General features: G+C 46.4%; 9 protein-coding genes across 11 annotated transcripts in view; 7 read left to right on the top strand and 2 right to left on the bottom strand.

Annotated features, from left to right (window-relative positions):
* The first annotated feature begins 17,260 nt into the window (after positions 1 to 17,260).
* Positions 17,261 to 26,986, top strand: OAF (out at first homolog). The gene is made up of 4 exons (XM_065652135.1): positions 17,261 to 17,668; positions 24,009 to 24,143; positions 24,704 to 24,884; positions 25,389 to 26,986. The coding sequence occupies exons 1-4, from the start codon at positions 17,261 to 17,263 to the stop codon at positions 25,661 to 25,663; spliced, it is 999 nt and encodes a 332-aa protein (XP_065508207.1). The 3' UTR covers positions 25,664 to 26,986.
* Positions 26,987 to 31,190: 4,204 nt separating this feature from the next.
* On the top strand, positions 31,191 to 72,711 carry POU2F3 (POU class 2 homeobox 3). The gene is made up of 14 exons (XM_065652052.1): positions 31,191 to 31,476; positions 35,790 to 35,843; positions 36,623 to 36,691; positions 47,826 to 47,860; positions 60,893 to 60,997; positions 62,177 to 62,279; positions 65,509 to 65,591; positions 65,696 to 65,878; positions 66,249 to 66,390; positions 67,066 to 67,202; positions 68,468 to 68,629; positions 70,227 to 70,293; positions 70,879 to 71,011; positions 71,957 to 72,711. Exons 1-14 carry the CDS (start codon positions 31,191 to 31,193, stop codon positions 71,994 to 71,996), a joined length of 1,599 nt encoding a protein of 532 aa, XP_065508124.1. The 3' UTR covers positions 71,997 to 72,711.
* Positions 72,712 to 74,543: 1,832 nt separating this feature from the next.
* Positions 74,544 to 86,819, top strand: DLAT (dihydrolipoamide S-acetyltransferase). Its single transcript, XM_065651904.1, has 14 exons — positions 74,544 to 74,873; positions 75,400 to 75,501; positions 75,842 to 75,966; positions 76,087 to 76,243; positions 77,350 to 77,476; positions 77,837 to 78,024; positions 78,538 to 78,700; positions 78,930 to 78,997; positions 79,754 to 79,846; positions 79,940 to 80,047; positions 80,632 to 80,747; positions 81,034 to 81,196; positions 81,361 to 81,497; positions 82,299 to 86,819. The coding sequence occupies exons 1-14, from the start codon at positions 74,628 to 74,630 to the stop codon at positions 82,426 to 82,428; spliced, it is 1,923 nt and encodes a 640-aa protein (XP_065507976.1). The 5' UTR covers positions 74,544 to 74,627; the 3' UTR covers positions 82,429 to 86,819.
* On the bottom strand, positions 85,048 to 87,613 carry PIH1D2 (PIH1 domain containing 2). Of its 2 annotated transcripts, none has more exons than XM_065651906.1 (5): positions 87,389 to 87,613; positions 87,223 to 87,331; positions 86,484 to 86,729; positions 85,668 to 85,933; positions 85,048 to 85,551 (listed from the first exon to the last, which is right to left on the bottom strand). In XM_065651906.1, exons 1-5 carry the CDS (start codon positions 87,611 to 87,613, stop codon positions 85,405 to 85,407), a joined length of 993 nt encoding a protein of 330 aa, XP_065507978.1. In that variant the 3' UTR covers positions 85,048 to 85,404. The 2 variants fall into 2 exon arrangements, with proteins under 2 accessions (XP_065507978.1, XP_065507977.1); XM_065651905.1 differs by having other exon boundaries at positions 87,223 to 87,346; positions 87,452 to 87,603.
* Positions 87,614 to 87,747: 134 nt separating this feature from the next.
* Positions 87,748 to 92,601, top strand: NKAPD1 (NKAP domain containing 1). Of its 2 annotated transcripts, XM_065652152.1 has the most exons (5): positions 87,748 to 88,073; positions 89,170 to 89,270; positions 90,421 to 90,576; positions 91,134 to 91,187; positions 91,985 to 92,601. In XM_065652152.1, exons 1-5 carry the CDS (start codon positions 88,005 to 88,007, stop codon positions 92,502 to 92,504), a joined length of 900 nt encoding a protein of 299 aa, XP_065508224.1. In that variant the 5' UTR covers positions 87,748 to 88,004; the 3' UTR covers positions 92,505 to 92,601. The 2 variants fall into 2 exon arrangements, with proteins under 2 accessions (XP_065508224.1, XP_065508225.1); XM_065652153.1 differs by lacking the exons at positions 87,748 to 88,073; positions 89,170 to 89,270 and adding an exon at positions 90,116 to 90,206.
* Positions 92,602 to 93,997: 1,396 nt separating this feature from the next.
* On the top strand, positions 93,998 to 97,563 carry SDHD (succinate dehydrogenase complex subunit D). Its single transcript, XM_065652154.1, has 4 exons — positions 93,998 to 94,085; positions 94,157 to 94,261; positions 96,166 to 96,310; positions 96,857 to 97,563. The coding sequence occupies exons 1-4, from the start codon at positions 94,028 to 94,030 to the stop codon at positions 97,020 to 97,022; spliced, it is 474 nt and encodes a 157-aa protein (XP_065508226.1). The 5' UTR covers positions 93,998 to 94,027; the 3' UTR covers positions 97,023 to 97,563.
* A 1,010-nt stretch (positions 97,564 to 98,573) lies between these two features.
* On the bottom strand, positions 98,574 to 102,464 carry IL18 (interleukin 18). The gene is made up of 6 exons (XM_065651980.1): positions 102,385 to 102,464; positions 101,143 to 101,216; positions 100,183 to 100,191; positions 99,506 to 99,643; positions 99,001 to 99,146; positions 98,574 to 98,874 (listed from the first exon to the last, which is right to left on the bottom strand). Exons 2-6 carry the CDS (start codon positions 101,207 to 101,209, stop codon positions 98,644 to 98,646), a joined length of 591 nt encoding a protein of 196 aa, XP_065508052.1. The 5' UTR covers positions 101,210 to 101,216; positions 102,385 to 102,464; the 3' UTR covers positions 98,574 to 98,643.
* Positions 102,465 to 106,471: 4,007 nt separating this feature from the next.
* BCO2 (beta-carotene oxygenase 2) lies at positions 106,472 to 130,863 on the top strand. Its single transcript, XM_065651979.1, has 13 exons — positions 106,472 to 106,521; positions 109,604 to 109,734; positions 118,806 to 119,010; positions 120,115 to 120,326; positions 121,780 to 121,895; positions 123,838 to 123,940; positions 125,118 to 125,246; positions 125,395 to 125,555; positions 126,116 to 126,283; positions 128,725 to 128,862; positions 129,104 to 129,286; positions 130,303 to 130,413; positions 130,750 to 130,863. The coding sequence occupies exons 1-13, from the start codon at positions 106,472 to 106,474 to the stop codon at positions 130,861 to 130,863; spliced, it is 1,821 nt and encodes a 606-aa protein (XP_065508051.1).
* A 3,371-nt stretch (positions 130,864 to 134,234) lies between these two features.
* The window catches only part of PTS (6-pyruvoyltetrahydropterin synthase), a 3,532-nt gene continuing 278 nt past the window's right edge, over positions 134,235 to 137,488 (top strand). The window contains exons 1-6 of the mRNA XM_065652139.1: positions 134,235 to 134,330; positions 135,305 to 135,384; positions 135,672 to 135,694; positions 136,680 to 136,736; positions 137,045 to 137,115; positions 137,278 to 137,488. The exon at positions 137,278 to 137,488 is cut by the window's right edge and continues 278 nt beyond it. Coding sequence (XP_065508211.1) covers positions 134,257 to 134,330; positions 135,305 to 135,384; positions 135,672 to 135,694; positions 136,680 to 136,736; positions 137,045 to 137,115; positions 137,278 to 137,419 — 447 coding nt within the window. The 5' untranslated portion in view covers positions 134,235 to 134,256 and the 3' untranslated portion in view covers positions 137,420 to 137,488. The remainder of the gene's footprint in view (positions 134,331 to 135,304; positions 135,385 to 135,671; positions 135,695 to 136,679; positions 136,737 to 137,044; positions 137,116 to 137,277) is intronic.

Here is a 137,488-nt window from a genome sequence, read left to right as displayed (position 1 = left end):
ATGTGATGGATGAGGGTCTGTTGGACATTGCTGGAAGGTCCCCGTGTCTCTCGCCTGGAGAGCTTTAGTGCTCAGCTTTTCCTGGGCTCAGTGTTCGCATCTTGCCAATCCAGCACGGGAAAATGAAATAGTGAGTGGGGAGGTCTCTCCCAGCCCACTTTTAGTGACTTGTTTATAGAGCAGGGCTCTCCGAGCACCCTAATGCTGGCGGGGAGACCCCAGGCTAGCTGGTGCCCTGCCGGCCACTCTTCACGTTCCGGGACTGGGTGATTTCCCTGGGCCTGGGGCTTGTGTGCGAGCACCCGAGATGGGGAGAGGAGTTCGGGGAGAGAGGCGCGCTGTCAGCAGCAGGCAGGGTGCCGCGGGGCAAGGGCAGCCCGGCACGGTCCCACAGCCGCTAGGTGTCCTCCGTGGGCCACACACGGGTGTGGGGAGCCCCCCGGGGAAAGGGGCTCCACGAATGGGGGCATGCTGGAAAATCCCTCCCAGACAGGACAGGCCGGTGTCCCTCTGCCTGTCCTGGCAGAACTCCATTCCCGGCTGGGGTCGGAGCGAGCGCCGGGGACCGAGCAGGGCTAGGGTTAAGGAGGATGCTTGGACATGTCCAGAGGCACGTCCCAGAGGGACATGTCCATCCCAGGAGGTGTTGGTGGGAGGGAGGGACAGAGGACAGGACTGGAGCTTTAACTAGGTGTAGTCTGCTAGAAGGGTAAACCCACTGCCATTGAAACTCAGTCAGCCCCGGAGCAGAGAAGGAGCAATGATAACCTGCCCGTGTCAGAGTCAGCCCCTCCTTGCTCTGCTCCTTGGGTCCATGCCATGTGTTAGTGGGGTCAGTGCCTTCATGGTTAATTTGACCGTACCCCTCCCTCTTGTCCTGCCTGCCGGAATGCCCCAGATGCTGGGAAGTGATAGTTGTGTTTACAGCAAGGAAGACACTTCAGCTTCCTTCCTGGGGGAATAGAACATGATCCTGGAAACCCCAGCTTTCCCAGTCCTGCTTTTGTGTCCTAGAAATACCTTCTCCCTAAGCGGCCTGAAATAAATGCTTAAGAGTAAATGCCGTTGCCTTGGTAGGTTGCCAGCAGGGTATTTCCCAAACGCTCTGCAGAATACAGCTAGCAGCTTCCCCATCAACATATTCCCCCCTCATTCAAGTCAGCTAGTTCCTGCACTATCTTATCAGCATGCTCATTATACCCTCAGAAACACAGTGTAAACATCTCCAGCAAACTGCTCTTGATGACAATTTCCTTGCCAAATAAGCCACTTCACTGCTTGAGTGATGGTTATGAGAGAGGATTTTTGTAGCTGCTGCTGTTTGAACAAGTGAGAAGTAAATACAGCTCCCTTTCTGCGAGCACACACATGCACCTGCTCTGCAGAGTTTCATCACAAGCAGAGGTAGGAAGGTGTCTTTGGGAACTGCTCATTAAAATACTGGCAGCTCATCACTACTGCTTTGTTCAGTTTTTAACCCGTAATTTGGCTGAGGGAGGAAGATAACACCGGCAGAAGCTGCCAAGGGAACTCTTATAGTCCAAGCTGTCAGACAGTTGGTTTAACATCTTATTCCGAAAGATGGCACTGCCACTGGCACAGCATCTCTCATCGGGATACGGACGTGGGCTGTATTGGGAAGAGATTGGTTGTACCGGGGATGACAAAACTGCAACACTGCTGCTGGGCCCCAGTCAAAGAGCAGAGTGCTGCTGTGCTAAGCAGCAGGAAGATAACAGAGCACTTGCCGGCTTCAGCCCTTGTCTGTCCCTGCTTTCATTACTTGCCATGGCTGCTGTGGGATTTAGAGAAGTCCTCGGGCTGCTCTGCTTCACAACAGGTAGTGCAGCTGGATGCAGACAGGCTGGGACCTGTTGGGGATTTCAAGTGCTTCCTGTGCTCTTCTCCAGCATTTCAGCTCAAGCACAGCCTAATAAAGCCCTTTCAGCTTTCTCTGATGTTTACTCGTCCACTGGGTGACCCAGCCTGCCCTGTACAATCTGGCTGGAGCTGAGCCCTTGGCTGCATTGCTCTTCTATTCAAAGAGAGAAAGAGGGGAGGATGGGGAAAAGGAAAAAAAAAAAAAAAACCACACCACCAACAAAACCTACTAAACAACCACCCAGAAACTCAATTAGTCTCCCAGCTGGTAGCAGAGCTTCTGTGCAGCGATTCCAGAAGTCTGTCCAATTTCTTCTCCCGTTACAAGGCTTTGTTGCAGACCCTCGCAGCTTGCTTCAGGAGCAGCGTTCCTCTCCGTGAACACTGTGCTAATTCCTCCCACAGTCTGGACTGGGATGGCTTTCTCAGATGGGCACATTCCCACCCCATTCTGCCTGTGTCTTTCTTATCTCTCAGCTCATATTTCACAAAGATATATTTTTTCTTCCATTCCCCATGCAAATAACACCACATATGGCCACAAATGGTGTGTTCAGCCAGCAGAGCTCCTGACAGGAACCAGTGCTAAGCTAAGCAAACAGAATGATCCAGCAGCCTGGCCTGATGCCCACCTTGGTAGGCTGAAGCAGTACCTCAAGGATCAGGGAGGGGGCATAAACATCAGAAGGCGAAAGGGAAGATCTTTATAGAGGAACTCAGATACAGGTTAAACAGAGTGAAAAGAAAATCCTCTTGGTATTGCTTTGGTTTGTTTCTTGCAGCGATGTAATGACACTGAAGCAAACTTCTGCACCGGTTCATGAACCCTGGCACATGTTGGAGCAAGGTACTGCTGCATAGCATGCTTTGTACTATTGCCCCGTGTCTGCGTCAGCTCCTTGTGCCTACATATCTAGTAGTTGCTGCTTTAGTGACTGAGAGGAAGGTTTAACAGAAGCTAAGATCTAAGCATAGACCCTTGGTTTTTAACTCTGCTTTTTGGAGCTGGAGGAATTTGAAGAGAGAAGGAAGGTAAAGCATCGTCCATTCTGTGCTGAGTCCTGGTTTCAGTGGATCCCTAGTTTGGGGAACTGTATTTCATCACCATTTGCAGCATGCCCTGCTTTCCAGGCAGAGGATGTATTGCACCATGCAATGCAACGTCTGTCTGATGCGGCGCAGAAACAGCAGGCTAGTTGGAAACATTGCTCTGAGTCAAGATCTGAAATAACTATGATTCCCTGAAGGCATATATGGTAGAAGGGGCAAAACAGAGCTTTATAGCAAGAATTCTCCAAGTCTTGACATGCCATAAAAGGAATCTATTAGATTTAAGATTAGTGGGGAAAGAAAGATGGGCTGGGATTGTGAAGGGGATGTGCTGTAGGTTTCTAGGGTCAGACTGGGACGTGGACAGAGAGTCCTGCATAATTGTTCACCTGATACAAACTGAGAAAGTGTGTTCTTAATCAGGAAGTGAAAGTCTCTTGTTAGCATGAAAAATCAATGTCACTAATAACAGTAGGGAATATATTCTGGCATGTGATAGTGGGTGAATTTCTTCACCAGCGTTCACTGAACCAGTGAGGAAGGGTATTGCCCTGGACTCGGTTTTGATAAGCGATGAGGGCACCATACTGAAAAAGTAACCTCGGATTCTGAGATTAACTGCTGATTCAATTAAAATGAAACTGAAAGGCAAACAAAGCCTGCCAATAAGGTTCTTGATTTCAAACAGGCAAATCCTTCTTGGCTAAGAGAAATCCACAGGAATGAAAATTGGACTCAGGAGCTCAGACGAGGCTTACGATTTTTCTAAATCAAAAAACCAATGTTCAAAACGTTTGAGAGTTGGGGGGATGGGGACACCTTCCAAAGGAGTTTTCCAGTTCTAGCTAGATGAAAAACCACCTCAAAAGGATGCTAACAGTAATCAGAATGCCTGCAAGGGATGTAGAAACAGGCCAGATCAGCAGAGAAAGCAGCAGCTTAGAGGCTAGCGTGTGGAGGAATCAACGAGAGCTGTCAAAAGCCGAGATGGCTAACCTTGCAATGGGCATTAAAATTAACAGTCCTAAGTTCGTCGGGTGCAGAACAAAAAGAGCAAGGAAGGAAGAAATGGTGATGCTCTGCAATCAGCACGGGGTAGAGATTAAGGCAGGGCTAAATATTGCCTCAGAAGGACCTAATCATCAGTGGGAAAAAGGGCTGAATGTGGGGCAAGTGAAGGCAATAGAAGGGAAATTGCCAAGTTTCTGGTAGAAACAAAATTGAGAGCTTGCTATCTGGTGGGGGGGATGTAGGGCAATGCTTTCACCTCTCTGGTTCTAGAAGAATGAAGGAAATCACAGATCCTTCATCGGGATTTTTAACGAGTCTGTGTCATCTCAGCATTATCACAGGACCAGAGCACCTAATTCAATACCTAAAATTAAAAAGGGGGTGGAGTGGGGAGAGGTTTTTGTAGATGACTGCAGAAATGCTACCTCACTCCTCAGCAGGATGTCAGAGCAAATTTTGCAGGAGAGAAATGTTAAGGCTACATATAAATGGAAAATGAAATTAGTTGCGGCTGCCTAGGAGGAACTAGTTGTTTTTCCGTCGAACTAGTTGTTTTTCTGTCTAACGAGTCATTTTTCTTTCTAAAATAATTCAGCTTGTAAATACAGCCTGGGGGAAAACAAAAAACAAACAAACAAAAACCAAACAAAAAAGAGTAAACAAACAAACAACACGACCAAAAACTCTCTAGAGTGCCTTAGGATGAAGCTTGAGCTGTTTCAGGGAAGGGAGTGCTACGATATGGTTTCTCCTTGTGCTACTCCAGTAGATCCTTTCCCATTCCTGGAGGAGGAGACAGGGCTTCTGAGAAGCGCTGCAGCTGCTTGGCTCGCGTGCGCAGCTGTGCTGGGAGCAGCGGCCACGGAGGTGCTTCACCCCGTGGTTTCGTTGTGCAGGTTCCCATCTGAGTCACTGGGGAGTTCGCTGTCAGCCCGTTTCTCGGCGGTGCCCCGGCCGCCTTGCCCGTGGCAGGGTGGGCAGGGGGCGGTCGGGCTCTCTGCAGGCAGCAGTGCCCATCAGTGGCTGGAGGTTTCCGAACTGCACGCAGAAGAGGCAGCTCAGACCAGAGTCCAGGTTCTGGGTCCTCTTGGCTCTCCTGCCGCTGGGACCTCACCCCTGAGATTATGGTGCAGAGATGAACAAGGCTGGAGAGATGTCAAGTATCACTGGTGTTATTTACAATCCTAGCCTATTCAGGCTGCCTCCTTTGCTTCATTGCACTCTCTCTTACTGCCCTAATAGCTCACAGTAACCTGAGTCTGTCCTTCGCCTTTTCCTTACTTTCTCTGCTCTTGCTCGGGCACGTTGCTGAGCAGGGCAGGAGTCAGCGTTGCTTCGGGAGGGAGTCCCGTGTGTGCTCAGCAGTGACATGGGAGGAGAGGAGCCAGCTGGCAAGGAAAAGAGTCCGAGAGAGGGAGAGGTGGCAGGAAAAGGGAGAAGGCATGATGAGAGAAGGAGAGGGAAAGTTAACGAGAGGGAGACAACAGTTCATGCTCCGATTTGTGGGAGATCTCTGCTGTCCTTTAGCAAATTTCTCCTGGTTTTGTAGCAGCTGCAGCCTCGAGCTACAGCCTGGAAACTGGGGAAGATGAAAGGAAGAGATGGGAGAAGGCCCAAGTCTTGCTAAACCGGCGGCATGCGAAACCCGCCGTGCTAACTGGCCGTCAGCGCTTTCTTGCTGCTCCCTGCCGCTGCCCTGGCAGCAGTTCTGCGCCCAGCAGCAGGGCGAGCTTGCCCGAGAAGGCAGGGGCTGCAGCGAGCAGCAAGGGAGGCAGCGGAGGTGGGGGACAGGAGGGCAGCTGTGCCGCTCCACCAGTGGCCGGGGACTCTGAGGTCTCTCTCAGAGCCTTTCTTTGCCAGCCAGCAGTTTCTCCAGGGTTGCCTGGTACAAACAAAAGCTGCTTCTCTTCCTCTCCCTTCTCCGGCTGTCAGGGAGCAGTTCGACTCCAGCGCCTGCTTTGCCTCTTAGCACTGGAGGAACACATGGGAAGATATTCTAGCTTAATGGGAAGAGTCTGTTCTGAGTTTGGTTTGGTGGGTGGGTTGGTTGGTTGGAGTTTTTTTTATTTTGGGTTTTTTGTTTTGTCGTTGGTTTTTTTTTTAGGGGGGGGGGTGGTTTTGGTTTTGGTTGGGGTGTTTTTTGTTGGGGTTTTTTGTGTTTTAAAAAACAAAACAAAACAAAAAACAAAACCAACACACCACAGTTAATGCCTCTAATGCTAAGCTGGGCTGCTCATAACTCTCCTCCAAATCTTGCCCTAAGCAGGCCCGCTCCTGCTCTGACTCAGGGTAGATGTTCAAAGTGCTCCTGCAAGGCAGGGGAGGGGGTTGGCAGCCTGTTGCTCCATCATCTCTTTCAAAGCTGTTTGTTGACCTTGCAGCTCTGCACTCTCTCCTGTCTGCCCCAGACTGTGGCTTCTGTGTTTCTTGCAGCCCCACGAGTCACCTCCTCAGTGTCAGTTTAAGGATGTTTTTGTGTGGGAGAGCACGCCTGCCTTCTCTCCAGATGCTCTATAGGAGCCCTTATGCCAAATAATAACCAGGTCAGTCCCACCCATCCTCAGAGGGGCTGTGAATATTCATTCCCAGCTCTCACAGTCAAAGCACTCCCTAAACACCAGGAATGAACACAAGGTATTATAGCAGCTGACAAGTCTTACCTGCCAGGATTAATCATTACACCCAATGTAATACTTCCACTAAAACCTGAAACTGCATTGGCTCTGTGAAAACCTGAATGACTTCGGTAGCAAGAGCTGTCCTGCCCTTCACCGTCCTGCCCTTGAGCAGTCCCTTGCAGCCTCACGAGGAAGGTCTTGGTTACCCCATGGTGCATTTAATGCTTGCGTGGCAGCAGTGCAACAACTGCCACCGGTGTCAAGGGTTCCCTCTCCCCCTGCCTCCAGGGTTTGCTGGTGCGTAGCAGGAGGCAGCCAGCCTTGCTTGGGGCCTGTGCGTGTTACCGTCACCAGCGTATACCGCACCGTGTCAGGGTAACGTGGCCAGAGAGAGCCCAGCAGCTGGCTGCAGAGCTGCCACAGCCTCAGTGTACGCCTGCCCTGGGCAGGGAGAGGCTGCTCGCCCAGCTGCTCCATCCCCTGCCGCTGCTCTGCAAGGCTCCATGCGCGAAGGCTGCCCGGCATCTTCTGCTGCCTTGTCTCACAGCCGGTGGCTTTGGCGGTGGGGGGAGGCTTTGCTCGCAGGCAGGGAATAGGATCGTGTCTGTTTGGAGTTCGTGTTTTGAACGGGGCCCCTCTTTCTGACCCCACCTCCTTTCCCCTTTTACGAGAAGCTGGCCTCTTTCAACTGACAGCAGGGCTTTCCTGCCAGCCTCGTTAGCTTTAGCTGGAACAATTTCCTTTGAACTCAGCTTGAATTAACATCTCCATGGCAATAGGATCAGGGCTTTGTCTCTTGCAACCTGCCCTTCACCCTCAACAAAAGGTTCCACCAGGAGGTGGGAACAGCATGCCACCCTGGCCAACACCGCCGCATCTTTCTGGGGAAAAGCAGAGGTGTTTGCTGGGAGGACAGCACAGGGACGATCCTACTGTCTGTAACTTCCCTTGGGGAGGGGAGGATAGGGGAAGCTGCGGCAGATGCTGGCAGGTCCTTGCTCAGTATAGGTTGGCTTGCTGCATAGTGCCAGCGAGCGGATGCGTGTGTTGGGGGTAAAAGGAAAGTGGCTTGTTTCACTTCGCCATAAACAGCCACAAACAAACACAATTCCCATGGAAATTGTGCACATAGCACATCCTACCCTAGAACCTCCTTTCCTCTGCAGTATGAGAAAGCCACGTGCAAGTCAATGACCCCACTGGCGTGAAGCTGGACTAAATGCCTCTCAGTGCTACCCCACTGCCAACCATCTGGCTATTTGCTCATCAGATGCTTCTCCTTATTCCTCCCCTAGTTCCCCCGGGAGGAAGATCCCCCTCTTCAGGCCGTTATGAGACTTGACCTTTCCAGTTGTGCGTCGCCCCCAGCTCAGGCAACCCGGACACCAGATAAAGGGCCACTTTATTCCTGCCCTGTCTCACTCCTGCTCCCAGCCCTGGCCCACGTGGGTCCATCTGTTTGGCAGTAGCGGGCTCTAGCAAACAATATAGGGTTTTTTTCCTCTTCTAGAGAGGCTGCTTTTGTAGCCAAGTCTGTAGGTGGGAAAAAAAAATAAGCCTTTTCCTTTGAATGCCAAGTAATTTCTTTGGGAGCTGCCTCAGGGAAATCAAATTTCAGTTTCTTCTTTTATGGGTGGTGGGGAGAACAGGGGGGAGATGTAAACACCACAGCAACCACTTCCCTTTCTCCCGCTCTTCCTCCTTGTTCAGTTCCCTGCTCCTAAATACCCTGGGAAGGCCGTGCTCTTCCTGCTCCCCACTCCCCACGGCCTGGGATGGGTTGCAGGTGTCTGGGAAGACAGGAAAATCCCAGATGGACGTTGTCTGTCCAAAGCGGTTTTGCTGGGCGTTACACTGAGGTCAAGGTCATTGCAGCTGTGATCCCTCTAGAAGGTCAGGGAGCAGAACAAGGTCCTCTCCAGCATGACATGCTGGGGTCAGTGGGGGTTCAGCAGGGTGCGTGGGGACAGGAGGACAGGGGCAACACCACAAGGCTCAGAGCTCTTGGCTCAGGCTTTGGAAGGCAGTTGTGCTTGCTTGATTTCCTTTTCTACCTCCTTCTTCCTCCACAGGGCTCTTTCTCCCTCCTCCAGCAGAGTTACTGCAGCTGGATCACAGCAGGCAGTTTTCATTCTCTGTTAATGAGAAACTCCTGCACTTTGTCCCTTGAAACGGAGCCACGTTTGCCACGTGATTGTGGGGAAGGACTCCAGCTAAGGTTACAGTGAGAAAGAGAGGCAAAGGGGTAAGCTCGGTGCCCTTGTACACGTGGTCCCTATGCCAGGGGCTGAGCTGGGTGGTGGGCGAGCACCAGCTGAAAGCCAGTTGTTGAGGCAATCAAAGCCTGTCTGGCCTCATCCTGCTGACCCTGCGCTGACTCAGCGGGCTGTCTCGATCTCTTCATACCAGGGAATGGGAATTCATCCCCTTACGCTTCCCACCTCCCCCATCTCCATCCTCAGCTGTTATTAGCATGCAAGAGGCTACATGCACGTACCAGCCTCCACACTCCATAACCATGAATCATAAACCAGTGGGATGGTTTCCTGGAGCTGGGGAACAAGGGTCGTTCTTCATCTCCTGGTACGGTTGGGCTGGCCTCTTCTCATGGGAGCAGCTTTTGGTCAGGACCAGGGAAACCCTCAGCATCGCTCAGCTGGGACAGAGCCCCCAGCTGCTCCCTGGGACAGGTAGTGGCAGTGTCACCGAGAAGGAAGGAGAGATTTCTTTTCCACAACCCAGATTTTGCTGCCAGTGCTGCCACAAACCTTCTTGGCATCACCAGAGCTGCAGGTTTCCCCACTAATCCAGCCCCCCGTTGCAAAAGCCTTTTCCGAGTGTGCTTACAGGGAGTGGGGCCCCTCTGTGCACTCTGTCAAGGTACAGCATGTGCTTCGGGAGTTTTTGCTTGCCTTCCTGTGCTCTGAACAGGCAGAGCACAAAGTGCCAGGCTCTGCCTGCCTCCTGCTGTGGTTGGTGCCTCTTATCTCCAGCTAAAGTATCTATCTCTTTTCTCACTAATACAGACGAGGCTGCCCTGACCCTTCTGTGGCTCCATCTCCCAGCCAGGGATTCTTGTTCTCCCGCAATCCTGCCCCAAGAGCTGTGAAGAGAATATAAGGTGATTTCTCCTGCAGCGCTGAGAGATGCTCAGTTAATTCTGGGCTGCAGACTTTCTTTGCCACCCCACAAACAGCGTGATGTGTTTTCTTAGGCCTGACACTCTTGGTGACTCGCGGGCTGCCCAGCCTGGAAGCGGTTGGTAGGGCAGCTGCAAGCAGGACCATCTTACTTTGTCCTTGGTCTGAGCTCCATGCCACAGCATCTTGGGCACACAAAGGGGAATTTCCAGTCCTCCCAGCGGTAGCTCTTGTCTTCCTCCAGCTCTCGTGCCCCCTTTCTGTTTTCTTTCACGCTTCCCTGCTTCCGTGAAGCACTATCTAATAGGCTGGGCTCTGGCCTTACGCCACAGCATGACTGAAAGACACATCCCAAACTCCAGAGTAACAGCTTGAGCCAAAGCTCTTTGGACTTCAGGGCACTCGAAATTCAGAGCCCGGTTCTTTCTTGAGAGACGGCTGGGAGCTCTGGGATTTGGGAACAGGTAGCTTCTCAAAATATGCTGCTGCTTTCTCCCACATGCCGCGGAAAGGGAAGGCAGAAGCATCTTGCCTTGGATGCACTGGAGGGAGGAGAAAAACTTCCCAACTCTGAAGGCTTCTCAGCTTTTGCATTCCTGCTTTCTCCACCTCCTTAATGGGGAGGCAAAGCAACAGGAAACTCTCAGACAGCTGTGATTTTTCACCAGAATCAGAGAAACTATCTGAGCTTGGCAGCTGCACTTAGAGCTGGGTCATCAAAATGACCCAGCAGCTGGCGGGGTTGCAGGGCAGGAGAGCTTCCCAGCAGGGGGGCTCTGGGAGCAGGGCTGGGGGAAGCCCCTTCTCTGAAATAACTGGGTGAGAGACAAAAACAGAAGAGGACCTTGGAAAGATGGGCTAAGGATATGGAAAATATTCCTCTAAAGTCCTGGTGTTGTGCCCAGCTGGTGAGGTGCCATGCTTATTAGCCACCGGTCTGGAAGCAGGATGGATGGTGTAAAGGGTTACCTGGAAGAGTTAGGTTTCCTTTGCTGGCCTTGTCCTTCTCACGCTTTATCAGTCTCCCAGCAGCCAGGCAAGGAAGAGATTTTTTTTTTATTATTTTTTTTATTTTTATTTTTTCGTTGCTGCTGTTGTTCCATCCCACAAACGCCACATCAGCAGCAAGCTGCAGGATGGCCTCAATGAGGAACAGATTGTCCCTTGGCCTGTCTCCATCTTGCTGCCTGCAAGGGACATCAGGCAGGAGGACCTTGAGCTAGGAAAATAGAGACGAGGGAGGGTGGACTGTTTCCAAGAGCCACACGTCGGAATAACAGCACCCGGGAGCTGGAGCCAAAGCAGCAGCAGGGTTTGGGAGCTGCAGGAGAGACTGGAGGAACTGGCACAGGGGGGATTTCTTTCTGTCACCTCTAGTTTCATGGCTTGTTGGCAGCACCCTGCAAAGATTTACAAGCGTTAGTCAAGAGCTGTGATCAATTGATGAGGCTTATTGCTGTTTTCAAGTAATTGGAAGGGTTATCAAGAGCCAAAGGAAAACAGGAGGCATTGATGTGCCACTGTGGGAACCAGGGCTCTCGCGAGCTGGATTTGGTGTGTAACTTGTAGCTCTTAGTCACCAGACCGATTTTCCAGTTTCCATCTTGGAAATTTCAATCAGGCTTGAATCTTGGTGATGCACCTTAAAACAGAGGCGTGGTACAAACAGCTCTGGTGAGGGTGGCTTATTCAGTCACTCTCCCCTGGTTATCCCCAGCTGTTTAACCCAGTTTCAAGCCAATCCCCATGGTTAGACCCCCCCAGATGGCTTTGCTGAGAAGAATATAAGAATAGAATAGAATAGAATAGAATAGAATAGAATAGAATAGAATAGAATAGAATAGAATAGAATAGAATAGAATAGAATTAATAGAACAGTTTACAAGATTATTTCCAATAAGCTTTAAGACCACCTAAGATGAGGTGACACAGAGTGTAATGCCTCTGTCCGTAGACTAAGTGAATAGACATTTTGGTTAACTTCTTTTTTTAGAGCTATTTAATTCAGTGGGTCCACCAGTCCAACAGACTGCCTGATTTTGCATGAATGTTCCAGAAAAGTGTAGGAAACATTTCCAGCTAAATCTGCAAGAAAAATATTTGCATTTCCCTCTAGGCTGATTTCTACCTAGATTGTTGGAGTTGGGGGTTTTGGGAGGGGGTTGCTGCTTTTGAGTAGCTTTCCACAAAATAGATACTTTCCTTTACTCTGCAAAAATGAAATTCAGACCACTGCAGATGCTCGAGTGCCAAATGACTTTCAATCACAAGAAAATTTTGAAATTGTAAGTATAAAACATATGGCACTTTGCTTTGGAATAAGATTGGAAGAGAAAAGCTCAATTGTAAAGCTGAACCGAGGACATTTTATTATTCAGAATGAAAAGAAAGAGCTTTCTTTTAGTTAAAGGAAGACAGAATTTTGAGCAGATATAACTGTTTTCTGAAACAGATTTTTTTTTTTCAAAGGCAAGCAACAGCCTTATTAATTATTTGTATTGTGGTCATATTAGGTCCATTATTAAATCACTTAAGTGAAAACCAGAAGATCCTTAGGCATTTATTTTGTGTGGAAGTGGATTAAAATGGAAACTACCAATGAGATTTTTTTTCCAGTTTAAGAGAAAAATATTAACCACTGTCTCCCTCTGCAAATCTGGAAGATTTGGGACAGTTCTGCCTTCAAACATGTGAGAGGAAGGAGAAGGAGGGGTTCATTGCTCCTAACCAAAATGGAAAAAAATCCCCAAAATGCTCTATTTTCTTTTCGTTGCTTTGCTGTATGCAGGACAGTTTGAGATGGAAATGAGCCTCCCTGGGGAAGGAACGTCAGGCAGGACTGTGCTGGCTGCTGTGCGCCCAGCAGCACCGCGCCCCGCAGACCTGCAGCTAGAATGTTCCTAACCTTTTGCTCTGGGCTTAAATTGATTCCGTACTTTCTCAACTGCTTTGAGAGTCGACCCTCAACGTGGGTCTGGCTCTCCCAGCCCGCATTGCTGCGTCAGCTCTGGTAGAGTCGGATGAGCGCGGTCAGCCGTGCAGGGGATTACGCTCATTCCCATGAACTCCTGCTTAACTGAGCATCCCCCAAAGCTCAGGTTCCCCTGAGCAGTACTGTCGTTATCTTTGCTACGTTATGCTTCCCCCATTCAAGCGTCACCATTTTGCTTTCTTGCCATTCATCTAACGTGGGTCAGAAGCGACTGTGGCTCGGTGTTGTGCTCAGAGAAGAGCAGCTTGCCTGACCCCTCCTGCAACTGCAGATTGCCCTGAAGCACAGCACCTAATTAACCTTCTTTTATTCTTTGTAGCTGCAAGTGTTTTTATTTCTCATAAACCTATCCTGGTCCCTCTCTTCAGCTATTGTTATCTTCTGTGGGCTGTGATTCTTTCCGAAATGTCCATTTTATAAATCACTTTAATTAGGTTTATATCATTCTGCTATATTTATATCACTTGATTTAAGTTTCAGATTGCTTCCCTTACATCCTATATATTGCTTTGATTTTATTTATGGTGTTTCTACTGCATTTGCATTGCTTTCCATAGATGGATATCATTTTGGCTCAATTTACAGTGTATTTCTTCAGTTAGATTTATATCCCTTTAATTAGATTTATATCCCTTTACTATTTAAGGTCTTCACTTAGATTTATAATATCTCTTTTACTAGGCTTGTCTTGCATAGGAGATTTGCACCCTTTTTGTTTTAAAGGATTTTGCTTAACTCAACACTGATGTTGTTTTATTTAGACTGCGGTCAGCCTCCCAATTATATATATGAAGCAAGAACTCACCACCTGTATTTCCTCCCCCCCTGCACCCAGCATAAACCAGTTAGCCAGAGTGCTCGAAGGAGAAGTCCGCCTGGCTCTCAGTATGTGCGCAAAGAGCTATCCTCAGTCCAGCCAGGGAAATAAACCTGATGGGGCCACAGCAGGGGATGGAATTGCAAACAACAGGCTTATGTGAAGAAGCAGGGACAACTCGGAGGACCTACATCTTCTCAGGAACCACTGTGGCTGTTGATTCAGCAGTCGGTTGGAGGGGAACCATTTTGGCAGCGATAAAGCTTGTTTCTGCAGCAGCAGAGCTGTGTGGGACTGAGATCAGCTGAGATCTGGAAGACATGTGGTGCTGCACCTGCATGAAGGTCCCCTGCAGCCCTCCAGTCACCCAGCATGGGCAGGGCTCGCTTTTGGCAAAGGATGGGAGATGTCTCCTGCAAAGGAGACATCTCCCATGCATCCCTTGCATCCAAAGCAAGGGATGCGGAGGAGCTGCTGGCAGCGGAGCAGTTCTCAGCAAGCTGCTCTTCCCACTGTCCAGCTCCCCACTGAATTACCAAGATTGTTTCTTAGAATAAGCAGCTCATTCACAACAAACATCTTCACTCTTTGATGTATTGGCGGTACTGTTGTTGTGGTGTTTTATTAAATACCTTCGTTTCACGCTCATAATAAGAAAACTGGCCTTACTGTAAGTTGATGAGAAAGTAGCAGTAATTATTGCTGTCTCCTCCATGGAAGGGTAAACCTTAGATGCTAATGGCCTCTAGAATATTGACCGATTACTCATGTTAGGGTGAAATAGCAAGGGGAAAGGGCCTTCATTCTTTGGTCTTAAATGCTCCTGTGTTCAGGGGGTTGGGCAGGAGGCATCCTAGACTGCATGAGAGACAGTTGCAGCAGTGTGATTTTGGACTAAGAGAGGAAAAGATTTTTTAGAATGGGGGGGGAAGTGATGGACAGAGCAGATGTATTCCTGGAATGGATGAAGGCAGAAGATAGTGCAGGTATTTATGCATCATTCCGCTTGACAGCATGCACGCAACAGCGGGTGGGTGGTAAGCGGTGAAAACAGGGTGGCTGCAAACATTTTTGTTTGCCTGATAAATTTACGTGCAGGGAAGGCAAGGCTCTTGCAAGCAGAGCCTTGTGTGGGATGCTCTAGGACTTCTCAGACACTCTGCTTCTATTTTTCCCTTGCCTGCTAAGGCTCTAAACTGCAGCAAGGGCTGTCTTTCAGTCCAGGTCTTCATGAGCACTGATCCCTTCCTTATCTTCCGAGGTGCCAATGTGACACTGAGCTTCTGTAAATGAAATTTTGAGGTGAGGAAGAAGGAATAAAGATTTGTAGCTTGGCCAAATATTAGTGGTTTTCCCCAGGAATGACAAAGGATGCATCTAAGGCACCAAGGCAAAGCCCGTGTCAGATTGTAATCCCCTGCTCCCACACACTGCACTGCTGGAACTTCACAACAAAGCACAGTGGAGAGAGTTTTCTTTTAACAGCATATTTTTCCTTAACCTTGTTCTCAGACATGGCTGAGGTATTTTAATGGAAGTTTCCTCCCAGTAAAACGACTGCAGCGCACACACATACCAGAAACTCTTGACCCAGACCATTAACATTTAGTACCACAAAATCCAGCTCAGCAACTGATCCTGCCATGGGAGCACTGAACTGTAAGGCATGCTTCACCTTTCCTGTAGTTCAGAAAATGGATTACGTGTATGAAGAGCTGTCCCATATCAGCAAACAGAAAAGGCAGAAGAGGCTGATTGACACCTGTAAAGAATTGTTTTGGCCATTCAGACCTGTCTCAAAGTCTTGGAGCTGTACTTAACTCTTCTCCAACTACGCTTAATGGCCAGTAATTCTCCACCCACCACTGACCTGTTACAGTGTCCCTTGCTGGGCTGCTGACCAGCAGTGTCTGTCCCGTTCATTTGTCAGCTTTCAGTCTCTTTTAAATCTCAGCAAAGTTCTCATCTCCTGTGCTCCTCTATTACTTTTCTGTTATCTGCTATGAAAGACCTACTTGGTCTTTTTAACTCTGTTGCCTGCCAGTGTTTTGAATTCCCTCCCCACTCTCCAGCATTTCTTGTCTGTGTGTCCATTCATTTTGGGACTGGGATCAAATCTACTATTCCCAGGTCAGATTCAAGGTTCAGTTGTGCCCTGCTCAAATTGTAGTCTGCAGGACTACAGCATTCCTGGCAAGGTGCTGAGCCTTGGAAAGACTTCTCTGAGACTTTCTGACTTCCTTTGCTCTAGAAGGTACCAGGAGCAAAATGATACTGAAGCCAACTTTGCTAGCTCGGCAACACAGAGAAGGACAGTCCTGAATTACCTCTTGCACCCCAGGATCCAGGTACACAGTGGGCACTGCTAAAACCTGCAGCTGGAAAAGCGTGTTCCTGCAGACATGTAGAGCTGCAGGGAGCACAGCCTGATCTCCCTTTGTCCCCTGTCCTCCAGTACAAGCGTGGGACTGCGCTGTGCTCTGGTGCCCAGGGCTCAGTGGCAAGCTGGTGGACCTGAAGTAACCCTCGTGCAACAAGTTGAATCTCGATTTGGGCCGAGAAGCAAGTACGGCCCTTTGGACTGGAAGTCTTCCAAGGGTTATTAGTGCCCACCGATCTCATGGCACTTTTCCTTCCAGCCCCTGCTGGGTTCCTCCTGTCTCTTTGCATAATCTCCTCTGAATAAATCTCCTGTGAGTGGGGCCTTTTCCTTTGCAGCTTTTGTCACCAGGAACTGTCTTCTGTATGTTTCTACCTTGCAGGCTGTGCCTCTCTTTTAGTATCTGAGCTGAGCCATTTCTTTTCTCCTGTTTGCACCTCTTAACTTTTTCTTCTCAGCTCTTATTTTTAGCACTGCTGTTGTCCTGAAAAGTATTTCAAGGAGATAATTTGAGCGAGGCTGTGAAAATTTAGGGTTAAAACTTGTGTGAAGTCCCACAAAAAGCACTACCTGGACAAAAGTGCTCTCTTTGCCTCGAAGTGTGGATTTAAGTGGTCATTTCTATTTATTTCTGTGCTTCTGCTTGTGAAGCTCTTTCTCTGAGGCCCTGTTCCTGCTGCCACAGTCACCTTTGTGTTTGCAGCGAGACCTTTTGAAATCAAAGGGGCCCTTCATGAGCATCTGCCCATCTGGAAATGATTGCAGCACTGGGTGGGTGAAGGGCAGATTGGGAGCCTTCTGACTGTGAGTGGCGGAGTCTGAAGTCACCCAGGTCCACATGGCTGTGAAAGAAAATCTGAAGTAGCCCGCATTACATCCTCAGGGGCCAGAACACATCCATAACAGTGCACTGTGAGAGCCTCAGCAATCATGTAAATGTTGTTTGATTTACAGCAACCACACGGTTGGAGGATTCTGTGTGCATTTGTGCCGGCGGGAGTGCCGGGCTTTGTGGCTGCCCTCCCGTCTCCTTTCCATCTGCAGTTTGTAGGTAGCTGTGTATTCCAAGGGGAAAAAAAGAAAAAGAAAGGTAAATCAACTGCAGGAGAGCCCCGAAAGTGCCAGGAGCAGATGTCACTCTCCATCCCGCGGAACCCAGCTGCCAGGAGGGAGCGGGCTGTGGGAGAGGGACGCTGCTCGGGACAGCGCTGACTGTCCCGGCCCTGCGGCGGACGCTCCCGCCCTCATTCCGCGGCCCCGGCGCTGGCCCTTTAACGGCGGGGCGGTGCGCTGCCTCCGTGGGGCCGGTCCCCGGGCCCGGGGAAGGAAGTGACGGGCGGGGGGCGAGGGAAGAGCCCGCCGAGGGCTTGAATGAAACGGGCGAGCGGGCGGTGCGCCGAGCCTCCCCAGGCGGGCCGGGGGCGCGGCCGGGCGCCTCCGCTCGCTGCCGCTCCGCGCCTGCCCGCCGCCCCATGCCGGCGCTGCCCTGAGCCCGCGGCGGCCGGCCCCGGCTCCGCAGCGCGACGGGGCGGGCGCGGGGCGATGCGCGGCCCCCGGCGCCGGCTGCCGGCGCTGCCCGCGCTGCTCTGGCTGGCGCTGGCCCCGCTGCCCGGCGCGCCCGGCCCCGCGGCGCGGGCAGAGCTGCGGGTGCGGGTGCGGCTGCCCGGCGGGCAGGTGACGGAGGAGAGCCTGCAGGCCGACAGCGGCTCCGACTGCATCAGCCTGGAGCTGCGCACGGCCGACGGTGCCCTCGTCACCCTCACCGCCGACTTCAGACAGGTAGGGCTCGGGCTCGGGCTCGGGCTCCTGCCCGACGTCGCGCCCCAGCGCCGGGCAGCTCCCGCCGCCTGCGCCCGCCCCGCGGGAGCGGCGTCCCCAGCGAGCGCGGTGGGATGCCGGGGGACTTCCCAGGGATGCTTTGCTTTCCCCGAGGAGGACGTGTGCGCTGGAAGCCTGGCCCCTCTTGTGGTCCCTCGGCCACGAGGAGAGTAGCGGTGGGAAAACCCACAATGCGTTTTGCGCGTCCAGTGTCCCACGGTGATGCCCGGCTGAGCTGGAGATCAGAGATTGCAGCACGGGAACTCTAGCCTTTCACATCGGCAGATGGGCTTAGCGGGAGGATCAGGTCAGAAATCCAGCATATATATTTTGTGGGATTCTTTGGAGCAATGCTAAGCTTGGCTGGCTGCAGCAAACTTTCTACTGCCCAGGGAAGAGCTGTTTGCTGCTGCGTGGGTGGCACGGCTGTCCGAGTGGCACGGCAGTGTTACCTTGTTACAACCCTCCGTTCAGATTGTTTGCTCAGGTGGACTTTGGTTTGTGGCAGGAGAAAGCTCAAAACTATGGGATAGGAAGGTGGTGTGTCCCAACTTGTTGTGAACCTTGGAGCCTTCTGCCAGGGATTGTTCTGGTGCCTATTCGCCTTTTAGCTGTGCTCTTTGGTCCCTGCGTCCTTTCAAGCCTTTCAAATGGTTGTCTTCTATCTGGAGGCTGCAGGGTCAAGCCCACCTCTTTCTGAGATGCTAGCAGAAGCCATGGTGATTTTGGATGTGATGGTATGCACAGTGTACTCCAGCACACATGAGAGGAAGTAATCCCATTTAAAAGAAAAATAAAATCAAAGAAGATACAGCACGCTAGGGAAGTTGAGAGAGGGCTCTTAAGCCTGCAGTTTGCAAACTTGTATACCACAGTGTGTTCTTGGCCAAGGGAAATCCAACCTCAGTACAGAACTTCTGGGCAGGCCCTTTGGGAACCTAGAATGTGACCTCGGGACTTCCCGAGTCCCGAGCTGTTGACTGTTTCAGTATTTTTCACTGTCAGCTCTCCCTGAGAGGAGCTTGCTCTTAAATATCATCTACAAACCCAATAGAGTGTTACGTTAGCTTTTTTTCTCACTCTCTTCCTTATGATAGTTGAACTGCTTTTGGGGACAGGTTCTCTGAAGATGTCTTCAGTTTTCTAAATCCTTAGCTCCATGCATCCCCTTAGCTCCTGCTCCTGGGAGGCTTTGTATGCATCAGACTTGCAGAAGTCCATTCCCAGTATTCAGTTTTACAGCGGTTGGGTACTGGCTTTCTGTTTTATGGCTTTGCTGGAAAATAGCTGCAGAAAGCTGAGGAGATGAATTTGCAGTACAGTAAGTAATGATGTGAGCAGGCAGCTGCCTGGCCAGGCTTCCCCTGGCTGCACGCAGGCATTTCCCCGTTCTGCTCTGGTGCTCATCCTTCTAACATTGCACAACTTCTCTCTAGAGAGAAGGTCTCGAGGCTCTCAACCTTGGTAAAAGCAGCTGGGGTTGTTGATCTGGCTTTCCCAAGCTAGATTGTGTGCTCATGCGTAGCCAGAATGCTGGGGTTTTGCACAAATGATTTTTCCACTTCTCTGGCTTAAACTGCAGGGGGTTAGTCCAAAGGTGGATTTTTTTTTTTTTTCCTGACAAGGAGTTGCTGCTAAACCAGGGGCTGGAGAAGAAAGGATTTATAATGAGATCACGGTTCATTTCTGCTACTGCTGGATGCTGGGTGGGACTGGAGCAGTGGTTGGGTCTTCTACAGAGGTGGGATTTCTGTTTCTCTTCCACCTCTGCCTCCCCTCCAGAGCTGAACCTGAAGGAGTCATCATGTCCTCAGAGTACACCAGGTTGTTTTCCCTCGTTCTCTAGTGCAGTACAGACTGGTCAGTGGGAATCCAAACTGGGGCTTGGTGTTTTCTGGGCAGTGCAGTAGTGAAGACCATTTCTTGTAGTTTGAAAGAATGTGTTGAAAACACTTACTCTTTTCATGTTTAGTATTGACAGGCACAAAATGTATTGCAAAAAAGAGTGAGGGGGGACAACAACCCTAAATGTTGTGTCTAATTTGAATAGCATGATCTTGTCAATTGTTAAAACAGTGGCCTGAGAACAATGTGGGTGGGTTTATTCCAAGGTCAGCACAAAGATACAGAAAAGTTTCTTTTTGCTGGAAAAGTTGTGTTGGAAACACAAGAGAGAGAGCCTGAGTAATGGTATTTTAACGCTTGCACTGCTAGTCCTTTCGTTTGTCTTGTTAATAAAGCTGGTGTTACGTTATAGTCTGGGATGGTGTTTTGAGAATTTCTTTATGCTAGTGGTCCGTTGTGTTAGGTGCTAAATGACCAGGTGATGTAGGAAAGCATCTGTCCAGAGTTTATATCTGTGTAATTTAAAAGCAGTCTCTTCTCTGTAGAGACACCAAAAATATACAAGGAGCGTCATTTAGCGTCCTTGAAATGGGCTCGTTAAAACATAGTGGTGTTTGTTACCCTGAGCTGCAGAGAGGTACCTAAAAATGCTCTTTCTTGACCTGATCACTGAAGAGGGGGTCGATGGCAGCGCGACGGCTGCTGAGCGGAGCACAGGCTGGAGGGCTGAGCTCCTGCCTGGCAGCCAGAGCTGCCCTTTGCTTGCTCCACGGCTTTGGGGAAATCGCTTGTTACACAGGATCCAGTTTCCAAAGTGTCTCCTGACAGTTACTTTTAGGCATCCCTCAGGCTGTGGGTGCTGAACATGAGGATGCTTAACAAAAGGGTGTTTTTTTCCGGGCATCTCAGAACATTGTGGGGATTTCTGGCTGCTCAGTGCTCGTAAGAATCAGGGTCAAACCTTATTGCTCTTAAAAACGTGGAGTTTTTCCCCTCTCCCAGCACATCCTCTATTTACCTTTATAGATACATGAGTATAGGAGGTGATGCTCCAAACTGTCTTCATTTTAGCCATTTCTAGTAGGAGAGGGGTTAAAAAACATAACCTTCCTCCAGTCAGGCTAACTTAGTTGGCTGGACCCCCGGTGTGGATGTAATAACACATTCTCTGTGTTGTACAAGCACGATGACTTTCTGGCCAGCTGTAGCCGTTCCCCCAGGGCAGTGCAGACAGGGCTCTGACCGCAGCAAAGGCTGCTGACAGGGTAAGGAATTGGACCCAGGAATTGCCAGTGTTACCAGTGCCCCGAGCAGCAATGTCCCCTTTGCATATACCCCCCACTCTGAGCATGCATGTGGCAGCAAAGACAGAAGTGGGTCCCACAGCAGTACTGATGTCCTTGGGAGAGAGAAATTTGGCAGGAAAGCTGAATGGGTTGCGCGAGGAAGGCATTGAAATAATTTATTTCCCTGGGAACTGGTTTGCTCCACTCAACGTGAAGTCAAGATGCCGGGCTCAGATCTAGACCACACAGCCTTGTAAATCTCTACTGGATAAACCCTAGAAATGGAGGTTGAATTGTTCTTGCACCCCAGATGGCAGTCCTTGGAGGAGCTCGCTGAGGACGGTGCAAGGTGGGAAGATGTTCAATGATTTCCCTGCTCCTCCTTGCAGGCTGTTTCTTTTCTAGAGGTCCCTTCGGCAGGTACAGGCAACCTGAGCTGTTGGGAGCTCGGTGCCCTGATATTTTTTCTGCCTTTAGGAAAGAGGAGCTGCTCTCCCCTTGCTGGGAAAGCCAAGGCTGCAGTTGCCCCCAGTGCCACAGTTAGAGCATGGCTGCAGAACTGGTTGTTTTCTGTCGCACCAAGGGTTTGTCTTCAAAACTCAAACAATAGCCGTCACTGTACCCGACACACAAGTGCGGGTCAGGGCCAAGGATTCTCAACGCCCCCATGATGAGTTCATCCGGAGAGTCCCCGCATTGCAAAGGCAATGTTCTGCTGGGACTTGTTCCCTGCTGGGAAATTTTGTGGAACCCAGAAATAAAGGTGCTGCTGTTCGTTGCCTTGGCCAGGTACGCTGGCACCGATTCACGCTGCTGCTGCTGCTGGGAAAGAGGTGAGGTGGCTGCGGAGAGAAAGGCTCTCTCTGGGTAGGAAAAGCTTCAGTGACTTTTCCATGTGAGAAGCATGGCATATTTCTGATGTGACAAGCTTCAGTTCTTGCTCCACCCGAGGTTGTGTAGCCAGGGCAGAGAAGCTGGGGAAAACCAGGCAAGGCTTTGAGGCAGAGAAGTGAAGCGGGGCTGGGGAAAAGAGGAGGCTGACTTCTTGCTCAGGAGAGAATGGGCAGTGCAGGCCATGTGTCTCCCAGAAAATGGGCCAGCACAGTTTAGCCTTCCGTGCTCCGAAATCCACAGCAAGGGTTGCTTTGGGTTTGCTTGGAGCCGGGTGGAGGTGGGATTTCTCCTTCAGAACAGCGCGTGCCATAGGAGCTTGCTCCTTGAACAAAACAGCTTGATGAAAGCTGTTTGTTGGCTCACCGGCTGTTTCAGTGCCGGCAAACCCGGACCATTCCTGCCTTTCCCAGTGTACCTCTCTGGGTATCAACAAATGTGCTGTGAATCTTGTACGTATCAGCTGCGAGAAGGAAAGAGGGTTAGGTGTCTGAAGGCTAATTCTTAAATAGGCAGATCAGAAGGATTAATCAGTTGCTCAGCATGCTCTCATTTTACAAAAATTGCCTTCAACCTGGGAAGTACTGCACTGTTTTTAATCTCCTGCCTGGAGAGGTTTTCAGCCTGAATGCAAAACATGGCTATCCCTGTTTGCTTTTATTGGACCGAGTGCTGATTGTTCAAAGCGAATACAAATTAAATCTGCAACTGAAGAATATGCCAGGGTCAGCTACTAGTTTTAGTCTCCCCATCCTTGGGCCTTGCACAGTGTGGGAGCTCACAGCAGAAGAGCTCAGCTGGAAGGCAGCTGGACTAAAAGTAGATGAGAACGTGGGTCGTTCCACTGGTGCCAGTGTCTCAGTGGGAATTCTCCTCATTAAAGCTGTCAAAAAATGAAGATTCCATAGTAATTTTGTAAGCATTTTTGGTATCTCCTTCTTCGCAAACCTCCTTCATGTCCTACTCCTGTGGTGAGTTGCCAGTCAACAAATGCACCCAGCAAAATCCTTTTTTCTGTCTTGGGGAGGCAAACACATCCCAGATTGCAGCTGTTTTTTCAGCTGTCCAGATGTACACTGAATTGCATACCCTTTTCTGGACATGGAAGAGAAGGCAGAGAATAAATAGCGGGCCGGATGAGCTAGTCTGAAGAAAAACTCAGTGCGGACACTTCTTAGAGTTTGCAGAAAGAGAAAGGCTCCCTCCTTGGGACAGAAGGAGGTTTGGAAAAAGCTGAACTTAGGAGCCAGACAACAGGAATAGCTGAGGAGAGGGATGATCCTGGCAGCCTGGCATAGCTTCTGCTTGCTGGTCCCTAGCCACAAATGTCTGTCCAGTTCTCTGTTAAGAGCGATGGCTACGTGTGGGTGCCAAAAGGCAATAATTGCTCTTCATCCTGAGGGGGAGGCACCGTTGTGATCCATCTGCTTAGCCCCTGTAGCGGCATGGTCTGACACCGAGGCAGGCGACAGCAGACTCCCACAGAGTGTACAAATGGCCCTGAAGCCAGAAGCCAGATGAGTTGATACCTGCGTAGAAATCAGCGTTGATTTATGCCAGAACAGGATATAGGGAGGTTTTGTAATTGAACGAGGTATTTTGTGAGTCCGCACGAAAGTAACTAACCAGCTTCCAAGCTCGTTTTGGACATGGACTATTATACAATCCGTGTTAGAAGCTCTCTATATGCCAAAGCTCTAAAATGCCAAAATTATTGACCCAGGCAGAAAAGGAGGTCATCTGCAGCTGATCATAATGGGTTCCTTCTGGCTTTAACAATTCGACTTTCATTTCTGTTCCACATGCTGTTGGGTCCAGAAATGAACAATTTGTTCTCCAGGATACCAGTTTCTCAGAAGCAAGTGAGGAAAGTCAGCAGAGGAACTTTGGGACTGCTTGCCCTAAGTAATGCACGGAGGTAATGGCTAAGTGACATTTGTTTATCGCTCCTTGGAGGCTTGCCTCCCTTCTCGGTAAAGGACAGAACCCCCCAGCTTTTGTTTGAGGAAGCCACAGATGTGGGATCTGACTCGGCAGCAATTTGTCCTTGCCACAGTAGGACTGCACAAACCCTTACTTCTTTACCGACACCAGTTATTATGCCGGAGGCTTTTGGGTGGGACGGAACCTGGGACTACACCCCTGTGCTCAGGTAGCAGAAGTATGAGACCTTTGACTTTGTTCTTTTGGCTGCAGCCTTTCTCTTTGACCCCGAGTTCTTGGTTCACCCCACTGATGGCAAAGGTTTGTGACTCTCTGTTTATTTATCTCTTTGTCAGGAGGTGAAGATCTTCCGTGCCTTAATCTTAGGGGAGCTGGAGAGGGGCCAGAGCCAGTTCCAAGCGCTCTGCTTCGTCACACGGCTTCACCGCAATGAGATCATCCCCAGCGAGTCTATGGCAAAGCTGCGGCAGGTAAGAGGCGCCCTGCGGCTGGCTTCAGTGCCAGCTCCATCCTCCATACATCCAGGGCTTCTTAGAGCTGTCCTGCCTGGATGCTATTCCCAGGCAGCCGCATGATGGTTCAGCTATTAGGCCCACCTTTGACTACCCCTCTTGCTTGAGGGACTTGGTATTAAACTAAGTTCATCAGTAGTACTGATCATGTCCTACTAATATATTAGAAGGAGGCATGATTTAGTTCAATGTAATCTGTATCAAAGGGTAGGTAGACAACTAGAGTAGTCGCTATGAATGTCCCTGCCCCCTATTACCCATTTAAGTACTGATTTGGGACCATCCATCATGACAAAGCATTGAGAAGCGATCACAGGCAAATCAGAGCAGTGATAAACTATGATCATTTTCGTCATCAACAAGTTTCTTAAGTGCCTTCCATCCAGATAGGATGCAGGTGTATTTACAGAGGAGCATCCATGTGTACATCTTCTTATGTTGGCATGAAATCATGACACGCACTAAGGGATCATTTGTTGCAACTGGAATTCAGGTTTTCATTATTTCATCCTCTGCAGAAAAATCCCAGGACAGTGCGGCAGGCTGAGGAGGTGCGAGGCCTGGAGCATCTCAGCATGGATGTAGCTGTCAACTTCAGCAAGGGGGCCCAGCTGAGCTCTCACATCCACAATGTCTGTGCAGAAGCCAAAGAAGCGATTTACACCCGAGAAGAAGATGTCAAATTTTGGTTGGAGAAAGGTAAGTTTCCTTCGGTTTCGTTGGAACTGCTTCTGTCAGCGAGTTGCACTCCGCTGTGATCTCTCCCGCTAGGTTTCTGGTGATCAGCACAGATCATTTTGGCTTTTCTTTCACTGTGTTTACAGTGGATAAGGCATGTGTATCACTTGCTTGCACGTCACTTGGCGCTCGTCTATTTATTGGCATATCTGACTTCTTTTGGTGGTGCTCTCCTAGTGAACTGAATTAAGCAGGTATTTTCAAGGCAACCTTTCACCTGGTCCATCACCCCAAAGAAATATGTTCTTTACATACTTTGTGTACCTTTTAGCTTACTTTTCCCAGGGCCCTGTCTTCTCCCATGGCTCCTGTTCAGACTCATGTCCAAACAGCCCCTGGAAATGCACTCTGTTTAACCTCATTCCCCGTGATTGTCCTGGACACTGTGCAGAGAGAGCAATGCTTGCTCTGGTGACTCTCTCCTTTGGCCAGTGCCCTGAGCAATGTCTGTGCTTTCTCCCGCAGGGGTGGATGGCTCCATGTTCGAGGTCCTGCCACAGACATCTGATCTCCCTGACCTGCAGCGTTGCAAGCTGTGTGCAGACCGCTGGAAACCCTGCATTTGCAGCTACTCGCTGAGCATCGAGTGGTACCCGTGCATGCTGAAGTACTGCAAGAGTCGCGATGCTGCGGGCAAGGTTTCTTCTTACAAATGTGGCATCCGCAGCTGCCAGAAGGGCTACACCTTTGATTACTACGTGCCACAGAAGCAGCTGTGTCTCTGGGACGAGGAGACCTAGCTGAGCCAGGCCAGGCCTTTCAAGGGGCAGCTCATCTGCCTCTTGCCACCATTTATGATGCTGAGGGCCTCCTGGAGCCAGCTGCTCCAAAGAAGGAACATGGTTCACAGCGGTGCCTTGTACCAGGAGAGCTCTGTGTGTGTGCCTTTCCTTCTGGCCCTCTGTGACTCCTTCCCACCTGACGCTGCCTCATACTGCGATAAGCGGGCTCAGCTCACTGTGTCGATGCTCTCCTGCCAGCTGCCGGGAGACCCGGCTTCCTGGAAGAAGCAGGTTTCTGGGGTGAAGCACCGCGAGAAGTGTGTTTTGGAGTTAGTAGATGTGAAGGGGGGCAGCTCTGATCATTGGTCAGCCTTGAGCATCCTGAATGAGTGGTCAAGGCAGGGAGAGAAATGGTCTTGATGACCTGGGTTGTCAAACATCTGTGCCACCGAAGAAGCCCTTTCACTGACTTGACCTCCTGGTGACACAACAGCATTTCCCAATGGGAAAACAGCTGATTTATGGGACCACATACCCTGAACAAGGAAGGTACGAAGCTTACCCAAAGCAAGAGCCTGCCTATAGCTTTTTCTAGAGTCCAACTTGGCGTTATATCCTCCCTGTGGCTAGAAGGTATAATGGGGGGATATATCCCAGCAATTACTTTTGCCCCTAAAGGGCTGGTAATTAGGGCTCTGATTAATCCCCATTTAGACTAGTGAAGGACCAACTTTTTGTGTTGGTCCTATAATGCTCACACTAAGAAAGAAACATCTAGAGGCTTGTGACTACCATCATAACACTGTGGTTGCAAAGGGGGAGGCTGATCCCAGGTGGGTTTGCACTGTTGTTTTGAAGACGACGACATTGTACATCTACGTCCAGTTTTATGTCCTACTCTGCTAGCTATTCACAAGAATCTCTTAGATAATTGTACTGCCTTGCTGTGCCTTGGTTTCCCCTATATGTAAAACAGGGATGACGCTGAAGCTGGCCTGGGTATGTACTTGGAGGGCACCAGAGAAAAAGCACTGCAGGAGTGTTACCTGGTTCCTGGGTCCTCTTCCACTCAAGTCAGAACAAGCAGGGAGGGGAGAGAGGTTGTTGGGGGTCATTGTGGATCCCTGTACCTCCTGGTGAAAAGACTTCACAATGTGCCTTTTTGCCTAAAATATTGGAATTTTTGACAAAAATATTTGGTCACAATTATTTTTGTATTGATCACTTAAGCGGGGAGAAGGGAAAGGTATTTTAATATTGCGACATGAAGTAAAACACACTTGAAATGATTTTTTTAAAACCAATTATTTATCATTTGTAAGGTAAAATAAACTGATTTTTTTAAAGCGTCCCTGGCCTAAGAGATTCTTTGTGCATCATAGACTGCGTTTGACCCAGTCGTTTGGGTTCTTGGAGTTGTTCCCTTATGGGCAAGTCTCAAGCCTGTGCCTTGGACGTTGCAGACCTGTGGATGGGGAGGATGATCCTGCTGTTCAGCATGACCACAGCACTTACCAGTGTGGTTCTGCATCTGAAGCATACCCTCCACCCAGCCCCTTAGAACAGAGACAGCTTTCACCCATCTCAAGCAACTGTGGAAGCTTCGAGCCTGAGCTCTGGTGAAGACCAGCAGCAGAAGCAGGTCGTGGGGTTAGGCAGCCTGGTGCCTGTTCTTCTCTCCAAGTGAAGGTTGCGTTCCCATGGGGGGTGTGATGCAGATGTGGCTGGAGGCTTGTCTGGGTCCAGCAGCCTCAATAAAATATTTTTTGCCTATTCCTCTGCAGCTATAGTTGAAGGGAGATGAGGGCAGCGGCGTTGTTGTCCAGCTCAGAGGTAGCTCTTAGCTTAGTGGCTGCTTGAGGGAGAAATGTGGAGTACTGATTCCCCCTAGTGTGGTGAATGCAGAGATGGGACAAGAACTTCTACAACCTCTGCCCTTCTCTGCTTGAGCCTCTAAGACAACTTACCTCCTTACTGTGATTTCTGGGGAAGCTGAAAATGCTTCTTTTCACTTACATGGGCAGCATTTGCAGGGGTCTGTTCTCTGCTGCCTCGGCTCCTGCTGCAGCAGGACAGTGTGGGACTTTGTCCCTGTTGCTGGAGTTAAATCCAGCTGAGAGGTGAGGTGGGCTGTGAGCCGCGAAGGGAGGATTGCAGGGTGGCTGTGCGCCGTTCCGCTGGGAGCCCTGCGTGGCCCATTTCCACTGTTACCTCCTGTAGGGGCTGCAGGGGGAGGCAACATGAGTTCGCTCTGGGAGCATTGGGTCATATCCCGGAGAGCTTGGATGTGTTCTGTAGAAGTGAGGCTCTGGGGTGCCTGCACAGAGACATCTCAGCCCTTCTCTGGTTCTTCGGCAGCACTGAGCTGAGGCGTTCCCAGGCCAGCCTGGGAAAGCAGCATGGCGCACAGCAGTACCAGACCGTCTCCTCGCCTCTGTGGGGTGGTGGAGGAGCCTTTTATGAGCTGGGCTTGTGTTCAGTAGCGCTGGTCAGAGGGTGTTTTTTAGCTCTCTGCACGCAGCCGGGGCAGTGCCGTGTTGTGGGAACTCTGAAAGTAGCTCGACTTGATAGGCCTTTCTGGATCTGCGTGTGCCCCAGTGTTTTGAGGGGAGGCGAGCAAGCAGGGCACGTCCCTGGGGTGTGCTGCAACCCGCTGCGCTCCCCCAGCGTGGGAGGGAGGTGGTGCCCCTGCTTTCCTGCGCCTAGTGCCACCTGCCTGCCCGCCGGCTACCGGAGCCTCGAAGGGGTCCCCAGGGGCACCAGGAGTTTCTGGAGCGGCTGCCCAAAGGTCGGCCAGCACTGCCGGGGGCTCGGCCGTCCCGGCGGAGCGCAGCGCCGCCCGGGGATCGGGGACCCTGCCCGGGGCAGCCGGCGGGCACGGCCTGCGGTGCAGCTTTCGCGGCTTCCACAAGTGGGTGCTGGCGGAGCGCGGCGCTGCTCGGCGGAGCTGAGGGCGGCCGGGGAGCGCGCGGGGGCGGCCGCGCAGCGCCGGGCCGCGGGGCTGCGTGCGCTCCGTGCGCTCCGTGCCCGCACCCTGTGACAGCGGTGCGTCTTCGTCCCTGCTTCGTCCCGCTGCCTCGCCAGCCTTGCCAGGAGAGAACTGCTCTGCAGGGCAGTTGCCTTTCCGAAGAAAAATCCTTCTTCTCGATGCGCTTAAACAACACCCTCAAAAAGCAGCTGTTGCAGGTGGAGACATGAGACTTTTCTGGCACAGAGAGAAGGTGCAGTCGGCCAGGAGCACCGGTAAAAATCCCTGCTGCTGGGTAAAAGCAGCGGGGGAATTTGTAACATCTTTCTGCAGTTCGTTCTTGCAAGGCTCGTGCAAAGGCCATACTCCATAAATCAAGTGCTATCTGCAGAGCTTATCTTCCTCTGAGAGGGGAATAAACACTGGCAGCAGAAAGTGGAGGAACACACACATACAGCAAGGATGAGAGCGGATGGATCATCCAGTGATGGCCATAGGAAAAAAAAAAAAAAAAGAGCAGCGTATCTGCTAGCATCTAGGAGCGATCACCTCAGAAGAGAGTTAGAGCAAATCTGCCTTTCCCTGGAGAAGGGAAAGGAGTGATGATGCTGTGATCCTTCCACTATTTTTTCTCTCCCTGGGTAGCACCGGTGTTTCGGGTAGCCTTCATGAGCAGGGTACGTTCTCTCTTGCCTGCATGGCACAGGGCTGACGCCAAGGGTACCAGGAGAGGGCACTGCGGCTACCTGGGACTCCTGTGTGGCTGCAGGTACCGCCGGGACGGACCTGCCTCCCTGAGGCTCCGGGACAGGCTGCTCGGCTCTAGAGCAGGGGAAGACACCAGGAAGCAGGGACAAGACATCGGTGTCAACTGAAACTCCCGATGGGTGTACAGAAGGTGCTCTGATGTGGGGAAAAGGAGACCTCTTGTGGTCCACATTTCCAGGGCTTTTCTCTTCTGCCCCAGAGGCCCTTCAAGCTGGCTGGAAGCCACCAGCAAATCCATGTTTGATGCAGTGAAGATACCTGATCGCATCAGTGTTCGAGATGGGGAAAACCCAGACGTGGGGGTCATGCTGAAAACACTAGAGAACAGCCCAGCAGCTGCCCAGGAACACCCCAAGGATCAGGACCTGAATGGCTGAGGCTCCACCACAGGCTTGGGATTGATGGCAGGAGTCCAGCCCCTCCAGCAGCTCAGAAAAAGCTGCCTGCGCAAACCACCCCGTGTCACCTTTCTGCTTCCTGGAGCAGTGTTAAACGCATCCCGCAGAAATCTCCCTTTGCGCCCTGTCCTGCAAACGTTAGTTTGACCTGGGAACTTCCCCTCCTCCCTGCTTTCCCCTTTCCATCTCTCCCCCCACTTTCCTCCTCTTTTTCCTTGTTAGAGTTTCGTTTACCACCTCCACCCTTTCCTCCCAGCGCGTTGCCCTCTCCTGAGGATGTCCTCTCTGACCACGCGAGCCAAGGGCAGGCACTCCAGCCCCATGATGTCGGACTGGGTTGGAGGTGAGGTTCAGAGAGCCTGCCTGCCCGCCCACCCATCTCTTCAGAGAAACCTGTCTTTCCAGGGAGGGAGAGCAGTATGTGGGAAAGCCGAGAGCCCTGGAACGTGAATTAGCCAGGGAGAGATGAATGTGTGATAGCTTGTACCTGGCAGCTACCAATTGAGCTTGTTAACACTTTCAGGAGGGGTTTGGGCAGAGCTGGAGTTCAGGCATTTAATGCTATCCTGCTATCCTGGCCTGTAGTCGGGGTCATCGAATTAGTGCATGGCAGGGACAGAGAGAAAGTGCAGTGCCACCAGAGTGACTGGTTGTCCCCTTCACAGCTCAGAGAGTAAGCTGAGGATCTGGCCTCTGGCAGCTTCCTACCAAACAAGTCAACAGCAGGGGATTTTTTTCCCTGGCTTCCCTGGAAGTCAGTTAAATCCTGCAGCTTTAAACAACGTGGAGGAGAAGGAAGAGGCTGTCTGCCACTTCTTTCCTTTTCTTGGGGGACTGATGCACCGCACAGAGCACAAGTCAGGAAAGGGGAGTCTCCATGTGCTGATCTTAGCCCTGTCTTGTGTCTTTAGCCAAGTCAGGTTACCGTTCTGCTCTCAACTTTCCCTTTTGTGCTTGTTGTTTCGTATGGCATCATTCAGTTTCAGCCCAGACCTCGGGGATGCAACCACGCAGGTTGCTCTCGTGGCCCACTCTGGGCAGACCCCAGGGTTTATCGGGGTGGCCAGAACTGGAGAGGCTGTTCCCGCGGTACAGATGCCTTCCCTTCTGGGTGCTGGCGGCTGCTGCCCAGCCTAGCTCGATGCCTTGGCCTCTCTCACCCATGTATTGCAAGGGACAGAGCCAAAAGCCTGTCCGCAAGGGGACAGCTTAGGTCTGGGGCTGGTGGTTTAGCCCCCGCGAAGCCCCCTGCTTGCAGCCGAGCAGGCAGGTGCTGTGGGGTGTATCTGTGCAGCTGAAGGCGGGCAAACCGCCTTCCTTCCTCCCTCCTTCCCACCCCACCCCACGCCCTGGTAGTGCTGCAGGGACTCATCCATTCCCGAGTTACTAATATGCAAATGGCTGCTTTTGCATGGGCCGGGCGCCAGGCTGCGGGGTGTCAGGGCACCCGAGGGAGCCGGAGGTGGGGCGAGGCGTGGCGCGGCGCCGCATGCTCACCTGGCCCTGCATGGCAACAGGCAATGGAGCTCTAGGTCCCTTCGGGAGCGGACCCACGCCCGGTTTGAGAGGCAGCGGGTGGCAGAGGAGGGAGGGCAAACTGGCAGCCCCTGGCAACCTGGGGCTGACGGCAGGAGGCTGGGCGCACCGCGGATTTCCCTCCACCAGCAGGATGGTGAACCTGGAGTCTGTGCACGCAGGTAACGAGCACTTGAGGAAGGATCGGGCTGGAGCTCACCACGTAGCTGAAGCCATGGACTTGGGCAGGAAATGGGGTTGCTTTGATTATTGTGACCTTTCCTCCCTCTTTTCCCTCCTCTGTTCTCTTGCTGGAGTTGGCTATTACAGGCAGTGCCTGGTTAAGCGCCCACATTCCTACCTGGGGACGGATGCTGTCGTGATCCTATTTAGGGGGCTGCCAAGCCATGCCCACAATGTGGGCGCACTGGTCACGCTGCCAGCCCTAATGTGGGTCAGGGACCATAGTACAGAGCTCTCTTGGGTGCCTGGAAAATGGGCATTTAGTGCATGACCTGTGGGTCCAGTCATTGAGATAAAGCTGGGAGGAGCGAGAGCAGATAAATTCACAGAGGGATGCGGCAAGGGTGGAGGGGAGTCCGTGCGAGAGTGAGAGCGAGATGGAACGTGGGTTGGAAGGAGAAAAGTTAATGACGAAGAGAGAATAGGAGGGAGAAATGAATGAGGAGGGAGCTGTAGGAGGCTGGGTGGAGTGAGGAATGAATGAACAGGGACACTCAGAAAGAGAGTTCCAGGGGGGTCTGACCCAGAGCTTAGGTAGTCTCACATCTTCTCTGAGCAGACCTCCCCTCTGCAATTAGCTGGGGAACAAGAGCAATCACTGCCAAATCCCTCGGACCTGTGCTGAGCGCCGGCTCACCTCAACAGTGTGAGTTTAGCTTCTGCCCTCAGCTCAAGCCCCCGTGCTCGAGGGGACGGATGGTGTCCCTGGGCACGCTGGAGCTGACGGTGACACTGGGGCAGGAGCAGAGCGACAGCACCAGTGAAGGCCAGACCCTAACAGCGCCTTCCATGGCAGGGGCAGGCAGCAGAGTGTCGAGGGTACAGGAGCGACCTGTGTCTGGTGCTTTGTGCAGCAGGAGATGCTGCATGTTGTCCCCAGGTTTGGAAGGGAGGCAGCAGATACATCCATCAGTGTGTCCCAGGCTTATTCCCTTCGCATGCCTATGGACATGCTGCAGCAAAGCTCAGGGTTTCAATGGTCCTGCTGTGCAGGGGAGACCTAGGTATCTGTGCCCGGTGCTTGCAGCCCCTCTCACGCAGGTTGGCAGGGCAAGGCAGATGCTGTAGCAATGCCATCACCTAACACAGTGTCAGCCTGCAGCAGGCAGCACAGATGGCCCAAGCTGCTGCTCCCTGGCTGCATTGCAGCCTCCCCGTGGCTCTGGGATGCCAGCAGCCCCGCCGTGGCCAGTCAGTGCCCCACCGAGCAGCCTGGCTCCCCGTGGCAGCTCCGGGGAGGGCAGCTGGGGAGCCCCTGGTGCTGCATGGCTGGCCGCGAGGAGAGGCTGCGGGAGGCTCGTGGTCTTGGCTCAGCATGTCAGCCTGACTAGTCTGAGCACCTGCGATGGGTGTGCTTGTGTGTGGTGTCTCTCGGGGATGCATCCTCCGCAGGCTCCTATCCACCCATCTGCTTTGCTTGTGGGCGACTCTTTCTTCATAAGAAGATTCCCCAAATCGATACTGTGCCCTCTGTCAAAGCCAGTGGCATCAGCCCCAGGGCGGACTTGGCCAGGAGCTGCACAGAGCCGGGTGTGCGCTGAGCTTCCATTCTCCTAAATCATCCCACCCTCTCGTCTGTCAGAAGGGCCTAAGCTTTAATCAGTCTTTTTGCAAGGAGGGAATCCAGCCTGGGCCCAACCACTTTCACGTGCCGGAGCTCAACGCTGGTGGTTTCTTCACCCTCGTGCAAAGCCAGCTCGGTGCGTTCGGTCCGGGGTCCCTGGGCCTCGCAGTGAGCTGCTTGCAGAGGTGTGCTCTGTTTCCGTCCTGGCCACGCAGGGAACACACAGCATGGAAGGTGAAGGTGGGCTGCTTGGGCTCTGCACACCCTCATCCCTGCTGAGAGGGTTTCCCTGCAGCAGCTCGTTCCCTGGCGTGTACCACCACCTCCTCCCCAGGCGGTTGGATGTTTTGCCTTCCTGGAGCTTCCAGAGGGGCTTGGGCACCTGAAGCACAGATAATTCAATAGAGTCCAGGTCATGGCCTCAGCCAGGCTGAGTTCCCCACCACCACTGGCTTTTGTTTTTCCTTTTAAATTCATCAGGCTGGTTTACCCTAGTGCCAATGTCTGAACAACTACTAGGAATAAGGCCTTGGGAAAACTTTATTTGCTGACACGGTTTGTTTCAGCAAAAATATAGATGCAGATATATCCCCAGAGAAGTGTCTGCACTGGCATAGTTTCTTTGGTCTGGATGAACAAACCAGACTACCCCTACTCCAGGTGTGTTTGCTAGCTGAGGTATAGCAACACATTTTTAATATGGCCCAGGCCACTGTGGCGGCTCCTAATAGGTCTGTGGTTAGGAGTTAAGCAGTCCTACGTTGCATTATTTTTCCCATAGATTTTTTTACTAGCCTGCTTATTCTGTCTATGTTGCCAAGCTGGCAAAGCTGTATGGAATAAGCCTCCATTTAGTTGGACTCAAAGTCTCACAGCCTGTCTTGTCTTGAGATACTATCTTCAGATGGAGGGGGGTCAAATCCAGAGGCATGACTCTGTCCTGGTTTATAGTGGAAGACTCTTGGGTATCAATAAAAAGCTGTTGGTTGCCTTTATCTTGGCTACACTTATCTTAGAATGTAATTCCTCTGCATGTTTGCTCCTGGTTCTTAAGGATCCTTTGGAGGCTGACTGGTGCTGCACTGCTGTCCATGGGTATACAAAAACTGGCCAGCCCCAAACCACTCAGATCAGTAGGCTTTGATCTAAAGGGTTATCTTGTTTTTTCCTCTTTTTCTGCCAGAAGATATTTAAACTGCAATAAGTCGTATACATTTCTGATGGAAATTTATTCACTCATCTTCATGAAAATAAACTTATTCTGCTGTATGTATGAAAAAATCACAGGGTATCTTGTTATCTCCTGACTCCAGGAGGAGGGAATCTAACTAATGGATAGCATGTGATATGTAATTACGTTGCCGCGGCGATTCCTCCTTTGCTCCCCACCCACCCCAGGTTATAAGTGACAGAGGGGCTGTGGGTTCACTCCTGCCAGAGGGAAGAGAGCTTCTTGTGGTTTGCTTGTGCATCTTCCCTTCTCCAGCTCTGTCTGAACTGTTCTGTCTCTTGCTCTGTGCCCATAAGAGCCTCTTTGGTCTCGGGGATTAGCTAATTTTCTTTCACTAACATGCATTCATTTGTTATTTGTGTGCTCACAATGAAACCTGCATTACTTTTTTTTTTTTTTTTTTGCAAACTTGCACACTTTCTCACTAAAGCAAGCACCGAACTTCCACATAGTTTATGTTTTTTCTTACTTTGTTTTATGAGAACTAGGGTTTTTTTCTTTTTAAGATACTTTTTGGCAGCAAGCAAAACTTTGTGCTTTGTAGATTGCCTAAGTTAGGGTCCCTTGGCAGTATTACAAGACAAGAAGATGTTTATAGCTGATGATAATTACTCTTCCTGCAGCAGAAGTGCTTAGAAGCCCCACTAAATGTTCATGTCTTAATTGCAGTGGGTTTATTTGAAGGGAAAAAAAATCCCACAACCCTTTTCTCCTTTCCCCCCTCACTCCTTAATACAATTTAAAGAAAGGAAATCTCTGAAGTACGTGAATGTTTATGCACTCTCTCTCAGGTATAGAATCTTGTCATTCTTTTCTTCCTTTATTCATTTGCTGAAGAAAAAGTTTCAAAATTTAACCTAAACGAAGCTATTCAATTTTGGCTGAAAAGCAGGTAATTTGCAATTTGCTCTCCGGAAGCTTGAATAGGGGAAAAGAAAACCTGAACAAGCAAAAAAACCTGCCTGCTTTAGTGTGAGTAACAGAGGGAAATACGTATAAAAACCTATAGGGGCCTTCTCACTGTTTTGGCCGTGTGTTTGGAAGTAATATAAGGTGTATATATAGGAAAGAGGAAAAGGTTTGCATGATGCCTTTAAGAAGGCTTCCACCTGCCTTTTCTACCCCAGCAAAACCACAGCAAACACTGGCCGAACTTCCACACTGTTGTTATTACGCGATGCAAATCGGATGACTTCTTTGGCCAGGACTGGCTGCAGGAAGCACATGCAAATCACTTGGTTCTTTATTTAAAAAAAAAAAATATATATATTTTTTTTTTCCCCCCAATTAGACTGGAAAGAGTTAAAATTCCCATGCAAAGGGTAAAGAGCATGAGGAGGTGTCCATCTGAATTTGAATAGAAATTCTTCCTTCTTTCACTGGTGTGTACTTTGCTTCTTCTAAGGAGGAGATGAGCAATATCATGTAAAGTTGACCATTCCCACCTTTTCTTTCAGCTGTCCCTGAAGGAGAACGTGGCCCCGGGTGTGGTGGAAGCCATCACTTCAAGGGTAAATGACAAATTTATTGGTATTAATAAAGATGGGGGGAATATGCAGGAGCTTGATGGCAAAGCTCTCTTCTTGCTCGTGGCTTAGGAACAGGAGCATGGCAGCTGCTTTGTGGTTTGTGAGGAGTGTGAGCATGTGGGAGAGAGCGGAGGGAAGAGTTTGCAAATAGGGATCATATGTATTGAGAGCAATAGGCTGAGTTTGCAAGGGAGTGAGAGGGGAAGAGAGACTTCACTTCCCTCTCTGAGAGCATCTCGCTCTGCACCTGCGGTTCTGAGGCTGGTCCTCCCTGCCTGTGCTTTGCACAGCACCAAGCGCTGGCCCGAGCGAGCCATCCCAAGGGACAAGGAGAGCAGGGGAAAGCTGGGAGGGGTCCCCAGCCACCCACCACAGGTGTGATGGAGGACAGTGTCAAACGGAGAGCCACAGCAGCAGGGTTGGGAAAGCTGCATAAAGCTCCGGGGAGAGGCCAGGAGGGCTCCAGTGGTTAACCAAGCCCTCATCCTCCGGGCGGGAGGGGAGCGATGGGAAAGGTGACAACACAGCAGCAAACTGGGGAGGGGGAAAGCAATGAGGGGGATGCAAAGAGCAACAGGAGGGAAAGTGCATCCTCGGAGCTGATGAATATTCTAGTGACTGTATGTTGAGGAATCAGAAATTTGAAAGTCTGATGGTTTATTATAATTACACATTCATTTGTGCTGTTTAGTGGAAGCCACATGTGCCTGTTGCCTGGGACTGTGACCTGTTATTAAAATCAGTTGTGCCTCGTTTTCCAGAGATCAAGATGAGCGGTGATGCGGCAGATTCCACAGATACTCGGCATGAACCTGACCAGGTGGAACCAGGTAAGGAGAGTCCGGGATGTGAGGAGCAGGCGAGGGAGCCCAAGAAGGGAAAGGAAAGAAAAGGGGGGCATGGGTGCTCCAAGTTTCTGTCTGTGCTTTTCTTGACTCCTGTTGCTGCTACATTGTGCTCATCCAGCCAGCCTGGGAGTTGATCAAGAATGTGCCCTGGGCAAGGATTGTGTTTGTATCTTGATCAGCATGCAAGATCCTTCTGTAACAGCAGTGAATCAGTGTGTGTCTCAGTAACGTCCTCTGTGGTTTAGCATGGAAATACGCTTACGTGTTGCCAGAGGAATAATGCTGTTGAAATAGTCTTGGTCCGCTCAGTTTAGCACAAGCAGCTCTTCGTTTTTTTCAGGGTTCATGTCAGGAACGTTTCATTAGACAAAACTACCGGGGGACTAAGCCTTGTTTTGTCCATGTATGTGTAGAAAAATGGGAGGGACTTCGGGAATAATCAAATCCAGCCAGGTAGCGCCAGCAAAAATTTATTGCTCTTCATCCTGAAGCATCATTGGGTTTCTCATCTCCACTACACCCACCTGACTGCTGCTCAGACTCTCGCTGCTCCATGGCTAGAAGCTCCCATTTTCCTTGAATATGGAAAGCTGAAGAACAGGGTGATTCTTTGAAGATGATAGCGCTGGTGTTGGCACTGATTTCTGCCAGGTTACCTACCAATTCCTGCACTGCCACAAGGCGTGATATACACCAGAACAATCTGTTTGATATTTTCTGGCATCACTTCTGACTGCCACTGGGCTTTGAATGCAAGACCTCGAGTCTGTAATTTGACAAAAGCTCACAGATTACTTTTTAGGCAAATAAACAGCAATAAGAAATATTTTTAGCACCCACTATGTGTAACAAATTAAGATTATTAGAAACTGTGAGGCTGATCTACAGACTTAGAAATAAACACCTTCTAAAACCAAAACTGGTAGAGGCAATGTAGAAGAATCATCATTATTTGAGTGATGAAGAGCCCTAAGCTTGGGAGGGTGGGAGGTTTGACAGCAGATTAAAACTACCCTTTTATTTACACCTTACACTAAGGACTAGAAATCCGCTGTGCTCTTAGCTCTTGATATGGATTATTTGACATAACCTAAGGTAGAGATAAAATCTGGTTCTTTTCATGTCCGTGAACTCTGATTGACTGCAGTGAGGTCAGCTGGTCAGCTCCTGCTCAGGGCTTTCAGGTGACCCCAAGCTGTTTTTTGAGAGAAATGTTTCCAAGCTCCCTAGCCACAAACATGTCCCCAACCTCCCAAGCTCTTTCAAAAAAACCCCGGTAGCTGTTGCAGGGCCTTAAATTGGGAACCAGCATCTCCCGAAATGTTTCTGCGTCTTGGCACACAGACACGATGGATAGCATAGTTGAATCAAGATTAGAGAAGACTGTGCTGAGAGTCAGTACTTCGTTTTGGTATTGGCTGCTACTAAATGCAGTGGGAGACTCTGGCTGCTGATGTTGTAGCCAGTGGTGTTAAATAGGTGAGAAGCTGGCACTGCAGTTGACTGGATAAAATATGGTTTCAGCTTAAGCTTCTCAGACAGCCATTAGTGTTAGCAGTAGCACCTCTTTCTAGTGGTAATTGAGAAAAGAAAGCAGAGAAGCAAAGTCAATTTGTTTTAAAATCACAAAAATGTTTGCAGCAGCCCTAGCTCTGCTCTAGGAGCCTTCAAATCAAGCAGGGAAATCAGAACAAGTAAATCTCCTTCATTTGCAAAAGAGCGACACTTCCCTGCGGATTGATACAAGGAACCTGTTTAAATTGTTCTTTTTTTTTATAATGCGGTCCCCGTGACTGGTTGCTCTGTTCAGGATCTTGAGAAATCACCAGACTTAGCTGTGATCAGAGGCGCTGCAGAGAGGGAGGAGGTTTTTTTGGGACTCCGGCCAAGAGCCGCAACCCCTCTTAGGAGGCAACGGGTCCCTTGCAGGACCCTCGGAGAGCAAGGTGGCCAGGGCAGCATCACTGACGGGTCCCTTGCAGGACCCTCGGAGAGCAAGGTGGCCAGGGCAGCATCACTGGCGGGTCCCTTGCAGGACCCTCGGAGAGCAAGGTGGCCAGGGCAGCATCACTGGCGGGTCCCTTGCAGGACCCTCGGAGAGCAAGGTGGCCAGGGCAGCATCACTACCTGTTTATGGTTCAGCTGTAAATGTTACACTTCAGGTGCAGGAACCTGCCACATCAGCCCTGCTGCCAGGCATGACCAGCCAAGCCCACGGAGGGTCTGCCCTGATGCTCCACCAAAAACCTCAACGGAGCTGTGTCTTTTTTTTTTTTCCTCTTTCCAACCCTCCTGTTTGTAAACAACGAAGCTCTTTGTACTGAACTTCCCTGGAAGTTTTTACTTTCCCTTATACACATCGTTAGAGGAATATTTACTGCAACACCCAATAGTTTAGTGTTTTGTTTACTAGCTTCATGTGGGAAAATCTGTTTTCCGGTGACTCATTAATTGAAGATCCATTTCCTAATGAAATGGACCAATTCGCACAGCTCTCCAGGAATCTTGTTACCCCCCAAAGGAGAAGACAGTTACCAAACTAACAATATTATAGCTTATAAAGAATGAAAATACTTCTAAGTGCAGATTTACAAAGGCCTTTCATCACCAAAAGATGCAGACTGGATCCAAGAAGAATTTAAGAAAAGAAGAATAAAAAGTAATGGAGAGAGTTGGGTGCCAAAATGCTTTTGTAAACCAAGCCCTTGATCTACAACTGATGCCTAAAGATCTGATGGGAAGTGTCAGTAGCAGAAGCATAATCTCACCCTTTCATATCTCTGCCAATTCTAGGCTTAGAGGGGGAAAAGGGTAATTTGGGGCATTGTTTTACTTTGAAAGTGTTTAAAATAATTGGGGGGGGGGGGTTCTCTTTTGAGAAAATTTTCTAAATTGTTTTTTTTTCATAGGAGGTTAGGAAAGCGGAGCGTGTTTTTTCCCCCCTTTTCCATCCACACCAATTTAATAGAAAATGCTTCGAAGATTTTATTAAGACACTCTCCAAAACCCCACATTTGTCTGATTCCATCTCCTCCATGCTTACTGGTTGTAGGTATTTTGCCATTTTACAAAAAAAAAAAAAAGTTGTGGTTTTTTTTTTTTAAAAAAGCAAAAACAAACCCCCAAAACCCAAGGAATATCACCTCTCCTATCCAGTCCCATGAATCTTAAGCCCTCTTCTACTTTAACTCTGCCTTTTTTGCCATGCCACGTGTGTGAGGCGGGGGAGAGGAGCAGACAGGGCTTTGTGCGGGGAGGGCGGCGGGTTGGAGCAGCCTCCTCCGTCGCCCGGGAGCTGTGCAGATCAGCCCCTGCCCAAGCGCGGGGTCACCTCTCCGGTCCCAGGGTCCTCTTTCCCCTTTCCCGGGCGACGCCGGGGCGGTTTGACCCTCGGTGCGCGGAGGCTGTGTCTGGGCTCGCCGGCAGTCCCGCTGACTCCATGGGGGGTAATGACAAGCATGAGTTTTATGCTTGGCCGTAAGCTCTTTTCATCTTTTTAAACTGATGAAAGCCATGCCAGCAAGTTCTGGGTTGATTTTTTTTTATGGGAACTGTGGGGGCTTGGCACTGCAGAGTGTCGCCCCTGGTCTTCAAGCCGAGAGGCAGAGATCTCCCCCTTCTTGTGGTTTATCTAAGCCCTCTGTATCTGATGCAACAAAATGCTGAGGTGGGACTTGCCTCTGTCTGTCTGTTTGTTTGTGTCAGACACTTGTTCCCCGTTTATCTGCTTGATCAAAACAGGTTACACCAAGCAAAGCTACTTCCCTTTGATTTCATCTGTTGAGGCTATGGGGGGGAAGCCAAAGCTTTAACAAAAGGGTGATAGGGAAGCTCTTCAAACACAAGCATCGGTAACTGAATAGCTGCAGGCACTCCGAGCATCTTCCCTCCCCACCCTGTAACACGGGGAACTGGCCAGGCTGCCAGGAGCCCAGGGCGGGGTGCGTGATGGGCACCCCGGCACACGGGGAGCGGAGCTGGGGTGTGTATGTGTGGGTGCAATGTAGGACAGCCCCACGGCGTTATCGCTGCCTCCGGAGCAGCTGATATCGTTCCCTGGGACAGTGGTGCTTGGCTGACCCGGCAGCTTGGCCCAGCTGTGTCGGGTCTGGGATCTGGAAGAGCAGCGGCCAGGTAGAGGAGTGCGGTTTCATGGGGAGAGCACACGGAGCCAGAAAGCTGGGCTCTTGGCTTGCTTCTGGCTCTGGTGGCAATGGCAGCAGGGCTGTTTAACCCTCACAGCTTGGGTAACATATCTGGGTGCCTTAGGAAGCAATAAAGCAGATATCTTCTATCTGAGGATAAGACAGACCCTTTCCTTTAAACCCCAAGAAAATAAAAACGGTAAAGAGCTATGACGCATCTGCTCCTATGGTCTTGCAAAGTGTCCCCTTTGAGGGGACACTCCTTTGAATGTCGTTCTTCTCCCCCTGCATCCTCCACTTCAGCCAGCTTGTGCCCACGGAACGATGCCCGCATGAGACACCTTCCTCCACTGCTCCGGCAAGACACCTCATGTCCCCTGGCAGTGGGTGAGAGAGAGCAAGGGCAGCTCTCAAACTGGACACCAAAATTTCCCACCCTAGCGAAAGATCCTCCCAGTACCGCAGCTTCTATGTCAGTGCATTCGACATTAAATCCATATCAAAGTGGATGGAAAAAACGGAGACCTTGTCTCAGTTTGTGTCTCTGCCATGCAGTCCTTGTACAAACTTAATTAAATCTATCTCTGTTCCTCAGTTCCAAAGTGAGAGTCCCAATCTGTTCTCCTACCTTTTTGCCAGGGTTTAAACTCTTTGATGCAGGTGCCGCTCTCCCCAGGGATGGGTACATCTCTTGGCATAACGGAGCCCTGATTTCTGCGAGGCTCTGGAGATGCTGTCGTTTATTGTGTTCTCACTCTATGTCTGGGTAGGGTCTCTTTTAAACCTGAAGCCTCGTGTTGGAATAGGTTATGAAGGCTCTGACCTCTGTGTCAGCTTCTAACTTGGACAAAAGAAAACGTGAACAAGCAAGGGATGCTGGATCGAGCAGGGCAATGGCTGGTGTGAGACGAGCTGGTGGGTGCTCAGGCTGCTGGGTGCACAGGGGCACTCGTTCCACGCAGCAGGCAAGCCAAGGGATGCACAGGCTGAGCTTTTCTCTTCTGCCTTTTGTTGTTACCTCTTCAGATCGGGCTGGAAACACACTGTCAGGCCAAAGCCTTTTGAGGAAACTTGGCCTTCCCTGGCCCCATGCTGAGCCTAGTCCTTGGCTACGCCTTTGCTCTCCAAGGCTAGCTCTCCCTGGTGAAACTTTCCTCAAAGCCTCCAGGATTTCTCTTGTCTCTCCCCCCTGCAGCCATGCACAGCCCCAGGACAAGTCCTGAATAAATGAAAGCAGCAGCAGTTGAGCTGGAAACAGCTGGTTGCTATGGCAATTGGGCCTGCTCAGGATTTGCATAAGGCTGATGATTTTCATAGCACAGCCACATTTAAGGCAAGCAGAAGAAATTTCCATATTCCCAGCTCCGAGTCAGTTGGGGTGTGGGGGAGGCCAGGAGGGGGATATTTGAAATTCAAATGAAGGTGATTAGGGTTTGAGGTTGGGTTATATATTTTTTTTTTTTTCTTAAACATCCCATTATGGAAGAGGATAAAAAAGGATGGGGAGGGGAAAGGGGAACAAAAGGCTGGTTTGACTTGAATTAGAGGGGCAAAGGAAGAGCTGGTCTGATCTGCCTCTTGCCTCTGGTCTAAGAGACTTGCCCTCTCCCAGCACCTGCAGGTGAAATGTTTTCCGTGGGAACAACTGCTGCCCTTGGGTTTCCTTCTGGAAACTGCCAGAGTCTCCCACACTCACTGTCCTGCTCTCTCCCCCTGCTCCCTGCGCCACATGCAGGGTGTATTGCACTCAGAGCTGCACTGGGACTAGAAGATGTGATTTCTTTGAGGCATTGCTGATGAAGGAAGGGCATTTTTATAACCCAGGGGTTTCCACCCAAATGAAACACGTGAGTCTTCAGTGAAAGCTTCCCCTGGAGACTGTAACCATCTGGCTGAGTCAGCACAGATTCACCTTCCTTGCTAACCAACCTTAACTTTCCCATGGAGATGCTCTGGTTTGGTCTGTTTGTGTCTTTAGAGCAAACGGTTAACACGAAAACTGCAATCCTATCTAGCTGCCTCGAAAACTCCCTGTTCTGCTAATGCTTTCACCTGCTCCCTTTAGAAAGCACTTCTTAAGGTAAGCCTTGGGAACAGTGAGCATCCCAACAGGGAACACAGGATCCAGGGAACACACTGCTATCTGCTCAGCTTCGGTTCCTGCTCCCAAGTGCCACTGGACACAGCTGAAGGGAATCAGGAATCAGCCGCTAAAATGGAGAGAAGGGGATTTAAGTGAGCTCTTAGCACTCAGGGCTTTTCCTGCTGGTTCTGGAGAAGTCACTGGTCTGGCTGCTGGGAACGGTAGCATGAGAGGTCTGTGACTTGGTGTTTGCTTGAGTCTCTGAAGTGAATTGAAATTCTGAGGAGTGCATTTGGTGCCGAATATATTTTTTGCACATCCTTCTCAGTGCAGGTGAGCATTTTTTTTCATTTCCAGCATGTGGGTCGTGTTGTTCACAGTTATAATAATTGTTGCCACTCTTTTCTTTACCTGCTCTTGAGTAATCTTTCAATTTTACATGTTGTTTCAGATGAGATATTTGATTCTTGTATCAGTTAATGTGGACAAATTCACTTCTCAGCTTCTAAAAAAATGTACCTTGAAAGGTGCTCTGCATCTGGCCTGTTTTGTCAATCTCTAGTGGCATTGTGCTTTATCAGCTGGAGTGCTAAAATCTTCAGGATAGGCGAGATTAGTCTTAATTTTAGGTATTCAATACTTTGAAGCTGAAGTCTGACCTGCTCACCCTGGCCTCCTTGAACAGTCAAGGATGAAAATAGGTTTCTCCAGAAGGTGATTCATCTCTCTGCTGTCTATCTTGGGGGTGAGATGAGTTGCCCTCTGGAAGTGCCTGCTTCCTCTTCATGGCTGTGAAGGGAGCCTAGAGCAATTGGCTCAGAATTAGACACCTAAAAGTTAGACATCTAAGCCCAGGCAGCTGAATCCCCTGCCCGGTGTCTGCCTGGCACTGTTCCTCCATTGCCGTTCAGCTGTTCCGAATTTCCCTCCCAAATGCACGCAGCAGAAAACTGATTCCCTGTGGGAATTCCCCAACACCTGTTAAAGATTGAAATCACCTTCTAATTCCTTGTCCCTTCTGTGCAGCTGAGATCAAACTGTGAGGCGAATTAAGTGTGTAGTTGGGTGGGAAGGGGGATAAGGTTAGCCTCCTGGCTGTAGCCCTGTTTTTGTTGTTGGGGGAAAAGCCACGGGCGGCTGTCACTCCCTGTAGGTGACATCTGCATGTTCCTGCATGTGTTTGCCTTGTGAAGATGAAGGCACGCTGCAGTCTTGATTTTACTTTTCTCCTAATATGGCGCTTTTGTCCTCAAGTGCCGGACTGGCTTGGCGGCTTCCAGTGGGAATCATGTTGGTTCTGATAGAGCACTTGTCTTTGGTTTTCAGAGCAAACAGCGCATTCCAGGCAGGGGGGGAACAGCAGCGGGTGGGGAGAAGCGTCCGGAACTGTTCTGCTGCTCCCATCCCCAGAGAAACCTCCCCAGGCAAACTCGCACCAGATCTGATGCCAGTGCTATGCAAAACAGCTGCCAGGTGAACCAAGGAGAGCAGCACAGCCCTTGTCCGCTGTGCTGCGGGGAGCCAGCTGAGCTTATCGCTGACTTTTTACCCCTGTCTGGAACACCCATAGAGAGGAGAATGAAGCCTCGTTTGACGGGGAACCTCCTGGGAACTGCAGTGCAAGGGGCTCAAAGCAGTTGTTCTCCATTTAAATCCCAGGGCTTGCCCGGTTCGATGCAATTTAAGGAGGGAAGGACTACATCTAGCAGATGCTGGAGACTTCGGATCCTTTTGTTTCTGGCTGGTGTAGCAAGAGGCACATTGTTGGCTGGTGCAACGCTCCATTAAAATTAGCGAAGTTCTGGCAGTTTACAGCAGCCGAGAATCTGCTACTGCTTACGCTTTTCTTTTTATCTCCTGGAGCTAGAAAAGATTAAATCTTAAGTGTAGATCCTCGTTGTTTGAACAGCCAGTTCCTTTAAGGAGAGAAATGACTGCTTCAGTTTGAATCCCGATGTTGATAGAAACTGGGGAGAAACTGAGTCTATTTTTAAAATATTTGTAAGAATGTTACTGGTTTAACTGAAAGAAGAGAGTTGTTATCCTTATCATACCCAAACCTTGGCAGCTGGAATCATTTGGATTTTACTCCAGCACAAGCTTTTACTGAAAAAAGATGAGATTTGTTTGCAAATAAATCTGGGCACAACCACTCACTAGTCCTGCTGAAAAGTTGAAGAGGCTTCTGTATCCAGCTCCCATTTACATAACCACTGGGAGCACAAATCCCCTCACTCAGTTTTAAATATCTCACCATTGGACATCTAAGTCTGAACTAGCTGCCCCTGGGTCCCTTTGTAGTCAATAAAGAGAAATAGTCTTCTCCAGAGGGCCATTTATCTCAAGTTAAGATAGGCGTCTAAGATAGGTCAGATGAATGGCCTCTGGAGGTGCCTATTTCTCCTTGCTGTCTACCAAGACAGCCTGGGGCAATTCTCTCAGACACCCAAGCTACGACTGAGTTAATGTCAATCTCCATGCATATTTGCAGTATGCTCCACTGTCACAAAATATCTGGCTGAGCTGCTCCCGAACACCTGAGTTCATCTGTGGTGGGATGTGCAAGGGCACAGAGGGCTGGACTTAGAGAAGGCTGTGCCTGGCATTGTAGAAGAGGAAGGGAAAAAGTAGAAGTCTGTCGGATGCACATGCTTGTGCAAGAAGGAAAAAGTGAGCGATGAGAAGCTTGGAAGTGGAGGAAAGAATGTGCTGGAGAACTTGGGCCTGGCGGTAGTGACGTGAAGTGAAACTCCATTCCAGCTGTGCATCTCAAGTTCCAAGTTTTGGGGTGCACGATAGTGACTCAGAGCTATCATCACTGGGTCCTAGGGATTTCCCTCAAGGTCGTTGAATCTTGCCTCATCAACATGATGCATTTGAACGTGAGCAAAACTCTCGTATCCAAGAAATCAGAGCATTACCATTTCCGTCCTGTTCTATTTTAGCAACCGGGAACTTTATTTCCTCCTCCTCCTCTCCTCCTTGCCTTTCTTCCCTTTAGCTACTGCCTTTAGATTGCATCAACGCCCTGTGGGTTTCAAAGGTAGAAACTGCAGGCCTTGAAGATCCTCACACAGTCCTCCTCAGGTGTGTGGATACTGATTGCGATCATCTATTAACACTATCAGCATTCCCATCGTTGTATGTGCAGTTGTTGGCTCTTGGGGCATAGAGCTGGAACGCAATGAATGAACAAATTCCTGGGGCAGGAGCAGCTGGAGAGAGGTGGTCAGGGTGCAGATGGTTACGGCAAGACGCACAGAAATGTGTGGCGAGCTGGGGGTTGCATCAGAGTAGGGAATTACATGGAAGAAGATTAAGACCTGACAATGCAAAAAGAAAAAGCTTTGGGAAGCATGTTGGGAGGAAGGCAGGAGGTGAGGATGGGCTCTAGCACAACAGGAATGCAGACAGGAGGAGGGAGAAGCGCAGAGCTGGATCTGGGTTGAGTCACAGACGGTGAGAAGATAGAGGAGATTTCAGAGCAGGGCGAGGGGAGGGGGCAGCAGCTTTTTCTGCTGTGAAATAGTGTTCTGGTATTGTTTGATAGAGAAGACCTACAGCTCAGCCTAACAAGAGCAACAAAGGCAGCTCAGTTTCCGCAGTTAATGCTATTAACATGTTGCAGATTAAATCTCCAGAGTTGTTACTAGATAGCAGAGAATAGGGTGCCATGAAATTGTTGACTCTAAAATATTTTGCCATCTATGAATAATTGTACTAAGCACACTCCTCCTGAGGATCTCAAAGAACCATGCTGATTCACCTGGGAATATTATGTGTATGGTGTAAGCTGAAAAACTGCACACTAGCTTAGGCTAGCGGCTTGTTCAGTTGAAAAAAGCAAGTCAATGGGAGAATTGGACTTGCACTCCTGCCTGTGCAGCCTCTTCACTGCTTTCCAACTTTTTGCAAGAGAGACATTAACTCCTGAAAAAACCATGATGAGTTGAAGTTTGATCAGAACACAGTGCACAGGTTATGCTTTATGGGGAACGTTACACTGGAAGAAAACAGGAGAAGAAGGCCCCGGGGTCTTGTGCCAGTGAGGTGTGAACAATTCAAGGCTATTTATCACAAACTCAGTTGGACTGGAAGAGACTGACTTAGGGAATGGATTGCAAAGAGAAGGGAAGGGGTTTCTTGGGGTTGCCTTTGCAACTAAAGAGGCTTCGTGGAATCCCTTAAAGTATTCATATCTGTGGAGCGTACAACCTTTCCTCTGTGATGTTTTTGATGAATTTGGCAGGTGTGATGGAGGGGGGGGGATGTTTATCATCAAAGGGGAATGAGTGAGGGCCTGTGCGGTACCTTCAGGCTGAAACCTGTCTGATTTTCCCCCTGTGCCTGCCAATCTCTTTTGGAATCAAGGAGACGCCTCTTGAGCACAACCCCACGGCACCCTCTGTTCCTTTAGATATCCCGTAATTACTCAGTGCCACACGGGTTCCTGAAGATCCCTGGTTAACAGCCTTGGCCACCTGTTTGCTAGCCTCTCCCACAGTTAGTTCTTGCTTCGTATTCAGTGCCTTGGTCCTGGATTTCCCTGGAGATTTGTAACGTCCTCCAGCTCACCTCTGCTGCATTCTCCCTTGTAGTTAGTGAGCTTTCCCCCACCGTTGCTGCTTGGCCAGGTATCTCCCAGGCAGAAGCACTTCTGTTATACTTCAGCAAAGGCTGATACCACCAAATGTTGCAAAAGCTGCCCTTGTATTTCCATTGCTGCATCTGCATTAACTCCACCTTCCTCCTCCTCTTCTTGCTCTCACAGTAAACTGAGCTGGGCTAGGAGTATGTCTTTCATTACGCGTCTTCTAAGTTCTGGAAAGTTTACATCAATGCTGACTGTCATTAATATGGATATATTTTTCTATTTGTTTCTTTCTAGGAAATGAACAGAATGGGCTGGACTTCAACAGGCAGGTAAGATGCTCCCTGGGTTTCCAGGTATTCTCCTGCCTTCTTGAAACACTGTTTTTTAGTTGCTCATCTTGCTGAGTCCCTGGCAGCTGCTGCTAAGAGAGAAAAACTGTTAGGTTAGAAGCTGCCATTAAACAGACCAATAAGTTCTTCCTGGTTCCCCTTGTGGGACAGAATGACAGATTAAACTTCTGGTTTCCAGGCCTTCCTATTTCTTAGAAGTTCAGCTAATTATAGAGTTTCTTTAAATCACCATTTGCTTGAGGCCTTTTCTGGCTTTTTATTTTTTTCCATTGACATTTAGAAACAAAAGGGACCTCAGTTACACTGGCAGATGTGCAAATCTCACCCCAGAGCCCCACGCATTTCTACTGCTTGTGACGCTGGTGCTAAAAGCACTGTGGTATGCAAGTCTGAGAACACGGGGCTGACCCACAGGAGCATCAGCAAGGACTGAAGATGAGGTGGTTTGAGGTCTCGGAGTGTGTAGGTCAAGACCAGGCCTGCTTACAACAGCAGATTCCTCTTAGCAAGACAGTGGGGAAAGGGACAGCAGATAAAAGCAAGTGCATCTTGCAGGGCAAGCAAGACTTAATTGCAAATGAACGTGTGAGAAACCGTTGTCTTTGTGTTTCCTGTTATCCTTCTGCTTCATACAGCTAAAAGTAACCCCTGTCTCACTGAGTGTCTGGAGGTGTTCATGTGTGGCTCTAAGAAATCCCCAGATCTCACATCAGAATTGCAAGGGGAGGAAGGTGACAGCCCTCTGGAGCATGTAGACTTTGAATCTGTGCAGACACATGAGAAAATGTTCTCGGAGTTGGGAGCTAAGTATTCCTGCGGCCATCAGTGGAGCTGGACTTGGACCTTGTGAAGACAAAGAGATGTAGAGAGCTGACCCACCGACCTGCTGCAGGACTCCAGGGGCTGGCCAGGGAGCGAGGAGAGCAGAAGGGGCTGTAAACCACAGGCAGTCACTAGCATTTGAAGCAGATGTTGGCACTCTTAACAGTACAGCAGCCTACCTGCTTCCAACTGTGCGTTCCTCAAGCTCGAAGGTTGTGTTCTTTGCACAGGCTTTCTGCTAGCAGCAGGTGGGCAGTTGAAGCTTCTCACCATGACTTTTCTGTCCTTTAAGCCTGCCCTGGTGGCTCTTGTCTAACAGATGTCAGCAAGCTGCTGTTTGCTTGGTTTGGCTGCTCTGGTTTTGGGTGGGTTGTAACTTCCTATCAAAGGTGTCTTAACATGTTCAGCCATCTTCCAGGTTTTTGGAATATCCAGCTGAAAACAAAAAGCCTTGTGTCTCCAGCTCTGTGAATTGCAGAGCCCAAAGCGCAGGCTTCCCACATGCCAAGAGAAAAATCTAATCTGCTTATAACTAGCGATAAAAGAAAATTCCCTCAAGATAGAAATAAGCTATGAAAGTACAAGATCATTACATGTTGCAAACTTTTCCGATGGCAACACCACAAAGATGTTAGAACTCGAAGCTGGGCTGAGGTTAATCAAGGAAACATTATTGATTGTGGTGAAGCAGTGCTGATTTACATCCACCGATGATTTGACCCATTATCTTTAAGGTCCCAGTCCTCTGCATGCCACTGAATGAGTGGATGCTGGTGAAGCTGTGGGGGCCAACAGCCTTGCAGTCAGTAGGATCTGGGCCAGACTCTGCTTGATAGAAGCTTTCTCCTCCCAAAAAAGAGACTGTGGTTTTATGACAGTCTTTCGTAGCATTCACTTCCCATTTTCGTTTTTCTCCTGCCACTGAAGGGGTACCGCAAAATCTCTCTCATTTTTGCCAGCACATCTGTTTGTGTAACTGAGTAGCAAACCTGACTGGGGACTTATCAAGGTTTACAAAGCAAAAGCCTGTGAACAAGTTTGGATTTCCTTTTTGTTTCCAGTCTGGTGCGATTTCCCAGAACAAAGCTAGTGTCCACACCAGGGGTTTTGCAGGGCTGTCAGGGATGGGGTTCAAACAGTCTATGTGAGTGGACACAAGCATGTGCAAACGGCTCTTTGTCTCCCTCTCTTGGCTCTCTCAAGGCCATATGTAGACTTGAGCCATTATTGTTATTATTATTTTAAATGAGCATGAGCCCAAATGCACATGGATTATACACTCACGTTCCAGGTTGACCTCAGCTGTTCATGAATTCATCTTGGATTCAGCAAATAGATTTCAAATGATGAGAAAAAGGAAGAAGGGAGATACGGAAATATCAAAGTGTTTTCATGTAAAATCAGGTGCTGAGATCTTTCATTAGGGGTGGAGGTTGGTGGGTTTTTTAATTTTGGTTTGGGTTTTGAGGTTGGTTTTGGGTGGCTTTTTTTTTTTTTTTTTTTGTTACCTTGCAATTCAAGTTTTCAAACTGAAGCCAGAGAAGCATGGTTTGAAACCCAACTCCAAACCAAATGCAAGAGCTGCTGAGCTCTCTTTGACTTTATTTGGAGTCCTGGGCGCTAATCACTTTGAAGATCATAAATCTCACATCGTTCAAGCCTCTCCCCCAGTCTTTGTAGATGCCCTACATTTCAGGTCTGTTTCCCTCCCATGTTGTGCTCCAGGCGGGAAGAGAAGGGTGGAGTGACCTGGTTAGACCCCTTACTTGCCTACCAATTCCCTGCTGCGGCTGCTCTCACCCTGAAAATGGGGAGGAGGGAAACTCTTGTGGAGTTTGAGGTTTTCTTGCAGTTTGTGGGTCAGCCTTGTGCTTTATGAGAAAGCTGCCTTCTGATCCCTCAACCTATTTGGCAAACATTTCTTCCCCCCTCCCCTCTTCAGGCTCTCCTCCCACCTGGGTGCAACAGTAATTTGTATGTGAATGAGAGGGAAAAAGGTGTGTATGGAAAAAGAAGCATCTTCTGCCTTGCCTATCTGGTTTGGCTTTGTATTTAGTGAGTCTAATGCTAGTTGTTTCCTGTTTATATCAAGGGAAATGCAAAGAGACAGTAATAAACTTTCACCTTCAGTGCTGGCAACCTGGCTAAGGACATCTGCTTCTTGATGGTTTGGGATAGTGTCCAGAGCATGTCAGGGACAGAACTGAGTCACTTGGCAAATGTGGCTTCAGAGTCTTGCCATGAAAGGGCATTGAGTGGGAGCAGGAAAAGGTCTGACTGGAAGTGTTGAAATCAGAACTTTTCCTTGCTATAATGTGGTGATCCTCACCAGGTGATGCTGCTGCAGTCTCACCAGGTTTTGTTTAGTTTCTTTTCCTGTTGGTATATGCAACGTTCAAGCCTTTAAGGAAATACTACATTGTTTGATTTTTGTAGATGGCTCTGAAGAGAGCTGTTCTGGAAAGCCAGATAATCCAGCCTGTGTCTGGAGTTAATCCCTGAGATAATAGTGCCTTCTGGAGTACACAGAGCTAGGGCTGATGGTTTTAGGAGACAACAGGGCTTGTGTGCATGGTGTGAGTGTTGTAGCCCAGCACATAGTGGTATGCATCGGTCTGCAGCTGGAGGAGGAAAACACACAGATGCTGAATCACTGATTTCTTTTCCATCATGAAAGCGATGTGTAGGACAGTGTCATCTGTCAGTCCTTGAAGCAATGCAGTCTCTGAGTGCCACGGAGGACTGAAGGTTCCAATCTCTTCTCCTTCCAGAAGAGGGAATGAGCCCCTTCATGCTCTCAAGTGCAGCACTGAGCTGCACTCCAGTGTTAGGAGAGCATATGCTTCTCTCGAAATAAAGCTGAAAGACTGTGTTACCAGTGCAGGAAAGGCTTGGCAGGATCTGCATGTGCTCTGTATCCGAGTAGGTCACGCAGTTTCACTCTAGCAAAAGGCTAACCCTTGCAGATAAGCTGTCATTTGTTTAATAATAATGACAGGTTTGATATTTGTATCAATGTGAAGGTGATCCTGCCATGAGACTTTACAATATTTAAGGTGGAGAAGCAGGCACAGGTGTGCTTGAGCAGCCCAGGGCTCAGCATAGCTTGAATTGGTTCTTTATTCCTATTCCTTTAATTTCTTTGTTTCGCAGAAATTGGGGGATGTAATAAGGATAGATATCTTTCCAAAAGGGCTCCTAGAAATAGGATCTGGGGATGGATTTACCTGGGAAAAGGAGGTAGCTTGGAGATGTATTGCTGAGGCAGGAGAGGTCTTCAGAACACAAAGGGAAGCATCTAGAACAAAATAAGGAAATAAGATATGTAATTGAAGTGGCCTCGTATTTCATATGCACATTAGCTCAACACTTATATTTGCACATCAGGTTGAACACATTGCCATTTTGACTGTTGCATATGACTGCAAGGGACACTTTTCAAAATCTTCCTGTTCCAGTGGACAGTCAGTATTAAGTAATTGAGCTGCTTAAGATTCCCAGTCAGTAGGCCTTGAGTAGACATTTTTCAGCCAGTTGAGGGTGTCTGCTAGTATATAGTAAAAGAGCAGTGAGGGACTGGGTCAGTTGAAAAATCTCTTCCTTCCAAAACCAAGTGAAGGATGCTGTGCATTATTTCCCTGCTCTCTGTCCCTCAGAACGTCCTTATCTGACTCGTTTCCCTGCCCTCCTGTTCATTTCTGAAAGAGTCATTGTCCAGGAGAACTTTAATTTTTGACGTTTATGTGGGGGTTTTGGCAGTTATTTTGAGGTAATAGAGTGAATCATCTCAGGTCTTCACAGCTGATGTCCTGTAGATGCATGATATGAGAAATTCAAGTGGGTAAACTGCATCTGAGACCTAAAATCACTGGTGGCTCTTCTTCAGTGCTTTTAATAATACTCTGACCTTGTTTGGTACTTTCCACCCACACGTCTGAAGGTACTTTGCTAATGAATTTAGCATCTCAGTGCCTCAGGAAGGCAGGGAGGTGTTTAACCCTGTCTAACAGATGAGGCAGACAGAGACTGACTACCTGGCTTTTCCCAAAGATGCTGAGCACCGTGATTGCAGTTGAAATCAGTGGATGCTTTATAGGACAGTTGCCTGTGGACATAGAGGTGTATTGTAATCCAGGGACCTGCTCCCTGGCAGAGCTGGGATACGGACTCCGATTCTCTGAATCATAGTCTTGTGCTCAACCACAGACAAGTTCTTCCTCCCCTCCATCCTTTTGAAGGTGAAAAAAAGGGCCTAACTTGCTAGGTAGTTTGTTATTAATATCTGGGATGCAAAACTCCCTGCAGATTTAATTTTGCTCCATCAGGGCTTCCCTCCCTCCAGGGATCTCTCTCATAGTTATTCATTCCACTTTGCGTTCCCATCCCCCCAGTCTCATGTGTTCCCTATATGTCATTTCTGTTCCTGTTCGGCTTTTCCCTGTGGGTAGTTCAGGTTTCAGTCTGCCCTCCAGATTTCCATCCCAGTCCGGTTTTGCCCTCCTCTCAAGGGGATGTTCACATCCTGCTTCCTTCTCCCCTCTGGGGATCAATTCAGATTTCACTCTCTCTTCTCTGCATTGCCCCAGGGTATCAGCCTAAGTCTTGCATCTGCTTTTCATCTCTTGAGCCTTCACTAACTGGAAATCAGCCTGGCTGTCCATATCTGCCTTGACTGACACTGTGTCTAAGCTGAACACTACCCTGGCCTTTCCCTTTTGAAGTTTCCTTGTTCTGTCCTAGGGATAGACTGATTGCATAAATTTGTATGTGTGCTGGTTCTTCATTGAAATGCAGTCCTTTGGGAAAGCATCAGAGAAAGCCCTGGCTTCAGGGAAAGTCCTCTGTTTCTATATATGGCACTGTTTTGCTTAGGACAGATATGCAGAGGAACCTCTTCTTCAGGCTTGTTTTGTTCTGACACCTTGCAGAGGCCCTCAGATGAGATTGCTGGGAATGAACTCCAAAACAGGCCAGCGGGTCTCTGGGGATGCTTATGAGGGAAAGGGGGAGCGGAGTAGGAAGAAGAAGGATTTGGGCTTTTACAATTTTTTCTCAAGAGATGGACTGAAATATCTGAATTAATTTTATGTTAGCCGATAACACCTGACAGCAGCCCAGCATCACTTCCGATTTGGCTGGATTGTGTCTATTCCTTAAGATCCAGGTGCAGTCTGTTGACAAAGTCCTGCTTTCTTGCTCCAGGCTTCTAAAGAACAACCTGTATTTACAAGTTATTTCTTTGACTTGTTGCCTTGGTCCACTGGCAAAATATCTTGTACAGCTGTTTCAAAGCCGTCTTAGAGATGAGGGAGAGACAGGTCTTCTCTCTGTACAAATTCCCTGCTCCAACTGGGCTTCTCTTATCCTTTGGGAAATATCTTCTAGACTTGGAGGGGACGAGCCCTAGTTTCATGGACCTGTCTAAAGGGACATAACAATTGTTTCCACAACAGAAACTAAGCTCAAGGCATGGTTGTCACTGTCAAACCACTATTTAGGTTGCCCGGCACCTTTTTAAGTGGTGAGTTGCACGAACTACTGTGCATGCATATGACTCTTCTGCCTACTAGAGAATGGCTCACTGGTAATAAGGAGAGGACTCCAAATTCTTGAAGGCCTTTCATCTGGTGAGCTCCAAGAATTCAATCAAAAGCCTGCACCACCCAGCAAGGGTGGGGCCCTGCACCCATTTTGCAGAAGGGCAAGTCATAGCATAAAAAGGTGAAGGTGATGGGATTTCAAACAAGGCCTCTAATTTTGGAAGCCTGACATTAGAGTGCACTTTCTCTCTTCCCAGAGATGCTGATCTCCTTGCACTCCATGTGAAATCAGTGGGCTGAACCAGAGCTGCTCACCCCCTTAGGAGTCAGATGGTTGGTTTATGCTAGCAAGAAACCCTCTTGCCCTGCTTCCCCAACACAAAGAACCTGCCCAGAGCCACCGAGTTGGGAGCTGAGAACTGGCTCTGAGCTCCCTCTTCCCCTCAGTCACTAGACTTCATTCCTTCCACCCAAAATGAGAAACTACTCTCCAGCAAAGTTGATCTTTCTCACTCTCCCTTTCTTTTTTAATTATGTTACTTGTGTGTATTTAATGCAATCCCTCTAGCCGCTCTTCTCGTGTCCCAGTTCCCTGGGGCGCAGCAACTGGTGCCAAAACTACCATGAACCAATCGGAGAAACCTGCGGAGCTGGGATGGAGCCAGCCCCAGTCACGGGAGCTGTGTGATTCCAAGTTAATTCCTTTCAAATGCGGGATGTGGTGGAAAGTGCCTTGCCACTGAGGGCTACTTGTTCCACAACTCGCTAGGTGGACATTGCTCTGCCCTCCTCGCTGATGACTGATTCAGGGGCATCGGTACAGAACAGCAGGGAGGCAGTGCCAGGTATTTAGATGGTTCGTGACTGGTTGGCAGCCAAAAGGCACAGAGAATCCAGAAGAATCACAGTCTGCTCCCCCTAGACAAGAGATCTGTAGAAATGAGAAATTTTTCATGCAGGGAATTTGGAGAAGAGTTAAGAGTCTGGTCCTGGCCCCAGAAAAGCCCAATAAGGCAACTTCGCTGCTGACTTCAAAGGAACATGATTAGGCTCCAGGGAACCTGTGTGAGCATGTAAGAGGGCATGGGAGAAGCCATGAAGCCTGGTGTATGTGAAATCGGATTGATAAGGAAAGGGGCAGGGATGCAGCCCAGGGTGGCAGCAGAGAAGATAAGCACAAAGGTGTAGGCAGAGGTGGAGTTCTGGAGAGCTTTGGAAGTTGGGCAAGTGAAATTGAGAGAGATGCAGGGAGCAGTTGCTGCAATGTGTGAGAAGGCTGTGGCAGAAGGGCAGGACCTCTGGGCTGAGGATGGCTGGGGAGGAAGGGGCAAAACCAGTCCTGGAATGGAGAAAAGAGAGTAATCACAGCCTTAGTGGTGGTAAAGTGGTTTTCCATGCTTTCTTTGGAGGTTCTTATCAATCTGACCAAGCAAATGTCATCTTCACCTCCCCTTTTTGTAAATACTTACAACTTGGCTTGTCCACAGGCCTTGGCAGAGAAGGTACCACATGCCTGAGTACCAAGAGTAAGAGTGAAGGTGCTGTAAGCGGTCACGTTTTTGTATCTTTTTGCCGGTTCTGCTCTCCCTGAACGCAGATCACCTTCCGAAAGTGCTCGCTAGCTTCTGTGCTGCTGAGGCTCTTGCAGAGGCTGCAGTCTCTGATGTGGGGAGCAGCCCTTTGTCAGGATGCATGTGGCCGTTCAGGGCAGGTACTTGTCCCACCTCTGGTTTTGGTTCTCCACTCCCTTGCCTACCACCTGCTTTTGAAACCTACTGTGCTACATGTGGTCATTTTGAGGTTTATCATTCAGCACAGAGGAAAGAGGTGACTTCTTTTTCCTGTTCTCTGTTTAAAAGCAAAAATGCTAGGGAAGTGCTGTATCAGAAAGCCTGTGAATGCAAAGCTGAGTGTGGTTCTGTTTGTTTTCTTTTGTGAAGCATGTAGCTCAGTTACTGTTAAAGTCTTGGTTTCCCACTCCCCCTTTTACTACAGCCAAGGCACAACTATTAACATCCTGAACTGAAGCTCAGAGGATAAAGCATATCAGATCAGGCCTCAATTAATAAACTCACAGGCCTCATATAGTTGTGATGCAGGTGTGTTGAGGTTAGGGATAACATTTTAATTTTTTAGTGTGTTGTCTTTACTGAGTTTTAGGGTATAGTCTGTTAGGTATTCAGCATGGGATTAACTCCCCTTTTAACACACTGACAACTTCTGAAAAATTCCACACTTTATGAAAGGATAGCAAACGTTTTAGGGTGAATATCATTGCGTTGACTTAAGGTTTCTCTGCTTTCTTCGTGGGTTTCTGTAAAGCCTTGCCGTACGTGCAGGATAGTACATGTGGAAATAATAATTGCAAGCCCATTATTATTATTGCTATAATTTATTATTAGTGTGTTTTTTTATTTTATAGTGCCCACGTGTGCAGGTAATTCACAGAGAAATACACTTGTGCCATTGGAAGGTGGGAAGGCTCAGTTAACTGCAGTAGCCTTGGATCCTATTCTGATACCTGTTTCTCCTGCAGAACTCCCTTGACTTCAGACAAATCACTTTGGGGCAGCTTCAGACGGCTCTATTTTATTGAATGGCGCTTTGGGACTGACTCGGCTCCAGAAGAGCCGTGCTGTTTGTTTTCAGTAAGGGGCATTTTATTCAGACCCTCTTAAGTCTTTGTGTACCTGACCCTCTTCTACCCAGTGAATACCACTCTGCAACGGAAGGAGGGATATGAGTAAGTCAAACTCTTAAACAGTTGTGAGTTTCTGACTATAAGATAAGCCAGATACGAAGGCAGATAAGTACCTGGTTCAAAGAGGTTACCACCTAAATAGAAACTATACGACAAATGTGATTGTATTCTATCTTACAATAATGACCGCAGTTCCTGCCTAATAACTGGTACTGGAGAAGGCTGACACGGCTTTAACGGCCTCACTCTGGCAAGGTATGGGCGCCTCTCATCTAGATTTGGGGGAAAGCATTCTCGAGGCTCCCGGTGCTGAATCGATCAGTGAGTCCCACCTTTGCAGAGAGGAGGATGGAGTGGTGCTTATGTTACGTCAGAAGTGCTCATCAGAAGGAGGTGGCTTGGGACTGGCATCCAGGCTGCCTGCTTTGGCAGCTAATAGATGAGAAAGACCAATTCAGATTATCAGTGAGCAGTGACTCTAAACTGGGCTTATAAAAGGAGGGCTGCAGCCAGAGTCCTGCCTAGCCAAAGGCATCCGACCGTCAGCCCACTGAATCAAATGTGGCTCTGTCAGTCTGTCCATCAGAAGGATATGGCCTTCCAGGCGGTGAAATCGGAGCTGCTAAGGTGAATCTTTCCAACTTCCTCATGTAAGGCTGGCTTTTTACAGCTTTGCAATATGTCTGCAGGATGTTTTCATGAGCCGAATGTTTGCCAAAAGTTCACAGATCAGTTACAAAACAGATAGACTTTTTTTTTTTTCTCCCCTTCTTCCTACTGGTAAGGAAGAGTTTGTGCAGTAATTGCAGGCAGGTCGGGAGATGTTTTCTTCATAATTCTCCTTCTTATGAAATGTTTATGAAACACCTTCCACAAATCGGTTACGCAAGCAAGCTGAAGAGCTTTGATCAGTTTCCATTGCCCTCAATATGTTTCTTAGTTTGTTTTGCTTTTTGTTTTTAGGCCAGAGATAGGTAAGAAACAACCCATCCTTGGCCAGGCCCAGCAGATGTGCTAGCCAACTAAGGAGAGGACTCTCTTTCCACTCAAGTCACCCTTCCTGTGTTTTTCACTCGGATTGCTTGGGGGCAGCTGACCCTATTTTAAGGCTGTGAAAACATCCACTTGAGATGTGCAGGTGTGATCCCTTTCCTCGCCCGGAGAAGCCCCAGGTAGCTCTCCGGATGGGTGCTGCCACCTCCTTGGGTGGAGCTGGAAGCTGCTCCCAGCGCTGCCTGGAGAGTCCCCTCCAGCCCAAGGGGAAGAAGGTGCCTGTGGGTTCCCAGCTGGCAAACCAGGCTCCGCGCCTCTCCCCAGCTGTCAGCGAGCAGGATGTGCTTGCAGCGCATTGCTCCATCCCGTGCCTCCACCAGTTCGTTTTTCCTCAGATAGCGTTACTTCCCCAGATGGAGCTTAATGGGAAGAAACTTAGGTTCGCTCTCAACGACTCCTTGTTCCCCATTCCCCGTTTGTCCCGATCATCACATAAAACCGAGGTCCTGTTTTTAACAAAATGACTGTTGCTCACTTGCAATGTTTCAGCAGGGTTCTCATCAGATACCTACATGAGGTGATTCTCTGATAATTTCAACATTTTTGGTTCCTTAAAGCGATCTTTTTCTCATATTTGTAGAAAATGCCTGCAAATATGAGTCAGATACAGTGGGAAAGGAGAAGGCAACTCCTCCTCTTGTTTTATTAATTTGAAATTTACATTATTTGAAGGGAGTCTCATGATATTGAGTGGCCTCGCCCACAATGTGTGTGGTTTTTTGGGGTTTTCGGTTTTGGTTTTTTTAATGTATAGTTGTTAATACTGCCGGTTTAACCAGGGAAAAAATGAAGGTGCAGGATTTGCATAAACCATCCCAAAAGTTTTGGATATACCCCGAACTCTTGCTAATGAACAATTAGCCAGCTGCAGGCCTGTTGGGGAGAGGAAGAGGAGGGAGAGGTAAATTTGAGCCTAAACCCAATGAAAATAGGTGCAGGGGAGAAAGATTTGTCAAGAACACCCAGGTTCCCGCCCATCGCGAAGGAGGGAGCCAGAGAATTCCAGGGATGGGGGAAGGAGCAGTGGGAGATGTTGTTGTTTTTAAATCGGGAACCGGTCCTTTGCCAAACCTACCTCCCGTTCTCATATTGTGCGATGCCGGGATGCAGCTACACACCCCTTTCACCCTGGAATGCTTCCAAATCATTCTGCTTGGCAGCTGTAAAAATTGATTTCAGTTTGGAAATGGCTTGTGCTTCTTCAACACTCCACTCGTACTGGGATCATAACTTAGGCAGGATCAAGTGCCTTGTTCTCTAGGACGTGGATAACTTTTCTTTTTGGGACTGTTCAGACTCGGATGACTGCGTTGCGTGAGGCAGACACACATGAATTGCAAGCAGGGGTAATTTTTTTTATTTATTTATTTTTACTTTTGGCTCTGATTACTTTTTTTTTTAATGCACCCTCAGAAAGAAAAACGTGCGTAAAACCATTTGCCTGCAATGAATGGATGGCTCGGGGTAACGGTATATTCTCCTGAGCCTTTTGTCTAATATTTAGTAACTTAGACACTATCCACATTGATAGTGATCAAGAAGATCTTTCCATCTGATTTTTTTTTCGCCAGACTAAGCGGGATGATCATGCCAACCTGAAAGGTAGGAAAGAACTGGAATTCATAGCATGTATAACTCTTGTAGCAAGGAGCTAGTATTATTGCAAAACTAGTTTCGGCAGTGTCCAGAGCTATAGTTGTAATGAAAGGAGATGTTGCAATTCTCTTCCCTCTTCATAGTACCTTCTAAAATGCGGAGGTTAACGTTACAGGGCCAGCTCCCTGCACTGCAGCTACAAGCCTTTTGCGATCGCATTTTCTCCTTTGCTCCTGTGGAGATTTGTGTATTTGTTTGCTTTAGTCAAATTGAAATAAAACTTCCCTCAACCAAAAATATTCACTTGGGCCATTGTTTTTAAAAGCTGAATATCTCGTCCCCCTCTGCTGGTAGGAGGTTGCATGACCTAAAGCCCACAAGCACCGCAAAACCCCTGCAAACACTGTCCCGCTTGTCTTCTGGGGGATGTTGGGCTCCGCTGTAATTCGATGGGACATTATGAAGTTCAGCCCTGATAGTAAAAGTGCATCTGCAAGGCTGAGCCTCTGGACAGGGTTTTCAAGACCTGGCCTTTCTGGTGTCCTCCTGTCCAGAATGGGACTTATGATGTGAGTCTTGTGCCAGGCATTCTCATGCTTAGGAATAACTTGAGCTGAAGTTTGGAAATGGTTTGTTTCGATATTTTCTTAGCGGAAATGTGTTAGAAGAGCTCTGTGTGACTTTTCTGTCTCCTCCGCATGGCATCTGCACGTAGACAGTGTTCAGGAATTAACCTAAAAACCCCAGCCAGGTGCCCCTCTCTCCTGTTCCAGTCAGCCTTACCAAAGGATTTCAGCTACTACAAAGTGATGTAGTAGTTTCTTTGTTTGCTCCTTTGTTTTCCTTTCTTTTAAATGTAGTAGCAATGTTAGAAATTAACATGAAAACTACGGAGTAAACCAGATGCAAGGATTTAGTTCTGGTCCCTGGGTAAATTCTTCTCTTAAGAATGTGGACTCAGAAATAATGACATTTCTGTAGACATGAATCTTTCACTGGAACTTGGTTACTTCCTAAAGTGTTTATTTTTTTTTTTTAATTGAGCAAACTGCAAGACTCCTCTTGGCTTGGCAGAGCAGGAAAACTATGTCCTTGTTATAAACTAGAGAGTAGAAGTGGGGAATGATTGTGCCTTTCTGCAAAGCCAGAGGTGGAAGCAGTGAGTCCTGACCTCTAACTTCTCTCTGAAATAAACCCCTTCCTGATCCCTGCCAGCCTCTCAGACTCCTAGCCCCCCCATACCTCCTGCATCCCCTTGTGTCTTCTCCCTAATGCTACAATTATTTTGTTCTTTTTCAGATTAAAACCGAAGACCTCAGTGACTCATTGCAATCTACAATCCCCCCTAGGTCAGGTCACCTTGTGCAGGGATCATCAATGATGCCCGGAAGCCAAATTGCGGGGGTAAGTGACTTTGCTCCTTCAGGGATCCAGAAATCTGAAACGGCACTGGTTACTGAACCTCCAGAGAAGAGGCTGGTTTTGAGACACTTACCAAATTACGTGTGCCTTTTGACAGCGGCAATAGGAGACTTGAGGATATGACGGACACTAAACTGGAAAAGTGAATCTGCACTGGCAAAAGTCAGCTTCCTCCTCAGCCTCTTCCTTTTCTGCAGAAGGTTTTACATGGATTCATCCCTTAGACAATTCAGAGACTATTCAAGTTCCCCAAGGCTTCAAAACAGCTCTTGAGAAGCCCAAAGAGCTCATCTTGTTGAGTAATGAGCTCCTTTAAAAATGTACCTCTAAAGAGAGTTGGTCTTACTGGGGCTTTGCTGCTTTGTTTGTTTGTTTGTTTCCTTTCCTTTTTTTTCCCCTCCCTGTCTATCCTAAGGTTATGGAAACTCTTATCCCCTAATCCCAACAACAGACCTGGGGCTGAGACCTTGGCAGTGAGAAAGAGCGCCAGGATGTAATCCTCGTCTCTCAGCACCTATTGTGCGCTCTGCTCAATGCAGGGAGGGGAATTCCTGGCAGCTACGCGGGCAGGAACAGGAAACATTTTCGGGTCTGGTCACCGCGTCCATTGCGATGCGTTTGCTGTTGACACAGAGAATCAGGAGCTGCTGGGCGTTGATTCTTTTTCCCATCTCAGCACATGACTGGCTGGGAAATCAGCCTTCTGTGGAAAGCAGGCCCTCGGTGTTCGTGAGATGGGACAGTCAGGTGCAATGTGTAGTTTTAGGGAGTTCACTCTCTGAAATATGTTATCTGGAATCAAGAGAAATCCAGGAGTTTTCACTGTTACTTCTAACAAACAAGTTTTGATTGCCAGTGACTCAAAAATGTCATCTTTCAAGAATTAGCTTTTTTAGATTAAAGTAGACAATTCTCCATGTGCATGTCTGTGTGTGCACAGAATTCTTATATAGCTGAAAACTTCAGATCCTGGAGTACCTCTGGATCCGTAACTCTCCGGTGCATGAATTACACAAATCTGGTGTGTTGGCGCTTAAATGAAAAGTGTGAATGGGGTCAAGGACACTGCAAAAGAGCAGGGAAGCTTTATAGGAGAGGTGATGCTGCGTGAAGACCAGACATATCTCTGAGTTTTGTTGTTCCCTTTGCTTTTTCCCATAGGATATGAGCTCTCTTCATACCCTGCAGCAGCTTGTATTGCTTCCTGGTCACATGCAGTCAGTTCCCCAGTTTCTTCTGTCTCAGTCTCAGGCCGGGCAACAAGGTAAGAGCAATAAAAGCCAAAAGGGACATTATTATAAGCAGATACATATCTAGGAAAAACCTCCCTTCTCACGACTGTTGCTTTTGATCTGACCTGTTACGTTTTCCCAGCATGATGGTGTCTGTTCCACCGCTATGTTATGAGCTGCATTTTCCCCTGCTCTTGCGCCGGTGCTGGTTCCCACACCTGGGATGATCCTTTCCACATGGAGTTGCTCCGGGAAGGGTCCAGTTCCAGAGATGCTCCTGGCACCTGCGGCTTGTGTGCACCAAGAGTGCCACCTTGGGGCGAGGCTCTGCAGACCTGGCAGCGATGCCACCTCTGGAGTCCAGCACAGCATCTGGCCGGCTTTCAGCAAACAGCCAGGAGCCCGCTCCTTGGGCAGCAGTTGCAGCCTGCGTGGGGTCCCAGCCTCCCTGGGTTCGCACTCTTCATTTCTTCCAGAAAACTGGTCAGAGGCTGAGCTGATCTCTCCAAGTACCTCAGAGGCAGAGCAAATGCTGAGCTGCTCTGGTGGAAGGACGATGCTGGCGCTAGAACAAGCAGGTCTAACCTAGCCAGGAGCAACCTGCGGATGAGAGCTGGGAGGTTTGGAGTTGCCAGTGGTTGTTCCCAAATCTCGCTCCAAGCCACGGGCAGGAGAGGATGGGGTCTAATTACTTCTGAAACACAGTGTAACCAGCTCCATGAAAGGGATGGAAGGACTGAGGGTTGAACTCAGTGCTAGAGAAAGTCCCGGTGTTTTTATTTTTACCGCCGATACTTTTTAATGACATTTCTCCAACCACAGGGATACAAGTATGTAATGTTTTCGTGGAGTTTTATGCTGCTTGTGGACAGGAATATATCTTATTTGATCCATAACCTGACAGATGCAAAGGGACCTGGGTCCTTTGTTTACATTCTTGATTTATTTTGGCACAGGGGACCCTCTGTATGAACCAAAACTCAGAATTAAAACCTTAACATCTCTGCAGCTTGAATCCACTGGTACATATGCTCCAAAAGGAAACTTATATTGTAGGCAAGTGGGAAACCTATTTCTTATTGAGAGTATATAAACTCCTCTCTGCCAATTGATGCTAAGTGATGTATAAAGAAATTGCTATATGTATATTTAACAATAATCTAGAATTTATTTTGTTCGAAATGGCAGGGTAAGGATAATCCGTTGCTTACTGTCTGCTTTTATTCATGTATAATAGGAAACACATTATACCGGAAAAGAGAACTTGCTTTCCTTTATAGACTTAGAGTTTCCTCTGTGATGTGACTTCCTTTGGCTCCCACAGGTGGCCACTTGTTTGGCCATGACCGCTTTTCGTTCCAGACTTGATAAAGATTAGACATTCTGGCCAGTAGCTGGCTTTTTGCGCAAGAGCACTTCCATTTGAATAGATGATTGCCTGGTTCTAATGACCTCTCGCCGTGTGCATGCACAGCCACTGGGGAGTGACAGTGAAGCCACAGATTGGTTTTATGGAACTGGTTGTTTGGTACAGATAGAGGCAGAGCATCCTTCATATCGAAGAGATGCAAAAAATATTCCTGAAGTTGTTCCTCGGGCTGTCATGGGAACACCCTCAAGTTTTCCTGAGTTCTGACGGGTACATCAGCTTGTGGATTTCATGGCCAAAGCGACTCAGCTGTGGGCTTAAACTTTCCAGGGGACACAGCCTTTTGTTTCGTTTTAGTGTTTTAAAGCTGGCTTTAAGCCAGCTAAGTTCCCAGGTCTGATTAGTTATGCCCTGATCCGATTCATCATGCAGCCCTTTGAACAGCTAATGCTGCCACACTTGAATAAGTGGGGAGACCTCTGTGCCATAAAGGTGGAAACAAGCAGCCAGGTAGATGCTGGGGATACCGGCAGCCAAAATATTGTTGCTGAAGTCTTCATCTTAGGAAAACACAGCCTGTCTCATCAGCTGTCAAACCGGTGATTCCTGAATCCAGTTCACAATTTTCATTTGAGCTAGAGCTTAGCTTTCACAAAGGTGTTCAATCATGATTTTAAAGACTCCAAATGACAGATCATCCGCCATGTCCCTAGGCAAGCCATTCCGGTGATTAATTACCTTCACTGTTAAAAATGTGCACCTCATTACCAACCTGCATTTGAAATTCAGAGTTGTTCCAGCATTAGGGAGGCTTATTGAAACACCAATCTAAATAAATAAATGGGATCCTGCATATTCAGATCTAAATTTAAAAAGGAAAGACAGACAGAAAGAAAGAGGGGAGAGTGATTGATTTCGAAGGTGATATTTTTTCCTTTTTTTTTTTTTTTCTTTTAGCAGAGTCCATAAAAGTCTATAGTTTTCCCTATAATTGCCGGATACAATCAATAGAATATATTGACTGTTTCAAGAAAGGTTATAAATCTTCACTAAATTATATAGGTTTCACCCACAGCAGACTTGAAGAATGTAACTAAATTTCTAGGGAACTACACTGTCTTGGTCACTATTTAATCCTTTAGGACTTTCCCTGTAAGAGATATAGGCTTGTACTTGGCAGTTTGTCAACTAAACAATTACACAGCCTTCATAAATAGTAGGTTTTGTTACTTTTATAGATTTCTCATCTTTTTTACTTTCATCATGCTATGTCAGTTTATGTATTCCAAAAGAAATTCAATTTATTTGAAATACAGTAGGGTAAAAAAGAAAGGGTCAGATGGCTTCAAAATGACACTTCAAAATGAAATGTATAGTAGAAAGCAGAGTGGGTAGGCTCATGAGATTAGGTGTAGGATCAGGATTATTTTTAACAAGATCAAGTGGCTGAAAGTTGGAGTCAGAAAAGCTTCTCCTGGAAATAAGATGCACATTTTTTAACGGCTGCAATGATTAAGCACTGGGAGAGATCACCACTAAGGATGTAGTAACTTCTCTGCTGCTCAGCATCAAAAAAAGTTAGATGTCTGTGTCAAATGTCTATGCCCTAGTTCAGCCTCAGGTTAATAAGCTCCACACAGGGGTCAGTGGGTGAGATATTTTACCTATATCATTATTTTATTAGTCCATTTCAGGCTAAAAAGCCATTAAAAGAACCTTTCCTTTCTTGTAATCCAACTCGGAGACATCTGCATTTTGTATTTTGAACAAGAGCTGGCTGACACTTCCCATTCAGAGCATCACGAGTCCTTCCTGTGCAGAGTGACGTTCAGCTGCCTCAGTGCTGATGAAGGAGCTGGGCTGATCAGATTTGTCTCTGTTTCTCTCCACAGCTTTGCAGCCAAACCTCCTCTCCTTCCCTCAGCAACAGGGCAGCCTTCTCCTCTCCCAGCCGGGACCCAGCCTGGCATCACAGGTAACTTGCCTCAATGTTCAGTCCAACGTACAGTCGAGTGGCAGAGAAAATGGTGTGCTTTTCCATTGTCGTGATTCCGTGCACCTGTTGTGTTGTTCTAACAGGCTGTGGGCCGTTCTGGACTCCCTGGCTCATCGGTTGAACCCCATCTGGACGTACCCCAGCATTTGCAAGTGGCAAAGCACCTAACTCCATCTGGAGCATCTGAGGAACCCAGTGACCTGGAGGAGCTGGAAAAGTTTGCTAAGACCTTCAAACAAAGGCGAATCAAATTGGGGTTCACGCAGGTGAGAAGCCTCATCAATGGGAAGGGGGGTGTCACTTGTGATGTGGACATGTTGGGCTGGGGGAGTTTGTGGCAGAGGAGTGGATTGAGGAAGAGCTGGATTAGGTACAGTCTGGCTTGCTTTGGAGCATCCCCTTCCAAACACATGAAGAGACAAATCCTTCTTAATACTTCATTACCACGACCTCATTACCCACTCCTCCTTCAATACACAAAGGCTTGGGTGTGTGGGGCAGACTCCTGTGGCAAGAGAAGTTGCTTTCTCTGGCAGGAAGGTCATGGAAACAAGGCTGCGCCTACTCTGGAAGCAGCCTGGGGAGTGGTCTAACAGCAGGAAGCTCTCATGTTGTGATGTGGATCTTCTGTGGCAGGGTGACGTTGGACTTGCCATGGGGAAGCTCTACGGCAATGATTTCAGCCAGACTACCATTTCCCGCTTCGAGGCTCTCAACCTGAGCTTTAAGAACATGTGCAAGCTCAAACCTCTGCTGGAGAAGTGGCTGAGTGATGCAGGTAGGTGACGTTACACACCCCCAGTCTTGGCCAGGACAAGAGGATCCATCCAGGAACCTCCACTATAAGCCAGGAAAACGGGAGCTGGAGCTAAGACCTCTTAGATCTGTGGCTGGTCTGGTAACAGACTGCTTTCCTCTGTGGATCACACAGCAGGCTGCACAGCAGCCTAGATATCAGGCCACATCTGTCCTTTCTCTCTAGCAATACGGGATTATTCACATTGCAGTTTGGTGTCTGGGGCAGTCCTTTCTGCATTGCTGCTTGCTCCGTTGCACGGTCAGGTGTAAATCACTGGGCTAGTCCGTTCGGTCCCTCCTTGTGTAAACTGGAAAGAGCGGGAAGGGACTCATTCTAAAGTGCTCAGAGATCAGCCTGTGAGCAGTAATTAGAAAATGTGCGGTCCCCATCAGAGCAGGCTGGAAATCAAGCTGGAAAAGGGAAAAACAGCGTGTTGATTAAAATTTTAGCACCCGTATTTCCTTCCTGATTCGGACAAGATGATTGATGGATTTGGTACTGTTCGTGCAATTTTAATCACCATCAGAGGAAGGATCCACAACGTAGGAACACTTTTACTTATTTTAGGAGATGCCATAGTTCCTAGAAAGGATCTAGAAATGAAAATAACTCATTATCTTCTTGAATATCTCTTTTCCACTCCCTCTTTCCCAGAATCTGCTCCTTTGGATTCCTCCATGAGCACTCCCAATTCCTACCCCTCAGTGAATGAGATGTTTGGACGGAAAAGAAAGAAGCGAACCAGCATTGAGACCAACATTCGCTCCACGCTGGAGAAAAGATTTCAAGATGTGAGGGGAAATCTTTCAGTGTGTTGTGAACTCTCTCCAAGTTTGGCATTTTCTAGGTCATAGTAGCACTGAGCCCTCAAAAAGGGGGAATCTCTTCGTTTTGATAGCAAGTTAGAAAATGCTTGAAGGGGTTAACAGGAAAAGTGTCAAAGACTAAGAAATCAGCCAAAAATTTCCTTGGTAAACGTTGTTTTAAAGGAATTACGATTTCTTCACTACGCCTCCCTATTATTGTCCACTGATCAGTGCCCTGGTCAAAGCTGATCTCCTGCACCTGCCGCCTCTTTTCGTGAGTCATGGGTATGTGTCACAGGAACTGTGGGGCCACGGGGCAGCATGGGAGCGGATTCCCCATTAAGCAGGTCTTGTGAGACCGAAGAACTAGCTGCTCCACATATTGCTGCTGAATCATTTCTAGAAGTGGAGCCTTTTACTTTATAAGCATCAAGATTTTCAAGAAAAATCACTGCAGAGAGCAAACAGAGCTTTAAATCAGTAGGACTAACTTGTCCGTTGAAGATTTTTCACCAAACATGGTTTTTACCAGCCCTCATTTTTTCTTGCTCTCTCCCTCATACCTGATCATATAAAAATTTCCTCCTAAGGCTGTTAATGAGAACAAAAGACAATCATTGTCAGGTCATTATGGGCACCTCATTTTTAGCTAGTATGAGTCATTCTTTGTAATGGGAAAAATGTCTTGGCATCTCTGCGCTAGGTATTTTTGACCCTCGAGTCTCCAACTCAGATCAGACCCCATAGAGCTAAATGCTCTCACGTGCATCAGAAAATAAGCAACTGGGAAGAAAGGACAGGTACTATTATTTCACTTTATAAATGAGGGATGGAGGAACAAAGAGAAGAAATAGCTTTTCTGAGATTGTGTAGGTGGGCGTAGAAACAGCACTTGGAGCTCATGTGTTCTGTGTAGCGATAAGAAGACCACCAGCTTCCCCCCAAGCGATGATTCAGGGTGCTGTTAAGATCAAAGAGGGAGGTGCTTTATGCAATAACAGGTCCAGGTACTGTGACTCATCTCCAACTGAGTCCATGAGACTTGATGTTGAATCAGAGGCAATTTCTGGTTCACAGAACATAATCGCTCACCCAAATATTTGTTCTTTGTCTTAGAGGCAAATTTCCCCCCTGCAGTTTACAGCCAACCCCACCCTTGCCCTCTGCCTTTCCAGCAGCAGAAGCATTTATTGATGCCGTAAATTACAGCTTTTGGGGGCTTTCTTTAACCTCCTGCCTTTTCTTAGCAGAACCCCAAGCCCAGCTCAGAGGAGATATCCTTGATAGCAGAACAGCTCTCCATGGAAAAGGAGGTGGTTCGGGTCTGGTTCTGCAACCGGCGCCAGAAGGAAAAACGGATCAGCTGCCCGATGCCATCCCCCATCAAATCACCTATCTACAATTCCAGACTGGTGAGAGACTTTGGATTAAGGAGTTCTACATGCTGTCCCAAACAAGAAGGGGAAAAAGGTGGGAGATACTGCAGGGTTTGCTGGAAAAGGAAGCGGGACAGGACATCTCCTTGTGCACATGAGTCCCTGTGTTGCAGCAAGCCTGCTCTGCGGTTCAGTGGGGAGCTGCACCTGCAGAGGTGTGCAGGGAGGCAGCTGGACTAGCCAGGGATCTGGTATATGCACAACATCCCAACTTGAATGGAATCTCATGCCTGCACTTACAGAACTTTTGTTTTTATTTGATTAATGAAAACAACAGAAAGACAAGACATGCTTCCTAGAAGGTACAGGTCAGCTAAATTGTAGGATACTTTATCCAAATAGTGATGCTATCCCAAAATTTTTCACCCTGAGCTTGGAAAATAAAAGCTTTCCAAAGTTAATGAAGGAGGAATCAGCATTCCGTGGAATGAGAATGACACACGCTCATGTCAGTTTAGCCGTTAACTCTGAAACCTAATGGCAACCATTTACCTATCAGTTTCTTGTTTGACATCTGTGCAGAAATGCAGAATACACTTCAGTAGTGCTAGCTGTCCTTCTCTCGCATTGTACGTTCACATTTTGGCAAGTGTATTTTCACTGCTAGGAAGGATGAGGAAAAGAGAAACAGTTGTGAGTTGGTGAAAGTGTGTCCTCCTGTCAGTGGCTAGCGCTGATAACAAGCCGCTACTGCATTTTTGCTGGTTAATAGTGGCTTAGTTGATTCCCCATATAAAAGTGGCAGGAGCCTCCCTGCAGTGTTGTTAGTGCTGGAGCACATGTGAGTGGAAGGGAGAGTACACATTAGCAAGTAATATTTTATCTCGAAATCTGCCGGGTTTTGGAATTATCCATCAGAAGGCAGGAAAACATCACAGGGAGCTCAGTCACTCATTGCGCAACACATTTGGTCTTCAGTCACAAGCACAGAATGCTGCTTGCAAGCCGTGAATTTTTAAAGTAGCTTTGGTGAATAGTTGTCCTGTGAATGCACTGTACAAAGTATGCCTTTGCTCCTCAGTCGTTCTGAACAACTGTGTTGCCTGTAGTTAAAGTATCATGGTTGAACAACAAATGCCCCAGGCTCGCTTTGATTGCAGCCACCAAATTACTCATTGTCACCTGAGAGTTCTCACCCATCAAGAACTCCCTGAAGGAAAAGGGATTATTTGTGCCCAAGACCAGAGGGAGCTGGGAAGTTTCTGACTAGTAACATCCAGTCTGAAACATCCCAAGGACAATGGCTCCTACCAAAGGGATCTCTGGACTTCCAGAAAGTTTGGCATGTGTTTGATAATTTCAGGCTTTTCCATAGCTGATCCATACATTTAGACCTGTGTAGAGAGTGTCAGGCATATGTAATACTCATTCTGATTTTTTCACACGGCCCTGGATACGAGAATGGTGCTTCTACAGTAGAATATGAATAGAAATGTCTGTGGGACCCTCACATGTAGATAAGACGTCTGCCTGGGAGCCAGCACACTGTAAAGGGCATGTGAAAGGAGTGGCATTTTGTGATCTATACCCTCACGGTGACAACTGCTCACTGTTTGCTTCTGTTTCTCTCTAGGTCTCTACCTCAGGGTCCTTGGGGCCCCTTTCCGTCAATCCGGTGCATAGCACCATGCCTGGGACTGGTAAGCCCTGAGAAACCCGCCTCGCTCACCATTCCTCCCCTCTTTCCTCTCCTCCTGCTCTCTACTCGGTTTCTAGCTCACATTTGCAGGCCACTCTTAATAAGATCCTTGGGTTTGGCCAGGGAAAGTATCCCCATATAACTAGTGTACGAGGGATAAGAGCAGCAGAGTCTTTCTCTTGGCTGGAACAAAGACATGGAAAGCTTCTTGGACGTGGTAACATTCCTAGGATAATCCTAGGGGAATTTTACTGGGGTGTTTAGGTTTGGGAGCCAGGCACACCTAGAAGGAAAACAAGAGGAGTGCTTGGGGGTAGGTTACTGTGTTTCTTCAGCAGAACACTGTCAGATCTCCTTCGAGAAGTGTGATTCACATGAATAGAAACCAAGCGGTACAGAGAGAGCAGTCCTGGAGGCCCCTGCCCTCTCTGGGGCTGGGGCACAGACCCTGCCTGACTGCTGCAGGGCAGACAGGGAATCAGATGAACAACAGCATAGGGACAAGACAGTGGAAGTGTCTGGGCTTGGGCTGTCCTTGGCAGGAAAAGGGAGATCCCAGCCTTATTCTGCTTTCTCTGCTGTGCAGTAACATCATCGTGTTCCCCAGGGAACTCCAGCAGGCCCTCGTCCCCTGGCAGCGCTCTCCATGCCAGCAGCCCCGGCACAGCCCAGAGCAACTCCAAAGCTGCAATGAACTCGTCCGGTTTCAACTCTTCAGGGTAAGGCAGGGGGGCCCACAGGTCATTCCTTGGCAAGGGCATCAGAGGGCTTGGGAGAAAAGCAATGGGACCTTAGAGAAGAACATGCAAGTCCTTAGAGACTTGAGCTACGTAGCGGCATGTTCTTAAATGAAGCTTCATGTCTAAGCTGAAGATTCTTGAGATACGGTTATTTTTCTGCTTGAAGACAAATTGCAAATCGAGTTTTGCCTGAAAAACTGTAATGGTTACACAAAGGGAAAACAAACAAACAAACAAATGAAACGTTCCAACCAAAAACCTGACTAGAAACGCTGGCCATAAGGACTGTCCTAAACTGACTCCTTGTGTGCGGGAAGCAGAGGAAGGCTTGTTTTGCTGTTTCTGCTTGGGTAACCCCCTCCACAGCCAGTTTGCTCTCCTGCAGGTGCCACCCAGAGAGTTCTGCTGCAGAGTAACTATTCCTCAGTGGCAGATGAAACAAGAACAAGGATTTTTCTCTGCCCTGCCTTTAGATGCTACAAAAGCATTAAGCCACACATATGGGCTCAGAGTCCTTATGGTCATTTCGCTGAACATGCCTCTGCCACAGCCTGTGCCTCTGCATGTGTACTTTCCGCTACCCACTGCACATTGCGTCAAAGATGCTGTGTTAGTAGGAAGGCAGCAGAGAGCAGAGGGAGTTACCCAGAGCTGCTGGGTTTTCTGAGTCACAGCTCATCCTGTGCTGTGAATCAGACCTTCTCTTACATGGAGGAAGTCCAGCAGCCAGGTAATTCGTGAAGTCACACGCACAATGTTGCTTAGAAAGACGGGGTTTGCTATGAGCTTCATATAGGAGCAAAGGATCATTTGCTGGCTGCCAAGTCAAAGTAAGGCTACAAATGAAATAATAATGATTTTTATTTCAAGGGAAACTGTTAACAACATGGCAATTGTAGCTCTTATTCCCGGTGTTTCAAACAGATCTTGGTACCGATGGAATCAACCTACCTACCTCCACTGAGATGACTACTCCGTCACGTGTAAAAGGAGCTCTGACTTCTAGCTATGGACCAACTTCTTTAGGAAAGATGCTTGGAGCAACATCTGGCGTCCCAGTGCCTTCAAAATGCTGCCAAACGAAGGTCTTGTTTAAGGGAACCCATAGCAGCAGAACTGTCCGGGGACTCAAACTGCAGCTGACCTTCCCCAAGGATTCTCAACGCCAACAGTGACATTATAACACTCTTCCAGGCATTCACTTCAAGAATGAGCCCTTGCTTAGCACTATTAGCATGAAACACTGCCCTCTGCTTGCAAATCTCTGCATTCACCCTGGATTGCCTGGCAATCCCTCATCTGGAAGGATTTCTGTGCAGGACCCACTTTTCCCCTCACTCATTTCAGAGCTTCCCATAAAGAAGGGTCTGTCATGCTGTTACTGTCACGCACATACCATAAACCCCCAAACTGAGCCGAGGGTACCCAGTTCATTTCACCAGAGACCTGTGTCTAGATGTGAGCCTTGGTTTTCAACAGACTTCCAAGGCCAATAGCACTGTACTTTATCCACCACCAAACTTGCTTTGCTTTGAGCCGTTCTGCTCTGTTTCTAAATGTGCCTTTTTTCTTTTTTTTAATTAAGTATTTTAGAGCCTTCTTATTTTTTCCTTTAAAAAATTGTCGTCTTTTGCAAAATTTGTGTCGAGGTCTTGTTATTGCTCACAGCTGCCTCCACTGCCCCACTGAAGGATGTCACTGTTTGAAAACCTTGGGTGAGCTTCTGACTCCATTGAACACAAAAGCAGTTTGTGTTGATTTGATGGGACAAGGATTAGCCTTGACCTTCCCTTCTTTCTTTTACTCATCCATTGGGTTTTATCTGATACCAAACAAAACCAGCCTCTCCGGAGTAGAGGTGTGCACGTGTTCTGGTCTTTCATGAATTTTAAGTGATGTAGTTCGCCTGTTCTCTGCAGCGTGCTTTTCTGTTCCTGGGAGGACAAGTTGTATTGCTCAGGTGTGAATCTTGAGGTTTGTGTGTGCAAGTGTTTCTTAATTTCACAAGACGCCAAAGTGTAGGAAACTTCAACTTTCACAGCATACCACCAGGGGAAATTGTTATTACTTTGTAACCCTCCACTTGAAGAGACATAAATATTTAATTTTGTTAAAGTAGACTTGAGTAATACAAAGTCCTGGTCAGGTTGTCTATGGGTACAAGCGATTAATTCAGTGGAACTAGAGTAAATGAGTAGCTGGTTCACAGATTGTAAATAGACATTTTTGAGTAGTAGTCTTTTTTTCTGATGGCTTTTTTTTTTTTAGGAAAATGTGAGCTTTTTTTTTTTTAAAAAAAAAAAGTAAAAATTATCCTTTGTCACTTCTGGGGGAAAAAAAATATATTTGATCCATTGTTTCTTGTCCTACTTATCCAGTCCTGTGTGATGAATTATTGCCTATAGAGAGTCTGTGAACCTTAGGAGTTTCTCAGCTACCTTCACACACAGTATTGAGTGGAAAAGTCTTGCAACGTGCAAAGTCCTGCAGTGTGCAAACGCACTACGGCATGCAAAAAAGTCTTGCAATGTGCAAAAGTCTTGCCACGTGCAAAGCCCTGGAACGTGCAAACACTCCACAAGGTGCGAGTGCCCCATGACATGCAAAAGTATTGCAAGGTGCAGAAGCCTTGCAGCGTGCAAACATAGTGCAGCGTGCACGAGTCTTGCAACATGCAAATGCCTCACAATGTGCAAACACGCTGCAGCGTGCACAAGTCTTGCAACATGCAAATGCCTCACAATGTGCAAAGCCCCGTGGCGCACACAGCAGCAAGCACGTACTTTCTGACGCTTGCGAGATTACCAGACATAGAATCACATGCTGAGAGTGTTGGTAAAATTTATGTTTTTAAAATTGGCGTGAACAGTACAAAATGGAAGCACAAGCTCTTTACAACTGCCTTGGTGATCGCAAATGTCACTGGTCCCACCTCCAGTGTTGTGTAAACTGCTGCAACTGGCTGAGCTCCCTCAAGGTGACTCCTATGCACTTAGAAGCAGTGTGGCTAAACCAGCAGCAATGCATGTGATGGCATTTTAAGCACTTTGCGCTCGGGCTTCCCGACCCCTTCCAAAACTCCACTGCTCTGGCTTGGGGAACCTGTGCTGCTGAATGCCAGGCACAAGCTGCCGTCACAACCACTGCACAGAGATTCTGGAGTCGTGTGTCCCCACACAGAACCGGGATGCTGATGAAGTCCAAGCCAGGTCCTCGTGACCAGGCGAACCCCCGAGGGCGGCGAGCAGCGCTACGCGCGGGCCGCGACACGCGTATCTCCCGAGTGCTCGAGGCGCCTCCGGCCCCTCTGCCCTCGGCGGGGGCTCCCCGCGCCCGGGACGCCCTGCGGCCTCGGTGCAGACACCAGGGCCGGCCGGGGACAGCCTGGCGTGCCCGGGCTGGGCTCCCCCGGCCCCCGCCGCGCATCGCTGCCCCGCAGGCCCCACGCCGCCATCACGCCGCGACTCCGCCCCGCCGCTCGCCCGCCGCGCTTTACGGCAGCGCGGCAGTGTCGCGCGCGGCCGTGCGGCGCCGTGCCCGGACGGAGGAGGTCACCGAGCGGCGGCGGCGGCGGGGCCGCGGCTCCGGCTGCAGCATGTGGCGGGTGTTGGCACGACGCGTGGCCCGGGGGGCGGCGGGAGCTGCTGCTCCGGTGCGGAGCTGCCGAGCGTTCAGTGGCGCTAGGGCCAGCCGCGGAGTGGCGGTGGGTGTCGGGGCTGTGCCGTTGGGCCGCGGCCCGGCCTGGAATGGCCCCGCGGCGCGGCCTGGCGGGCTCCTGCAGCCTGCTGCCTGGCCCCGGCTCGTCCCGTGCCGCTGCTGCAGTCTCCCCGCACACCAGAAGGTGAGAGGCTCACCCCTGTCCCCCATCCCTTGGAGGCCGGGTGCCCCCCTAAGCCCTGGTGCTTGTGCCCCTATAGCCCCTGGGGTGTCGTCCCCTCCTCCGCCTCAGGGCAGCGCCTTCGCTTCCTGCAGTCGGGTCTTGCTTCCCCTCGCTGGGCGGCTCAGTTTACACCTGGGAACTGCAGTTCTTCTCTGCCCACTCCTGCGGTTCTAATACACTTGTCGCCACCGTGCCCCGAGTCCCCGTACCGCCTCCTTCACCACTAGTCCTTTTAGCCAGTACCTCTCTCGGTCCCCTGGTGTAGCTTCTCCCTTTCTTGGTCAGCCCCATCTTGGCACCACAGTATGGGTTGTACTCTGGAATCTCACCAGCGGGTCGGAGGCAGTCCCGACGTGCTGAGGATTTGCAGACAGGTCTTCCTTTGTGCCCGCTGTCCCAGCTTGTGCTGAGGATCCGTCTCAGCTGCACATGTGGAGTTCCTACTGTCAAGGTTGTCTGGGTTGTAATATTGCCCTGTTCCTCACAGGTGGCCTTGCCAGCTCTGTCTCCCACAATGCAGATGGGCACCATTGCACGCTGGGAAAAGAAGGAGGGTGACAAGATCAATGAAGGGGATCTCATAGCAGAGGTATTCTGGGGGCACAGGCTGTGCTGTGTTTCCAGTGTGCATGTGCATCCTGGGTTCTGTCCCTGGTTGTCGTCACTTGAACACAGATCTTGGGTTTGAGATCACAGATCACAACAGATGCTGTTGGGAAGAAGTGGCTAACAGCCTTTCAAACCCAGTTGCTGCTTTGCTTCTTTCTGAGCAGGAGCGGCACTTAAACTGTTTGAGAGTGTACTTTCCTAGATTCGCAGCGTGACTTTTCCAGAACTGTGTGTGTTGTGACCCAACACTATCAGACCGGAAGGCTCTGAGCTCACTGGTCTTTTTCATTGCCATAACAATATTCTGTTCTCTCTCAAAGGTGGAGACAGACAAAGCAACGGTTGGCTTTGAGAGCCTGGAGGAATGCTACTTGGCCAAGATCCTGGTGCCAGAAGGAACAAGAGATGTTCCTATTGGGGCCATAATATGTATCACAGTAGAAAAGTATGTATTTTGCTAACCCTGGAGTTTAATTTTCTCTCTTAGAGCTTCTTGGGTGCCCTGTGTGAAAGTCTTAGGGACAGTCATCTGATTGGTTTTGCGGTTTTGTGTTTTTTGTTCTAGGCCTGAATACGTTGATGCCTTTAAAAATTATACTCTGGATTCTGCAGCATCTGCCCCCCCTGCAGCCTCAGTGCCTCCCCCTCAAGCTGCAGCTCCCTCACCACCAGCTCAGCCTTCTGCTCAGGCTCCGGGCAGTTCTTATCCTCCTCATATGCAGGTAAGAGAGCATTGCTGGTGGGATAAGGCTTGTTGCACTCTTTTTCTGTCCTTGGCATTTCTAGCTCCAGGGCACTTTGTCGTAAATACTATCTGGTGTTGGAAGTTATTAGCTATAATTTCAGGAGTGTGTGCTACTTCAATTGTTGCATGTTTAAAGCAAGTGTTTGGGGAGGTTCCAGAAAACATTTTTCAAGAAATTATTCTAGCATCCCAGCTGCTAGTAGAGGAGAGACTTGTCAGTTCTGCTGTACAAAGACATTGTGCTAAGTGTGAACAATCTCTGAAGGACATGCTTACATCTCGGAGCAGAACTCAAGTCTGTGATGCTCTGATGAACACACCAGATGTGTTTGCGGGTGACTAATAATGAGTTGTATTTGCAGATAATCTTTTTACCTTGCTTAGATATTGAAGTGTTGCAATTGAGTACTTTTTAGTGGGGTATTTCTGTGACATTCCTTTGAAAAAGAAAATTTGAAATACCAAACCTCATTCCACAGATGATATATGTGGGAACTGATTTGTCTGAGATGTTATGCAAAGTCAGTATTTGAGCAAAGAATTAATTGAAAGCTTTTTAATTTGACTTGTGCTTTAGCTATGAAACTGGCTTACTTCCCACGGCTTGCCTTATCTGTCCAGTTTTGCTCTGAAGCGGTACTCACTCATGCTGTGTTTGTTGCACAGCAATGTGCATGTGCAAACCTACAGCATCTTTGAGTGCTTATTGGAAAACAAGCCTGTATAGCTTTTAATGGGGCCAAACTTCTTTGTTACAGACAGCGTTACTTGCTTCAGTCTTCCTTTTAGCCTTGCAGGGAGCAGCTGCAAAACACTCCCAGTGTCAGGGTGGTAATAATTATTTTGATATGTAGATTTCTCGCCCCTTGATTTTCCTTGCTTTTTTGCTTAGGCCTTAATAAAAGAAGCCAAACTAGCAATGTAGGACAATACTGTGCTTTGCTGTAATGGAGCCAGATCTAGGAGTGCATTAAAGACTGGCTACTTCTGTAGGTTGGCATCATTTAGTCAGGAGTTAAAACTGTGTTTCTGTTCCTTCTGGATTACCAGAATCTGATTCTCTTGTATTCTCTGGCTTCACAGATCACTCTCCCTGCCCTGTCACCTACCATGACAATGGGCACAGTGCAGAGATGGGAGAAGAAGGTCGGAGAGAAACTGAATGAGGGAGACTTACTGGCAGAAATTGAGACAGATAAAGCCACAATAGGTGAGTCAACTCCAAAGCCAAGAATGGACAAGGTCCCAGAGTAGCCTCTGTGCCAACTGTTTTCCTAGCTGCTCAGGATGTGAAGCTGTGGGGCAATTAAAACAAGTTTTGTTAGCTTCTCATTCCATTGGAAAGCTAAATATCGGAGCTTCTGAAACAGTTCATCAATTTCTTCATCAGTCCTTCTTAGTAAATATACAGTGCATGGAGATGTTTCCCTACTAGTTGCACTGAGAAGGATTCTCTTGCCTGCTAAATATAGGAGAGGGCTTTAGCTACCCAGGTCTTTAGAAGCAGCAGTTAGAGGAACGCTTCAGCTGCATCAGGCACCAAACCAGTTTCGGTTTTTTTTCCTTGCAGGCTTTGAAGTGCAGGAGGAAGGCTATTTGGCAAAAATCTTGGTGCCCGAAGGAACAAGAGATGTGCCATTAGGAACAGCTCTCTGCATCATTGTGGAGAAAGAATCTGATATTCCAGCCTTTGCTGACTACCAAGCCACTGCAGTAACTGACATGAAGCCACAAGCTCCTCCTCCTCCTCCTCCACCAGTAAGGACCGTTCTTAGCATGTGAGAGAAGTTACGGGGACCATTAAGAGGTCTGACCTGTTCTGCTGGTTTGATAGTATGAAGCCCTGTCCCCAACGATAATGTTTATGATTATGTGAATGTAAGGTTAACATGTGTGTTGATGACCTAAGAAGTGATCGCTAGCTTGCCCTCCAAAAACTGGAGCAGATAGTAGTAATTCATGACAGTCTCTTCTCCAGCCTGTTGTTTGTGCCAGTTCTAATGCCTCATCATTGGGAGCATAAGTTATTTATTTCACCTTTTTTTTTTTTTTCCGGTGTATAGTTCAGCAGCTTAGTTGGCCTCCTTCCCAGGAAGTTTCTGATTTGATTTCTGGCACTGGGAAACTTCTCTGAATCTGAAAATTCTTTCAGAGTAGTGACTGCTATTGGTATTCCCTTAACTCGTAATTAGATGGCCCTGTTCTCTTACTGTACCTTCAAAGCTTTTGCTGAATGATCCTGAAGCTAATGGCTTTGATTCTTCCCTTAAGGTGATGGCAACTCCTGCTGCTGCTCCTCCTCCCCCGCCTGCTGTTCCTCCCACTCCAGCTGTCGCCACAGCTGGGCCACCTCCCCAGAAAGGAAGGGTTCTGGTTAGTCCCCTGGCAAAGAAACTGGCAGCAGAAAAAGGAATTGACCTTGCCCAAGTGAAAGGTAGGTTGCCTTTCTTTCTTGCTCTTACTCGCTAGTGTCTGTCTCTCTAGGTGCGTAACTTGCTGATTCTTTTCTTTCCTTTCCTCCCTGTCGGGAACATCCCGAGTATGCAGCTGTCCTCACCGGAGGTTAAGTGACTTCTCTCTGTTAAATTAAACTGGCACCTTTAGAAGCAATGCCCTGTTGCAAATAATTGAAATCCTCTTATGTTTTTCTTTGACCCTTTTAGGTACTGGACCAGATGGCAGAATCACAAAGAAAGATGTAGAGTCATTTGTGCCGCCAAAGGTTGCTCCAGTGAGTACTTGAGATCTCTGAGAATGGGTATTTTATTATAGTGATGGAAATGCTCTGTAGAAATGCAATTACTATATGGAACTGTTATTGCTGAATTGGTTGGGTTATGATGCTCTCTGGGCTATGGTGACTGTCAGGTTGTAAAGCTTAACCTGTCAGAAACACAGATGAACTTTCCTTACTTTACTTGTCCCCTTGGTATTTCACCAAGAAAAAAAAAATTGTGCCTCCCAACCCTTCATTTGGTTGCTACATTGTTATGAAATGAGGTAAAGCCAGTCTCAACTCATCTAAGGCTTCTGAAAAGAGGCAATTAGAATGAAGGCCAGATGTACAAACCAACATCCTGCTGTCACTATTGCCACAAATTTGTTCTTATACCATTGCTTGTCATTTACATGAAATGATGGAAGTGTTGCTTTGTGTACCGCTGGAATGGGTGCAGCTGAGGGCAGTTTGAGAGTGCCCTCTAGCATGCCCCTGCTGCATGGAAAAAACACATCCTGCAGGACTTCCCGTTTTGGGAGCTTCACAGCGGTAGTTATCAGTGCTGCATTTCTACTACGTTTAATAATCAAACACAGGACTTAGAAAGAACCTAGTGGGTACTGAAGGGTGAGGCTAGAGAGTAGAAATAATCTGCTGCTCTTAAGCAGGAGGCAACTTAGCCTCAGCACTTGTCCCACATACTGAATTAGTCTCTAAAACTGATATTTGGTTAGTATTGTGAATTAAGCTGTCTTTCTCTGATTGCAGGCTCCAGCACTAGGGGCAGTTCCTTCAGCTGCTGCAGTTGCAGCAGCACCAGTGGGGACCTTCACAGATGTCCCTATCAGCAACATTCGGAAGGTAAGAGGATTTTATTCCTTTCCAAGATATTTTTTTGCAGTCATTGATTTTCTAAATGGCTTTCTTTTCATCGCTTCTGTTGTATACCTGCAGGTCATCGCTCAGCGGTTGATGCAGTCTAAACAAACAATACCTCACTACTACCTTTCCATTGATGTAAACATGGGAGATGTACTGGTGCTAAGGAAAGAACTCAATCAGGTAAAGCATTTAGGCATGCTGAGAATTTGTGTGTGGGGAAAGCTGCATTCTCTCACAGGTTTGCCCACCCTGCTTTCAGATGATATGCCATTATGGCTTGGAAAAAATAGTCTTTTCAGTGCCTTTTCTACCTGTTTGTGGATCAGTTCTGGACTGCCTGTGACAGAATGAGACTTTTTACCCAAGTACTGTTGCACTGATTTCTCAGCCCCTAAGAGGGCTGCTTTGTACTCTGCTTGCTGGTGTTCAGTTCCTCCAGCTGAAAAGTAGGGCGAAAGGGTAAAGAGGTTTTTAAGGGTAAAAACATTTTTAAGAGTAAAAAGGGTAGAAAATTTAAGCAAAAGAGTAATTCAAAGCCAAGTTTGGGGAAAAACAGACATTAAAAAAGGTTGTACCTTCTTAAAATGCAAAGATGATGTGTTTGCCTCCTAAATTATCTTGGCATTTCAAATACGAACACTTACAAATAGTGAGATTATTTTCTAACATTATTTTCTAGACAAGGCTGTATGGCAGTGACTACCCAAGTTAACTGAGGTAATGCGTAAGAGACAAACTGATGCCTCAAATCTTTTTATTTACAGGAGGTCTCAGATAACATTAAGCTTTCTGTCAATGACTTCATAATTAAAGCTGCTGCTCTGGCGTGCTTGAAGGTGCCTGAGGCAAATTCTTCATGGATGGACACAGTTATTAGGCAGTAAGTTTATGGTACGGTCGAAGCCAGAAACTTTCTTTGTTCAGTAGAGAGTTCATGGCAAAATAGCAGACCTTCTGCTGGGATTTTGAGGAGGGAGGAGAACAGGTATAAGGCAAAGGTTGAGGGGCTTTTGTTAATGTGCTAAGAACTTTGCTTCTAAGGCTAGTATGCAAGGTGAAATAATTGTTGCAAGATTGATATTAATTTAGAGTTGTTTGAACAGTTATGAAAATGGTTTTGTTTGTTATCTTGCTGGAGTCACTGGCATCTCCTTTGTGTCTTGCAGAAATCACGTAGTGGATGTTAGCGTTGCAGTTAGTACTCCTGCAGGGCTTATAACCCCTATTGTGTTTAATGCACATATAAAGGGCCTGGCTTCCATTAGTAAGGATGTGGTTTCTTTGGCAACTAAAGCCCGAGAAGGTAAACTTCAGCCTCATGAATTCCAGGTGAGAAACTCGGATTGCTGTTAAACATTGCCGCCCTTGACTTCTGTTCAGAAGCCCTGTTCAGAATGAGCAGAGCATGTTTGGTGATGTTTCAGTCATGTTCATTGATATTCCACATGAAACAGCTCTTGTGAATTTGACTATGAATGTGGTTTGTCTTGTAGGGTGGTACTTTCACAATTTCCAATTTAGGAATGTATGGGATTAAGAATTTCTCTGCCATAATCAATCCACCTCAGGCCTGCATCCTTGCAGTTGGTTCCTCAGAGAAAAGGCTGGTGCCAGCTGACAATGAGAAAGGGTAAATATTCATCTGATTACGCATATACTGAGCTTCTGAATTCAAGCTTTGTGATAATGGCTAGTTTCCTAATGCTTCTGTTATCATTTAAAAAACATTGTTGACATACTGCTTTCAGTACCTGCTGAAGAAGTACAGTGACATCTTGCATAAAAGGTTCACATGGGTGTTAAATGCAGTGACTGATGAATGATCTGCCATACATTTATTCCTGCAACTTCTTTGCAAGTTAAGAAAAGGCTGTTTCTTTCTTGGAGGGATAGGGTAAAGCTGCAGAAAAGTCTGGGATCCACAACAGTTTAGGCACCTGTTCCTGTTTAACAACTTGCTTAAATTTGCATTTAAGGAAAACCTAAAGGATGGATTATAATTCAGGTGTCCTGTACATAGTATCACCTTGCTGGAAGCTTGAAGTAGCATAGACCCAGGAGAACATTTAGGATTATTTTAACTTGTTAACAGTCCTGGGTATCTATCACTGACACATGGGGAAACCGGAGGTTACTGGGTAAAATGGCTCTTTTTCTTTGATCATGTGGGGCTGCTTTTGTGATACAAAGAAAGATGAGCTTCCTCTTCTATAGGGAATGTACATGTGTTTCTTAACTGTAGAAAAGGAATGAATATGATCTGCTCTCAGTGTAATCTTTTTTAAAAGTCCACAGGGAGAAACAACTGTTACCAAGCACCCACAGCTATTCGTGGTTCTCTGATAAAAGCTATTTTGCTTTGCTAGTGGCACTGACTTGGCACTGACTTGCAGAGGACTCTGTTAACTGGTTTTTTTCTTTTTTCTTTCAGATTTGATGTGGCCAGTGTGATGTCCGTTACGCTTAGCTGTGACCATCGTGTTGTAGACGGAGCAGTTGGAGCACAGTGGCTTGCTGAATTCAAGAAATTCCTTGAAAAACCAGTAACTATGCTGCTATAATTTAACCATGCAACTAAATTTTTCCTGGGTCACACTGTTTTGTTTTAAACGAGCTATTTAGACGTCAGTGTTCAGACTTGTTGAAAGAGTTCCTTTTTTATTTTAAAAATGTATTATAATATCTGGTAATGTTATTACCAGTCTGTACAGAAAAAAGTTTGCAAAAGTGCTTTTCAGAGCAATATTACAGCTATACTGTATTTTTGTACAGTTAGTTAACTTGCAAACTCTTCCAAAACAGCATTAGGTATCCCAGATTTAAAAATGATCCAGGCAGTACTGGCAATACTGCCATCTTCTTCTAAACTAGGGTGAACAGGGGGGTACATACCAAGCAATTTCATGACCTTAGCATTCTCAGAAATTTGAGTTATAAACATCTCTTCACAAGAGTTCAGGTGAGATGGTAACCGAAACATACAAGTTAGTAGAAGGTGAATTCCCTCATTATCCTGTTCTCCTGCTGGGGCAGACAAGTGTTACAGATGCACTAAGGGACTGAAGTGCCTGGGAATAGTTTCTCAAAGGCCAAGTGCCAGCATTCCAGATCTCTCTTGGAATTTGGCATTGCTCTGGACCTTCTCAGCTATGTGATCCCTTTTGAGCACTTTAAAGTGAAAGAGCACTGGTAACTGTGGGGTCACAGCTCTCAGATACCACAGGGAATGTGCTGTCTTCTCATTGACTGTTCACTTCCATGTGCTTTTTGTATGAGAACTCTTTAATGAAACCTCTTTAATTTTTGTATGAAAACTCTTTAATTGCTATTCTTCTTGCTAAGTTAATATCAGACTATAATGCCACAGAAGTAACTGCTTTGCAGAATGTTCAGGAGAATCTGCATGTTGGAACCCAGTATAGGCGAGTCACACGTGCTAATAATCCCATCAGTGGATATTAATCATGTGATGACTCGAGTGTTCAGAATACTTCAAGCATTCTAACATAGGAAGCTCTGAGTTAATAACTGGTACTGTGGTTCTTCCTTGAATCATCTATGTTGTTCCAGTCTCAGTAAGCTGCAGAATCCATGTCTATGTTGTACGTGAAATGCTTTAATAGTTCGTTGGACTTGTGTCCAGTTACCCCAGTCTTTGTATCCTGGAAGGGGTGCAGTGCTGAACATTCTTAAATTCCACTTTTCACATGGAAATATTAATGTAAAAAGGATGACTGTATAGTAATTACAAAGTGACTGGGAGAATTTAGCGGGGGAGAAGTTTGGGAAAAAAAAAAAAAAAAAAAGAAACAAAATTTAAAGCTGATCTGTTATTCTGTATATTGCATTAAGTACTGTCTCCTGTAAAGTTCTACAAAATTCACGAAAGATATTGAGAGAAAATACTGTGGAAATTAAATATTTTTGTGGGAACTATTTAATGTCTGGTTGCTGTGATACCTGGTTTTCATGCCTGGCTTAAGCAAAAAAGTTCATTAAGGTTTCATTTTTTCTTTAATGATCTAAAACATCTTGGTTCCAGACTTGCTCTAGTGAACCTGTGTTCTATTAAATGTTTGGAATTGACAACTACTAAACAAAGTTCCCGTGCTTTTCTATTGTGTGTGGCTTACTGTACTGCTATAGCACAGAGCTGTTTAGCCTTTCAGTCTCATAGTGAAACTCACCCTATTAACCTCAAATTGTGGTTGCAAATGTTCCAGAATGATACATGCTTTATTAATTTCATGCAAGAGTGAGCTTTAATCTTCCTGGTTTCCTTGCTGCAGTGTTCACCAGAACCTCAAGTTCTGACTACCGATACCTTTCACTTCCTGCAGTAAGACCACTAAATAGTTTATCCTATGGAAACACTCTCTGAACGACTGTCAAGACTCTGGAATGCTTGCAACTCAAAAAATCCTATCCAGTGCGTGTGCTGATAGTGAGTTCGAGTACTGCTTGCATTCTGCAACAGGACAGCTCAGCTCATGCAGGGGTAGAATTTCAGCTTGAACCACAGAACTGTATTTCAGTGCAGCCTTCTAAGTTGCTTTGAAACAACGAAGGAGGAAAGCTAGGAGTTACTGCTCTTTTTTAAGCCTGTATTTTAAAGCTGAAGCTCAAAACCAATTTGTCTGTTGCCATTTCTGGTCTGATGAATATCAGTGCAGAAACATGGTTGTAGTGCAAATGTGTCATAGAAGCCGTAAGAACGACATGAAACTAAGATCACTTAAAGTTTTGTTCTGCTCTTTCCCAATTAATTCTGGTAATGTTTAGTGATCCTTGAAGCTGGTTTGTGTTGCTTTGTATTAGTTTGTATTTTGTGTATTAGTGTAAGCTAATGCTGATAGTTTTCCTAGTTCGAGTGCTCCAAGATTGGTTTTGGTTGCTAGCTTCACACTTAGCGTTCCTGAGCTTCGAATCTCTCTCTGTTTTGGGGAGTACAGAATAGGTCTGTTGGTTTTTGGTCTCATTCCGAGATTACCAAACCACTAGGAAGTGAGGTCAAGCACAATCAGTGGCTCAAAAGACCACAAAGCCTATTCCAGTTAAGCAGGGATTGTCCTAAAGAGAACAACAGCAGCATGCAGGGCAACTTGTAGAGCTGTGTATGACATGCATCTGCTGGTGGTTCCAGCGTTCAATACATAGGAGAACTGCTCTGGTTGAATCCAGTAATCAATTTATTTAGACACAAGACTTCGCAACTGTTATTGCTGTACCTTTAGGCAAAATGCATGGTGTAGTAAAGCATGTATACATTTATGTTTCTTTACTACAGCTGTTAAACCCGTTCAAGTACTCCTTGAATGTTTACAATCGTTACTTATTTTTTTCCTAAGGTGGGTGGTGTTAGTATTTCTCCAGACTTCCTTTTATACCTGTATCTTCTAAAGGCATTTGAGCTATTCACCCCTGAAGATCAGAAGGTGAATTAAAAAAAACCATCACCATCTAAAAGTTAGGGTTGTCATTCTGGACTTTGGTTTTGTTCTGTCCAATGTGAACACAAACTGGACAGAATGCAGTTTTTAAGGATCTGGCTTGGCAACTGGCAGAGTGATAAACAACACTCGTTTTCCTTTGTTAAATACTGCTGTAGCTGCTTCTTCATCTACAAATTCTGGCAGCTCTAGTTGTAATTTGTATTTTTCAGGGACTTCAATGATCACGTCGTCCTAAAACAAGAAAATGAAAATACTTGATTAACTATTTGACAATGAATTAGCAGTGAGCATTTCTAGAAATTGGATACTAGACAAAAAACACGAGGTTATTCTTTCTGCTTTCTTACCTTTGAAATTCTCAGATCACACTCAGAAACAGAGCTAACCTTAGGCAATTCAATTTGTAGTTCAATTTTGAATGGTTTACTGTTTGCATCCTTCACGGTGATAAGTTTGTAGATTGGGGTACTCAGCTTCTCTGGCATTTCAGTACTGGTAATTTCCTCTATCAGATGCACTTTAGACTCTGTTATGCTTTCTTCCTTCAGCAGCACAGGAGCATTGCGGCAGTCCTCAGCTTCCATAGTGTGTAGCAGCCGATCAAGTGTCAGTTCTTTGAAGAAAAATAAGTTTTTCACACGTGTCACTCTGTTACTAAGAACTGTAACATTATGCCACCTGACAAAGATATCACAAAAGTTTTAACTGTAATTGCAATGAGCAATTTGTCAGCTGAAGGCTGTTACTGACAGTTTCTCCTTCACCCGTGGTTTGGTTTTATTGGCAATAGGTTAAAAGTTGTTGTTTTCAGACGACTAGTTATATCAGCAACCCCCTTTACTCAGGTTAGAGCAAAAGAAACTTAGCACCTCAAAGGATCAAACCCTAGCAGAGTTCCCATGTCTAGTGGATACAGGAATAAGGAAATTTGCTGTTCCATTGTCACTACAGTTTCTTAATTGTAAACCACCACAAATTAATGCAGCTAGGCCAGCAGAGTTAAACTAATATCTGTAATGATTGCTACTGCCTTATTCCAAATTCTTAGAAGTGTTTGGTTTATGCTTATGGCAAGAATTGGGATTAGAGAGATGAGGCTTGAGTAAATTTGTTAGACCATCTGTTAGGTCCTCAAAGAAAAGTGACAGCAGATCTCTACATACCCTTCTTTGTGTTCTGACTGAGATTTAAAGTTGGCATCTGCCTTCCTCTCAGACGTTGCTGCATCGTTTCCAGGCTTCCTTTCAATTTGAATGATTCAGTGGTGTACAGATCAGAAAGAATAAGGTTGTATTGTTCCTCAACGAATTTAAGTGTCAAATGGATCAAGTGCTCCCTTTTTTCTGGGTTTTCTTCTCCCCTCTGAAGAACATCTGGGTTATATGCAATGTCTATAACGCTGTAAAGGCCTATAAAAATGATTTATGTGTCAGAATTATTGCTATGGTACCATGTGCCAGTGTTCTTTATAATCACTTGATTTAAAAGCAAATTAAATGTGTATTTGTGGCTTCTGGGCAGAGAGCTAATTCTATCAACCTCGTCCAGAGATGACGCCTCTCCATGTGCTGATCCTGCAGTCTGTGTTCAAGGAGATGCACGGGAACACAATCCAAGTCAACGTGAGTATATGCAGTCAAAGAGATTCCAAGTGCCCTAAGTACTTTTCAGGGTTTAGATGCGTGCAATTTTTTTGTTTCTTCATTTTTTTTCAAAAAAGAAGGTCTCTAAGAGACTCCCTGTTGATATGCCTGTCGCATCCCTGCCTTGCCGCCACTACCCCAAGCTAAGAGCCGGGCTCAGCACAGCAGCACCCTGTGTTACAGCGAGAATCTGTGTGAGATTGCCACGCGATGCACTAGTGCAGGAAGAAAAGCGAGGGGCAACTCTTTCGGGACATACCTCCTTCCCCAGACACCTCTTCTAGCAGCCCCGCGCTGACAGGTGTGGGGTCCGTGGGGGCCTTGGGCGCTGGGACCCTTTTCCAGCTGCAGATGTTGATGAACAGCGGCTCCTTGACAGCACCCTGCAAGAGACCGAGCCGCAGCTGAGCCTCCCCAGCTCGGGCCCCGCAACCGCCCCCGGCCCCGCTCCCAGCGCCCGGGCCGAGCCCCGACCGCCGCGCACCCACCGCGGGACGGGCCCGCAGGCACAGGTGCGGCTCCGCTGGGGAGTAGAACCGCTCGGCCTCGGCGCGCTGCTGCAGCAGGAGCCGGCGGTAGGCCCGGGGCTCGTTCTCCGCCATCTCGTCCAGCAGCGACCAGAGCTGCGCGGCCAGCCGCGCGTCCGCCATAGCTGAGCCGTCGCGTAGCGACCGCGACCGGAAGGGCGGTGCTCTGCGGGTCCGGCTGCCTTCCCCGTCCCCCTCCTGCTTCCGCGCGTTCCGGCCCCGCCATCGCCCTCCCACCCCGGCCCCGCGGCGGCGCTGCCGCCTGTCCCCGGCGCTGCCGCCGCCCCGTTCCGCCCCGCGGTCGCCGCGGCTCGGGGCCCGCGGCAGCTCAGCGCCCCGGCGGGTGCTGCCAGGAGGAGGCGCTTCCCGGGGACCACTTCCGGCCGGCCGCTCCCGTCCCTTCCTGCCCGTGGCTGCGGGGGTGGCCTGGGGAGCGGCCCCCGCCCGGGCCCGGTGCGGCGGGCCCGGCAGTGCCGGTGGGGCCGGCTTTCTCGGGGCCGTGTAGGGCGAGAGGATGTCCCGGGTGCCCGTGGGGAAGGTGCTGCTGCGGAACGTCATCCGGCACACGGGCGCGCACAACAAGGTACGGCCGGGGCCGGCGGGGGCTGCTGGCCTGGGCGGGCCCTTGTCCTCCCTCTTGTGGCTCTTGTGCCCGGCTCTGCTGTGCCCACCGCTGCAGCCTCCTCTTGTCCGCGGCTCCCAGGGGAGATGCCCTGGGCGTCGCCGCCGCGTTGCCGTGCGGCGTGTGCGAGGCCCGGGGCCGCCGGGACGGCCCGGGAGCGGGAGCGGGGCGGGGGCGCTGGGCAGAGCCGGGGCGGGCTCGGAGGGGAGAGGCGCTTGCGGGAATCAGCCGCGCAAACCTCGTTAGTCCCGCTTTCAGTTTAACCCCGTTTTTCTTGGGTTCTCATCCAGGCGAGGCAACCCGTGCATATATTTACCTGTGAGATTTTTTTCCGATGAAAAACCTATTCGCTCAGGACTTTCGTGAAAATAATGGTTTGCCTTTTTAAAAGTGGCAAACCTTCGATTGTTGTTTGCGGGGGTTTTGTGTTGTTTTTGCTGTCGTTGTACTGTGTATGTACTTCTAATTGCATCAAAGAATTTGAACTTTGCGTTAATGTGCACAGGCAATATTTTAGTGCAAGATTAAGAAACTGTGATAACTTTGGCAAACTAATTAATTTCTGACGTAATTCAGCCGGTCTAACTCATTTATTTCACATATTTATAAAATCCCGTATTTACAGTCAGTGTGCATAAACATCAGTCTGTGCTAGACTACTCCGTATTTGCATGCCGTGTTTTCTCAGCCTGTAGCGTAACTTCTCCTTTTGGCTCAGTCCTTCCAGATGATATTTAGATACTGAATTCTCTAACGGTACGTATGTTTGGGATGATAATGAATGACAAGGCAGGGTAGCCAGAACAGCCGATACAGAAAAATTGGGCAAACCCACCGTTTCTGATGTTGTTATCCTTATGTGCTTTGTTAGGTTATTTCCATCAAGAGATTTTCCTTTTGGTTACCTTGGTTATAGCTAGAAATAATAATCTGTTTCAGTATGGTAGGACATCTTGCTGTGAATTTTGTTAGCCGGAGTTTTGAGCTCGGAGCTGATGTTACATGCTACATGCCTGTAAAGTTTCCCCGATGTTACACTTGTTTCTGTGACTTTCAGATTCAGGAAGAGACAGAAATGTGGAAAATAAGGGAGTGGGAGAAGCAGACAGAAGAGACTTACTGGAGAAGGCAAAGCAGAATGCTGTCGGACACCTCCAGGTGGGTTTTAGTTGTATGGAGGAGATAATTGTCTTGACTTAGTTGCTGAACCCTTTTGTGTTTAACAAACACTTTAAGAGCGTTCTGTAATGACTACATGTTTACAATATATGAAGACTACTTAAACTACAGATATAACTATTTTCTCCTTAATGAGTCCCTGGGAAGAAGTCAGACATATGCTTAAGTCTGACCTTTTCTCTCTTCATCTGGACGTATAGTCTTCAAAACACAACATTAAGTAGGCCAGGCTCTCTGAAGCGATGGGGATAGTGAGCGCGTCAGAACGTTGTGAGGAAAGTCTAATGTATGGCTGTTTAGGTGAGCAGTAAACAAAACTGTTGTGGTGGGAGATCCTGCACTATTGTAACACACCAGTATGGACCGCTGCTTGTGTGGTATCTGTTAAATCGTTCTGACATGCCTGAGGATCCTAACCAGCTACACGAAAACAAGCTAGGTTTGGTGGAAGATTGGGGTTTTGAACGGGAGGAGGTGGCCTTATTACTGTGACAACCTTTCAGAAGCATGAATGTTGCAGGAAGTGGTTTTAGTATCTCAGGGGAGAACACCTTTCAGACTTACACTAAGTCCACAGCTGCTGCTTGGCTCAGGAAGTGTGGTATTTCAAGTGATAAGCAAAACTAAAGCCACAGGCATGTGAGATCACTCAAAATTGTTGGTGCTTTCTGTGGATTTGGGGTCTTAGTCCTGGTACCTGATCAAAGTGCAATTCGAGTATGTCAGTTCTACTTCTTCAGTTTCCCCTTGGCTGGTTTTACTTGCCTGTGTCTCACTGCGTATTATTAGTCTGCTCCTGCAGAGTATGCTAGAGGGAGAAAACTGCATTTGTTGTGATCGGCAAGATAACCCCTTCCTCTAATTTTGCATTGTGAGCGTCTCTGTCAAGAATTCGCTGCGCACAGAGGGCTGTAAGTAAGTAGTAAGTTTTGAAAGCCAGCATTGGCTACCGACCTGGTTTAGCGAGAGCCGCTAATGTAACTATCTATTAAAATGATAGCTGGTCTTCTTGCGTAGATGGACATCCAAGACTTGCTGGATTTTTGTTCCTCTCGCTGAACTAACCCCTTGCTCAGAAAGTTTCTCCATCAGAGCTGACAGCTGAAGGACAACTGTTCTCTTTCTGCAGCAGTCGGATGCGCAGTGATGGCTTTGATGAGGACGGCTACAGGGCTGACTGGAAAACAAGGAACTCTCAGTTTCTTGATTCAGTCGACGACGATCTCCTTAGGGCCCGATCCTGGAATAAAAAGCTGTATGAATGTGAAGCCAACATGCCAGACAGGTCTGTGGAGGAATTAATGTCCTGTGATCATAATTGTAATTAAAACACCTTTCTGGAGCCCTGTACAAAAAAGCTAGTACATTTTTCAGTATGTACTCCTATAAAATAATGCTTGATCTCATTTTGAGAATGAATAAGTAACATGGACGAACTATTGCGGTATTACAGAATACCTAATTTGAGTTCATCTATCGAGTTCCCAAGTCACAGTAAGCAGCCACAGCTCAGCCTTAAGCTTAGAAACTAGTATTTATTATTTTGCCCAAGGAACTTAAAAAAAAAAATCTCAAGAAATGCAAGTTAGTTCCCTCTGGAGTGATTTTAAAGAAATGAGTTGTAGTTTTCACTAATTAGAAATCGAAAAGAGACTGAGCATGTAAGGTGTATTCAAATAGTACCAACCAAATCAGTCATATTTCCTTCCTTTGTTGGGAAGGTTCTGATATCCCTTCTTTGCTATCTAAACTCATGTTTATTCTGTGGCTTTGTCTTTTCAGAATTATATTTTTCCTTAAATGCCTTGTCTATTTCTAAGAGATGGTTCTGCTTTCTTACAGATGGGGTCACAGTGGCTATAAAGAGTTGTACCCTGAAGAATTTGATACTGATAGGTAAGGCAAGCAGGCTTACTAATGTATCCAGAATCTTACTTCTGTCAGGTTATGCAGGGAATTTTTCTAACTGTGTTTTCAGTTTTGAACATGGATCAGCCTTGAATGTAAAGCAGCACTGTTAAGTTACAGAGACCCACTGGAAAAAATCTAGTCCATGAATGTGGTTCCCCCTTGTCTGAGTCTTAGGAAGAGATTGTATCTTTTATAGTAATTAGACATTCAGCTTTAGCTTGAGTTATGAAAATGCTGTGAATCTGGAAGGTCTGTCTGGGCCAACAGAGAGCCAGAGCAGTAGGCTGAATCCAAATCAGCTCAGTACACACTCTCTCAGGTTCTCCTTTCTGTTATCACGTGTTTTCCTTGTTTCTCCTTATTTGGAGAATATAAATTATTGCAGTATCCAGGAGACTGGAGACTTACCTGTTAAACAAGATCCCAGACAGAATTAATTATTTTTAAACCACATGGAACAGAATCAAGTACAGTATTTGTCAGGCTTACAGATTTGAAGTAACCTGTAATAAATGAGTTTTCATCACTCAGTGGCTTTCAATATGCATAGTCCTTGGTTCTGGCTCAAATATCTTAAACGGGGGTATTAGTAAGGTGTGGACCAAGCTTTTAATAAGAACTTGAAACAAAAATGCAGCTACCACATCTGTCAGGCCTCTGCTTTCCTGCTCTAGCCAGGGTTAGAATTGATATGCTTGCTTAAAACTTTGACATAGAGAAGGCTCAACTGCTATGTGCCTGCTTGTCTGCTTCCTTTTGCTCATCCTTTGTTCTTTTTACAGCGACCAGCAAGAAGGAGATCAACAAAATGCTATGAATGGGAAGAAGAAATCTCACCTGGGAAAGCAAACTGCCCGTGAGTCACACAAACGGAAAAAAACAAAGAAGTCACACAAGAAGAAACAAAAAAAGCGATCACACAAAAAGCGAAAGAAAAAGAAAAAGGAGCAGGGGAGAACATCATCAGATTCTTCCCAGGAGACTGAGCGCTCAGAAGAGGAGACTTCAAGTACCTGGAAAGGGAAACACAAGCGCAAGAAAAAGACCAAGAAAGTGCCTGCCAGGGAACCTACCTCTTCTGGGCAGGAAACAGACTTTTCTCATGCAAGCAGCTCAACCACCAGCAGCTCTGAGGACAGTGAATCTGAGGAGAAAAAAGATAAACGGCCTCCCAAAAAGAGAAAGAAACGTCACAATTCTGTGTCAGAGAGGCACAATGAAGTACCAGAGAAGAAGAACAAGAGGAAGAACTGGAAAGTGGCCGCTGATGAAAAATCAGAGGATAGCTCAGATGAGGACTGATGAGTCTAGGCTGCAGCTCAAACAATAAGGTAGAGGACAGGGGCCGGTATTTACCTTTCAGCACTGCCCTATGGTACAACTTATTACAACACTGTGGTTTATAGACATCCTGCCAGCCCGCGGGGAGGAAACTGAGCCTTGGCAGCCTGCTGTAGGTACCCCCTTGGTTTTCATTCACTTGACATTCAGAAAGCCAGGGGAGCAGTTACTTATCTCACAGGCTGGCAAGTCTTGCCAACTTCAGATTCTTTTTCTGTTACCAGGCACACAAAAATGTAACAGGCTGTCTGCAGAAGGAAAACAGGCACGTTTGTACCATTATTTTTTAAATTAAGTTTTAACAGATTGCTTTTTTGGGTTACCAAATCAATGACCAAGACTTGCAGTAGGAGAGGGGAGAGACAAAAGTCATAACAGAGGAAATGTCACTGGATTTAACCCTCTGGTAGTTTTGTCTTCCTGTCCTCCATCAAAAGCAGACCTGTGTGGTGGCATGCGCACGAGTTCTCTCCAAGTCCTGGCACGGGCTGGCTGTTGTGTCTACCTTTCCTGAGACCAATTGTGCGGACAGAGAAGCCTTGGTGGGTGTTGTGTTCTGTCTCTGGTCTGCCCAATGTATTACTGGAGAAATTGGTACTGGGCCGTTCTCCCTGCAGCTGAACAGCCAAGTCCTTTAACAAAATAAATAAATCCAGACATGTTAGATGCTTTTGTCATTGTTTTGGAGTGAAGCCCAGGGACAGAGCACAGGCCTGAGAGGTCTAGGTGGTCCTTGTGTTCTCCCCGTTTCTGCCTGGTTGGACCAGGTGGCTGTGGAGGGCTTAGAGGAGAATGAAGCGAGGGAGGCTGGTGTGGAAAGCAGCCATCGGGGAGATGATGTGAATGGTGTGTGTCAGTGAGTGCAGCAGCTCCAGCTTTATCTACATCTGAAGAAGTAAAAAACAGTGTCGGTGCCCCTAGGGCCTCGTTCCAAGTCCTGGTTACTGTGCCTCTTTTTACTGCAGGTGAAAAGACATTGTCTGCTGGCTAATGCGGAAGACTCGGAGAAAGCGGTGCTGCAGACTCAGCTGGCTTTCAGCTGCTCGCTCTTCTATCGCAGCCGCTTCTCTGCTGGTCGGTCGTGCAATAACAATGCAGCTGCCTTAGGTGCATCATAGGAGGTGTTCAAGAAGGTGTTTTTGTATAGCTTTCCTGGTACAAACACTTTTCATTAGCAAGCGTGCAGGCGAGGAGCGCCTGGATCTGCTGTGGCCAGCGCGGATTTTGAAGATGCGACCGAGCATCTCCTCCGAAGCAGCGCTCTCGCTGCCCTGAGCGGCTTTTGCGCAGCCGCCGCTGGGTCGGGGGTCGCGGGCGCGACTCGGCCCGGGGTCCCGCCCCCCGTTTCTGGCCTCCGCGCCCCGCTCCCGCCGCGCCGGGGCCGGCACAGCCGCGCCGCCGCCGCCGCCAGCCCGGAAGCGGAAGGTGTGCGGCGGCAGCGGCTTCCAGCTCCGGAGCGCGGTGCCCTTGGGCCGCTGCGGACGATGGCGGCGCTGGTGCTGCTGCGGGCGGGGCTGGCGCGGCCCCGCGGAGCGCAGATGGGTGAGTGCCCGCCGGCCCGGCCGCCGCGCCGCCCTGGCCCGCCTCGCCCTGACCGCTCGTTCTCTCCGCAGCTCTCCTCGGGAGGACCCTTCGCCCCCGCCCCGCGGTCCTGGCGGCCGTCGCCGATCGGAGCGCTCCGGCCCGGCAGAGCCACAGTCCCCCCCAACAGCGCCACGGTACGGCCGCGGGGCAGCGCCCGCCGGGCGGGGTGGGGGGGTGGGCGGGGGTCTCCTCTCTCCCGGGGCTGCGAGCCGGTGCTGAGCCGTTAACCCCCCGCCCTCCAAACCGTTGCTCCAAGTGCAGCCAAACGATGTGTTTGTTCTTCATGTGCCTGTTAGGCCCGTGTCTGGTCAGGGTTGTCGATTTTTTGAGCCAGGTAGGAGCAGCCAAGGGCAGGAAAAAATCGACGAACGGCACAGTGGTTTTTCTCGTGTGGGGCAAGCTACAGATACCACCGGAATGTGCCACCGTCACCTGCGACAGCGCTGTTTTCAGTGCATGGCGCTGCTGTCCATCTGCGCTCTGCTCAGGTCTGGTTTAAAACAAGGCAGATTTGACTTGACACTGCTCGAGTTTGAAACCGACATCGCTCGTGTCAGTTTCAAGCTTGTGAGTGCTGCGAGTCTTTAAACAGGAGATACGAACTGAATGCTGAAAATGAAATCTCTGCTTATTAACGAAGATGGTAGGTTTTTGGAGTGGAAAAGAAGGTTGAAAGATTTTTTGAAGAAATCAGGAAGAAGGTGTAACTTTTCTTATGTATCAGTAGCAGTAACAATATGAAAACACTGCAGTTGTGACTTCTTGAACAGTAGAGCTGCTGATTCAGGGAGGTTAATCTGAGAAGTCTGACCTGTAGGCAGACAGTATTTCTTAGATTGTTTTCTCTGTCCATGCGGTAAGACCACACAGAGGTGATGAAAGATAACCATGCCAAGACCAAGTTCTGGTCTGTCAGTTGCATAATTAAATATGAGAAATGTTTTGACTGGAGGTTAAGGATGTTTTGTAGCCATTACAGTGCAACTTAGAAGTGGAAAGGATGATGAAACACTTGTAAAAGAAACTGGTGTAACGACAGCTAAGCCGTTTCCTTCTTTTCTGTTCTGGACGTCATATTGGCAACAGACTTCACGCATGTTCTGGGAAGCATTCTTGGCCGCGGAGTTCTACAGGGACAGCTTATTAGTCCACGGCCTGGGTCTCTTTCATGTTTTTCTTCAGGTCCTTTGCATTTCCCGTCTTGTCACTTTTCTAAATTTCTTTCTCCTTGCAAAAATGAACAAGAACATTTGCATTTTGGTTTAGATGGATGGATAATATCTGTGAGTTAGGTAGGCACTTTGGCGGAGTATTCTGTTATAAAAGTAATTTTACAGAGTCAATTCTTGACATTTTTAGCCTGGGCTGATGCTGACGTTCTGGTTCAAAGTATTGTTTATGGTGCTAGGGTTTGGGTTCACTCCAGAACTTCCTAGATGTTTGGGTTTGGTGGGGTTTTTTTTCCTTCCCTAATAGTATTTGCATGCTTCTAAAATGTAAGAGTTGGTTACAGGGCTCCCTAACTGGTATACTCTTTCTAGAGGCATCTGTCATATGGTTCAGATGGTGCCCAGCAGAGTGTCAAAGGAGGACTGAAATCCTTTGGCTTTTAGGCTACTTCTAGGCCATATATCATTTGATGGTCCCAGAAGTTTCATCTGCTGTTTACAGTTAAAAATAGAAGTCCTGGTTCCTGGGCAGAACTGTGCACAGTTACCATGATGTGCCATTCACTGGAACTTGTAGGTGTGTTTATCCGGATCTCAAAGCCGTTTCTCAAAAGGTGGGAGTAATAAATAGTACATGATATTCAGGAAATTCACTAGACAAAAATGCCTTTGGAGACAAGGCATTATAAAGTAGATATACAATCCATAGCAGTATTTCAAAGGCATCTAGGTTTTGCTTGGATGAAAGTTTAGTAATTGGGTTGGAGAAAACACATAATTGTGAGGTGCTGATCAGGATGAGGTATCTGGTTTTAAGGTTACAGCACTTCAGGCAGGAACTTTGCCCTGAAAAATACTTCTCTTTGCAGGCAGTTCCAAGGCTGCATCCTTGCACTGGACAGGTGAGCGAGCTGTCAGTGTCCTCTTGCTGGGTCTCCTTCCTGCAGCCTACCTGTTTCCTGGACCAGCCATGGACTATTCGCTGGCTGCAGCCCTCACTCTTCATGGCCACTGGTAAGCACAGTAGGTCCCTATTAAATAAAAGGAGGCTGAGGGGAGACCTTCTCGCTCTTCACAGCTACCCGAAAGGAGGCTGGAGCATGGAGAGTGTTGGTCTCTTCTCCCAAGTAACAAGTGATAGGACAAGAGGAAACGGCCTCGAGTTGCACCAGGGGAGGTTTAGATTGGATATTAGGAAAAAATTCTTCCTGGAAAGGGAAGCCAGGTAAGCTGCCCCCTGTTTCTTGGAGGCAGAATCCACGGATTCTTGTTGTTTGAAAGAGCTGTGCTCAACACCTTGGTTCTTCAGTACTGTTAAGAAAACTCTGAGCCAATATGTACATTTTTAATAGAATATGTGGACTCTAGGTTGGTTTGTTTTTAATAGGTGCATCTTCTTTTTGAGTGGGGAACTGGGTATTCTTTAGGAAAGGTTGATGATAGCAGGTGAAAAAAAATGATGCGTTTGAATCATCTTGTTAGAATGCTCACATGAACTCTGTGGTTTGAAGTGGGGAATGCTCTTTTCTGATTCCAGTTTTTTTCTCTCTTTTTCTGTAGGGGTCTTGGACAGGTTATAACTGACTACGTCCATGGAGATACAGCCATTAAACTGGCCAATACAGGCCTGTATGTACTGTCAGCTGTTACCTTTGCTGGCCTCTGCTACTTTAACTATCATGATGTTGGTATCTGCAAGGCTGTTGCCATGCTGTGGAGTCTCTAAGATGCAACGGAGTCCCTGACAAACACGATTGTTCACCGCTGCCTCTGCTTTGTAACATTTTTACGAACATGTTTAATGCAAAAGAAATTAATAAGCATGGGTCTATAGTGAGTACATACTGCAGCAAGTTCAGAGCTAGCATTTTAGAAATAAATATCCATAGTTTTTTGGTTTATTGCAACAGCAGTAAAAATGTTAGAAAAAGTAGATTTAAAGTGGGTAATGTCCAAATGAGTGTAAGTTGATTTAAGCTGCACTGTAAATTGGGAGGAGTTAATGAGTTAATTATCAGTGACAGAGTTACACAGCTGAAGGTACCTTGCCTTGTAATGGCAGCTTTACTGAGGTTTTCTAAAATAACTGTTGCTTGATTTCCTATTTTGTAAAACAAATTTGACTTGCAGAAAATTGAACTGTTACTGCTGACATCACAGCAACTGAACTGTATGTAAGGCACACCCTGTAACTCTTTGGACTCTGAGAGCTGATGTAAAAAGGGAATACTTTTTTCTTAATCCATACAATAAAGAATTTACAGAAATTGTGTGTGCCCTTCTGAACAATTTTTACTGCTTTTGGGTTATTTAAAATGTTTTCTCTGCAGATAGGGTTTTTTTTTCCCCCTAAAATCAAATTCAAATACTAATTCATAGTGTTATGTTACTGTTCGTACTGTTACTCTGCATCACTTCATTTAAATTTTATAAACCAAACTTGTTATGAATATGTATTGTCCTTATTACTTAAAGAGGTGACTTAGATTTTACTTAATAAACCAGTCTGTCCATTAGAAAATGGAACAATAATTGACTAGAAGAAAGAGACTTTTGCAGATTAATTTCAGGAGCCATAAATAGCATATGGCTTTCATAGTCTCCCTGGAACATGTATGTTCATCTGCAACATTTTGGGGGTTTTTCTAAATAAATACTAAAACACATTTTCCTGTGCGACTGAAAAGACAATAAACATACCCTTCCTGTCATAGCCTTTACGTTTTAGAGCATTTGAGGTGGGGAATGAGATTCTGGTTTCCAACTTTCTTCTCTGCTTTATCTTTTCTGACTTTCATAGTAGTAAGGAGTGGTTGACTGTTTCCACATTCCAATGGAACTTCTGTCATGCTATTAAGAGGAAGCGGAAGAGGACTGTGTGTTACTGTCAGTCTGATTGTGCAATGAACAGAATGAATGTTGCTGTTTGAATTCCACAAGACTCTTTGATTTGTTTTGGTTTTTAAACTGGATTGGATTATTTACTTACTTACTTATTTGTATAACCATTGGAAATACCAGGTAGTTGGCCACTTGCTTGTTCATCAGCTGTTTGATGAACAGGCAATAAAGATTTTAGGTGTCAAACTATACAGGCCTCTGGAGGCATGCATGGTTTTGTTTCTTCATTGTGTAATTCCTTTTATCTGACTGGAAAACATTCTTCTGCTTCTTTTTTGCCAAGAATTTGAACTCGTTTTCCAGTGCAAGATGCTCATTTTTGTACTGACTTATGGTAGCTAAAAACATAAAACTGGCTTGCCTCAGATGAATGAAGAGTAAGATTTATTTTATAAAAATCCCAGACATATTTTAAGACTGTTGAAGTATGTCATAGGTTGTAACTTTCATTCTGACTTAACTTGTAAACTTATTTCCATGGTTTCATCCACTTCATCTTCTCTTGACAGTTTCTTTAGAATTAATTTTCTTAAGTAGCCTTCATCCTCAAAGGCCAAGAACATTCCTTGTTCCAGTGAGTATTCAAACTTAAATGCTCTGGAGCTAAAAGATGTAAACGTCTTTTTGAAAAAGATGACATTACTTTCATCAGGAATTTCTTTGGGAACTTCTCCTTCCTGAGGAAGAAAAAAGGAATGAGTTAGTCCCAGCATAAGGCCTGAGCAGTTTTGTTTCTTACACGTTTGAATTCTTAATTTTGCCTACACTTATATATACATAAGGTATGGAAAGCAGATACTTACCCTAAATCGAACTATTGTTTTTCCATGTTCTTTCTCACAACACATGTAATAACTTTTATCTTGTACCTGGATGCTGAATGCAACAGGCATCCCTGTTGAAGGTGTAGTAGTTTTGTAATAGTGAACGTTGAAGTGCATTCCACTGCCTAAATAAAAATTGTTTATTATTAATAGATGCTCCGGAGAGAGCTGCAACAACTTAAGTGTATTATGTCTTACCGTTCCACTGGCAACTGCTCTCTTCCCATAAAGTGAGAATTGGATTTCTAAATAGTAATCAGTAAACCGTATTATAACTGTAAATAAATAATGTTCCATAAATATAGTTCTGAATGAATTGCTGAGGCCCCCCACGATACAAGATTGCAGCTCTCTTAGCTTTATTCTTATAAATGAAGTCTTTACTCTCAGTCTCCTTTAGAGTCAGTGATTACAAAGAACAAAAGCACGCCTAGAGCAAACAAACAGCGCAATGGTCATAGCATATATTTGAAAAACAGTGTACCAGATTTCATCTCTTGATCTGTCACATCCTCAAAAGCTGCCATGTCTAAATCTGGTCGAACCACAAGCAGCTGGCTCTTTACATTTCGAAGGACTCGGTGGAGAACTTTTTCCTTACAAAAGGCATCACATTCCAGCCCTATAGAAATATAAAGCAAAGAAGGTCAAATATTTTCGCTGTAATCTCCTCAGATCTTAACAGATCCCTACGGGCTTAATCTCATCGATAAGGATGCCAGTGAAATAGGTTCTTAGCATGGAAATCTCAAATAAAAGTGAGGCCATGTAATTCTTTCCACTCCTGGATTGTAGCAGCCCAGTCACCAGAAGGTTTTCCCAGATTACAGCAGTCTGTATAAATAGGCAAGAGAAGCTACTGTGTGCATTAATGAGAGTTCAGAAGCAACAGTTCTCTCTTTTGCCCAACAGTTAGAATTGCATGCAAAGGTCCTTATGTTAGGGAAGCCACTAACCTGTACTTTAGGAGGAAATAAAGCAACATCAACTTCAGAAGGAGAAGGTGAGCTGCAGCTCTCTTTTTTATTTTTACAGTAGCCATTATCAGTTTGAAAACCTGTTCTCTAAGGCACAGAAAGCATTTGTGGGTTAGTAAGAGTGAGCAGGTTAGTTCAGGTAAAATTGATAATGAAGTTAATAAATTGTGACCTTTCACCTTACCATCATCATCTTGGTTCCAAGTGAGCAATATAAAAAAAAGGAAAGAAAAAACAACATTAAGCGCTTTCTTTTGTGGGTACAGAGCTTTCTACCCAGTTGTGTTCTACAAGATGGGAAGGCAGACCGCCATCTGCGCATTTCCAGCTGTACTCCCCAGTATTGCTAATTCACCAAGCTGAACTATTCTAACTACAGAGTATATTTTATTTGTGAGCATAACAAACTCAACAGAATTATGAAACCACCAGTCATTTGAGAACTGGAGTTACCACCAAACCCAGAGGCATGCAAAATGTTTTAGGGTTACTGAAGGGTGAACAGCTCAGGTCAGTTTAAAGCTATAACCAAGGAATAAATAGCATGTAAATTTTTGTTTTCGTCAACACCTTTACGTGAGCAAAAGAACAAGAAACGGTTATTAAAAATTGCCTCTAAAGAAGAGACTGTTTTCTGACTAACATTTTCCCATAAGATTGGAAGTTACCCACTTACTTCAAGCCCACCGCACAGTATTACAACACTTCTGAGTTTCCTTTACAGGAATGTATTATATGAAGCAACAAATATTTTGCTGACTCAGATGCTTGTCTAACAATGCTTGAAACTGAAGCTTATGGGAAAATTAGGTGAAATCAGACTGATAAAGGAATTGTATTCAAACAACAACAAAAAGTTATTAAATGCTTAAGGTGTTCATCAACAATATGGTACTGACCTGTTAACACAGCTGTCTCAAGTTCAAATTCTTTTTGCAGTGGCTCCACAATCTAAAAACTGTCATTCTTCTAAGTGGGTTGGGATTGTAACTGCTTTGAGGATTGCTCAAATAACATGGGGGGAAACAGGATTCCAGAAAACCAGGGATGCCAGCCCCAGGAAAGGATTTAATTGTATATCAGCTTTTGATCTTCCACACAGAAAGATAACACTGCGTCTCCTTCAGCATCGAATAATACTTACCTTCAAAATAGAGGCAGAAATTTTCTCCAAGTTGTACTGCACACACAAGAATGTCTTCATCACTCATCTTCACTCTGCCAAAAACACAGGGAGAGGATTTGGAGTTAAGAACAATGCTTCTTACTCTGTGTCTTGGGCTAGTTCTGTTCTAGCACACAATACTATAACAGGGCTGGCATGTTTGACTACCTGTTGAAAAATTGCTTTTTTAAACGATTGGTCTCCTCTGTTGCTTTTTATCATTATTTAGAATGTCACAAAGCATCCTTCAAGTTCTGTTACTTGCTTATGGTGTTTTAACTCCAGTTGAATTCTGAGCTTGATTTCACAGCTATTCCCCCTCAAGAGTGACAGAGAAAGAAGTGAAGAAGATATATTTCCCTTGGAAATGGCAACAGTCATTTTAGGAAGAAAAAAAAATCCTGCACTTTGAGGGAAGTATTTGAGAGTGATTTGTTCTCATTGTGTTTGTTATATGGTCTATAGTTCTGGCTGGTTTGTGCAAAAGAGACACCTAAGTTCGCAGCAGAAGAATGCATTTTTATTTCCAAACATGCATACCCAAGTCTTTGACATGAAATACCACAAGATTAAATGGTGCATGTCTCATCTGCAGTGAAGTAAACCAAGAAGTCAAGGACCACCCTGTTACTCTAAAGCAGAGGGGGAAGGCAGGAACGATTGCTAAAGGATTAAAGGAAAAGGCGGCCTTCGGTTTAACGGGTAAAACACATAAAACTACTACACTTCTTCCCCTGATGTGCAGTAAAAGGTGGTTAGATCTTTTACCGCGCACATTTGAAAGGAACAGTAGAAGCTAAAAGGCATTCGTAGCCGAGCGTTGGCGGCGGTGTGTAACGACTTGCCCCGTGGAGAAACAGGGTTGCAGAGCAGGGCCACACCCTGGCGAGCTGTTCCGCGCCGGAGCCAGCCCGGCGCGGCGCGGGATCCCGCGGGCGCGGAGCCGCCGGCGCTCGGGCCGCCGCGGTGCGGCTCAGGGATGCCCTCCCTCCATCGCCAGCCATCGCAGGGGAGGCGCTCCGCCCGGCGAGGCCAGAGGGGCGCCGGCGATCCTACCTCGCTCCTCGGTGGGCTGCAGCGGGACGATGCGAGACGCAAGGGCGAGCGCAGGCGGCGGCGGGCCGGGGATCGCCGACGCCCGCTCCCGCGGCCGCAGCCCACGCGTTCGGCCCCGCGGGACGCGATCCCGCCCCGCTCCCCGCCGCGCGCATCCACGCGTACCTCGGGCGGCGGAGCCGAAAGCCGTGCGGCTGCGGAGTCCCGTCTGGCTGGGCGCTCGGGCTTTCCCGGGGCAGCTTCACCGCCGTGCCGCCTGCATGCCTTCGTGCGAGCCGGGAGGAGGGCGAGCTGGCTGCTGCGGGGGGGAGGCGGCTGTTAGAACGATCGAGCGAGGGGGATTTTCTGGTGGCTTGGCTCGCTATAGGACAAAAGAAGCCGGCTGAAAAACTGCAGGGGAAATTAGGGCTCTTTCCCAAGATATCTGTCTACGTCTGCATTTATTCTGCGGCACTTCCCCTCGTCGGTGGGGAAGGCAAATCATGATTTGAGGTTACAAAGGAAGCTTTGTACGAATCTCTTGATCTCGCACAGATGTCGTCACAGGACGCCTTGTTTCTACACCAGGGTGTTGTAGTCTGTTTGCTTGGTCCATAAAGTCTCAAGTAGCAGTTTTGAAACAGGTATTAGCCGTCGGCATGCAGATTTCCCCTTCTCCACACACTTCAAAATTGCCCGTAAACTTTGCGTCTGCCTTGGGGGAGGCCAGTTTAGGATTGAACACACATTGCACGCGTCTTGTTCTTCCTAACAACAATAACAAGAAATAGATCACTGGTGTCTGGTGGGAAATCTTCAAATTATTTTCTATCCCTTTGTAAACAGATAGCTTCGGGACAGGAATTTAGGCTCCTTTCAAGGAAACAGACAACCAGAAACTGTGCCTAGTAGTCGAAGCCCAATTGCTAGCTCCTAATTTAACAGCTGTAAATTGTTTCCCACGTATCTGTTAATTGCAAATAAATAAAACAACGATGACTATGACTCATACCTGACTGCTGCGGTCTCGAAGTGCGATGCTCTTCGGAATGTGCTTGCTGCCTTTGGCGTTTATGGAGTGTTTAATGTGACAGCTAACTGGTTTCTGGTTACCCATTTCTGTCTATTTTCCTGATAGCTATTTTGTAACAAATAGTTCCTTCTGGTGAAGTACGATCAAATTGCCTCCTGCCTTTTTCAAATAAACAGCTCCAGCCTTTTAATTTTCAACCTCTGAATAATTTTCTTCAGCTTCAAATTAATATTCACGTCTCTTCACTCCAATTGACTTTTAACATTTTTTTGAAAATTTGGGCATCGGAGCCTTACTCAGTAGAGTTCCCCACTTGGGTGATACTGCTTGCTTTTCTTGTTCCCAGCTATCTAATTTTTAATTTCATTGCAGGTTTTGTTTTTTGCTTGTTGGTTTGTTTGTTTGTTTTTTAAAAAAAATGCTGTAATTATTATTATTTAGTCTTTTTTTCCACATTAAGTTTAAATTTACATTCTGATCACTAGTGAAACATTAAATAAAGTTGTACTTGGTACCAAAATGTGTGCAAAAGCACCACAGCCAATGCCAGTCAGCCAACATCGTTTATTTTGTGTTAACTGCTGGCACTAATATTTTTTACCTATTGACATTCTATATGAAACTATCAAGAAGGAGGACTTGGTCTTTCTTGCAAATCTTTAAGATCTTAAAGATTCAATTAGGTCATTTAGCAGATTAGATTAAAGGAGTTTTCTTCTCTTAGTCTGTACATATTTGCACTTCTAAGGACCAGGTTCTAATTTATAACAACAGCTTCTATTGTACATTTTAAGCTTCTGGCATTTTACTATCTCCAAATTTAAAGGAACTGGAACTACTTTTACAGTAAATGGTTTAGAGATTTTTTTTTTCTCCATTCTGAGCTTTCTCCATAGACTTTCACATCCTTAAGGTACCAGAAGTGGTAAAACAATTCAACTATTTTAATTCAGGCAGTCTGTGAATAAAAATATCTTAATATAGTAATGGTAACTCAATTTGGTAAGCACTTAAGAATGTTTTCCAAGTGTATCCTTTCATATCTCTTCTTAATGTTTAGATAGTATTGCTAATAGCATAAAAATATCTCATATTTTTGGACTATTTAATGAAGTGGGCCATGGCAGCATATTGAATATTGTTTCTTCTTTGGGGAAGTATTTAGTTCTTGTTCTTTCAGCAGTTCTTGTCCTGAGTTTTGACTCTTAGAGCCTATTTTGATGTACGATTAAGATCCTTTCTTCTCTTGAAGCCAGAAAACAAAGATGGAGGGGAAAAAAAAGGAGCGAAAATTGCCTTTACTCCAGCAGAGCTTAAAATCTTGCAATGGTTTTCTCCACTGTAGCTAATGAAGCCGTGATTTAGGAAAGTAGTAACTTGATATAACATTTGATATTTCTGGCCAACAACATGGTGTGATATTGAAAGAGCTCTCCTGAACCATCACAGCTAATTTCTTCTTGTTGTAAGCAAGCCACCTCATCGTGTAATCTGCGTCAGTCATTTCATGATAAAACCAAATATAGCTTACCTACCGAAGTGAAGCACAAAAATAAGGAAAACACAGTCTTTTCCACTGCTTAGAGAGAGAGAGAAAAAAAGTAGGTCTTGGCAGTTGTCTAATTTTAGTAGCATTATTCATTTTAGTGGCAGCAGTCTCTCAGATTTGAGTAATTCACGGCTTGTCTTCTGAAGCAGATCCGTCCAGCTTCACCAGGCATTTCACCGCCATCCCACAACGTTACAGCGATTCAAACTGCGACTACACCTGTCACAGGTGCTTAGAAGGCGAAATATGACCGGAATTGTTGGAGCGGACAGCGCGACACTTTGAATAGCAACGGTGAGTTTCACGCCGCTTTCAGTCAGCTGTGGAGCTGGCGTGAGGCGCTTCTCCCCGGGGGTCACTGAAGGAGGGAGAGGTTTCGGCGGCGAGCCTCGCTGATGTTTTCCCCGGGCAGCCTTGCAGAGGTGGGCCCGGCTGCCAAAGGCTCTGCAGGAGGCCGCCGGCCTCCCCAGGAGCCGCGGGCAAGGCGAGGGCTCCGGGCCGGGCTCCGGGCGGCCTCCCCGCGGCCTCCCCGCGCCGCGGCCGCCCCTCGCGCAGCGGCCGTTAACGGCCGCCAACGGCCGCGAGGGCCGGCGCCGCCTGAGGAGAGCCCGCCGGGGTGGAGGGGCCGCCCCGTGTCCCTAGGGGTGGGGGGCACCGGGCAAGCGCAGGTGGAGCTGGGGAGGGACTGACCCTTTTGGGCGAGGCAGAACCGGCCGAGGGAGCCCCGGGCAGGCCGGGGCTGAGGCTCTGCCTGTGTCTGGTGAGGAGAGCTCCTTTGCAGGGGAGCGTACAGAGGTACTGGTTACACGCTTTGCATACTTTTATATAGATACGTTTTCCAGTTGCACGCAAAAACCACTTACCAAATACGACGTTGTGCTTCTTATCAGGCAACGATGACGAGCAGCGCTCAAAAATCGGATGAAAGCAGATGTAAACGGAAAAAAGAGATGGAGGTGAGCAGCACTGGATGGGAAAGGGAGGGAGAAGCTGGACCCTTCTCCTGGCCCCAGGGAGCCACGCAACCCCCTGCACCCCGTGTCCTTCTCTGGCTTTGCTATGGGTTCCTCTCAAGGAGGCAGAGCAGAGAGCCCCACGTCACGTTATGTAGGTTAGGGGAAACATGTTTGATGATCTTGCGTGAGGAGACCGTAAAATTTCTCTCATTGTTTCAAGTCCAACGAAACTGGGCATGCACTGCAACACGGTTCTCTAGGACTTCTCGAGAGTGGCCTTCTGAAGTACGCAAGCTTTTTCTGATATAAGCAAACATTCTCAATCTGGTACTACCCACACGCTCCCCCGGTACTGAGATGTTGTGCCTGTTCACAGTGGATGGTGTTGATGCTGTGAAGCCAACGACACTTGCACTTTCTCTGCAAACAGTCTCTCAAGATATGTATTTTTTAGTTAAACTCTATCTGTAGTAAGATTAAGTCCTAGAACCTGTGATTTTTTGTGCTCTGTTATTAGAATGAAGCTTCAGAAAATCCTCAGTTGTCCTCCCTTGAAAACACAGACTTGACTTTTTCTGAGGGCTCGCAGTCCCTTCACAAACCTGAACCATTGGACAAAGTTTTAAACGGTGATGTATTAAGTACACTGAAAGTAACTATGTAATTACTTAATGGGATATTGAGATGAAAATTTGTTGAAATGTTTAAATAAAATTACTTTTTGTCTTAACAGAGATGAATAAAGAAATTAAGAACTTGTTATCAAAATATGCCCACATTTTAAGGCAAGTTAACTGTCCTGCTTGTACAGCACTTTTCTAACTTATCTAGATAAAATGGATTACTGTGGCTGCAGTTAGAAATTAGTATTGAAAACTATTGGACATAGATCTTGAAATAAAAATGCTGTTTTCTGTTATAACAGAGAACTAATCTGGTCAAAAACTGAGTACTGATAGACGACACATTTTTAAGTAAAGCATAAAAGTAGTTCTAAGTAGTGAGAAATTTAATGTCTTTAGTAATGATTTTAACTACAGATTTTTTAAATTAAGTGAGAGAGCGGCGATGGACGCTTCTTATGTCGAAGAACTTGATGGAATCTTAAAAGAAGCAAGGACCATAGAAAACCACTTAAAACAGAAAAGGGAGAGTCTGAAACAGAGATTCGCTGTGATCACAAATACTCTGCAAAGCTAAATGGAGTTTGTCAGATTGCAGAAAGACAGAGCAAAACTTGCAGTATATTTTTGTGGATCGAAGTATAAACTATGATGAGTGCTATGATGAATGTTTCATGAATGCCCTATGTAAATATTTCTAGCAGTTCAGGAAACTTTCAACAACTTAAGCAGTAACTCAGTTTAAATTTATACACATTAAAACATCTTTTTTCACTTGTTGACCCATTGCTTAGGCTGTCCCTATGCTTCCTTCCCTGGAAGATATTGGAAGCATTTGAAAAAAAAAGTAGGATGAATTTTGCATTGCTTAGCTTTAAGACTATGGGAGTTCAATACAACTTAATCCAGAAGCAGCCATGGTATTTCTAATGTCACTGCTAAGGATTTTTTTTTCTTTTATTGTCATAACTAATCTTTCACTCTAGAACATAGTATAGAAACATTTCTATGAAACACAGAATTTTGCAATGTAAGTGGAAAAGGACCTCTGATTTTTTTCTTATTAAATATTTTTTTTTTTATTTCTTCTTAGGAAATATTTTGGTACTAAAATCTCCATAGAATGTACTTGCAATCTTATTTCTGTTTTGTCTCAGAATAGAAACAAATTGAAAAGATCAGCTTAGAACTAGGAGAGCTCTATTAAGAATAGTACTTTAGGAGATGTATAAAGAGGTATGAAGTCTTAATTTGAAAATATATTTTAATACTTCTACAGCTTTTCAAATGAAACCAAAGCCATTTTGATATAAACATAAAAGCACATCATCAAAACTTTGCTAGTAATCTCAATAAATAACAAGACAACTATTAGCATAATCTAGAACTACACTGCTCTTATTTTGTTATGTAGATACATCAGTATTGTTTGTTGTATATCCAGTTTATTTAAGGATGCTTATGGAGTTTTTTGAGCACTTTTAATTTCTTGTCATGTGTCTCTTAAGGATGAAACATTAAATGTACAAAGCATCATTCGTACAAATTGTGAGGCTAATGTAATAAAGAAAAGTGCTAGATAGTTCTGATGCTAGCATAAGATATAAATATATCTTTACCCCAGTACTGTGTATTAATTTTCTCTTTAAATGCTTTCAGTCTTAATCCTCCTTTCCTCCTTTTATTAGATAAAAGTCACAAGCAAACGTGCTACCTGTCAAACTGATGCTATTTAAAACAAATGATGAGAGAAACCGGACATCTAGGGTGAGATTTTTCAAGGTATTTAGATGCCTAAAGATGCAGATATGTACTTAGTAGGATTTTCAAAGTGCCTAAGCATGTAAGCGCCTTACATGCTTAGGAATTTTTGAAAATCCCATAAGGTGCCTATCTGCATCTTTAGTATCTAAAGACTTTCAAAAATGTCACCACCAGTGTATGTCATATTTTACCAGCCTCTTATTTTTTCCCTAATAATTGCATCTTGTTTTGTAATGGTTTTGGTAATGCTGTTTCAACAGAAGAAAGTGGGAGAAAAAGAGAAGAATGTTTTGGAAGTTAAATTGTCTAGAATATTGTGCAAAGTGTTTCTAAAATCTATGATCATCTAGAATGATGACAAAAAGCAGAGTTTTAAATCATCTATGAAGTGCCTGAATTTGGAAATTTACCCATAGTTATTAATGTAAGCCTTTAAAGAAAAATTAAACAGTTTTCATTACTGTAAAATATCTGCCTGTTATTATTGAGAAGCAGAACTTGGAAAACTATTGGATCACATAATTTAAGTTGCTTCCTTCAGGGGATCAAGAAGGCGCAGACCCATTGTGTTGCTATTGCAGCAGTTTGCTCCATTTAAAAAACCTGATAAAATGCCATAAAAATTAGTAAAACCACACTCCTTAGAAGAATGAAGAACTGCTCAGTCTGGCATTCAAGCGTAGTTGAATTCAAGACATACCTCTCTAAATGATGACTCTTGTGTTTCTACAGGGATTTCTTCTCCAGTTGCTTGTCATTATGTGCTGTCATTTAGAGTGGGATCTCTGTGGTAGTAAGGGGATTTTAGAATTCAAAGAGACATTGAAAGTAAAGTCAATAAGTATGGCCATAGTAACCTAGCTGAGATTCTGAACAGTGTGTTTTGCTTATTAAAGGGAATTCATTCAAAGCGTGGCAAGATTTTTCTAAGGGGTGTCTTAAAAAATTGTTTTAAAATTGCTAAAAGCAACAAAGCTGCTGCTTTTGCTTCACAAATCTATGTGAGGATATATAGAGAAATAAATACTGATCAAGTAAAATTAATAAAATATGTAGTTTTAGAAAGTTCCAGCTTGAAATGGTAAGTTCAGAAAGTTTAAAGCATCCATTGAAAATAAACCAGTCTCTTCTCTTTTGAAGTTAAAAAATCTTTCAGCACTGTAAATACCCACTTACTGGTTGCTTTCATACATAAACCTCTTCCTGTTTAAAAGGGACCCTTCCTGAATTACTTTGCTGGCTGAAAGTACAGAGCGTTTTTCTCTTGGCTGCCCTTCGGTGTTCCACTCAGTATCTAAACCATTAGAAAATAAAATTTTACTCTTTTCCTATTTGTTTATAATTTGTCTACCCTGCTAATAGTGTTTCTGTACTGATAGCCTCTCTCATATATTTCAGTATTTATTGGGAGAAACAAACCCAGTTTTTTTACTCTCTTCTTCTGATGTGAAACTAAAAGCTCGTTCATTCTGTCTCTCAGGAACGAGCTACACATGAAATCCCGCTGGCACCTATCCCATCACTATCCGCTTTCCAGTTTTACTGAAGGAGGCTTGAACAGAAAATTAATTGGCTTTAAAGCTGCCAAATCTGATCAGCAAAGCTCAGCTGGTAACTATGTTTTCTTTAAACTTCTCCCTCTGTTTTTTAAGCTGCAGTGACTCAGTAAGTTAACAAGAACCTCTAAGACCACAGATCAGTAACAGAATAAAATAAAAAAAAGTAGGAACATCTTATTCAAAGTTCCAACAGTTTTTGACAGTGAGTCTTTTGCATTTCTGAGCTTGCTGTGAGTGCCTCCACAGTCTGGAAAGTGTAAGTGATGAAAAGCTAATACACAGTTTCTCTCTTTGCTCTTCTGTTATCTAAAAGCTAAAACCAAAAAATAACAGAAAATGCACAGACAGCTTAAGTATCCAGCAGGAATTCTTCCCCAAGAAAAGGCCAATTGAGACCGTTCCCCTAAAATGAAACTGCATTTTAGCACCGATGTAGGAATGTGGTTTATAATAGAAAAAGACCAAATCGAGTAGGTAATGGGTGTGTTTAAGGCTCATGACGTTCTGTCTAGAACTCATCCGAATGCAATTTTTCTAATCATAGAATGTTTATGCTTTGTCTTTAAAAAGCTGCTGGTGAAGGCAGCATTGGAAAAGAGCAGAGTGGGTGTTTTACATCATCAGGGTGAATAGCCAGAAAAAAAGGAGGCCAATGAATCATAGATCAATCACCTTATCTCACATCCTGTAGAGAGTCTGAAGTAAATTTCTTAACATTGACTTTATAAGCACCTGGGGAACTACTTTTTTTTTTTTTTTTTTAAGTAAAATACCTTTATCAGAGTAGCTGACTTAGTATGGAAAAATGATAGATGAGGTATAGCTTGGTGTAAGATAATTAACACTGTCCTGTATGACATTATATAAAAATGGGAGCAATCAGGAAGTAGGGGCTACATGAATGAGTTAAAAAGTCAAATAACGGAATACTTTTTTTTCATGAAAGGTCAGCCTACATGGCATCCTATAGTGATCAGCTTCAAGCCTCACTTATTCCATACTATCCTGAACGATTTAGAAGAGGGATATGAGAGAATACAGTTAAATTTTCAAATGGTAGCAAGCTAGGAGGGGTTGCAAATGCTATCAATAACATGCATTGGAAATTCATTATAATCTCAATAAGATGAGGGGCTGATCTGAGATTAAGATAATTTTTTTAAAAAAGACAAGGGAAAAGCACTATGCTTTGCAAGGGGAATCATACATGTTACTTAACAAACCGGAACAATAGCTAGAGTTGGTATGATTTTATTGGGTGGTAAAAAAACCAGCCGAGATGCATTAGCTATAGGATAGCAGAAAAGACATAAAAACATAGTTGTTCTCCTTTTCTCTGTGCACCGTTGGTCTCAGCTGGAGGATGGGTCTGCTTATTAAAAACAAAGTGGGCAGAGTGGGAAACAGGAATAATAAAGGGTGAAGAAAACATGATCTGTGAGGAAAGGTTGAAGCAGTTGAGTTTGTTTAATTTAGAGAAAGCACAAATGAAGGGAAGGCATGATAACAGGTAAGTTGTAGAAAGGACAGTAGTCAGGTCTTTGCTGTGTCTTGTAGAAAGGACGAGAAGGTATCAGCTTAATTTGCAGCAGAAGTCGGGATGAATAATAATGTGTCCCATTTTGAGGACAGCGGAATGGGCTACCTAGGGTACAGCGTGTGCTGCCTTGCTCTCTCTCAAGGGATAGGGCAGCTTTTGGGAGCTGCTTAATACCATGAAACAAACACGGCCATGGCAGTGCATTTGCAGAGTGCTAGCAGCTTCCTTTCAGCATCCTGAAAGGAAGGGTCCATCTACTGTCCCCCTTAGTCTGAAACAGCAGAGCATGGCTTGTCGTGGCTGCTTCCCTATCTGATTGTCTAATCCGGTGTGGCAACCGTAATTCCTAGAGCCCTGAGACTCACTGAGGTGCAAAATGGTTACTCAGATTTTGAAACAAAACAAAAAAGTGTTTTTGACAGGTGAAAAAGATGAGACAAGGCGACAAGAATTTTTAAAAGAATTACCTCGAAGCCTGGCTGTCTCAATATACGGATACATCTCCCCTGCTCCCCTTTCTTCCAATTTCTCCAGCTGCAAGTAGCAAATAGTGATAAAGCACATTTTCCCGCAGCGGCTCTGTACGCTTTAACTGCCTTGGCAGTTGAGCAGCTCACCTGGCCCAGCTGCCGAGAGGGTCTGTAAGGGCTGTAGAGCTGCTCGGGCTGTAGACAGGTGGCCCCTGTGCCCCGTGGCTGCCTGGCCTGGCTGTGGCAGCGGAGCGGAGGGCAGGCAGGCTGGCTCGCTCATCCTGCCCTGCTTGGAGACACATTCCTGGCTTTTATTCTGAAATGATGATGTCAGGCAGCTCTCTCCACCCGATTCATCAGTGCTGCCTGCACACTGCCGTCCTGGCACCGGTACCCTTGCCTGACCATCTCCGATCTGATGCCTTCTTCCAGGCGGAATATGTTTTCCAAAATCGTTTTGTCTGCCATCAGCCTCCTGCTTGCTAATTTGCGGCATTTCCTCTGCTCTTGGATGCAATTCATTCCAGGTAAAATGCATAAACAAACAAATCCTTCTATCGCATCATCTCGGAAAGGAGTTTTCTGTTGCTGCTGACACAGGTCGGTAGAGCAATTTCATTTCTATTGATCAGAAATTAGGAACTAAGCAATTTGAAATGTTTGTTAGAAGCCAGAATTTCTCTGTTATTTATTGAAAAGATAAACAGGACGGACAAGTACATTGCACAGGTTCCCCCGGATTACTGGCAGATCCCGATGGTTTAGAGCTGGCAAACCAGTAAGCAGCAGATTCTCTCCGCAAGGGAGCCTGCTGTGAGACGTGTAAGCGGGCTGTGAAAGGGAGAGGATCGCTTAGAGCAGCGACGTGACTGAAGCTTTGATCTGAACATACAAGTGGGAAACTACTCCAAGGGATTTTGTATCACCACTGATTCTTGTTTAAACTGGGGCTCTCTGCTACCTTAGTTCTCTTGCACTCTACCTCGTTCATTATCCTTCAAAGCTGAACGGCATAGGAACGTAAAGAGCTGTGTTTCTTGTCTTGATTACCGGATTGACATGAAAAACCTGCCAATTTCCTTGCCTCATTTTCCATACCTTTTTGAAATCTCCCCTCTACTAAGGTCTTCTTGAAAAAGCTTGCTGACATAGAATTGTCTCGATTTAGCTAAAAGCTGAGAATGTTGAATCATGAGAAAGAAAATCCTCTGTTATTTGTTCAGGCATTTGAGTGAAACAGTTACAATAAAAGAAAAAGGTGTGAATAAAATTTATTCAATCTGATATGTTTCCTGTGACACTGGCAAAATTTTCCTAGCTCACCAGTTGTTCATAGTGCCTTTCTAGGATAAGTGTTCCAAGGACTTGATAGTGTAAATCAGTATTTAACAAAAAAATGTCACTTTCTGCATGTCAGGAAAAAAACCACCCCTGAAGCATAGAAACGATTTCTGCAGGTTTCTGTGGGAAATCAGCAGATATTTCAGATGCAAGAGTATGCACAGTTCACGGTTGCTTTTCTCCCTTACCTCCCTTTAACAAGCCGCTCTGCACTCCTTTTCTCCAATTCTTTTTCCCCGTGTTTTCTGTCGCTTTGCTGATGTTCTTTGCTTCTCTGCCTGTTAGCAAGGAAGCAGTTGTCTGAGCCTCTGACTTTGGGAAATCAACAAGCTGGATAGAACAAGAAGGCAAGTACGGGGACTTGCCAGCAGACACAGGGCAAGTGCAACAACTTCAGAAATCAGTGTAGGACACTCAGGTGAGCTGAGGGGTTCAAGCCTGGTGAAGAGAGAGGGTGAAGGCTAGAGTCTGGATAGCAGAAACCAATAGCTACAGCAACTTCAGTTCAGAGTGGGGAATGGGAAAAGCTGGTTTGCATACTCTGTTGTTCCAGTCTGTGATTTACAGGGATCATGATATGACCTGTATCTTGTGCCAGAGGATTTCCAAATCAGCTGTATGGTTCTTCTGGGTTTGCGTGAATCCTCAGGCAAAACACAATTCTTGCTTTACTCTCCCTGCTTGAAAATTATTAATTGTGAGCATTCTGTTCTAAAGTCTGTCCTTCAGTCTGGTCCTGGGTGCCTTGGTCTTGAATATGTAGGTTAAAATCAAAGTGGGTTTGCTATGTCCAATGAAATTTCAATTTCATGGTCAGCAAATGGCTTCCATGTTTCCTCCATCCAATGTTAAGATTTTCTACTCCACCAGTTGCTGCTTAAGTACAATTTAATGTCTGATTCATTGCTACCTCACCCAAAGCAGGTGGGGTGTCTTCTGCACAGAAGCTTTTTCAACATGCTTGTACTTGGTTCCACTCTTTCTGGATATAAATAGTGCTAGGATGTCAGCTTGTGACAGGCAGAGAAACCATGGCATGCTGCTTTTTGAATAGAAATGGTACATGAACAAACAATGCCAGGCTATGATAATTCTGTAGTAATTGCTTACAACCTTTAGAAAAGATTTGAGGAAAAACTACAATGCCATATTTGGCACTGCCCCTGCTCCGGTGTGCCAAACGAAGTTTAGATCGTAAGCCTCTTTTTAAAGGTTTGACGTAAAAAGGAATTATAGTACAGAAATGAAAGTTTAGAGATGGCAGGATGGCATGTTGTAATATTGTGCTGATTTTCAGGTATTATGTTCAAGCAAATACAACAAGCCCCATTGGGATTGTAGTGCCTTATTGCTTGTTCGAGTTCTTCTGTCTTGGAGTGTAGCCAGAACAGTAGAGCTGCATCAGTATTGAATTTTGTTTACGGATTGCTCAACATTAAAAAGCAGTCTCCCTTCTGTCTTTTGCAGAGATTGGTGTCTTCTTGCATAGCTAGATATTACAATAAATTAAGCTTTATAACCGAGCTTTTATCTGAAGGTGTCACACCTTTATCACAATTACTCAGGAACAGTGCATTCAAGTAGGAAGTGTTTGTGTCCCATCTGCTCAGTGCATTTCAAAGTAGGTGCAGATAAACTTAACAGTTTTTAGTATTAAAGTATGATTGAATTTGGAGAGTAGACTTTATTCAGATTATTTTTTTTAATTGGCGAGAAGTGTAGGATGTGTAGCTGTGGTGTGTTTGTTTTTTTTTTTTTAAACACAGCTATGGTCCCTCACAGATTAGCAACAAAATGACTTCCTTTGATGTGTTTATTCTGTATTGTACTGTCCTGCATATGTATTGCAGAAGCTTGATTTTGTTGGAATGAATGCAAGCCTTTGCTGTGCTGACAGGGGGGAATGAGTTGCACCAGGCCCTTCTGGTCTTAGCTCCATGTGCTCGTTAGTCTGTGCTGTTTGCTGCTATTGCTACTGATCAAATCTCAGTATGTTGCACAGATAATGATTCCTTAAAAAATGAAAAAAGGGGCAAGTTGCGTAAGGTTTCTGCAAATAACCTGTTTAACTACACCCACCCACCCTTGCATTGCTCAAATGCTGCGGTGATGGTCACTAAGGAACTTTGTGACGTGTTTTTTCCAGACCAGACCAGTGATCTGCAATGCTGAGGCGGTTTATGTAATGCAAGTAAAAGACACCTTTTTTGTGCGTGTATTGTGCTGAGTTTAGAAGAGGTCATTGCTTACTTTTATCTTCTGTGTCTTGTCCCAAATCTGTTCAGAACAAACTCACCAGAGAGAGCAAACCTGCTCGCCTTTTTTTTTCTTGCACCCATCCCCTCCTCCTGATTTTTCAGAATTTTCCTGGAATGACTTGTCATATATCTGAAAACTTCTGTTTTGACTCATCTGGGTATCATGATTTGATTACATTTTGCATTAATTACTGTCAGGATCTTCAGCTCATTTGAGTGGTTTCCAGAAGGAAATATAGTACATTATCTTACTATGTTTGCTTCTTTCTCTCTGGTCTGATCGGACAGGGAATTAACTTACACGTTCTTGTATGGAGGCTGCTCTCAGACACTTTCGAGACTATGTGTTGAAATGAATTCTAACTAGGTCAGATTTCAGGACGGATTACTAAGATTATCATGTGAATGGCAAGGTTATCACAGGAGAAGGAAAACGAAAAGAACTTGGCTTGCTTAGCTTAGGAAGTGATATGATTACTTACTCTAAATACGTGTGGTAAACACAAGAGAGGGAGAAATACCAAAGCTATGGAACAGTGCTGACAGAAGAACAAGAGGGACAAACAGTCCTAGGAATAAAGTCTTTCTGCAAATTCAAATGATTTTTCTAATAATTTGAGCAATGAGCAGTCTTCCAAAGAGGGGATAAGTGCCAGGAGACATGGTAACTTTTAAGACAGATTTAAGATATGATTTCTGGAACAGCAGTTGGGAGGAGGTGATCCATGAGGTCTTATCCATTTCTGTTCAGGCTCTTTTGTGAAGTTTATCTTACTAAGTTCCAGTATGTAATTACGCTGCTCTCCAGGAAGTTTCTGTACCATCCTTGGTCATGGCATCTTTGTTACTGCTTGGATGCAAAAGTGTCTCCTTAGGGACATGTTGCTCTCATTTTTTCTGCTGTTTTACATCTTTACAAACTTTAGCTTGGCCTACTAAAGCTGCATTTCTGCGGGTACTGGTGGCAGTCACTAAACCCGCCAGGTGTTGGTTGATATGAAAAGCCTCTACTTCTTATGTCTAAGGAAATACTCTGAAGCACCTGTGTTGGGATCAGATTGAGTGCTTCATATGGGATTTAATCAGAACTTAATTGAATTTTAAGAGGGAGAGGATGTTGGTGGTTTGAGGTTAATTGCTTTAGCCCTACAGTCTGAATTCTTTATCTAGCTGACTTACCATATTAGAGATCTAAAGAAGGATTTGAGGATTGGCAAGCCAGAGAACTACATTGAAAGGATCTTGCGATTGACCTTCCTGCATGCCTAACACCCATTATGTCTGTGGCTATTCTAAAGAAGCAAGCTTAGAAAAATGCTGTGTGCCAAATCGCTTCTTTTGGAGATATTCTCCTGTCCGAAATAGCAAATTTCCTCTGTAGATGTCAACATGTGGTTTCAGAGGCTCCCAGGTAAATTGTGAGGCAGCTTCACTTAATCACCTGGATTAAAGAACATAGGTTATAGAAGCAGCAGTGGTGAAAGTGAGTAGTATAACCAGACCAAACTGACATATCAAAAAATGAGAATTAGGTTCAGTATCCGTCTGGACTCTGTTTAGTGTGTGGTCTTGTCTGTACTGCACCTGATTTGGGACAACATTTCTGTATCCTATGCTGTCCCTTTTTATCAGTGTTTCACTTACACTTAAATCTTCATCAGTTCTAGTTTTGTTCAAGGCTCAATGGTCTTACGGTGAGGACAGAACAGTGTAGCAGAGCAACTTCACTGACCTGCAGATATGAAGCCTGAGAGAGATGATAGCATTGGAAGGGAAGGCAACAGCCTGTGCACTTTCTAGGTAAATCCACTTCTGCAGCTAAATGGATTGCAAAAACAATCCTTGTGTTGATGAGGCTTTGCAAGCCAGGCTACTGGAGCCAATAACTAACTGTGTGCTGTTAGCACACAGCATTCCAATGGCTTCATGCTTGCTTGATGCTTTTGTCCTATAACCATGCCTAATAAGGGAGGTATTTCCTCCAAACAAGAGGCTCCATCAGAAATAATCATGTTCTGCTATTGCTTATTTACTTACCAGCTAAATCTGTCTCATTTGTTTTGTCCTGTCCTGTAAATGTGTTTCAGCTCAGTTTCATTTATGTTCTTCCTGACTTCCATTATTTTTTTGGTGGGTGTGGGTTTGTTTTTTTGTTTTTGTGCAAGGGGGAAAAGCCAGCGATTGCCTTTCTGAGCTTATGAAATCAGAGAGTACTGGTGGCTTTGAGAACTGACCTGTACACCTTTCAACAGCCTCTGAGCTTCTGGTCTGCTGCATTTCAAACAACGCCAACTCCGTAGAGTCCTCCATGCACAGTGTAGAGAAAATATGACAGCCTATATTTGACAACCCATATTCCAAGACTTTGGGGTTTTAACACCCTGTTTCCCTGAAAATAAGACCTACCCCAAAAATAAGCCCTAGATTGATTTTTCAGGATTTTCGAGGATGCTCGAAATATAAACCCTACTCCAAAAATAAGCCCTAGTTGCAGTTCATTTTAAAAGTCAATTTAAATAGTGTCCAGGCAGCTATACGTGTAAGAAAGTAGGCACCTTTTGGAGCAAAAATTAATATAAGATCCTGTCTTATTTTCAGGGAAACAGGGTATCACATTTGTAATATTTGTTGTGTAACAAGCTATGGCTTGCCTGCATTTTTAGAGTAGTCCACTGGGACTACTCTGTGTTGTCCTGTGGCATGTTCTTCCCAGGGAGCTGCAGGGGTTTTTTTTCTCTCTCTTCTCTGCACACTGCTTTATGTCTGGAAACTCCTTGGGTGATGGCTGATTAGATTACAAATCCTGGGAAAATGTCCTAGTATGTACAGTCTCTTCTATTTCTTTAACTCACCCATGATTGTGATACCAAGGTAAAGCTGAGGGTGTTTTAGAATGCAGATTTTTTTAAATCTGAGGTGTGCCCAGCTCTGCCTTGCTTTTGGCAGCATTGTGGTGTAAAGGCAACATGCGCTGCTTTACGAGGTGCCCAATTACGTCTTTTTGCTTGTGGCTTCCATCTGCAACAGTCACACTAGCTCCTTTCTGTCACTGCTGGTCAGAAATCACTGGGAGATTATTTTTAGGTCTCCCCCTCAACATCACTCTGTGTATCATCCCAATTTGGAAGAGATTTCTTTTTGCAACCTCATAGGTTCTTGTAAGAAATATCCCTGTGTTAACTTGCTCTCAGTTACTTATTGAAATACATTTCAACTATAAGCTTCTTTAGTAAAAGTTCTCTCCTATCACCATGTATTTTATTATCTCCTTTGGACTGCAGAACAGGTGTCCCTAATGGATTAACGACAGAAGAGTTAAATCCACTGGATTTCCAGCTCCCTCTGGATGGATGACGTAGCACAGCTTTAGTTTGAATATCCACCACAGCTTCGCTGCTTGCAGAATGCTGAATGCTATTCTCTTAGACATTCAAACTCAAGCTCCAACAATTGCCTGTTTATTTAAGTGAAAATCTTAGTTACCTGCTTTTTGTTCTCATTGTTTTCTTTGCAGGTTTAAAGAATTTCCTGCTCAGCCCAGCAAAAGAGCAAATCACCTTCCACAGCCCCAAGGGTTTGCAATGCATCTCACCCCTAATTCAGACAGTAGAGGAGACCCCTCAACCCATCCCAGCAAAGATCAAAGGACATATTCCCAAATGGATTAATGGAAATCTTCTGAGGAATGGTCCTGGGAAGTTTGAGTTCGGTGAGGAGAAGTAAGTCCAGGTTTGGTGAGTTTGTCAAATGATTCTGGCCTGAGCTCCTCTAAAGGGACCTCCCCTAAATGTCTCACCACTGTTTGGAGCATGTTGTAGTTTCTTTTTAAGTAAGTCAAGGAAGAAACGCATGTGTTATCATTCTTTTAAGAACAGTTGCTCCCTCATCTGGAAACTCCCAGTGGCTCTCTGAAAATAGGAGCATGGTTAGCTTATTAAGGTTGGAGCAGCTGAGTCACAGAGAGGCTGTGACCTACTCAGAATGATATAATGAGGGAACAGAGCCGGGGATTAAAACATCCACACACCTAGTCCTTTGTCATTAACAAAAGTCCATCCCACGAGCGCTCTGAAATCCAGGGCAGGATTTGTAAAGTTGATTGCACTAAATTGTATGAGTTGCTTTAGAATCAAATTCGTCTCATTTAAAAAAATAATAAACTATTTCAAGAAGGCAACTACTGCCTTTGGCTTGGAATCTGCCATTCTAGCTGATTGGCAAACCTCCAAAAAAGCTGACGGCAGCAGCTGGCCAAAGGTGATCATTTTATCATATTTCCAGAGATAGACCATAAGGTTTTCTCAAAGTCTCAGAGACTTCTCATTTCAGAGAGAATAGCACCCTGCAAACAGCCGAGAGCTAAAGGCTCCTTCTTGTGTGGTTGGGCTTTCAGTAATAATTTCCATTCTTGTTGTACATACAGTTGTACATACAGTTGTACAGTACAGTTGTACAGTAAAGCACCATTTCTGTTCCCTATGCAGAAGTCTGCAGAGTGATCGATTTACCAGTATAGATTATTTCACCCAAAACCCTTACACACAGTATTTTCAGAAGTCCCTGTGGTCCACTTTCAAAAGTAATATAGGGAGCACAAATCTCATTGAAAGTCAGCATCTAACTTCAGGTCCCACAGCTGCAAATACCCTTGATTTGTTTCACTAAATTCAAATGTTTTTCCAGACTCATCACAAGGTTATGCATGTTTAAATGTTCGTGCGATCTGGGCATTAGCTTTTTGCAAACAATAATCAACCTAAAGGCAAGAGGGAGAACACCATACGGTGCCCAGCTCTTGCTGTCTTATTTATCTCTTCTTCAAGGTTTAACCATTGGTTTGATGGCATGGCCCTGTTGCATCAGTTCCAGTTGGAGAATGGCATAGTGACGTACCGGAGCAAGTTTCTGCAGAGCAGTTCCTACCTAACTAACAGCCAGCACAACCGCATTGTGGTCTCGGAATTCGGGACGCTGGCAATGCCAGACCCATGCAAGAGTGTCTTTGGGCGCTTCATGTCACGCTTTGAGATGCCACGTAAGAGGGATTCTAAGAAACGTTCTGAGATTTTCTTGAGGAACTTGTGGTTAGGTTTGCAGGGGATGTGAGGAAATCTGGTAGGCCTATTTGGAGCTCATGTTTTTCTTAGACGATGGCCCCTTGGAGCAACAACAAAAATGCAAATTGGTGTCAGACTTAGCTAGTCAAGGCACATCCAATTTAATGTTTAAGCATGACTTCAGCTCACACAATTCCACAGTTCGTTGCAAATTTCCAACAGAAATCTTTTCCCAAAGAACACCATGTGCAGTCCTGATAATGAGCATTACAATCCGCTGTTCTACCTGAGACACAGCTTTGTCCTTAGAACACCTTGCCTTGCTAAGCTTGTAGGGTAAGTGGGATAATCCTTCCCTTCCTGCACGAAGGTGCAGGACATGATATGAGTAGGGTGAGAGATGGTATTGCACAGGAATGGAAGTACCATTTCCTATAGGATTCTGTGTATGTCAGGAAAGAAATAGGCTTAAATGCAAGCAAAGTACTCTTCACTAAAACCAGAACAGACATCAAGTTTGCAACTTGTCGCTCATGTGTATGACCATATTCTGCTTCTTATCATCCCTGAGGAGATGGATCCTGTTCTGCCATGTCATCTGTTCTTTGCAAAGGTGCTCATACCTTCACTCACTGGTCTGCCTAGCTCCCCAGGTCTCTCAATACGTTTCAGAACTGTCCACCTCCCCTGTCTTCCAAGCTGCAGCACACCCTTGCCTATGTGGCTCTTTCCACACATGTAGGCTACTCCCCACTACAAGAAGAACTGTCCTCCAGGCTCTTCCTGTACCAGCTTCAGGCTCGGTGTTTACCACACACGCAATGTTCAGTTGGGGGAATCGTTTTTCCCTCGGCTGTTCTCAGTCACCCAGCTAGTGAGTCTCAGCTCCCCTAGGAGCAGCAAGAGCAGCTCTGGCTGTCGTGCGTGTGTAGCTCTGAAAAGGCATCTCCTGACTCAGTTTTAAAGAGAAAGAGAATAGGGAAGAAGCAGCATTCCCTGCCCAAGCCCTGCCACACAAATAGCATCCCTACCCTCCCCTCAGCCCAAGTTGTAGCTTCGAGCCTTGCCTCTCATTTCCAATGCTGGAAATCAAACATGGCACTCTTCATGCGGCTGTCAGAGGAGGGGACTTTGGCTAGAGAGGAAAGGGAGAGAGATATGAAGAAATAACAGGTCAGAAACAAAGGGCATATGGAAGTATGAAGATTTTCTTGGCATCACTCCAGTGATTTCCACAAGAACCAGTCCTTGTCCTTTTATCCTGAACTCACCTGTGCAGACAGTTTCCTGAGTACCTTTGTAGATTAGTGAGATATTTCTAAGCAATCACAGAGGGATTAGTGTCATTGCAAATGGGTTTATTTGTTTAAACATGTCTAGCTTGTTGTAACGTGACATGAGCTTGTGTACAACTTTGGGATTTCATTTCAGAACCAAGTGACAATGCCAATGTGAACTACGTTGTATATAAAGGAGACTATTATGTCAGCAATGAGAACATCTTCATGTACAAAGTGGACCCGGAAACGCTTGAAACAAAGGAAAAGGTGTGGGCAGCTGGGATAAGGGGGTTAGCTTATGCTGCAGGAGAATCACTCCTTGTTGTTTCTAAGAGCAGCAAGGGGGAACCCAGATTCCAAAAGAAATGATCCATGTAGTTCTGGGCCATAGCCATAAGCACCTCTTCACGGTGTGCTCGAGTCCCTGAAAAATCTACTTAGCAATAAGGCAGCTCTGGAGAGTGAAGACTCAGTCATTGCCACTGTGGCAAGCCAGGGGACAGACAGACAGAGGCTCATTTCCGTTCGGGTACAGCTGGCATTCCTCCAGTGCACTCACTACTTGTCTGGACTTGTCTGTACCTATCAGCGGGTGAACAATAAAAGTGCAGAGAGGAAGAAGTTAACATCACTGATCTCAGATCTGTATTCTTGTCCTATCTCCTCATTCTCCCCATCTGTTCCTTGTATCTCCTTCTTACACCCCCAGCTTTAAACACTCCCAAATGGCCCTTCAGTGTCCTGACTAAAACCTCTGTTGCAAATTGGTGGTGCAGTCAATGTAAAGTCAAAGTTCAGCTGCCACTTTACCTGCTCCCATGCTAGCAAATGAACAAAAAGTCAGAGTAGGAGTCTTCCTATATATTCTGTGCATCATCTCACAGGAACGCGGCTGTATGTGAGGGAGAAACACGACTTGTGAAACGACAGCACAGGCTATAGGTCCCCCTTCCTGCAGCCTTAGAGGGGATCTGGGCATTTGCTGGGCTGGACAATTGTGAAAAGGACTGAGGAAGGATTCTGCCATTCCAGTGTCAGTATTAACTACTGTGCCTGTATGTTACCAGGGACTATTTAATACCACAGAATACCAGGCTTAGCCACCCTCAGATCTCAAGGGAAGCATCCCAGGAGTCCCTTTCTCCTATGGGATCAGTTGTGATTCATGAGGAAACTGTTTATGAAGTGTACTGTGTTACTGTCATATTGAAATGGAGAGTTTGACGATTTGCTATTTTATCTGTTTTGTAAACCATAATGCAGTGATGAAAAGACGTGTAGGCATTTTTAGTTTGAATGTTCAGCTCTGTTGAGCCATCTCGTCATTAAAAAAAAATCCCCTTCAGCTGCATTTTAGATGCAGACTGGTATTTTTTTTGGCTAAATGAAGAAATGGAAGGAATGATTTCATGTTTAGATTCTCCCATTTGAGATGCTCTAAAAGGACATGGTTTTCTAAGCTTCTGCTGGTGTGGCAATCTTTTCTGCTGCAGCCTTCCAAAGGGTCTCAGGTGGGATACTGGAAAGCCATTTTTTTAAACTTTAGAAAAGAAGTGTATCTTCCATGCTTTAATGTTTCAATGCATGGCTTGATCTTCCTCCAACTTTTCCCTTCAGACTTTCTTCCCAACACATCCCCTCCACTGTTTAAGCCCAAACCATATCCTAAACCTGGAACTAGGAATACATGTTAACAGTCCTCACAATTGTACTTTTGCCCTGGCTGTTCCTTCTGGCTGTAGACAGAGAAGCTGTGCTTTTTTCTCTGTGGGGAGGGTAGACACTGACTGTCACTTAGTTATGGGTGCTTTCAAAAAACTTGGTGACTTTTGGGGCAATGACTGTTTCTTCACTCATGTCTGTCTGTCATGATGACATAGGGTCCTAGCTAAAATGCTCATGCAGGCAACGTTGCCGCTGTGTCAGCGCTTCCTGCCGTTAGTCATGTCCATGTCTCCTAGAGGAACAGCTAGAGCTGTTAGTCCCATTGTACTGGTAGGACTAAACCAGAGAGAAACAGTGTTCAGTTTCAAGGATTTCAGGAAGGTCACTGGGAATATGAAGGCTTAAGTCCAGATCCCACATTAGGGCCATAATCATCAAGATAGTCTTCCTCAGACTTTCACAAACCCGACATTTAGAAAGTCTGTGGCTTGCTGCAGAGCAACAGGAAACTTCTTTACTGACAGAAACACTTTGGCATTTGCAGGTAGACTGGAGCAAATTTGTTGCAGTGAATGGGGCCACTGCTCATCCTCATTATGAGTCTGATGGGACAACGTACAACATGGGAAATTCCTATGGGAAACATGGTAAGACTGGTTTGTGGGCAGGGTATACAGGGTGCTGCTTGCTGTTGCTTCAAGGAGCAGTTGTTGAAGAAACTTCAGTGTCTAAAGAGACCTTGAAATTGCTGTTTCTCTGTGAAAATGATGGCAAACCATATTAGTTCTTATTTCAGCATGTCAGTCTGTCCCATAAAAACGGCTTCTCTCGGCAATTAGTTTCAGATGCTTCTGACATTGGCCTGTGAATACCCAACAGATTCCACTCTTCCTCTCCCAAGCTTTGATGGAAAACAGGAGAATGATTTTTAAAGTCCCATCCAGCATTGAAGCCTCATCCGAAGAATTGTTACAGTTACCCACGTGTTCTCCGCTTACAATAATTGGCTTTTAATAAGGACCATAAGGTCCCAGGAGAGAAGGTGGAAGTTATTACAGTGACCTGGCTATCTCAGAGTGAAGCTGAATTTCCTGAGATGTTTTTCCCGTTCCCGAAACTATGAGCATTACGTCTAGTTGTAATCTAGTTACACCGGCATGGCTGCTCGGAGCTAGCATTCACTGTCAGTTACATGAAAGCCTTCTTTTTCAGGTGCCCGAGGGCTGTGAAAACAGCCATTGCCCTTTATTATGATACCTCAGGCTGGTTTCAGTTCACTGAACAGTTGCCCAGTTTTGACCATTTTTCATTCTTGCTGTTTTAATTTCCTTTTGGCTTTAGTAGTATCTAGCTTTGCAGCACATGCTGTTTTCAGCTGGAGAGGCCAAACTATAGATTATTATTCAAATATGCTATTCTTTCCTGCCCATATGCTCAGACTTCTGAAATAAGCATCAGTCATCACCAAGGCTCAAAGTTTTCATTTCCTTTGATACACAAGCTATGAACTTCCTGATCCTGTTATTACAGGATTCTCAAAGTTAACATAAGGAATGTATTGCAGATAGACGGTAGTCTACCAGACTGAGAAGATCCTTTCAGGCGTTCTTGGTTGGTTGGTTTAGGTTTTGGTTTTTTGCTAGGTAATCCTCTGATTGTTTTATTGACTTGAATACTGTTTTTTTAATTTTCTGCTCAGTTTAGCTGTGACAGCGGTTCCTAGCATTCTAGGGAAAAAGAAAAGAACAGAACCTGACTTTGGTTTCATGAATGTGGACAGTCTCACAGCTCAGTGGTGTTGAACTTTGGTGTATTCCTTTCCAGGGTCTAGGTATAATATCATTCAGGTCCCGCCACAAAAGTCAAACCATAGTGAGACGTTAGAGGGAGCGAAAGTGTTGTGCTCCATTGCTCCAATGGATAAGCTGAAACCCTCCTACTATCACAGCTTCGGTAAGAATGCTTTCTATCTCAAACTCTGTGGATTTAGCCTACTGTGTGCCAGAAAGGGCTGCTCACTGTCCTCTGCCCCCGAGATTTTTTTTTTTAATTGTCTCATTTCCTTAATACTTGGATGATGTCTCCTTCCTTCTCTTTTCAGGAATGAGTGAAAACTACATCATTTTCATTGAGCAACCCATCAAGCTAAATCTGTTGCAGATTATCACTTCCAAACTTCGTGGGAAAGCCATTGCTGACGGGATAAGCTGGGAGCCTCAGTACAATACTTGCTTCCACGTGGTGAACAAGCACACTGGGGAGGTAGGTGGATTTTGGGCCTTTCCAGCAGTTCTGCAGCTGTAGCTGGGATCTCAGATCCCAAGAGAAGAGTGCTGGATAGCAGCCACAGATAGCTGTAAGAATCAATCCAGAAGGACTGCAATATAAGCTTTATAAGCATGGGTGTAGGTTTACTAGAATAGGGATTACTTTGTGCATTTTCCTCTCTATTGATTAATTTCTTTACCAGTCCTAAAAGAACAGGCAGAAATAAGCACTTTGGGGTTCCTGGCACAGCAGCACAGAGACTGAAATGCAGTTACCAAGTACTGTGGCGTAGTATAAAGAGGCCAGTTATAGCCTGGGAATGATGCTTTAGAGATGGAGTCAGGGCAGCAAAGGGCTGCTTTACATTTTTGGCTTTTCTTCATCTGGTTTTGCCTACTTACTGGCTTAAAGCAGCCATTCTATAGTAATGCAAGGACACAAGACAAATACCAAGGAATGAGTGGGGAATTAAATGGGGGAGAGAAGAGAAAACTCTTTGAGGTATGGCTCGGATCTTTGGAGAAGAAATGTAGCCTCTCTTATGGTCACTGTAGGTGCTGCCAGGGCAGTGGTACAGTAAACCCTTTGCTACTTTCCATCAAATCAATGCCTTTGAAGATCATGGCTGTGTGGTCCTTGACCTGTGCTGCCAGGATGATGGAACAACTTTGGCTACATACAAACTTCAGAATCTGCGGAGCAGTGGGGAAGGTCTAGATCAGGTAAGATCTCTGCATTCGTGTTGCGTAGGATCTGATGGGCCCCCATGGAGGTTGAGTTACTTTTCTGAAGCAAGGGTCAAGTTAGTGGAACGGAGAATACTATGGAGGACCACAAGGCAGAGGAAAGGAACCATGACTATATGGAAAAACTAAAATTATGATCTACTGACGTGTTGGTATTTTTCTTTCCTTTTAAATCTCTTAGCAGATAATCTCCATGAAGAGTTTCCTTGTAACTTTTAAAACTGGTGTGTGACACAGATCTCCATCAGCCTGGCAGAATGTACTTCTGTTTTAAAATCTCATTTTTAATGATACTCATTTTCCATATCCCTGTGTAATAAAATTTTCCCTTGAGAAAGTATGCAAAATAAGCTTTTGCATGACTTTTAAAAGGCAAAAGAAAAAGAAACCCTGTTGTTTAAAGGCATCACTTCAGAAAACCAGCCTTTATTATGTATATCACAGAAACACAAACATCACAGAAACCCCTACATTGTTCTTTACACTCACCTCACAACAGTGTGTATTCATAAATCACTTATTATGGTCAGCTCTGTCAAAAGCACCATTTAAAGCCAAGTAAGGGGCATTATTTTGCATAGGTCATACAATGGAAAAGTGGGGGTGCTTTCAGTTTCTTGTTCTGCAGATGTGTTTATTGGTAACCCACCACATTGTGGAGGATGGGCAGGCATTTCTACAACATGTTCAGACAAATCTGAACTTTGTCTATGTTCTGAGCTCTCTAGAAGTAAGTCCGTTCTGATCTGAAAAATGTATAGTTGGGTCCCCTTAGGGTCATTTTGTTTTGCTTTCCTTTGTTATTTTTTTGCAAAGATGTGGTGAGCATTACTTCAGTTACAGCAAAATGTTAAGACCATTTGCTTTGGAAACTGATTCCAGCTTTTTTTCAGCCTTCTCTGAGCACAAAAGAACTATAATTTGATCTGTCTGAAGATTTCCTTTTGTCAACATTGGGCATGTGTTTCCAACACCCACGTTCTTTAACTGACAAGTAGCATAGCCATTAAACTGTAATACACACGAGTCCAAGTCATTTCAGAACAGAATCTTAATTTTACGCTGCACGAAAAGACTAGGGCATGCCTGAGCATGCTTTGTCTGTTTTCCCCAAATCGTTTTAGTGCTTTTGCTTGCTAAGTAAACTATATTTTGTCTGGCAGAGTTCCTCAACCAATAAGTTTACTGTGGGTACATAAACCACAAAAGCTTTGAAAATAGGGTTTTGAGATTAACACATACGATCAAAGTGAAGTTTCAAGTTGAACTGGTGAGTTACAGGTTGAAGTAACTGAAAAACACCAAAACAGGGTCCTTGGCGCCTGTTTTAACTAGAAGGCATAATATTTGGAAGTATTATGGGTTCTGAACTTGGCTTGAACAGAACGTTAATGGCAATGGTGGAATTATTCCTCTCATGCAACCTGCTGAATGTGCCACACTGAGGGCTGCCTGTTTGCTCTCATCTTTGCTGCCCAAGAAAATCCACCACTACCTTAGACTTCCCAAACATGAAGTCCATGTGTACCTGGGAACAGCAGAGGAAAATCACGCAGGCTAACTTCAGGCACTCAACTGAGGTACAGTAGTCTCCTTCTGCTCACCTTATCATTCAGGGGAGAGGGAAGCTCCTCCAGAGACTGATGTAGAACATTAAGTCAGAGATTTCCAGTCCTGATCTGGACAAACCCCTCCTTCCATTAATTTCACAGCCAGCATTTACACTCCGAGATTAACAGCAAGCAGTATGGTCATCCCATGAAGATCTGAGACAGTCTGCAGTCAAGCAGTTTTTCTTCTGAAACAGCATGCAGCTTACTATTTTTCCATGCATGGTTCATATTATTTAAAATAATGGGGAAGTTTCTCAGTGCTTTGTTCAGGCTCCCAAAGTGCAACTGCCACTAATCACCAACAAGGCTGTAGAGGGTGCATTTCCAGCACGGGTATCTCCTCTGCTTGCTCAGTGCTATGGAAATCCCATTTTCTGTAATTCCTCTGTTAGCTCATGATCTTGATTAGGCAAGAAGAGCCTGATTCGCAGAGTCAGCAGGACATGTGTGGATAGGCTGCAAAAACGATCAATGTAAGTCTGTTCTAACTGAATAAGATATAGTGCAGCATATGTCCCAATGCTGGATTTGGAGAATAACAGTGATTTCCATACCCAACACAGCATTAATTACTGTCAAAGCAATGCTGACTCATTTAATAAGCTGTCTTTTTGTTTTCTACTGTAAAGTACTGGAACAAGCAGAGCCCTTACCAGAATTTGGTAAAACACATAACAGAAAGAAGAAAAATATTTCAGGGGTGGGAGGAATGTCTAAAACTTCAGAATTGTTCCCAAAAAGGGCACTTAGCTCAAAATGCCACTGTCCTCTCTCCATCACCGTAACTTTCTGTCTCTGTAACAGATTTATGACTCGATATCCCGAGCTTTCCCTCGTCGCTTTGTTCTCCCACTGAATGTGAATGCAGACACACCTGTGGGGAAGAATCTGAACCCGCTTTCTTATACATTGGCAAGGGCTGTGAAAGATGCAGATGGCAAGGTACGCATCAAAGACTTAGGTAACTGCATTTATGGCTGTGGTCTGCAATGATGAGTCAATTATTTGGGTGAAACAGGTAAGGGAGATGGAATTGGTGCTTCTACTTGCCTCAGTGTGATTGTCAGGCTCACCTTTAAACATTTCTTCTCTGTGATGGTCACACAGCGGGTTGGTGGGACCGGTCAGGTCTTCTGCCCAGCCAAAGCTAAACTGACACTGGTGTAATGCATGCTTCTTCTAGGTCTGGTGCACACATGAAAATCTCTACCCTGAGGGATTTGAAAAGGTTGGGGGCTTGGAGTTCCCCCAGATCAACTACTCTCGGTACAACGGTAGGAGGTACCGTTACTTCTATGGATGTGGTTTTCAGCATTTGATTGGAGATTCCTTGATCAAGGTTGACGTGGAGACCAAGAATTTCAAGGTGAGGTGAAGTGATGTTATCTTTTTTCAGTAATAGGAGTCATTCCACTGAACTGGCCTTGAAGATACGTCATTTACTAGGCACTTTATTCTTTAGGGGTCTTCATTCATATGGGTCTGAGAGGAGGTTTCTAATTTCATCTCTCACCTAGCACTTCATAAATGTGGCACACTTACCAGGAGAGGATATCACTCCAGGTTCTTAGATAGATGATGGAACAGAAAGGGTTGGGTAAAGTATGCATGCATCTTCCCGGCCAAAGAAGAGTCGTCTCTTAGACAGTACAGAAATACCCAAGCAGCATAGGCAGTTGGGGATAAACTGCCAAAGCATTTGTGGCTCAGGCAAGAAACAAAGTTTAGGATATTTCCCAACTGCGAACACAAGCTAGAATTTTTCCTGTATGTCCCTTAAACAGGGAATAATGATCTCCAAAGTGTTAAATGTTTATTCCTCAGAGACTTTCCTGAGGCTAGAGAGAGTTAGGGATCCTCAGAAAGAGATGCCCTTTTTAATAGTTCTGCTCTGGATGCTCGTTTTGCAGTGAGTACCCTCCTTCAGCACAGCTTTGGGGTGCTGTTGCTCTGCCTGCAGTAGGAGCAGCAGCTCTGTCCTCAGGTGGTGATGGTGATGGATCTCCTCCCCACACTGCTTGGGCACAACATGGTCTGCACTAGCATGGTATGAAGGTGATTGTGCCAGCCAGGTTGGCGGTGTTTTCTGAAATTGCAGCTTACACCTGTGCCCATGCAAACTGTTGGATGAAATGAGTAATAGGAACACTTTTTGCTGTCTGTTTGCATGATGCCTGGCACAACTGGCGCGCTGTCACAACATTGGCACCATCATACTACTGGAATCAAAATAATTAATTAAAAGGTTGAACTATAGGTTTCTTGGAGCACAAAGTATGCCTGGGTATCTTTGTGGGGAGCACTTCAACTTGCAACTCTGCTAACTATAGCAGACAAGTATTAATGAAATGAAACACATCCATATGTTACTGTGCTTGCTAGATTTGGCAGGAGGATGGATCCTACCCTTCAGAGCCTGTGTTTGTGCCAGTGCCTAACGCCACAGCAGAAGACAGTGGAGTCATCTTGTCTGTTGTGGTCTCCCTCACTGAGGTAACTTCTTGCTACTAGTTCAAAGTCACATAGTATTAGTTATACTTTCTAAATTACAAAGCTGAATTTGAGGCTCTCTGACAGACGGTTCTAGCTCCATGTGCCTCTGCAACTGCCAAGCACAGCCAGACAAACTTCAAGTAGGACTGTGCCCTGGAATGTCAGTGTTTCTTGAGTGGTATCTGTGACTATCAGTGCTCCTGGCTGACTGTCTTACAGTCTTGGTCTGTATGGCCTGGTTGTACATTTGGGCTCCCTTGTGACAGATGCAGTGGGTTGGACTGTAGAATGAAGTTCAGCCTAGGCATTCATTCTGGCTTTGTTTTCATCCTGCAGAACCAAAGTGCTTTCCTGCTTGTCCTGGATGCAGAAACCTTCAGAGAATTGGGGCGAGCAGAAGTCCCAGTGCAAATGCCTTATGGATTCCATGGCATCTTTACTTCCCACTGACTGAAGACCTTGTCATCTCCTGTAATTCAGAGCCAGGTCAGGCTCAGAAAGAAACCTCTGCTTTCTTTTGCCTCTCACTTTTGCATTATGCCCTGCATGAAGGAACTGCTTTTCCTCTATCATAACCCCCAAGTTACTGCTACATTCCTAACAATATGCAGCAAATGGTCTGAGGAAGGCAGAAGCCCCTTCACTCAAACAGCCCGCTGCTTTATCTTAATTTTCTGATTATCTTGATAGACCAGTTAGCAGCAGTTCACAAAGGCTGCCATGTGTAAGGCTTGCAAGGGAGAAAACGGAAACTAAGATGACCATTACCTTCCCTCGATAGCTACGTGCTCTGAAGGGAAGAGAGTATTGGTGTGTTGGTCAGTGACTTTGGCAGAAATGTGTAAAGCAGAGGAGAGGAGTAAAACCAACTAGTAACGTGTAGGTTCAATGAAGGGACGTATGTAATTTCATCCCCATTGTGTCAAGATTGCCTTCCGTGAACCCCAGAAAGCAGATGTAAACACTTGCAGAAGCTGTACTTGTAGTGCTTTTCTTTGTACAGTAACAGTGCCCTCAAATAAAACCTTGTGAAGTTTCTTTGTTTCCCTGCTCTCACCAGACCCGCAGCCAACTTTGCGCTGTGCCACAAGAGGCAACGGCTGCAACCCTGATACACAACTTATTACATGACATGTTCTTGTAGACATGCATGAAGTTTCCGCCATGCTCCTACTTAAACAGCATAGCTGGATGCAGCTCTGATGGCTAACATTTCCTGCCTTCCTCCTAAATAAATCTGTATGAAACATGCAGAACTCCATTCTGGCCTCGCTATCCTTTTGCTCTTAAGTTGAGCAGATCAAAGTCAAACACCCTCTCTATGCTTGCTTCATCATCCAGGCTCCTACAGTTCTTGAACTCTGAGGTGTAGGTGGATAGATGTGTTGAGACAAGCCTTCTATAGCAGTTCACTTGTAGGTTCTGCCTTTAAGGACACTGTGAAAAGGGAAGGCTTTGAGGAGAATGGACTCCCCTCGTGGCTTAAGGACTTTCTATATTGCTTCATTGTGGGAAGCCTGGAGAATGTTTTGAACCACATCCTTGAGCAAAATTCAGCCCTTGTGCCCTAGGGTTTGAAGGAAAGCCCTTGCTTCATATTTCCCATCTTACTTTGTGTTTTTTTTGTTTGGTTGGTTGGTTTGTTTGTTTGTTTTGACTGCTGATATTCTGGAGGCCAGCCCAGGCAGAATACAACCAAATCAGAGCTGACTCACTATCCGAACAACGCAGCTTTATCTCCTCTCTGACCTTTCTTCACCTGCCACACAGGTCTTGGGAAAAGATAAGGGAGAGAAACAAGGATTGTACAGCAGGCCTGCAGCACTGTGAGAAGGCAGAGGGACAGGCTCATGCCAAAGCTGATCTCACAAAGCCACTAGGTGGCAAACACCTCCCGCTGCTGATGCTGTAGCCCTGCCAGCCTGCTGCGGCCGGGCCCCTGCCTCGCTCACCATGGCGGCCAGTGGAGTTTCCCTCCTGTAGCCTGTCACCCACACCCAGCAAGGTCACATCCCCAGGACTGAAAGCTGAAGGATGCTAAGGAAGTGCTCAATGACGGCGGGTGGAGTTCTATCACCACAGCTGCTCTTTCTGAAACTTTCTTTTTTTTTTTTCCTGGTGAGATGGTAAGGGGAAAGGCAGTGTCAGAGGTTCATGTGCAACCCTGTCCTAGTTGCGGCCAGCCAGAGTGCCCAAGACAGAGCTGTAGATCGATAGTGCAAAGGAAGAAAAACGCCCTGCACAGCTCAGTTATTTTAGGTGGGTAGGAATTAGATCCATGAAGTTTTCTCCGTCCCATCAGGTGAGTATTGCTTCATGAACTGCTTCTCTTTGGATCACTGTGTAAACTTACGAGTGCATTCAGGGCCTGCCAGCTTTCCTTTGGCACCCGCCCCCCCCCAAATGCACCTATGCATTTATAAACACACTTCTTGCAATTGTCATAATGTAAGAAAACAGATGCAAATGAAACTGTTGGCCCACAGGCCAAGACTTTGCTAACGTTACCTCTACAGGATGAACAAGAGGATGAAACGTCTTGAAAGAGGAATGTCAATGAAAAGTCAAAAGGCAGGATGCACAAATTTCTGGTTCTGCAATAAATCCCCGACCTGCCCTGTAGAAAGGTCCTCTGCTGTTTGAACTTCACTGATGCACTTTTTTTGGTTCACATCTCAACTCATTCTGCTCCTGGGCCTCACATCCACCAGCCCAGAAGCCTAGATAATGCAAATGAGAAACTTTGATGTAGTCCAAGACAATTTTTGTTTATGTTCTCTAAAGTGGAATTTGAACTAAACTGAAACGTTAGCTCATTGGTACTCAACAGCATCACTTCTCCTGGTACCATTGTACCAAGCCGACATGGATGAAAAATAGTGATTTGTACTGGAAAATGCAATGCTATTTTTTCAGTTTCACATTCTGTCCTTCAGAGCTGATTCTTCTCTGTCCTGGAAGCCCATGTGGAAATGTTTCAGCAGCTGCTTCTTGTCCTTATGGCAATTCCCATTATTTTGATGGCTGTTCTCTATCTTCTGTATCTCTGTCTTCTATTTTTCTGCATCACACAGTGATTTAGTGAAAACTGAGCTGGTAAACAGCTGGTGTAGGAAAGCATTTGCTACCACAGACGACACCATTGGAGCATTTGTCATACCTCCGCATCTGGCAGGGCTGACACGGTAGCTCTCAATAGCCTTTTTTTATTTTCTCTGTGTATGAATGGCTCGTACAAGGTCACAGTACGTGTGCAGGGAACACGAGCAAAAGGGGGAGGGAGCTTATTAATGTTTATAAATATATAAAGGGTGAGTGTCATGAGGATGGAGCCAGGCTCTTCTCAGTGACAAGGGGTAATGGGTTCAAGCTGGAACACAAGAGGTTCCACTTAAATTTGAGAAGAAACTTCTTCTCAGTGAGGGTGCCAGAGCCTGGCCCAGGCTGCCCAGGGAGGTTGTGGAGTCTCCTTCTCTGCAGACATTCCAACCCGCCTGGACACCTTCCTCTGTAACCTCATCTGGGTGTTCCTGCTCCGGCGGGGGGATTGCACTGGAGGAGCTTTCGAGGTCCCTTCCGATCCCTGATATCCTCTGATTCTGTGAGCTGTGCCAAATGAACAAAGCATGCACTTTGCGCGCTTGCGTGTCCGGGCAAGGCGAGGGCAGGGAGACCCTGCCGTCGTGTCCGAGGAGCTGAGCCCTGCGCCCGAGCGAGCGGATGGGGAGCGGCTCCGGGAGCGCACCCAGCGGCTGCCCGGCGTGCGGCTCCCACGGGCGGCGCCGCCGCTCCGCCCCCGGGCCCGGGAGGAGCCGGGCAAGCACCGCCCGCCGCGGCCCTAAGATGGCACCGCCGGCAGCGCGGCTGGCGCGGGTTTCCCGCAGCGTCTCCTTCAGCGCCTGCCACCGGCTGCACAGGTGAGCGGCGCAGGTGAGCGGCCCCGGCGCGCCCGGCCCCGCCGCCTCGGGACGCGCGTACACCCGCCGGGCGGCCGCGGCAGCCCGGGTCCCCCGCATCCCCCCGGGTCCCCCCGCATCGCCCCGGATCCCCCCGGGTCCCCCCGCATCCCCCCGGGTCCCCCCGCCGCTGCTCCGCCGTGGGAACCGTCCTCGGTGAAAGGCACAAAGGTCTCGCAGAGCTGCGCGCCGGTCGCGTTAGCACAATGCAAGACCGCGCTCCGGGGCTGGGCGCACGGAGGCGGGACCCAGCTCAGCCAGTGTGCGAGCACTTCCCGGTTCTCCTTGCTTTAGTGCGTTTTGTGCAGCTTGTAGTAGCCGATCCTGATTTTAGACGTCACTGCTTAACTAGGTCTAAAGCGAAGGGAAGTTTTGGGTTGAAATGGCATGAATTATGCTTGCGGTTTGTAAGCACCTCATTGTGTCCCATTGTCGCCTTTTTCTCTAAACGTACGTATTCCTAGAGAGTGCCTTGACCTGAAATACTCCTCGGAGTAAGGCACTTGAATTGCTTCAGAGGAAAGCTTCAGAGAGAGAAGCTGGCTTTTATACTCCTTAGAGAAGCTCCCTGAGCTTTGTTGATTAATAATAAATAAATGCATAGCTTGCTCCAGGCACTTCTCCCTAGGACCCCAAGTGATTTTGCCATATGCATATGTGAATAGGTGTGTTTATACAGCAGCAGTATTAGGCAGTTGTTATGAAACCAGCATATATAATTACCAAACCACAGCAAAAACTCCCCTGTTGTCAACGACATCTTTTTTATGGTCCAAATACTCCTCTGGTTCTGTTTGTGCCTCCTGAGTAGGAAAAGCTAGTGGCTTAAATTTAGGAGAGTGAATAGATGGAAGAGCTGGGAAGCAGCCACAGTTGAAGTGAAGCTGTGGATGTCTGTAATGGATCCTGAAATGCCGTGTCTGTATTTCTCACAGTAAATCATTGAGTGATGAAGAAAACCTGAAGCTGTTTGGGAAATGCAACAATCCAAATGGTCATGGGCACAACTATAAAGGTAAGGAGTTGACTCCCATGCTTACACCTGTAGTCATGGACAGAGGCTGCTCTCGGGCAGCTGGTTTGAATGCAGAATAAGCCATGGGAGAGCTGGGCCAGACATGTGTCTCAGGACTCTGGCATGGCTTTTGGTGGCTGGTTTGGGTTTTTATATTAGAATTAGAAGGAATTCTCAATGTCAGGGAGTTTGAAGCATGGCATGGTTGTCCCAATCACTAGTGTACTTTGTTGTAATGTTTATGGTGTCATGGTGTCGTTGTGACCTGATGTTTTCTTTTTTTTCAGTTGTAGTCACTGTGCGTGGAGAGGTAAGTGTGATCCATGTGGGGTTTTTTTTTCCATGCCTTAGGGTGGCAGGATAGATGGGCCCCTAGGGGTGAAGTTCCAGCGCAATTGCTAGGTTTCCCGGAGTGTTTGTGTAAACTCTGTGCACATCACTACAGAAGGCTTTCTGTAATTGCTGTCCTATTACCTTGCCTCTAACAAGGATTTGCAGGTGACCATAGTGAAGTCCAAGGTTTGTAATCATCCTCTGGGCACATAACAGTCTGCCAGAGCTTCACTGCAGAATGTATGGGCTCTGGCCAGATCTGTGGGGCACCTTTGGATGACTACTGAGCCACATGGAGGCTCAGCACTTCCAGTAACTGATTCTGTCTGCTCTTTTATCAAGGTATTTTGCTGCAAATATAAAAGGAAATTCTGCTTTTGCAGTTGGTTTTCACCCTTCATCCTGCCATCGTTCCATGTATTCTGCAGAGTGAGTTATTTAGGCAGCACTTTGGTTTTGATGTTTTCCAAATGACTTTTTTTGAGGATTTGTAGTTCATAGGAAAGGAGGTTTCTGTTCAGATCTGAAAGTAAAATTTTAAACCTGCTTCCGTCTACATTCCCCAAACATGCAGTGAACTGTGAGCTGTGCCTTCTCCAGATGGGAGGATGCCCTGAACTCAGGCTGGTCTGTATTTTGTCCCTGATTGTTCAACCCAGCAGCTTAATGCGTGTTTTCCTGCTTACATCCATACCAGATTGTTGCTTGAAGACTGAGTGTTTCAGGGAGTTTTTCCCCCCTGGTGAGAGAGTGGAACCACTGGAGCTGTTTGTATGCTCTATCAGCCTCTGGGAACATCACAGGAGTTGGAACTCAGTGTGTGAAGGTGGAAAGATATTTTTCTTGTGGCTCAGATGTTCTGAGTGCACAGATATTCACAGTCTGATTTGTGCAGGCTCAGAGCAGCCTTGGTAATAAAGTCACGTAGTTAGGCTACTAATCTCTCTTGTGTGTCCCTGCAGATTGACCCAGTCTCAGGAATGGTTATAAACCTGACAGACCTGAAAGAATGCATGCAGGTAATAGCACTATTTCCTACACATCCCCAGGGAGAATTGGTTAGAGCTTAGCAATTTGTTCAGTACCAGAGTGGAGACATGGTCAGTTGATGACGGTGGGAAATAAAGAAGAAATTAAGGAATGATTTAAGACTAAAATGCTTTAGCACTGTGATGTGAGGCAGTACCATGTCTCCAGCTAGGAGGTAGATGTAGGGCTCTTATACATTTTTACATACTGTTGCCTTGCTGCAGGCCCACGTGCAGGGTAAGTTGAACCTTGACCACTGACTAACCGGGACGAGATTGTCACGGTTTTCTTTCTGCAGGAGGCGATCATGGAACCGCTTGACCACAAAAACCTGGATAAGGATGTGCCGTACTTTGCCGAGGTTGTGAGGTGGGTGATAGTTCAAACCCCACTTACATTCAGGGTGTCATCTTGTGAGAGCTGCTCACCTGGCTCCCTGCGGCCTTTAGCATCTCGCCTGGCCCATTCTAGGCAGAGCTTCCTCAAATATCGTTGCTGTTAGTTCTGAATCTGCTTGTTTTTCACTCTTAGCACCACAGAGAATGTTGCAGTATTCATCTGGGAAAATCTCAAGAATCTCCTGCCCGTGGGAACTCTTTATAAAGTCAAAGTGTATGAAACAGACCAGAACATTGTTGTTTATAAAGGAGAAGAAACGATCTCTGAGAAATGAAATGAACTTCAGCTCAATTAGAAACTCTGCTGCATAGCCAGATCAGTGGATTACTCCAAGCCTGCTCAC

The sequence above is a fragment of the Caloenas nicobarica genome, chromosome 26 (assembly GCF_036013445.1).
Source record: "Caloenas nicobarica isolate bCalNic1 chromosome 26, bCalNic1.hap1, whole genome shotgun sequence".
Classification (NCBI taxonomy): domain Eukaryota; kingdom Metazoa; phylum Chordata; class Aves; order Columbiformes; family Columbidae; genus Caloenas; species Caloenas nicobarica.
This window is presented reverse-complemented; position numbering and strand designations above follow the sequence as displayed.

Excerpts from the sequence above, each read along its gene's own strand:
- POU2F3 (XM_065652052.1), top strand. The coding sequence starts at position 31,191 with ATGGGCCGGGCGCCAGGCTGCGGGGTGTCAGGGCACCCGAGGGAGCCG. Across the intron at positions 47,861-60,892 it reads GGCTGGACTTCAACAGGCAG|ATTAAAACCGAAGACCTCAG; the intron begins GTAAGATGCTCC and ends GTTCTTTTTCAG. Across the intron at positions 65,592-65,695 it reads GACCCAGCCTGGCATCACAG|GCTGTGGGCCGTTCTGGACT; the intron begins GTAACTTGCCTC and ends TTGTTCTAACAG.
- IL18 (XM_065651980.1), bottom strand. The coding sequence starts at position 101,209 with ATGAGTGATGAAGACATTCTTGTGTGTGCAGTACAACTTGGAGAAAAT. Across the intron at positions 99,147-99,505 it reads AGATCAAGAGATGAAATCTG|GCAGTGGAATGCACTTCAAC; the intron begins GTACACTGTTTT and ends ATTTTTATTTAG. Across the intron at positions 98,875-99,000 it reads AAACAATAGTTCGATTTAGG|GAAGGAGAAGTTCCCAAAGA; the intron begins GTAAGTATCTGC and ends TTTCTTCCTCAG.
- DLAT (XM_065651904.1), top strand. The coding sequence starts at position 74,628 with ATGTGGCGGGTGTTGGCACGACGCGTGGCCCGGGGGGCGGCGGGAGCT. Across the intron at positions 77,477-77,836 it reads GACAGATAAAGCCACAATAG|GCTTTGAAGTGCAGGAGGAA; the intron begins GTGAGTCAACTC and ends TTTTCCTTGCAG. Across the intron at positions 81,197-81,360 it reads TTCAGCCTCATGAATTCCAG|GGTGGTACTTTCACAATTTC; the intron begins GTGAGAAACTCG and ends TTTGTCTTGTAG.
- PIH1D2 (XM_065651906.1), bottom strand. The coding sequence starts at position 87,613 with ATGGCGGACGCGCGGCTGGCCGCGCAGCTCTGGTCGCTGCTGGACGAG. Across the intron at positions 86,730-87,222 it reads AGAGGTGTCTGGGGAAGGAG|GCCTTTACAGCGTTATAGAC; the intron begins GTATGTCCCGAA and ends TCATTTTTATAG. Across the intron at positions 85,552-85,667 it reads GTGATCTGAGAATTTCAAAG|GACGACGTGATCATTGAAGT; the intron begins GTAAGAAAGCAG and ends TTCTTGTTTTAG.
- NKAPD1 (XM_065652152.1), top strand. The coding sequence starts at position 88,005 with ATGTCCCGGGTGCCCGTGGGGAAGGTGCTGCTGCGGAACGTCATCCGG. Across the intron at positions 89,271-90,420 it reads ATGCTGTCGGACACCTCCAG|CAGTCGGATGCGCAGTGATG; the intron begins GTGGGTTTTAGT and ends CTCTTTCTGCAG. Across the intron at positions 90,577-91,133 it reads GAAGCCAACATGCCAGACAG|ATGGGGTCACAGTGGCTATA; the intron begins GTCTGTGGAGGA and ends GCTTTCTTACAG.
- BCO2 (XM_065651979.1), top strand. The coding sequence starts at position 106,472 with ATGAATAAAGAAATTAAGAACTTGTTATCAAAATATGCCCACATTTTA. Across the intron at positions 109,735-118,805 it reads TGATCAGCAAAGCTCAGCTG|GTTTAAAGAATTTCCTGCTC; the intron begins GTAACTATGTTT and ends TTTTCTTTGCAG. Across the intron at positions 129,287-130,302 it reads TGGAGACCAAGAATTTCAAG|ATTTGGCAGGAGGATGGATC; the intron begins GTGAGGTGAAGT and ends TGTGCTTGCTAG.
- OAF (XM_065652135.1), top strand. The coding sequence starts at position 17,261 with ATGAAACGGGCGAGCGGGCGGTGCGCCGAGCCTCCCCAGGCGGGCCGG. Across the intron at positions 17,669-24,008 it reads TCACCGCCGACTTCAGACAG|GAGGTGAAGATCTTCCGTGC; the intron begins GTAGGGCTCGGG and ends TCTCTTTGTCAG. Across the intron at positions 24,144-24,703 it reads CTATGGCAAAGCTGCGGCAG|AAAAATCCCAGGACAGTGCG; the intron begins GTAAGAGGCGCC and ends CATCCTCTGCAG.
- SDHD (XM_065652154.1), top strand. The coding sequence starts at position 94,028 with ATGGCGGCGCTGGTGCTGCTGCGGGCGGGGCTGGCGCGGCCCCGCGGA. Across the intron at positions 94,086-94,156 it reads GCCCCGCGGAGCGCAGATGG|CTCTCCTCGGGAGGACCCTT; the intron begins GTGAGTGCCCGC and ends TTCTCTCCGCAG. Across the intron at positions 96,311-96,856 it reads CTCACTCTTCATGGCCACTG|GGGTCTTGGACAGGTTATAA; the intron begins GTAAGCACAGTA and ends CTTTTTCTGTAG.